Source organism: Poecilia reticulata, linkage group LG9 (genome assembly GCF_000633615.1).
Source record: "Poecilia reticulata strain Guanapo linkage group LG9, Guppy_female_1.0+MT, whole genome shotgun sequence".
Lineage (NCBI taxonomy): Eukaryota > Metazoa > Chordata > Actinopteri > Cyprinodontiformes > Poeciliidae > Poecilia > Poecilia reticulata.
In genome coordinates this window covers 11267911-11374790 of record NC_024339.1, presented here as the reverse complement: position 1 = coordinate 11374790, position 106880 = coordinate 11267911, and the positions used below count along the sequence as shown (strand labels likewise).

The 106880-nt window shown below is 37.6% G+C and overlaps 3 protein-coding genes and 1 long non-coding RNA gene across 5 annotated transcripts in view; all 4 read right to left on the bottom strand.

Annotated features, from left to right (window-relative positions):
* castor1 (cytosolic arginine sensor for mTORC1 subunit 1) overlaps positions 1–14252 on the bottom strand; it is a 41074-nt gene extending 26822 nt beyond the window's left edge. The window contains exons 1-7 of the mRNA XM_008417888.2: positions 13909–14252; positions 7443–7513; positions 5164–5357; positions 4057–4192; positions 2014–2137; positions 1444–1560; positions 1146–1228 (exon numbers count right to left, since the gene is read on the bottom strand). Coding sequence (XP_008416110.2) covers positions 1146–1228; positions 1444–1560; positions 2014–2137; positions 4057–4192; positions 5164–5357; positions 7443–7513; positions 13909–14021 — 838 coding nt within the window. The 5' untranslated portion in view covers positions 14022–14252. The remainder of the gene's footprint in view (positions 1–1145; positions 1229–1443; positions 1561–2013; positions 2138–4056; positions 4193–5163; positions 5358–7442; positions 7514–13908) is intronic.
* A 415-nt stretch (positions 14253–14667) lies between these two features.
* On the bottom strand, positions 14668–27957 carry nipsnap1 (nipsnap homolog 1 (C. elegans)). Its single transcript, XM_008417887.2, has 11 exons — positions 27922–27957; positions 25639–25724; positions 22709–22836; positions 22067–22112; positions 20192–20286; positions 19739–19809; positions 19495–19635; positions 18509–18540; positions 18299–18393; positions 16598–16681; positions 14668–15275 (listed from the first exon to the last, which is right to left on the bottom strand). Exons 1-11 carry the CDS (start codon positions 27940–27942, stop codon positions 15211–15213), a joined length of 864 nt encoding a protein of 287 aa, XP_008416109.2. The 5' UTR covers positions 27943–27957; the 3' UTR covers positions 14668–15210.
* A 17205-nt stretch (positions 27958–45162) lies between these two features.
* On the bottom strand, positions 45163–99102 carry nos1 (nitric oxide synthase 1 (neuronal)). 2 transcript variants are annotated; one of them, XM_017306781.1, is made up of 30 exons: positions 98759–99102; positions 93265–94026; positions 89616–89712; positions 83954–84091; positions 77726–77871; positions 75354–75516; positions 72252–72343; positions 70624–70765; positions 70402–70541; positions 69299–69473; positions 67210–67311; positions 65878–66072; positions 65684–65769; positions 65039–65183; positions 64086–64190; positions 63954–64012; positions 63757–63873; positions 62933–62986; positions 58068–58242; positions 57570–57708; positions 54526–54604; positions 54170–54363; positions 51813–51982; positions 50336–50546; positions 49840–49927; positions 49195–49316; positions 48832–48980; positions 48378–48572; positions 47988–48106; positions 45163–46231 (listed from the first exon to the last, which is right to left on the bottom strand). In XM_017306781.1, the coding sequence occupies exons 2-30, from the start codon at positions 93960–93962 to the stop codon at positions 46216–46218; spliced, it is 4311 nt and encodes a 1436-aa protein (XP_017162270.1). In that variant the 5' UTR covers positions 93963–94026; positions 98759–99102; the 3' UTR covers positions 45163–46215. The 2 variants fall into 2 exon arrangements, with proteins under 2 accessions (XP_017162270.1, XP_017162271.1); XM_017306782.1 differs by lacking the exon at positions 62933–62986 and having other exon boundaries at positions 98759–99101.
* A 2457-nt stretch (positions 99103–101559) lies between these two features.
* On the bottom strand, positions 101560–104668 carry LOC108166582 (uncharacterized). The gene is made up of 3 exons (XR_001776934.1): positions 104580–104668; positions 104040–104150; positions 101560–102117 (listed from the first exon to the last, which is right to left on the bottom strand). It is a non-coding gene; the product is annotated as an uncharacterized LOC108166582 (long non-coding RNA).
* Positions 104669–106880: the final 2212 nt, after the last annotated feature.

Below are 106880 nucleotides of genomic sequence, written 5' to 3'. Positions count from 1 at the left end.
GACTTGGAAACTGCAGCTCCAAAGAGGAGCTTTTCCTGAAAGGCGGTGCTGGGTCCTCCCAGGCATTTTGCACAGCTGAATGGTTGCCATGGGAGATTAAAGGATTTATCAAACATGCATGAAAGAATCAGAGCAACACTCAACGCATGTTTTTGATTAGGGCAGAGGTTCCCAAACTGTGGGGCGGCGAAATAAAATGTCAAAGGGATTGTCAGCACTAGTTTAATTTGTAACTTGAAATTAAGCTTCCAATTGCACACGTGCTTTTGTTTCTTGAAAGCTGGCCTCAAGTTCCTCTACAGCCGTTTGAAATGCATGTCATTGTTGTGCTAGTTGTATTAGGAAAGGAAGGAAAATAATATGAAGAGAAATGGGATACTTAAAGAACATTTTCGGGAAGAAGGATTTTTGATTTTATTAATACACAAACAGATGCACAATTGCATAGCTGTACATCTCTGACACCGAGTCATTTCTAGAAGAAGTGGAGACTCCTGCACAACCATTAAAGATGCAGGAAGTGGTTTCTGATTGGTAAGTCAACAACAAAATATTTGACTTTTCCAGCACATGTAATGGTAAAGCAGCGAGTTTCCATAACCTCTCCTCCCACCCCCAAAAAAAAGATACTTACTGCTAGACGTGTGGATGTTTTTTTAACGCTTGGATTGTTTGAAGAAGCATTAGAGATCCAAATGGAAGTACAAGCATGAGCATAACGTTAATTTTGTATGATATGTCCCTTTTAACAGTTAAGACTTGAACAGGAGACAACAGGATGCATCATATTTTCATGGTTATTCAGGAATAATAATAATATCAAATGCAATGCATTTATACACGCCAACTAGGAAATAGGATGCTTTTTTCAGTGTGTTCAATTCCTGTGACAGCTTTTAGTACTATGCTGATATTTGTTCATTTCTATCATTTTGCTTGATAAAAATTTTTCAATAATGTTGAAAGTTATAAGATCAGTCTTACAAAGGTTGTACGGGTAAAATATTTAAATAGAGAAATGATATTTGTATTGCTCATTTAAGCTCTAATATAAAGTAATTAGACATACACACCACTTCAAACTTGACGGTAAAGTGGTTATTGTTCTGTCAAAATCAGAAAAAAGGTCAAGTAGATTGCCTCACCAAAACCCAGCGGTTGACCACCGATACGGACCATCCGCCAGAGCTCCCCGGACGAGCTGGTGAACAGAAGGTCAGCAGGAAACCTGGAACAAAATGATACCGCTTTACAATACACCAAGAAACAACGTTCAAATATGTATACAAATGATAAAAGTTCAATTGGTGAACATGAAGACTGAGAATGTTAGGACCACAAAATTACAAACAAATTAATTTCTAAATACGTTTTCCAACAGGGTGTCATTAATTTGTTTTAATGGTAGCTACAAACATGTCTATATGGTGAGTGAATCCTTACTGTCTCTGAGCCTCAGTGTCCATCACTAATGAGACATATCCATCGATGAGGGAGAAGGAGAAGAACTTGATACATTCTAAGTCCTGACCAGTAGACGATTCGCTTTCTTCCTTAGGACTAAACACAAAAGCGAGTGGCAAAAATAAATGGCATATTCATTTTGCATGTTATTTAGACATTCACGTGTATATCCCTCAATACGATTATCAATAAAAAAATTAATTTGTTTTAGAAAGTAATTCTCATACTAAATATGTTCATTATGCTGAGAATTCAAGTGATTATTTCTGTCATTTTGATGATTTAAGCTGATGAAAACTCAGTTTTTAAAAAGTAAAAATATGACAAAAATAAGGATTTTGAAAAAAATGCGTAGTCTATTTTCAGTTCCCCACATGAGATCATCAGTTTTAAACAAATTATTACAGCAATACAATTGGAATGCAAAATCGATACAGAAGCAACCCGGTTTCATTTCACATGGTCCGAGTCAATAATGAAATGATATTGTGTGCTGCCATCTTGTGCTTCAGTGCAGTACTGCAGTAGTGTGAAGAAATTTGATTTCACCTGTTGGAATAAAAGAGGACATCGATGAGCGTGGTGGCGATGGACGGCAGCGTGTCCGGATCCAGAGACATGACGCAGAACTGGTTCAGTGGGATCAGCACCGGGTGAACTGTGGGCTGGACGACTAGAGGAACAGCAAACACAACGACGCCTTAAAATTTGGATGTGCTGGTGTTTGGTTGAGGAAAAGGATGAAGTCAATTTAATCTCTTAAACTACTTTAATCTAAAGAGTTTGCATCATCAGTTGGCACAACTGTTACAATGGGCATCATTTGTGGGCCTCACTGGGCCAATCCCAGCTTTTAAACACCTGCGTATTGATAAATCCGACAACTGATTTAAAATCTAAGACACATCAGTTCATAATGCTGATGACCGTCAAATTAAAGCAGAATGTCCTGCAAATTATTGTGCAGAACTTTGCTGCCCATAAATTAATCCCACATACAGTTTAATCCAGATTCATAAAATAACATTGTTCCTCATCCTGTTGAGAAAATCTTAAATTAGTAAGAGCATGCTAAAATGTTTTTTTCCCCCATTTTGATAACATTTTATTTCTAGACAAAAAAGTAGCAAAGCATTCAATGTTATTTCTTAAATTCTCCCATGGTTCATGAGTTACTTCACTGGAAAGAACTTAGCACACCCAATAACTCGTTTCTGTAAAGAGCCTCTCTTACTTTAAATCAATAAAACATTTTTTAATCTAATATAACTACTTGTAAACGTATCATCTGAAATCTTGCACTGTTAGCCTCATTTGCTCTAGAACACATGCATAAATCTCCAACAAACCTTGATTTCCTCTGCTGAACTAAAAGTCCACACTGACATCAACTTGTGGACACAATCGACGCCCTCTTGTTTTTCCACCAGGCCTGATGTATTTATGAGGCCGCGTATATTCACTTTAAAAAGTCAGGCGATCCAAAGAACCGTTAAAATGCCAGGATCCCATGGAGATGCAAAAGACGTAGGAGATTGCGTAAGAATGAATCTTTCAGGATGTTCTGACCTTGTTCTGTACTTTAGGATTACATAACAATAGCTTCCTGTAAGGGACGCCACCATTTAGTGCAGAATAACTACTCTGTATGCAACCTACAGCAGACTTTGTTGATTCTGCTCTTTAAGTGATGTCTGTCTAAATTCACTACTGTCCTCCTGAATACAGATCTAAATCCTTTAAACTGGGATGACCATTAACACCAGATCTTAGTTTGACCATTCAATTTTACTAACCACAAAGTCTTGCACTTAGTTTTTTTTTAGCTTAACAGAAAAAGTGGAGAAGAGAAATGTACAGATTTGTAGGGAAATCTTGAAATAGGCTTACAATAGATCACTGATGAAATATACCAATTATCTATATAAAGTAAAAGTTTGTAAAACAGATGAAAGTGACGCCTTGAACATTAATGCACAGAAACAAGCCACAGCTACTTTGTGAAGAATGGTTTATGTACCAAATTAAAAGTAAAGATAACATCAAGTTGTCTAAAACGACATGCAAGTTGTGACAGAGTAGATGAAACTGGTTTGGTCAAACATAAGAAGCTACAAGTTTCCACAGAACCAGGAAAAAAACACACACATTTGCGTGTGTGTTTGATTTGATTGCTAAGCAAGTGATGCCAAAACTTAAACCTTTATTATAAATACAGTCTAAGTCAACAACTGGGCTAAGAAATAACGCATTTTTAGAGAAACTAGGTAGGAAATATCCAACATATTAATATTTTAACGTAATCATTTTAAGTCAAAAATATGATTCTACTTTCACAAATATGCCGCTATAGAAACCCTAATCCTGCTACTTTTTAATTGGATTACAATCTATGCTACTTCTTTATTTGGTTTTATCATTGGAAAGAAAAATATATTCTCTATTTTTTAACTAAATAAAATGTGAGCAAACAGGTTTTAAATGTTTAACGCCTTTTCTGCAGTAAGTTAGAGTTTACTAATGAAATGTATCTTTTTCTCCCTCAGGCAAGTCTGATGAATGTTTGAAAGTTAGGAGGATTGGAGCTGAAACCTTCTTTGCCGTTCTTCAGGAGGCCGTTGGTAAAGTCCTGGCAGCCCACAGGCACATACTCTCCTTCCACCTCCTTGAAAATGTTGAACTCCTCATTCAACGTACTGATGACAACTGACAGGTCTTTCTCTCTCACCTGCATAACAAATATAGGGAACATGCTGAAACACTGTACTGTATGTAACATTTTAAAACTTAACTACAAACATGAGCTGTTTCGAGGAGACATTGAAAAAGTGAGAATTTGAAAAAAAAATAAAAATCCCTTCTGCATAAGTGTACAGACATTTAAATTGATATTCTGATCAAGAACCTTCTGGGATTTTTTAATTGTGGTGTGTCAAGCTCTGTGGTTACTTTATTTTATATTTAAATCAAGGTGGATGAAATTGTTAATGCTTCAAAATTTTTATAATTTTTGACCCAAAACCGTCAGGTTTCAGTTAGAAAGTTAAAAATGAATAAGATATTTTTATTGTCGGCATCACTGCGAGTCAAGGCATATATAGATCCAATTCAGAGATAAAAAAAATATATAGATCTTACAAATATTACAAAGATGTGGAATACTGAAAGATTATCCACAAAAAAAACAACAAAACTGAAAGGATAAATAAAATCAAAAGGTACTTCAACAATGTATTAATTAACTGTGTGCAGAGTATGTAAAAGCAGGTAGCTTTTACATACAGATTTAGTTGTATGTAAACTGGATAAATGGCTATCTAAGATCACAAAGTCCTGGCATTTTAACAGGAGTGTGTATGTAAATGCATCTGCAAGTAATGTTACATTTGCACATATTTAGATGACATGTTTTAAAGCCCAAAGAATGCAGTCTTTAAACGGCAAGTAAAGCATTAATATTCCTGCTGACGCAGTGGTTTGCCATGTTGTTAAACGTTTTTGCTCATTTACTTCTTGACACGTAATACATCAACCAATTTTCTGATGCTGTCAGCTCTGTCAGAAATTAGTTTAACTCAAGATGCAGACATGGTGGCCTATTTTGTCTGCTGGGGTTCAAACCAGGGGGACTAAAAGCTTCACATGGGTAGGAAGAAATTCAACAGATTCTTGCAAATGTTTTTTTAAGAGGACGCTCACCAGGATGAAGTCAGTCTGATATGTGGAGAGCATGAAGACGGAAACGTGCTGCTGGGCAAGCGGAGCGATGACCGACTTGGCAATCTTTGTCACGCCGACAGCCTGCGAGCTGCTGGAGGCGTTGCCGTTGGAGGCAACGTTGAGGGGCAGCCAGATGGAGCTCTCGACCTGGAGGTGCTCCGAAGGCGCCAGCTCTGTCAAATGTCAAGGGAAGAAAGAGCGATCTGAGTCAAACCGCGAACGACAAGGCCTTCTGTCCGTGATCATCCACATGGCAAATCAAGATGAAAATTTAAGCTTTTGAACATACGCTATGATACATGGAAATAGTCTTCCTGTATTGAATGACAAGTGTCTCAGACGTGCATTCCTTCGTATGTCCAGCAGGGGGCGACTCAAGAGAAGCCTGCCATGATGCCCACTTTCTATTTGGATTCAAATACAGAAAATCCGGCGAACATTTCTTACTTTCCAGCATTTTCTGATTCAATTTAATAAATTGGTTAAGAATTAAAGCTTTGATTTAGTACTACTGACTTTTACTGATACTTCATTCTGTTCATAAACTTTGTGCCGTAGCCTTAAACGAACATTCAAGACTACGCTGTGCGAAATCTACAACAAAGTGCTAGAATTTCATCTATAAAAGTGAGTTTATCAATGTTAACACCAGATATTGGCAATGAGGTACAATAGGGGCAGATATTAGTCCTTAATGCAGGCGTATAGGGTTTGATGCTAAAGCTCAACAAAGCTCATTTAGATGTTATGCAATCCATTTTCTACTCTCTTGAGGTCCTAAATTATCAGGCAGTTTAAAGTTACTATTCCCCGTTTCTACCACTCCTAACAGACATGCTATCTTCCATCTTCCCCCTGAGGGCAGAGGGCTAAAAAACTCCCACTATTTATATCACAAAAGCAGCACAAGAATATATCATGCTGAAGACGGGCCACAGTGCCAACACCAGTCAGGAAGGCTGTAAACTGAGACCAAGCACCAGTATGCAGTATTCAGTATCTGTTATCTATTCAGACATGTTAATAGGTCATTAAGAGGATTTTTGAAGGCAAATCTTAATAATGTAAATTCCTAAGATTCTAAAGCTGGATAGTCATAACTGAAATATGTTTACTTAGGAAACGTGAAGTAAAACATAGAAAGGAAACAAGATCAAGACAACTGCTTAGGGCAGGTACAGAGAAGCTATGTAAAATTAAGACATTTTAAAAAACAAATATATTTACATAGAGATTAATAGCGCACCACAAAAGAATATTCTGCATCACTTAAAAAATGCTAGAAAGTCTCGTTTTCTGTAAATTTGGACCACCATGTTTTTACAGCAGTGTGCAGAATTAAATATGTATTTTGAAATGAGAGGAAATAAACAATTGCTTGGTTTAATTTGATACTGCTGGTCAACCAGGAAGTTTCAGTACGGGTCAGCCTTACTAAAAACATTACCGAACAGCATCTGACTGTGAATGCTCCTTCTTCTTTCCTCCCCTTCAAAGAGCCTTTGCTCTAGTTGGCATAATTTTTCCACAGACAGCCCCTTGTGGCTTCTCAACACACCAACTCTTAGCTCCTAAAATAGGCACTCAGAACAAGAAAACCCTGAAGGCAATGGATGCCTTCAACATCTGCATCAGCGGGTACAGCAATGGAGAACACGTTAATCTAAACAAAACATCTATTTGTCAATCACATCTCTAAAAAAGTGCCATCATACACTTTGAGGTAAAATACTGAAAGAAAGAATCACTCAGAAACTGAGAAATGTGCTTGATCTCAGCGTTCCTTCAGGCAGAAAACTATGTTATCCTTTTAAGAAAAAAGAGGCAGCGTTAGGAACAGGTAGCACATTCCTTCTCTTTACTTTAAGTGTTAGTTTTTACTCTGACAAATTCTTGCTAAACCTTTTGAGGAATATTAGGAACATCAAGAAACCATCTTTGCTCCTGACAAAAGATATCGGGCAGAAACATTGTTCTTATTTGCCCATCAGATACATAAAAATTCTGCTTAAGGAGAAAAATATGAGTCCTAAGTTCTGCACGTGAGGTTCTAGTGAAGTATGAAATGTTCTGGGCAGAAAGTCAAACATTAAATCACTTAAATGAATATGACAAATGTCTGTTTTTGTGCTATTGGCCTTAGCAATGCTAAGGAGCTAGAATGATGGATTTCCTACAGGTTGCTCTCCCAGCCCAGCCTGTGAATCAAGATGAAGTTCTAAATTACCTTTACACGTTTATGCATAGCTATATTTTACCTTTAAATCCTTCTTCATCAAGGACGACTGTGTAGTTCTCAGGTGTTTCTGTCAGGCTAAAAAACTTGCATCTGGAATAGAGAAGGAAGGCAAAAAAAATCATAATTAATAAAATGAGCATGACAAACTAGAGAGTTAGATAGCAATGTTATGCTGTTCATCAGAGTCCTGTTGACACACAACCTAAATGACAAGAAATATTTGCGGACACACCTAATCTGGTCTCTGCGTGAACAGGGCCCTAGACTTAGCAAAACAAACAGCTGAAAACAGTTCAAGAAAAATAGTTCCGAGTTTTGATTTGACCTTTAAAACTAAGCCTAAAATCTAAGCTAATTTAGCATTTATGAGAATGTCGAAGAAGCCCGTATTACCCAAACCACTGGACACAAAAGACCACATAGGTCATGTTTAAGCAGTTCAGAACTTATGCAAAAGTTCTCCTATTTTTAAGAGTGGCTAAGAGAAATGGTTTGTCGTTATAACTCTAGAAAAATGCAAGTTACCAACTTAAGCAAGGCTTTTAATTTGTGAATGAAAAGTCACATCTGTAGGGCAGACATTTCATCCACAGGAAGTATCACATTTTCCTGCTTCATGGTATCCCTCTGAGGAAACACCTTCCTCCTCAGCAGATCAGCCTGCAAAAGCCATTAGAGCTGACGCCTGAGTGCAAGAGCAAAAACTCCTGACTCAGCAAAAACCAATCCCTGCCATGGGATTGGACAATAACACCACTGAGAGACAAAGAGGGAGAGACACAGAGAGAAAACACTGCAACAGTAACTGCCAGCTGTGCTAGCAGGCTCCGCCAGCCCATTGTGTTAGAAAGGCCTTCTCGCTTCCTGATGAACCTTCACCTTCCGCAGCTCGCAGTTTCCTGCAGGTGCAACAACCCTGCATGAGCGAGTCAAACAAGCGAAGTAAAGGCAATACAGTATGTTCACTTTTTGTTGTCAAGCAACGTCAAGGAACCACATCTGTTTGGTTTCCTGTTTGCAAAGTACAGATTAGATAGATAAGAGAGGAATCAGTTTATTACCAAATAAAGAGGAACACAGCAAAAAAAGACCTTACAACTTTTCCTGACTGCAATCCTCTTCATTGCTTCAAAAGATTGCAATTACTTACAATTAGTATTGGTTTTTAATAGCAAATCTGTAAAAATATACATTTGTCCATTCACAGAATATTGAACCTGCAACTGTTTGGTCATGCATCATGTGAAGAGAAAAGGATCTTTGATCATTTGTCTAGAGTCATCATACAGAGTTCTCAGTTTTCTCCCATCTTTAGTTCACCCCTCAGGTTTTCTTTAGGCTTTAGGCCTGGAGCTTGAAAAACGTTTTCTCTGTGTCTGGTGAAGTAAGAGAGTTCACAAAAGTTTAATTTAATATGCCAAGGCATTTTGAAGAGTTCATGTTGACATGGACTCCAGTAAGGCATATTCATTCTGTTTGACACCTGACCTCCACCACACTCTGTGCCCTCTGTGAACTTGATGAGCCACAGACACGAGCCTTTTTTTTTATTTAGCTTAGTGACGCTCTCATCGATGCTATTTTTTTTTGCTCAGTCTCTTTTTTCATGTTGAATTATGAATGCTGAACTTTGCAGCCTTGAAAATTCCATTTTGCATTTACTTCAGTCATCTTTGTCTGAAAGATTTAAAAGGGTGTCAAGAGAAGAAAGAACAAAAGACAATTTGTAAGAGGACAAATATTTCACAGCACCTTATACTGAGGAGGACCAGAACCAGACTGTGAGTTTTGCAACGAATCTTCAAGAGATTTTCTTCTGAAAGACAATTTTAGCTTCAAGGAGAAAATAAAACTCAGTAAACGAAGAAACATGGAGGATCTGTGATGAGGCGCAGCCTCTTTCAAGTGTTGTGGAGCTACCAATGTTAGCGGAGCGCTCTAATACACCGCCCCAGCGTGATTGTCGGTGGTAATGAGCTGGAAAAATAAGCTCCTTCCTCGGATGCAGGAAGGAAAATAACCTAAAGAGATGAAGAAAGCTCCAGGTAGAGACGGAGCGGAGATGACAACCAAAGCACACAAGACTCTGGACTTTGATCCAGCCGCACGAAGCAACGGGTGGCAGTAGGGCTGTTGGCCGAGGGCGGCTGGTGGTGTTGGTGGGGGGGGGGGTTACAACCGACATTCCAGCTGAGAAAACATGATGAGAGGAGAAAACTGATGCAAAATATAAGAAATTAAACTTAGCCAACACATCATCAGATGATGGCAAAGTTCTCTTAACTTCTTAACATTTTACTTCCTTTTGCATAGTTTGTTTGAGGTCTATCATTTTTTTTTATATAAAGTCACACCACAAAGAAATGTGTTTGAGGTGTTGCCTTAAAATCAGAAGCCAACAAAGCCATTGCATCATCATCTGGGATTACAATGTTTTTAAAGAAATGGCGGCGTTGGTGTATGTTAACGTCTGACTTTGAAGAAAGCAAAAAGAACAATGCTCCTCCTTGCTCATTATTTGGGCATAATAGATTTTAAACATATTTTAATCTTAATTGACCTAAAATGGGAACAAAAACAAAATAGGAATCTGATTTAAAGAAGTAGGAGATAAATGTTTTTTTTTTTTTTGCATTTTTGATAAAACATATAATGTGAGACAGGAAGTCTGTGGAGAAAAATAAAATAAAAACTGAGCTCCTCCCTGTCGTCCTACTGCCATCTCCAGAAATGTATCGCTTCCAGTCAGAAACAACCAATCAGAGCCAGAAGGAATGACTGAGAAATGTCAAACACATTTGTGTAAGCGCTGCTCACACAGCATGTACAACCTCAAGATTGCCGGTTTGCTTCAACTATGCTAATGGAGAAACAACCTAACATTACAGAAAAGCTATTTATCTGCCGTCGTTGCTGGCCATGCTAACTAGTCTGAGCACTGATGTCAGGTTACGGTGTGAAGGAGGAGCTGCAGCACAGCAGGAGGGAAGGGAAACGCTATTTATCCGTTGATGACCGCAGATAAATAGTTTTCCTAACATTAGATGGTTTCTCCACCATTAGCAGCAAAATCAGAAATCTTGAGCCTGTGAGCAGCATGTACATGAGTGTGACAATACTAAGACCCTCCTCTGGCTCTTACTGGCCATTTCTGACCAGGAACATTTTTATAAAAGTTACATATGCTGCAGCTTCAATGTCAGACAATACAAGTGTATTATTTTTCTGCAGCATATCCAAACTTCTTGTTTACACTGTTATTAAATAAGTCTAGTAATAATTTGCAAGTGGTAATTGCAAGAAATGTTATTTGTTTTTACTATCAATACATTCAGAAAAACAAACTTAACAAGTGGACAGGTTTGGGATCTGTCTTTAAGCCTGCTGATGGGCAGTGTACAGCAACAGTTTGATGTCTTCGATGTTTTTAATATTTTTATCTATTTATTAATGCCACATACAGTGGCATTAATAAAAAATTAATAAATTTTTTCTTTAATTATGTAAAGCACCTTGAAATGCCTTGCTGCTGAAATGTGCTATACAAATAAAATGTGATTGATTGATTGAGTTGGGAGGGGTTAACTCACTGATTTGTTGAGCTGGAGAAACCTCTGGCTTATGTCTAATTCATACAAAATAACGCATGTAGCCTTGATTAGGGTTGGGCAGTGAGAGCATAAAGTGGAGCGAGAGCCCCAACTTTAGAAGATCACTCAAGCAGAGATGTGAAAAACTGGGTTTCTCGCTCAGCTGACTCATTGTTCCAAGCCTTAGCAGCTGAACAGAAGAAAGGAGAACGGTGTAGCGCCTGCAGGGCTACATCCACAATGCAGAGACACCAACATACTGGGCTGTGATAATAACCCCACCTAAAAAGGACAATGCAAGACTACAAGCAAAAACTGCATAATGAATGCTTTGCCAGACTTTGTGAAAGGATTAGATCCATTATTGATATTTCTTTTTTAAATATTAGTGGCAAAGTAAATATAGCTACTGTAGTTTAATCCTCAGTCTGTGCCAAAACTCCTCTTGTAATGGATGTTTAAGGAAGATCTACGATGTAATAATATGCAATTTGAAACGCTGTCAGAGATCCACTCATTAAAATTCCTCTCAGAACTGCTGTCAAACCCACTGTGTTCGGGCCAGGGAGCTGTTCTTTAATGAATAGAGGAAGGCCTGGAAGGAGGAGGGGGGGGGAGAGCCATTCAAGCCAAAACCGGGCTTGTTTATGCTCAACTTTCTCCAGCACTCCTCCCTTTTCAAATCAAATGTAGCTTTACAAGGAGAGGAGAAACTAACAGTACACAATAAGAACAGGAAAAGCAAGGCAAAACACATCCACTGTAGACGTGCGATGATGTAACATCAAAGTACACAACAACATGTTAAGAAAGAGAGAGAACAACAAAATAGAGGCCTGTGGAAATTCACGGAAGTAGGCAAGAATGATTTTACTGGTTAGTTCTGGGCCAATGCATTTAGCATGTCCCTATAATAACCTTCCTCATATCATAGCATTTATGCTGTAAAATTCTGTAGAAATGTACAGCATTTTCTAAGTTGATAGCAACACTATAAGGATTGTGCATATTCTTTGCATTTGAAAAGGTGTATTTCAGCCAGCTGAGGGAGTGAGGTGGGGGGCAGCACTGCATTCATCATACAGCCAAGAGAAAACTTCAGAGAGCAAAATGATATGTCATAAATCTTGGATCATGCCTTTTTGGCAAGTTTATTTATTACACACATGTTAAAACTTAGTTTATTACTCAACACTATGACTCAACGGCAGGAGACAGCAAGGTCTGAACAGACACACAGAGAAGTGTCTCAAAGTACAAGTTCACGTGCTTTACATTTTAATTTAAAGCATATGTCGTAATAAGCAATAGATCAATTAATCACATGATAAATTAAAACAATCTCTAATTCCCATTTGCATAGTTTGTTTTTCTTGTCTTTCTCTCTGTTTCTATCTACCAAAGTCAAAAGGCTTCAGTCTGGTGCACTGGTCTCAAGCCTCTTTTTATTATTTACAGAGACTTCAGTAAACATTTTATTTATTGTTTTGGTTGTTTTATTTATTTATTTATTTTGGATATTTAAAATATCTTCCAATTTCAGTGTTAAATCTTCATTAGAAATGAATGAACTTTAATGAACACTTTGCATAATAATGCAAGGGTGTATTTGCTTTATTATTCCATTGCCTTTATATTACTGCAAACACCAATATTATTGTTTATTGCAATAACTTCTGGGACAAATTATCGCTAAGCAAAATGTGTTATTGTGACAGGCTTAAAACCATCACAGCCACATGAGTGGCACAGATGGTTAAAGAAGAGTTGGGAGATGAAGCTAGTTTTGAAAATCTCACTGCAGACTTTTCTGTGCATCATCTGAAAATAATAATAATAATAAAGAGTTTGGATMGACTGCAAAGCTATCAAGACATGTTCATTCATATGTCCCAGTCAAAGTCCAGTCCTGCATCCAACAGCACATTTGTAGAACGACAAGAAAATTAATGTTCACACTTACTGACCAGACTTATTTTGCAAAAACGAATGTGCCAACATTTCTGTCTCTAGATAGAAAAAGCTCATAGCCCATAGATGCAAAAGCAAAAATATTGACTCAGGGCAGCTGAGATGACGAATGCACACTCCATTTTGCAGCTTACAGGAAACAGAAAAATATGCAACATTTTCTTCTTGCGTCACACTTCTGCAACTATATGGTGGTCTGTTTATGTCATGAAATACCAATACATTAGAAAATTGTGATTATAACAAAAAAAAGTGAGACGGTTCCAGGGCTATGAATGCTGCAAGACGTTTTACAACGGTGTGAAATTTTAACAGCAAGCAGTAGATTTGTGACAACAGTGAGATACATGTTCCTTATTTTTGTTTGCATGTTCTCATCAGCTTAGTGACAGAGCAGTACATGTAGAGCTCTTCCTCTATCCATGCACATGTGGGGCAGCCAGAGAACTAGACAATTACATAACAACATCTGGATTTCCAGGGATTATCTGAAATCATGAGATGTAAACAACTTCAAAAATGGATGTGGGTTAGGAGTCTAAAAGGTCAAGATTGTGTTGGAGGGCAAAAAAAAAAATGTTGGTTTTTTTTTGGTAACTTTCAGATCACACCTACAGATGAAGCAGGATGCAGTCACAGAAATGTTTTACAGGAAACGAAAGTACAAAAATGAGCAATGTTGATATTAAACAACTGCTAGTTTTTCTCCAAATTGCACCCATGTGAGAAAATACACTTCCCTGAAGTCAACAGCTTCATGCACTGCAGTTCATCATCCCTACCGTAGCTGCAGAGTGAGACATGCACAGGCAAACAACCCAACAATGGCTCGGCCACCCAGTGAATGAGCAGGCGCTGTATGTATCCGAACTGGATTACCAGACTGATTCACAACCATCTGGCCAGAGCAGGAAGCCTACTTACCGCGTCCTGTTGCGGAGAAATATCAGTTTTATTAGAGGGTGAGTGTAATTGACCAGCCCGTTCTTGGATATGCTGGTGACCCGGAGTCTGTGATCCAGTATTTGCAAGTCCATATTTCTTGCTAACGAGCAGTTCTCTCTCCGCTCGTCTTTTAGCGTTTAAAGCGTCTCTCTAGCTGGACGATGTCATTCAAATGTTATATATGGTCCTGAGTGAGGAGCGTTACCGACCGATGTACACCCCCACGTCCCGCTAGGCTCGTCTCACAGGACGAAAAAAACAAGCGACGAAGGCAGCCTCCCCGAACTACTGTATATTCAAATGCAAGGGGGCTGCCCTACGCGGACACGCCCCCTCCTGTTAAAGCTACAGGTCAACGCTTTTAAATGACTCGCACGTGCTTTGGAAAAGTTTGGATGAACGAGCGGAAGTAACACTTCCGTATTGGAATTTCAAAATAAAGGAAATGTGTTTCCAGAAACAATACACGCATTTTATTTACTTTATAAAATAGCAGCGTACACACATAAATATATAAACTTTAGAGAGGAAGTAACAATAAAGACCAAAGGGAACAATTTGTACTCGTGTTTGCTACCAGTTTAAATATGTGTTTATCAACTCCTGTGTATTAAGTTCAAAAATGAAGTTTCAACAAAAAGTAAAGGTAACTATATCTTTCAATTGTTTTCTGCAAGTTAAACTTGATTAATTTCCAGGTTATTAAAAAGAACAACGCTAACGTATTTCAAACCGTTCAGCTTTATTTATGAATGTACATTCAAGTGAGTTGCCAATGTTTTCAAAACGCCACAAAAGTCAACTTTTATTTTGAAAACTATTCATAATAGAAAGTACAAGTTTGCACATGCAGTTTCCAGATCTTTCTGCACATCTCAAACATTGAGATATGTTGATAATGAGGAGCACAGATACTCTTTTACAAATCAGCATATAGTTCATATTCAAAGTTTTTCACTTTGAAAACTCCCAGAATTTTTTTACACATTTATAATTAAACGTAAATGACACATACTGTGCCCCTGTCAATCTAATTCCTTTTAAGCTTTTGTCAGTGTTTTTAAAGCACGCTTTCCCAAATAATTGACAAGTTGTCTGGAAATATAGATATTCTGAAATACCCCCAACAATGAACCACTGTATAATTTTTAACATCTGGCTGGAGTGCAGGTAGGAAGATAGTGATGCAACACAAATCATTCAGCATGCCATTGATTAATCTCTGGGGGAGGATGATGGTAAGTTTTAGTCATCAAGTTGCTTGTAGTTTTAGTCAACGTGTCACTGTAAAGGTGAACTCTTGGTAGGAATCATTAATCTAGCCTCCATGCTCCTCACCAAAGGCACTGAGAACAGACAGAGACACATATTACGACACAGGCCTCGATAAATTAATGGAGAATAGAATCTATTTAAATCAACATTTTCTTTCATCATTGAAATATTTATCACTACGGAACACATTTTTGGAAGATAATGACTATACAACTCACCGCCGTAGTAATGCTTAAAAAGATTTGGGTGCAAACATTTGTATTACAAGGTAAAATTTATATTTGTGGCCATCAAAATGTTTCTGATATAAGAAACATGCTGACTTGCATGTTTGGTATTATTGAGCTAGAATAACACAACGTTATGTTCAGGTTTGAAATAAATAGTATTTGATTTGAGGTGAAGTTGAAGAATTTGAAAGTGCATTCCTTCATTGTCATTCATACTTATCATTTATAATTAAAGGTAGAGAGTAATTCATAACGTTTTTTAACTCCATTTCCCCTTCCAGTTGGCATAAATTGTTTGCTTTTTGTTGCAATTATATGTTTCAGGTCATTGAACAAATCTTAAGATTAAATAGGGAGGATTTGACAACCTAAAATGTTTTAATTTTTAATGACAACTTCATTTAAAACAGGGAAAGACGTCTGATTCAAAGCAATGTGGCGCTGTCTGAAAATGCAATTACATCCTAAACATAACAGCTGATGAGCCAACCTAGGTAGCATCAGCTGCTTCAAAGTGCTTGTGATAACTGACGATGAGTCTCTCCTTTTACTTTTGAGTAATTCTGCACTTTGCAGAATTGTTTTAAGGTTCAAACATTAACAGCTGTTTTAAGGTCATGAGACAGCATCTGAACCGGATTTGAGTTTAGACTTTGAACTTTGAGTAGGCCACTCCAAAACCTATATTGTGTTATTTTTGGACCCATCAACATCCCACCAGCTGTACTACCGATGGTCCTGCTGCCTAACCTAAGCAAGCTTAAACTTTAAGTCATAAACTGTTGACCAGACGTTCATCTGCCGTATTTTCTGACATAGGAGAATTTAATGGTTCAATTAGCAATGACGAGTCATCCAGATCCAAAGCTGTAAAGCAACTCCAGGTCATCTCACTACCTCCAACAGGTTTGATTCTGTGATGTATGATGTTATTTTTCTGAAATACTGTTTATCATACTCCACATCTAATAGAAATCAACTTTCATTAATCTTGTGCCAGTTTTTGCCAAAACTGACACAAGATTTTTTTTTCTTATCACAAAAGACACCTTTGTAAATTGTATATTTTCACATAAATGTAAACTCACAAAACAGAAAAAAAAACTTGTTATCATTAGTAGTTTTTTTTTAAAAAAGCCTTATTGTTGCTGGACTTGTCTTACCTGTATAATACACATTAACATCCCAGCCCTCTTTCTGCCAGGCAGAGTTTCTTGTTTCCTCTCTAGATTGAAGGCTTTCATAGGCTATAAAAACATAAAACAATTATGTTATGCGTGAGTGAATTTGTAGTAGATCAAAAAATAGACATTTGTGCATTTAAACATTTTAAACAAAGAAAAAATGTGTCTCTTTTTTCACCCATTTATTATGATAACTGTAATAATCACCATACAAACATTCCCAAAAAGTAATATTTGGATCTGCTTGTCAAAGATTGTTGCAAAACACTCAAAAATATTCTTTAGTATTAGATATTCTGTTTACCACAGTAGTCATCGTAACAGTGCATTACTTCTCCTAAAAAGTGTTTACATGCAGCTAAAAATGTATGCAGAATTTAGAGTCTCGGTTTATGATTCATGAGCTTAAAAGGAACATAAAGAATATCAAAGGATAATATCTATAAAGGAGGAACCAACAATTGTTGTTTTGTCCAAATTTGCAACATAGGTTTCTGCTATTGTCATGAGCCATAAGCAAGAAACAGGAGAAATCCTCCTCATGTTAAGTTTTAGAAAAACATGGGCATTACTACTTATTATTACTAAAAAATGTCCAACTGCATAATAAAACAGAGGTGACTCTCATTCCATCTCAGTGTTTTTCTTTAAATTGATTTTATTTTTAAAGTTTTGAGTCATCCTGAGGAATAAGCTAACATTGCCATCAGAGTCTTTCTAAGAGTATGCAAATTTACCCAGGACAAACTTACAAATGCATTGGTTGTACACATATTAGAGGAAACATTCAGGGTTTAAAAGTTACTCCTACAAAGCCAAATCCTAATGCTTATTCTATTGTTCATGGCTGAGCTTGGGTCACATATAATGCACAGTGTAACTGTTTGTAAGTTGATCTGTGAGGATATGCCTTTTGTTCCAAGGTTGCTTGTAAACAAAATATTAAGCATTATGTATCCTCCCCAGCTGTCTGAAGTCTGTGATAAGCGAGATGGGCTTAGCTCAGATCTACAGATTTGACCTTCAAGCCACATCCAGCCTGGTAACTGTGCTAAAACTGCGTGAGGCAGTAAAAAGTAAAATATAGAATGGAGAACAAACTGCTGTTCTCAATCAATACGGCTTAAATGAACACGATCAGTTACAATACATAATGACATACAAAAACATGGAAAAAACGTTTTTGTTTTAAAATGTTAACATTTATTTTTCCAAAAAATAACTACGCACAGTCACATAACAAAAGTTCACAAGCACTCAGCTGGCAGCGTGGCGTGTTGCACCTTATTCCGTTGCAGTGATCACTGACAGTAGCCTTTAAAATTATATTTAAAGTTTATAATAAAATTCTGATATTTTTGGAAATGATCAAGTTCAACCAATGATCTGACCCTCAACAACATTCATAGTTATTTATGTAGTCACCTTGGAAAATTAATTGTTCACTCCTTGCTTGGTTTGACATCAGCCCATACATTAAACTTCAGAAACATGAGCATAAATGAATATTTAGAGGAAGTATGTATTGGGTGTAACTATCTGCTTAAAATCGATATGAGCGTAATTTACATCTCTTACCACGAACAAGTTAAAATAGTTGCTAATATTATTTTCTTTCATGATTCGTCCAAAAACTCTGAAACATATCTTGATACACAGCAAGCATCATAAATGACTCACCCCACAAATGATGAACAACATACAGGTCACCAATCTGGGAGAAGAACCCTCCCACTGCCTCATTGTTTTCCTGTCTGTGTTTGATTGCCCTTGCCCTGTAATGGGAGAGGTTACTTTCAGGAGGGAATTGCTCACTGAGACGCATCTAATAATTCCTCAAACAGTTCATGAGCCTGATGTCACGTTTCAGGCAAGTGAAACTTGTCTTACCAGCGATTGCCCCATTCAAGCATGGTTCCTGGCTGAAAGACAGAAGAGCAAAGACAGACAGCTTTAATTTAATTAATGCATGTCGATTATATTTTATATACGTCTGTAATTTCATCAGGAAAAATGTCTTTCTATCTTGAGTCAACATGCAAGAACAAGTGAGATGTGATCTGTTTGCTTTCTTTCCTGTGAATAAAGAAGTGACTCCCTCACTCAGTGAGTCAGCTATGAAAAAATAGAAATAATGCAGCAGGGAGACTCAGAAAAAGTGCAGACAACAATCAATATCCGGCCATATTTGTGTCTGATTACTAGCAATCACAGTAGTAGAAGCGATTACAAATTTACCTTAACGGTTAGCTCACGCATTAAGCTTCAACCGATACAAATCATTTATTCATTTAATTTCAATGTGAATAGCATGAATGCAAATGGTGAATAATCACAGTCATCAGGAAATAGTTCTCATTAGTCTCATTACAGTCATGAGGAAAACAAACTACTTCCAGTGAGTCAATAGAACCACATTTATCGTGAACTAAGTTTCCTATGAGACATTATCTGTCTCTCACATTGTCCTGGAGACATTTTGGTACACCTTTGTTTTCAATATTTTCAGTTTTTTGGAGGTTTGCAAACTTTTATTTCTGCACAGCTCTCTTAAACCTCCACAGCAGAACTGTAGTTAAACTTGAACTTTGCATGGATCACTGAAATGCCTTGATCATTTTATTTCGAACCCATTCTTTTGTAGATGTGTATAGATCATCCCTGCATTGTCTTCAATAGGTAGTTTTCTGGTGTTCTCCAGAAAACTGCTTAAGCCTTTCTTTTAAAGAACAAGTCACAACTGCTGCCAACTAGTGCATCTAATCAGCAACATCTGGCTACAATTTTCCTTCTGAAACGCAATGGAAAATTAACATTTTATTTTAGTTTTCCACATCAAGCAGCAACCTGAAGGGACCAACACCAACACAAATTACCTTGAGCTTGTAGGTGCGAAGTTCATAGAGGTTTGGTCCTTTTCTTGGTAAAGGTTCATTCCAAAAGCTAAACTCCAGAAGAAGCTGATTTTGCCTTGAAATCAACATTTTAGCCCTCTCTTTCCGGAACTCCAAGTACTCCTAAAATGGTTGTTAATTGGAAAAAAAAAAGCTTGAAGATGTAGACAAATGAAACAATTTGTTGGTCTGCTACAGTTGGAAAATAAAACTGCTTACATCATACCTTGTTGGCTCTTAATTTCTGCAGGCATTCAGTCAGAGCTGGATAGCCTCCTCTATATCGCCACAGATGCACTGAGCAACAAGAACAGCAGATGTCACTGTAGCCCTTCACTAAGGCACATCCCACCCACACAGCCGTGGCATACAAAACCTTCATCTCATTTCCAGCTCTCATTTTTTTTCTGAATACTCCTAATGTACACCATAAACTGTAAATGATCATATGTAGAAAGAAAGACAATGTGTCGATTCATCAGCGGAAGTATCTGCGCTTCTGCAGGCTTCAGTCACACTCTGCCAAACAGATTATGATCAAAGTGAAGCCACTTCAAGTAAGTGTTTGAGGCACTGAGACAGAAAAATGAAATTTCTCCTGCAGAATCTAGGATCAATCCAACTTATGAGTCTTATAAGGTTTCTGTCAGTTCCCATTTAAGCTTTCACTTCAGCTTACCAGCTTGATCCTGCTCTCCATACCAGGTATTCCAGCTTCCAACAACTTCACATGGGAAATCTTGATCCTGATGGAGTCTTCTTTGCACTTCAGCCCTACCATCAGCACAAAAATGATCAATAAACAGTATAAAACATATAATCTGTGTAGCTTTTTTTTGTATTTATAAAGTATTGTTTAGATTATATATCAAAGCGAGTTACTCCACTTACTCAAAAACGCTTCTATTAAACATAATCTAATAAACTGTCTGAAGGCAAACCAACATTATATTCTCCAAAAATTGAAAAAAATTGTTATTTTTTACATTCTCAGCTCATTCTGTGTCAGACAAAACAAAACAAAAGGCAAAAAAAATAAAGAAGAATGTTTAAATTTCATTAGCCATCAGTGTAAGTATCAAGAGCAAACTATTTGGATATGGTAAAATATTGACAGTGTCTGTTGTTATCTATCAGTCCTTAAGATGTTGACTTTTGTTTACAACCTAATTAATCAAAAGCGGCCAGAATAAACACAGGTTATTGGTTTACGGTCTACTTCTACAAAACGGAAGCATGATTAATTCAAAGTTGTGTGGACTCATCATGTTTTCATCATTTAAAACGCATCACTTAATATTTTAGGGTTTGGTGTTGATAAACACACGTTGCATAAATTTAGCTAGCTGCAAGATTCACACAACATGAATGTGTCATCCCTACTCAAGAGGTAGAAAACAAAAATACGCTGTGCGATTCATCCTGTGGCAGCCAGTGTTGCATTAGCAGTCCTTACTGTTGTGGGAAATAAAATAAAATAAAAACTTCTCAGATTAAAAAAAATTGGAGAAACTCAAAAGTTTAATTTTCTATCAGGAGAATGACTCCTAACATCCAGGTAGAGTTACAACTGCATAAATTAAAGCATTTGTGAAAATAGCCCTGTCAAAGTTCAGACCAAAATCAAATTGAGAATATGTGGCAAATCATAAACATCTAAGTCCATTGAAAATAGCTTGAGCTATTTCACCCAAAACACCTGAAGCTTTAATTTCAACAAAATCTTGTTCTACAAAATCTTGACTTAGATGTTTGAATATAAATGAATAACCCAAGAATTTTAAAACATTATGGTTTCATACATTTGTGTTGGTCTACCACAAAATTGCAGTGAAATGCTCTTGAGTTTGTGATTGTAACATATCAAACTGTTAAAAAGTTAAAGGCCTGAATATTTTTTGCGAGGCATTGTATGTTTCCCAAATATGTAAGGTTTTCATTTGCAAACATGTGACACTAAATTGATCCTGCTGATGGAGAGAATGTCCTGATAACCTTTTCATGGATGCAATGTCTGCGCCTGCTGTGGCTGCTCAGAAACATAATGCATCACGTCTAGTAATTCTTTCTGCAGGTGATTTGTCTTTTAAGCAACTTTTACAAGCAGATTTCCTTTAAGGCTTAGACCATAAACAACAAAAAAAACTACTTTGCTATCTTCTCCTGTATTCATAATTTTAAATCTCCCGGTGCAAAGCAGCAATTTAGAAGAGTCCACAGTTTTCTCATTGCTGAGGCCAACGTCTATACAGTCAGGCTATTTATAGATCTCTAAAATTTGCATCATCTGGCCTTTCCTAACAATCATTTGAAACCAAACCCTGTCACTAGCAAATAAGTCATTGAAACCTCAGTAAACATTATGCAGGAGTGCAAATCTATTGCCATCTTCAACTGCTTCATAGCTCTCCATTCTTCAAAGGTTAAACTGACAACACAGTTTGACACAATATATTGAAAAAGTAAGAAAAAATCCCCATAAAATATATGACAAAAAACACGAGAAGGAAAGCGAAGTTAATAAAAGTAATATTTCACTGCAGGTAACACTCACTCCAGGTTGTTGTACTCATCCAGGCACTCGGGTTTGACGTTGTGAACTTGACAAAAGAAGAAAAGAAAAGAGAGACGTAGTTATCAAAGCTTGTGTTTTCTTTTAAAATACACAATCAAATTCTCCAACAAAGTAATTTCACACCTCAATTCAGCAGACTTTATATACAAAGCTGTTTCACTGGCACAAGGTTATAGGCTATGGCTGATAGAATGTTCCAATTGAAATCTCTGTACAGCATGATGTACGCTGCATAAAAGATCAAAGTCTGGGGAAAAATTGTAATTTCTTCTCAGGAGACAGACACAGTTATGATCTCAGACTCTAAAGAAAAGACTATTTTTTTCTGATGTCATAAAAAGGTATAAAATTGATACATCATGTTATCAACTTGGTAGCCGCCCGCTTCCTGTGCATGTGTAATGAAAATTTCAGTTTGCTCTCACAGGTCCCTGTGGTTCAGCACAGACTGGATTTAAACAAACATAATTTATTTAGCTGTTTTCTGTAGAGATATGTGGCTAAATAGACAAAAAAACAGAAATCCTCTTTTTGTATTTTTCACGTCTTTGAACCTCAGTAACCCCACATTTAAAGCCAATAACCCTTTCTTTGTATGTTAGTAAAATACTGTGTGCCTACACTGGATTTTATACAGGTTGCTGGTCTCTTTCTTTGACAGCAGGTTGGAGTGGGCATCTTTCCTCGCATCCACCTTGTGCACAAATAAGGAGCGGAACCAGCCTTTGTCGCTGCTTTCTGAAAACCTCCTACACAGAGACGAGATGAAAGAAGCAAACAAAAGCGCAAAGAACAACCATTAACATAGAGAAATTTTCAAATAATAATAAAAAAAAACACAACTCAAAGGATTGTAGGAAATGTCATGATACATGGGGTAAAATATAGTCATGCTGTTATCGTCTGAAATGAAAAATATGCATAGTGTATCAGGGAGTGGGTTGAGTGCAGCATAAAACTTGTATTCACCCACTGGATAGATGTGTGGGAAATATTTACTTTAATCCTGAGAAACTCAAATCAGATTCTGATTACTAGTAGCAGTAAGTTTTGAATAAAAAGTATTTAGTTAAACTGCTAGACCAATACTTTTTCAGGCTGAGGAGCCCTTAACCCATTTAACACTCAAGTCACGGACCACATAACCTAAATTGCCCCACAACACATCTTAATATATAATGCAACCTGAAATGAAAATAGTAGTCTCTTAACTCACATATAGTTGTTTCTTGTTTTCATCCTACTAAGAGTCGTGCTTTTTGGTAAATGTGATTGAGCACGACAAAACCATGAACAGTCTACTTGGGCATTTTGAGTTATTTATACATTCTGAAAGTGTGGAGTCTAAGCTTGTCAAACATAAAGAAATAAAAAAAAAACAGAAGTTGTTCTTTATCGAGTGTTGTGAGCATTAATAACGTTTAGGGTTATTTGTGATTTAGAAGCACAAAAATAGACTTAAGTTGCTTTAGCAGAACCAAAAAAATCATTTTCTGCACCAGTGAATATAAAAATAATCCACCCATTGATAGAAATACTGATACTACTGATTAGTATATACTTAGTAAAACTGATTTCTATCAATGGTATTTGTTTATTGTATTTAATCAATTTAATTTAATCATTTTTAATTCAATAAAAATAACAATAGCTGTAGATGTGTAAGCAGAGCATTATAAAAACCAAAGAAGATGATGAACTAAGTCCTACTGCTAACCGCATAGAGCCGTTCAAAGGAATCCAATAGTGAACGACAAATAAACTTAAGTTTAAGCCAGTTTTCCATTATTATTTTCAACACAATCCTTTGGTAAGCTAGCTGTAGCGTCGCACGAGCTCACGTCACAGAAAATAAACGGTCCTTTACATGCAGTACCCCGCGGACCATTAGGGGCGCCCGCGGACCACCAGTGGTCCGGGGACTAACGGTTGAGAAAGACTGTTCTAGACAAATGTTTTTAGATAAGTTAAAATGCAGCATAAAACTATCGCAAACCTTCCTTGCATTTCTATTTTGAAATGTTCTTAACAGAGTTAAATTACTACAAGTTCAATTTCTTGTAATACAAAAGAAATAGAAAAATAACAGTCTTGTAGCAGAAGTATAGTAATTATGTTTGGTTATGTTTTGAATAATGTCTTTGTATGTGATGTTATGCCACCAAAAATGCATATCTGTTGAAGCTTCAAGTTTAATTGAAGGATGTGGCTAAACAGTCATTATCTTTATATTAATAAATGTGAATTACTTAATTTGATCAAAAGTATAAAAGACAATGTTTCAGTGAAAGTAAAATTGCAAATTCAAATGTGACATCAACAGTCACTAACCTTTTATTTTCATTTCCAGATGGTTTGTATTTCCTTTAAATTAATTGCCAACACTAATTTTGCACATCTGTTGTACTGCATGTGCTGCTAATGTATGGGGGAATTTTTCTGCCGTAACCCAAGAAACATGTTAGCTTAACAAAATGCAAACTGTATTATGGGAAACACCACAGTCTGAAAATTATATTATTAATCATGTTTACATAAGCTGTAGGTATCTTTTTGGTGTTCTTTAAAAGAAAATGAAAAGTTTCTTTTTCTTTTATATATATATATATATATATATATATAACTAAAATATATAACTATATTTTAGTTATATTGAAACTAAAAATCTAAATTTGTATTAATACAAAATAATCATATCCAATATTAAACAGGCCTGTGACATTCATCTTAACCTCCAATTCAGTGACTTTTGTTGCTTTTTATAAACTCATGATGTCTAAATCCTTTCAAAACTGCTTCAATTAACCTCACTTTCTGGCTTTTGCAAAGGATTTGAAATGTCACAGGAAGAGTGAGTGATATATCCCCCACACATATGGATTAGGGAGAGCTGGTTCCATTTTGTGCTTTTTGAAAGCCATCTGTTAGTGCATGAACACATTTTAAGGCTTTCTAAAACCCTCAAACTTCCAGGGTCAATGAAACTCCTCATTTAGTAACATTGTGGGCTGAAGACTTTAATTAGGAGGTACGATTAACCACAAAATGTTCCATGAATTTTTCAACAAAAACATAAGTTATGTTTTTTTCAGTCAGAGCAGAAATCAATGCTGATGGAGGCCCTAAATGTGCGTGTAGTGTGCTTTTACAGTACAAGGTTCAGAGGTCTAGCAAATCATTAAAGCAGGTTAGCAAATGGGTATGAGATAACATTTAGGACTTATTTTTAATAATACAAATTGATATTAATCATAGATAAGAGATTTTCAAAAGTCAAATACTGAGATAAAACTTGTGGATTTCTAACAGTGTGCTATTAGAGTCTAAAGTCACAATTATAGTTTTGGGGTGATTTTCATGATCTTAACTCAAAACAAAGAAAAAGAACATAAATGATGTTTCTGAATGGTAGTAGATAAACATAATAAGATGTTTTCCAACTTTTAACAAGTTCATGGTTTTGCTTACAAACTGAAAAATCTCCTGACTAACAGCTTACAATGTTCATCGTCCAGTTTGAAAGGATGAAAATAAAGATAAAACAAACGTACCTGGAGGCTTGGTGTAAGTAGACAGAGCACCTGTACGGAACGTGTCCTGCTCTCTGCACAGATCTGCAGCTCACCGCCATGTTCCTCTGGAAAGCGAAACAGTTGTCTGACGCTCAGGCATTCCCTGCTGGTTAATGTTTACCTCTGCTACTGTGAGGTGAATTGACAGGCAATCAGATGGGTTGAAAACCGCTGATATGTTTTTGCCCTCCAGAGGTTAAAAACATGCGTGACTCTGCGATCCAATGTGCAAACTCGACCTGCTGATAGGGTCTGAGAGAGGTGCAGGTTGAGGCAAAGAGCAGGTTTACATGTAGATTGTGTACAGGTTGACATCTTGTAATTGCATCAGTTTTGATATTACTTAAAAAAAAAAACATTTAGGAATCTCTAAAGGTGTTGACACACTTTGTGTGAAAGAAAAAAACATCTCCAAAGGACAATAGATGGCCAATGCTAGCTTTTTCTTCAATCTTTTGAAAGCAAAGGGTAAAAACTTCAAGTTTTAAAGGCCTTGCGTCACTAAGCAATCAAGCAGCTGGTTTTTTTTTTTTCCCTTCTTAGATTTGTCACTTTTCACTCTTTCTGGCTGAAACGAGGCATTTTGACTGAGACGGTACAGAATAGTCAGTTTGTTACCCTTCATTCAGTTGCTGACATTGCCTGAATTTCAGCAGACAGCATTCAGCATGCCGACACATTCCAGAATGAATCCTCTTCCATCTTCTGTCAAATAGATAAATAAGTCACTGGAAGCTATGCAGAGTCATCATATTGTGTCCACAGGCTTCACAGCTACACCAGATGTGTTTCATGACTCAGTGCAGGTTTTCTCTCCTGTGACTGTAAATACACTTTGAGACTTTGTTGGTTAACAAAGCTAACATTTGTAATTTTCTGTAACTGCATTAGCCTAATACTTTTTATTGTCACCAAGGTTTGTCAATTGTATCAAAAAACTGACAGTACCATCATTTTTTAAAGTCTTTTGACAGGTGATTGTGTAACCCAGCAAAACATTCTGTCTCTATTTATCTTTTTATTAATTACATTATTATCAAAAGGCGCATGTCATTAAAATTTAGTCAGAAAATAAACTGCAAATTTCCTTGTGCATTGTTCTTTTATGCTTTTTAAAAAATGTATTTACCAGCTTTTGTTATGAATGTAACTAAAATACGATATAAATAAACAGATCTGAAAAGGTCAAAACCACAGAGCAACGTTTTAGATCACTAATTGACCTAAAACTAACGTCATTTAGATTAGATTAATTTTATTCTGTCTTTTCTCTCTTTAAAGAATTAACTCAGTTATATGTTCAGTGGTATTTTCTTGAGTAATAGATCATCACATTATGCCATCCGTTCCCTTTGCTGTCTACCACAAAAAATATATTGAACAGTTATGTAATTTTTACACCTCATGTGATCCCCTAACATGGCAAAACAATTCAAATATCCAGCTTTTTAGTTGTATTTATCAGATATTTAAACAAAAATATCTGGCTTGGAGTTCATTTTTGGGGCGCCTGAGTGTGTGGGGGAGTTACATGCATCCAAAGTGACATTTTTCTGTATCTACCGCAGTTTGAGTTTGTCTTGCTGCTGTAAACAAACCTGTTACCTAACGGCGGACAGTGGTTCTTTCATAGCTGGATTTTTCTGTTAAACTAGTCACGCTGTACTTAAATCCTTTTTGTGCAACCCACTTTCACTTCTTTTCAAACACAATGCAGTGCTCTCTGATCCTCTCCATCATTTCTACCCACCTGCATTATATAACATCAAATCAGATCATATCATATCTAAAAAGAATCATCCTCAATACCTGCCCAATTTCAGAGACTTTGTGGATGATACGCTTGGTGCACTGAAGAAATGTCATTTATTTCTTTCACCTTTATATTAAAGTGACTTGGGATTTAACTAGACGTAATTATTTCAATCTGAGGCATAGTTCGTAAAAGAAATTAATCTTCATAAAAAAATTACTTTTCTTTAAGATTTTATCCTTTTCATCTGTTACATTGAACAGACTTCCTAGCTTTTTGCTGGCAAATAAGTACAGCAATTACAGTAGCAATTTTCAAGATAATGCTTTTCTGAGTATGCGCCTCCATGTTTTACTCTGAGCATTAGGAATATTTCTTTCACTGCTTTATACAAGTCTTCGAAATCCTGGTTGACTGGAATGTCCTAGAAAGTGACAGATGTAATGATCGGTTCGTCTTTGTCTATTGCAAAAAAGCCCGAAAAAAAAGTGGTAAAATGTGTCACTTACTGAAAGTTTTAATGTCTCCATGACTGAATTTTGGTTTTCTTGAACAGACTGAAGGATCTCGTTGCTCCCATCGACCCGGATGGGGCTTCTATTGATCTGGTGACAAACAGAAGTCACAAAGATTAGAATCAATAGTCTGGATTTGCACAAACATGTTTTTAATAACTTTTTTTTGCTGGCAAAAAGCTAAATAAATTAACATTTTTACACTGCACTGACGAATAGAAACACATTTACTTTATATTGAATTGTTAATCTTTCAAATTGGACAGGTACTAACAGCACAATATAAGTTAAATTCTAGATGCTAGAAAATTGTTCACTTATGAAAAACATATCTCTTGGGATACATATGAAACATATAGACATTTTCTGACATGCAAAGCAACAAACAACATGCTTACTAAGCAATAAAAAGTAGCAGGTGAGTATGATATAACTGATCATGTTACCTTTTCAAACCCAGCTGTGCAAATTGAAGCACTAATTTAGGAAATGCTGTTTATTAAGAGACCTAAAATGATGAACTTTCTGTACTTTCTACGCTCCAACAGCAGCGTACTTTACTTGTTAACCTAACAAACTACAGCTAATTTTATTCATACTGCCATCATCTTGACTCAGATCTCAAGTTTTTTTTAAAAATCTTTCATCCTTGTTCTCTTTTAGCTTTGCATTTGTCTCCCAAACTGAGTTAATTCGTTTAAAACCAAAGTATCATTTCATTTATATCCATGCAGAACAACTTTTCCTACATCAATATGCAGGAAAAGATTCCCAACACAGGCGCATAAACATAATCAATCACACTTGCTCATGCTTTTAACTGACTTCAGTCTTGACGGTTACTTTTCTTTCTCCCTGCGTGGCCATGACGCTTCAGCAGTGGTGCTGACATAAAAGCAAAGTACAGTGATCCGTTTATTTATCCCATTTTATCCGCTGCTGCCCCCCGTTGCTTGTGAAGCCAGAACCAATCTCTTTTCAACAGCTTACATTCAGGAGTTTGATTGCCTTGTTTACTTTGAGGCCCGTGGCGAGGTGGATGGCTCCCTCAGGGGGTATTCGGTTGTTACTGTGGCATGACAAAAATACAGATAACAGAAAAAGGGTGTTGGAGTGTGATGGAGGTAATCATAAAGTGTTATCTTTTAAATTATATTATTCAGTCAAGTAGCAGTAACCGCTATAGGAATTTGCAAAGAAAGCTAGGTTTTGTTGAAAAAGCAAAAACAAGAAATGTGTCTTTTCTGAATGCTCATTTTTAACTTGAACTTGTCTCTTGTGCTTATTCTGATTATCAATCCCAAGGAAAGCAAAGTTTCTGAGCTAACATTCAGCTCCTCCAGAACGTTGTTCTTTTAATTAGCCTGTCCCAAAGCGATGGCTCCTTCTCTGCCAAAGTCATTAAGAGACAGATCTGTTCCTGTTGGGGTAACATTTTCCTGAAGAACTCACAGAAAAATAAAATAGTGACTTTGCTAGAAAAAGATGTATCTTTAATTACCCAATACAAACATGTCACAGAAATACAAACTGAGCCTGAAAACCATTTTGCATTTAAGATTTACACCAAAATATTTTCCACCAAGGTTTTCTCAAAGTTTAAAAAACATACGAGTTTTTCATTAAAATGTTTGTTTTTCTGACATTTGGAGTAAAAAATGAATATTGCTATGCATGCTTGGTTTTAAAAACCGTATCTGTGCACTTGTATACAAATGCAGAGGAGTAAACTAAAGAAAGCTCTCAGGGAAGTTTACTGATGAGAATCCACTTGACCTTCTTGGCCATTAGAAGAAAAAGAAAAGTACTTCTCACCATCTCTCCTCTCTCTCTCTGCCTCTCTTGCTATTTTTTGGAGAAAACCTTTGCGCTGCTGTTTAAGGAGATGGAAGAAATAATTTAACACATTTCCCTTTGACATCAGGCGCATTAAAAGCCTTAAAATGAAAATAATATACCCTTAATGAGAACTTTGTTGATCTAGAGCTTGCAGTTTCTTATAAAATCAGAAAAAGAATAGCAGATTTATGCAATATTATTCTCCACTTCCAGGTCCTATTACTTGTTTCTTAGCAGAGTTTGAAAGGTAAAAACAAGATTTTCCAATTTTATTACCCCAAACCATCAGCTAACATCGTTGCTCCTTTTCTTCAAATGCGGTTCCAGACCAGAGTAAGTGATCTCAGACCCGGTTCTCGGATAGAGCGCTGCCAAAGGTTTTCCCTAAGGAGAAGGGAATAAAAATTTAGTCAACAACAACTTGGCAAAATGAAAATATCAAAAAAGCAAAGAAATCTGTCAAACTCTTTGTCTTGTTTGTCTGTACTCATATTGCCCACTTGTTTAGTTTTTGCATGTTTATATCAACATATCTGAATAACCATGCAAATGGTCATTATATTAGCAAAGCTGGAAAATATATTTGAATACTTTAGCAGCATTTTTTAATTACATTTTTATTTTAAATAAAAGTAATTAAAGCAGTAAAACCATAGTATTTTCTTTTTACCTAAGGTTCTATACTGTGAGGCAGCTTTTCTCATTATTCTATTTTATTTCTTTGAACGAAGTAAAAAAATTGTCATCATCCCATCAACAGAAGTATTTGAACATGTCTATGACTCACAAAAGAAGAAAAAAGCCCCACTTTAGACAACCCATTATGTAAATATTTAAAATGCATTAAAACAATAACATAAATGCCACAGAATTCAACTGGGCCTCTCTGTCTCTTTATGGAAGAGACCTCTCCAGACTCCAGATGACGTCCTTTTGATATTTCAGCAGGAGAAAAGGCCAAACATATGGAGATAAATCATACCTGCACATATGGCAATAAGACATGGAGGCATTCCCGATTTTGCACACTCATTTCCAATTACCTGCAAGAGACGTTCCGGCTCCTGCTCTGCCATTCTTCCAACAGCAGCCAATCACAAACTCATCCACATGATAATTGGAAGAGATTTTAATGAAGGTGCAACGTTCCTGACCTTTCAGTGCCACAGCCTGCTGATGTTGATGTGCAGGGATGAAGCTCCACTATTGCTGCAAATTCTTTTATAGAAATGGCTTTTTCAAGAAATCTAATAATGCTGGAGCTGAGCTTTCATGGTGTCATCGCTGCACTTTACACAGTAATTGTTCAATTCATAGGGCTCGACTGTTTATGCAGTTATCATTCAATCAGGCCAGATGGAGGACGGTGGAGATGTATCTGGAAGCTTTCAGCAGCCACTATGTGGAGGTGAAGCGCGGCGTAGAAAACAAGGTCATTAATTCATTCACAAACATTTGAAATGAAAGAAAAATTGTCAATAACTTTTAGCAAGAGTTTTGCTAAAATGTTTCATTTTAAAAAGTCAGAAGAGGTGACTTAGTAAACGGCAAATACACATTGTGGATATTTAACAAAATGGCCACAGTATAGTGACATTCCAGAGTCAATACTGGCGTTATTGAAAGTAGAAATTCTGGCATTTATATTTGCAAAATGCCAGATTAAAATAGGGAGAGGTAAGATTTTGTTTTTATTATGTTCTTCAAAGTCGCAATTTTAACTTCACTATAAGATTACTTTGCTTTTGGGCAATATGAGAAAGCTAATTTGTGAAGGCTTTGTAAGTTTCTTAATATTTTAGGCATCTCTATGAATGTAGATATCCATCCATCCATCCATCCATTTTCTTTACACCCTTGTCCCTCAGTGGGGTCAGGAGGGTTGCTGGTGCCCATCTCCAGCTAGCGTACCAGGCGAGAGGCAGGATACACCCTGGACAGGTCGCCAGTCTGTCACAGGGCACAGGACAGAGACACACAGGACACACAACCATGCACACACACACTCACACCTAGGGGCAATTTGGAGAGGCCAATTAACCTGACAGTCATGTTTTTGGACTGTGGGAGGAAACCGGAGAACCCGGAGAAAACCCACGCATGCAAAGGGAGAACATGCAAACTCCATGCAGAAAGACCGGGGCCGGGAATCGAACCCAGAACCTTCTTGCTGCAAGGCAACAGCTCTACCAACTGTGCCACTGTGCAGCCTTTGAATGTGTATATTTGAAGGTAAAACCTCAACCACACCGATTCTGTGTGTGACTTAATGGGGAAATTTAAAAGAGTCAGCAAATATATCAGGATGAGGACTGTGGACCTCCATAAGTCCGCTTCATCCTTAAGGTCACTGTCCAGAAGCCTGGAGGTGCCAAGTTCATCTGTTCAAACAATTTTAAATCAGATCAGCCATCGGACTGTTTGAGAAGAATTTGGGTTTGGCAGACATGAATGGGTTTTGAAATGTGAGTATCAACATCAGAAGACCTTGTGAAGCAGGTCAGAGAGTGTGAAATGAGTGCCAACATGAGCTGGAACAAACCTCACAAAGAGGAAGAGGGAATTGCTCTAAATTCATCATATATATCTCATATTACAGTTTGCAAATCCAGACTACTGTGCATCTCTTTGGAAACACGTGATTCTCTGTGGTCTGAAGAAACGGCAGCTAAAGTATTTTATTTTAAAGTTTTGGTGCCAGTGGGTCGTCTTAATGTACAACGATCCTAACCGCACCACCAAATTATTTATGAAGGAGAAAATCAACTTTGATGGTATGACCATTACAAAACTACTCAGTCTCATATCAGTTGGAGTTAAAAAGATGTGTGGTTGCATAGCAGCCTACAACCTGACTCAGTTACATGTTTTCTCAGGAGGAACAAGCCAAAATTTCCAGAAAATTATTATGAGAAGACTGTGAAAAGCAAACTCAAGATTGTAGGGCTAAGTGGTGCAGCTTAAAGAGCAATTCCAGCAAATAGTAAGAAAATGTGTGTAAACTCCTGAATTGGAGGGACATTTTTTTTGGGTGATTCTATCTTAGAAAAGTTTATGCGGTTAATTATATTGTGATAAAACTAGATTATGTGTGTTTTTACTGATTTTATGTAAAATTCTGGTTTCAACTCTTTCTAAAGAGTAACTTGTAAAATGTGTAAGTAATAATTTTGTGTTTAAGACATTTTCCTGTCAACAGCCACATACACACATGGCACTTTTGTGAAATGTTTGCTGTGTCTGTATCACATGAAATTGGATGAATATTTCAGGAAGGTCAAACAAAGAACCGTTTTAATATATTTTTCATGCTATTTTTTTAAAATTATTATGTATTATTGTGAGAAATAACACCAAAGATGAACAAAAATGACTTATCAGATTTCCATGGAGATCTGATGTTTGGGACTTATGGATAGGGTGCTGTGTTGCACAAATGTCAAATTGAATTTTAAGAACCTTTTCTGGCACATTTCAATAGATAAGGATATCAGAGGAGCAACTGTGGATTTGAATGAGAAAAATATCAAGACTCTGTGTTCCTGGAATGACACAAGAGCAGGTGTAGGAGAGAAAGTGTAAACCACAGGAGTGCAGAGGTAAAAAGTAGTTCTGCTTTAAGAGGAAAATTGAGATATTTGAAGGTTAGGTATAAACCTTTTTAACATTGCTACAATCAAAACAAAAAAAGAGAAACTAACATTAGGGGACCAATTTACCTCTTACTTTTTCCTGTCTTGTGGTGATGCAACATATAATTTACTGGTGCTAAAGTTCACTTATCTGGAGATGCTAATGGAAAACTTGTGAAAAACAGTGTAGGGGTCAAAATCCTTAATACCAGCTTATATTAAAAATGTGAGTCATGGGTAATGTTTCATTTTTTTAAAGGCTATGACCTGACAGAAAACACAAGAAACGTAACGTGGAATAATAATTGCCTCGCTACCTGCATGCTCTCCCAGAGCGTTGCTGCTTAGGTGGAGGTGCTGCAGCGTGGAGTTGGTGAGCCGAGATAGTCAGTGGACTGGTCTGTGAAAAGGTTTCCTGACAGATGTAGCCTCAGCAGGGTGCCATTTTCCTTAAGCATCGCAGATATGGCCCTGGCACTGAAATCCCCAAGATTATTGTCAGACAAGTCCACGTCTGGCACAAAACATGATCGGTGAAGCAAAAGTTGTGTTGAGGAAAAGCATGAGCATCTTTCAAAACTGCCTAAATTGAGTTTGATGGTATTTTTTCTTTCTTCACTTTACTTTATCTGAACTTCCTTTTTTTTTTTTTTTTTTACTTGGTGGAGTAAAGCAAACTTTGAAAACTTGAAATCTTTTAAATGTGATATTTATACGGGAAGAGCTTTCCAAAATTAGTAAGTTCATCTAGAAATTATATGTTTCATTTCCTTTTGCTGGATGGATCTTTTAGAATTTACAGCAATAACTTTATTTTCAGAATGTTAATTCAGCACCATTCTGAACATTTGTTTCACATTAACTCATTGCAAAAGGTGATAACATTCATATTTATCGAAATTGGAATCTACAAAGCTAAGAAATTTAGAGGAACTGTCTAGAATTGTTATCAAGTAGCATTTTTCCATCCATCCATTTTCTTTACACCCTTGTCCCTCGGTGGGGTCGGGGGGGTTGCTGGTGCCTCTTCAGCTAACGTTCCGGGCGAGAGGTGGGGTCACCCTGGACAGGTCGCCAGTCTGTCGCAGGGCAACACAGAGACACACAAGACAAACAACACACACACACCTAGGGGCAATTTGGAGAGGCCAATTAACCTGACAGTCATGTTTTTTTGGACTGTGGGAGGAAACTGGAGTACCCGGAGAAAACTCACACATGCACAACATGCAAACTCCATGCAGAAAGACCAGGTCTGGGAATTGAACCCAGAACCTTCTTGCTGCAAGGCAACAGCTCTACCAACTCCGCCACTGTGCAGCCCCTAACATTTTTCCAATATATCAAAACAAAAACTTGATAGAATAAAGATTTGTTCCATGATTTATGTGTTGATACCGAGCCAACCATAACTTACAAATGATCGAAATGTGCTTTTGCTTCCAAAGAAGTTTAAAAAACATCATGTAGCAACTTTCTCCACTTGATGCCGGATGTTGACGCTTCCATTAAAAACCCTTTTACTGTATGTGTTTATCTGAGGATTAAATGGACCCTTTAGTTCAGAAGTGCTGATGACTTGCAAGCTATCTGAGGTTTGAAAGAATGTAAAATGTAATTTCTTTGGTTCTGGTCATTTGGACTTCTTAACTAGGGACATTTTGTGCCAGTTTATTGCTAACTAAGAGACATTAGCTATAAGACTTAATTATCACTTGCATCAGCATCTAAGCACAGCCAGCTTGAGTACAAGGCCTTTTTTAGGCTTTCACTATGCCGTTGCCTTCATTGTTGCCGTACACACACTGTGTTTTTGAGTTACTACTTGACCGAATTAATTCTTCATACATTTTGATGAAATGTGTGTTTTTGTAAACTCGCACATTTAGTTTCATCATTTTCCGCTACTGCGACAGACTGGCGACCTGTCCAGGGTGACCCCGCCTCTCGCCCGGTACGCTAGCTGGAGGGGCACCAGCAGCCCTCCTGACCCCATTAGGGGACAAGGGTGTAAGAAAATGGATGGATGGATGGATGGATGGATGGATGGATCATTTTCCGCTAATGCATTTCAGCATAAGGATGTCAATCACCACTAAGAGTTAAAATTGTTACATTGCATGTTTTGAAATTGGACTTCAGGGATCAAATTGTTTAATTATTTTTTGCAAAATGTGAAAGAAAGGTCTTCACATTAAAATATGTGGGTAGTTAATAAATTAGAAATATCACACCAGAAGGAATAACTGAACTGAAATTAAATTATTTTATTTTTATTAAAAAGTGCCATGCTGGATGAGACCAAGTGTGCCTGCTTGTGTACAACCACCTGTAATGCAACATTTCTTGTCATCCTGACTGCAGCAGCTCCGCCCATTCCTTCCATCCAATTATCTCGCAGGTTCAGGCAGTGATGAAGTGCTTGGTTGCCAAGGGAACCGAAAGAGCTTTGGTGCCCTGCGAACACACCACCCAACGCCGCCACTCCCCCCTCAAAGTGAAATCTTTTCTGTTTGTTCATGGAAATATGTTTTCTTATCTGGATTCCAGTTAAAAGAGTAGATGCAGGTGGGCAGAGAGACGCAGAGGATTATTATCACCTGTGTGGGACAAATTAAGCAGAAGGGAGCTGTGTGGAGGCAGGGGGTCAGAAATGAAGCTCACAGTGCATGGAAATTATAGTTTCTAGCTCGTTTAATTTGAAAGTCGAGTGCATACGCGCTCAAAATAATCAAAAATGTCAATTTGAACAGCTGTCATTTCAGAGTTTAAAATTTGCCTCAACTGGGTTCCTGGCTGAAAGAAAAAAAGTATTTATTTTTAGAAAAGTTAAATCTTTTTAATTTATTGCCACTTTTCTGCAGTTTTTATTACAATGCTCTATGCATTTCTTGGGAATCATGGTAAAGGTGTTTGAGAAAGTCTTAAAATAAACACATTTTAATCTTATAGTCTGTAATTGAATAATTTTGAAAAATACAACTTTAATTTGGTAACATTTATTTAGTGGGAGAAATTTCCACATTGTGAAAAATACATATTTACCTAGGGCGTAATATTCTGTTTACACCGTGGCAGTTTATTGAAAACAAGCAAACATTTTTTAAATGTAAGTTTTAGTTTTTACATTCCTCGGGGTCTAGATGAGTAGACATCTTGCATTTAGAAAATTGTTTGATTGCTTCTTCCTGGACAGCCGAGTTGTTACCTCCTTTGGGGAGCGATTTAATCCCAGGTTTCCTTACAAACTGGGGATTTTTAAGAGCTGCTGAAAAAAACAAAAAAACACTGACTGGACAGGATGACTAAAAAAGCCCCATATCCACGTATTCTTGGCAGAGCTGCTGGAGGAAACAGAAAGGATCTTCCAGAATAATAGCTATAAGAAAACAGTTTGCTGGTTGTGGGCTGTATTTTTTTTAATAAAACTGGTCAGCTTTCCAGCTAAATTCCTACTTTTTTATTTGTTGTGATAATCACCTATGAACAATCCTTTTAAAGCTCAAAATTATCCAATCATTTCCTCTTGCTGCACTGTTTGAGGCTGCAGCTTCAAACAGACATATAGCTTTTTCATGTGGCTCCTGCTGATGCGTGTTAAGGACGCAATATTCCTGAAATCAGTGGATCATTTTCCATCAGGTACCAACCGGCAAGGAATCAAGACGAATATGAATGAAGAATCTAAATATAAAGCAAGAACAGAAAGCCTTGCTAGCCCGCTCATTTTACTTGTAAATTAAAACCCACTGCTTTGGCTACAACCAACCACCAAAGAAGAAATGCAGACTTCTGAAGAGGGTTAGCAGTCCTGCTGAGAGAAGATAAGGTCTGATTTCAGCTTTTAGAAATAATGAGTAACACGGTTCTGTCCTTTTATGGATGATAATAATTCATCAGTACATTGCATCCTTTCTCTTTGCTTTCTGACTGCTGTCTTACTTAATGCAAGATATATATTTAACATTCACTGAATAACTCTTACTGCTACGGTAAAAGGTCTGGAACTGAACTGAAGTGTTGCAGCTCTACTTCTAACTGTTGAATTAACTAAATGTGTTATTGTGACTCAGAAGAAGCCAGCTCAGAGATATATTAACCTGGACAAAAGAAGGACAACGTTGGTCAATGCATAGATTTATAGTAAAACTGAGCAAAGAATAATCTAGAAGAAGAAGGCATCAAAAATACTCTGAGGATTTAGGAAGAACATTTACAGCATCAATCAAAACATGGTAATGAGAAGCAAAAAGGCAGGTTGAACTTGACTGAAAATTGCCAATAATTACCTCATATCAGTAACAGCATTCTTCAGATAAGGGAGTTTGAGATCAACATAAAATAGAAGTGATGGGGAAGGAGTTGACTGGAATGGGGAGTCACAGTTTTCTAAAGCATTTGGTGTTTATTTTTGATCTGAGAGAAGAAAGCGGCAGCTGGATGATCTCTGAAGCATACAGGGATAAACTGTCTGCTCACATTCAACCAAATTCAGCAAAGCAGGGTGGGTAGAGTACAAACAGACAAAAATCAAAAGTATTATGGGAGTTTTTGGATCTAAAAAGGATGTCAATATTCAGTAGACAGTAGCGGGGGAATCTCAAGAGAACCCCGCCGCTTATTTCTACCTGAAGACCAAATTAAATGCGGAAAGACACATAAAATAGTTCCTGCTTTTTTTTCTCTTAGAAATAAAAAAAAGGAAGAAGGTGAAGTTAACCAGTTTGACATATTGGGACTCGCAGTGTCTGGTTTATTTAAAATTTTTATCTGAAGTATTTTTATTCTGTTTTGATACATACTTTTAAAAGCTCTGTTGTGTTGGTCATAACTCAAAATTGCTGGACTTTTCTTATGAACAGAACTGCCACCCTATTGGAGAATACTCTAATAAATAAATTCAACAAAACAAGGCGTGGATTCTGGGACGGCACATGATGCACTATGTAGAATTTTGCTTTGCCTTTCGGCTCACGTTGACTCAAATCTAATACTGAAGGATTCAACCAAATCATGTTCTTGTCTTTGGATGGTTTATGAGATCTGAGCAGAGAATGTGTTTTGGTGTTGTTAACCATTTCATGGAAGCTGACTCCTTTCTCCTTCTCGTGAATCCACTTGCCTTCAATTAACTGAAAACACATGTTATAAACTGCTACTGAGTTAAGCCGACCTTTCCGTCAAATAATTTTCAGCTTGATTCCAGTGCCGGAGGCTCCAGCCCCAATGCATCAAAGACATCTCACTATTTTCTATGCCTTCCAGGAAAGGAATGACAGGCACCATTTTTAAAGTCTTGTAAGCCTTCGTGTAGCACGTCTTCCCTACCGAATCACTTGTCTCCTCCTTACCTGCAGCGTGAATAAAAGGCATGGGTTTCTGAATTTAAAAGTTGAGCCACTCCGGCAGCAGCGAAGAACCTTTTGGTTCTGATTTCAAAATCAAAACCCCATTTGGTTGATTTTACCCTGACAAGAGAACACATTCATTTCATTCATCCCAGACAGTTTTTGCTTGTGGTAAAAAGAGAGTCTGACACAAAGACTGAGATGAAGTCATTATGCAGAAAAGGATTCTGCACGCGTGGGTGGGCACATGGAGGGGTTTCTGTGAGAAAAGATGGAACAGATGGGAAGACAGGAGGGTTTTTCCTTATCAATGCCTGTTATGATCATGATCAAAACAAGGCACTATCAAGAGATGTAAAACCAGGGCGAAGCAGTTGAATTAAACAAGCCACAAAACAAGTGTTTTCTAATAATGAACATCACACCTCCGACTGTGAAATCTAATAGGTGTCTCACTCTATTTATCTTATTTTAAGCCACATTCAGTTTTACCACTAAGGTCCAGGCCTGCTTCAAAGTCCTCATCAGATGCCAGTCTCCTCTCCTGGAAGTTCCTCTCCTTCCTCCGTCTCTCCACTTTCTTTTTCGCCTCCGTCTCGACTGCTTTCGTCAGGGCTTGAGCGTTGGTCTTTTGGCCCACGCACATCAACCTCTGTCTGGCTCGATATTTGCTGGATGGAGAATGAGAAGGCAGCACATCGTGACTCGTTAAACCCTGCTTTACTGGCAGCCTAAGTGAGGAAATATGATAGATTTGCCGCCAGCAGAGTGAAACTGGTAACTTAATTCTGGACAACCGAGTCAATCGATAAGTGTGCATTGTTTTATCATGCCATTATACAACCCTGCACAAGATATAGCATAGTTTTTTACTGTAGAATGTGATTCTGGAACTTGTTAAATAGTGCACTGGTTGTGCTAAAACACAACAATGAAATGCAATGGATGCAGTCAAGGCTGCACATGGAATGAAAGACTGTGAAACCAACCAATAACATCCCTAAAAAAAAACAAAAAAAAACATCCCTGTTTATAGGGAAAATCTTAACACACTTGTTTGGACACATAGAGAAGGTGCATCCATAGATATACAAGTTGCAGATGAAAAAGATAACCCAGCTGCTGAACTGCCTTGGCAAAGAACGAACTGTCTGTGTTATAAGATGTGTCTCATTTCATTTTATTTATTTCAAACAAGTTTTAAAAACCAGAACACAAGGAATTACTAGGACCACAGAAAACACGTGCATACATAACCCACTCATATACTCTTATTACTTATATTACTTTAACAAAATTTACAGTTTTTTCTTTTCTTGTGATATTTCTCTTTTTCTTTTCCATCAATTTATTTTATTGTTTTTGCACAGCACTTTGGTGCAGTTTTAAACCTATTTTTAAAGTGCTACATAAATTAACTTGACATTGATGTTCTGTTTGAAAAGGAGTAGGAAGAAGTGAACACTTTTCAGTCCTACCGCTTATTTCTATTTAATGAAATATATGACTTACCGACTCAATAATTACCAGAGATGTATGTAATTGTGTAACTAAAACCATGTTATGGTATTCATATGGCTGTGCAATGCATATATTGCAGGATGAATATTTAGGAATGCTATTTATGGCTCTTTTAAATTTAAGTTTTGTGTTTTAACAAACAGTAGAAGAAGCTGTTAATAGGAATCTCAGTTTAATAACATACAACTGAAAACTGATTCTTTTAGAAGTTTTATGTCCATTCATTGGGTGGAATGTGAACTAGCACAAACAATAAGGGAATATGTAAGTGACACAATTAAATAAAACAACTTGAAGTCTCCCCCTTCAGTCTTTCAACAATTTGTAGATGGTTTTCCCCAGGTTCCTCCATCAGCCGGTTCCTATACGTGGCACCTCAAACAAAAACACAAGTATAAATGAACCATTCAGACAGACATTAACTAAAGTGTGCACCCATTAGAAAATATATGTCTAAATGAAATAACAAGCTATACTAATAAAGAAATAATACTAACACGATGTGGTGGTGGTAGGAGCATCCACCACAGTCCAGTAGGAAAACCACGTCGAATTTTGGTGATTATCTTACCTTTACAATATACACTGCTCAAAAAAATAAAGGGAACACTTAAACAACACAATATAACTCCAAGTAAATCAAACTTCTGTGAAATCAAACTGTCCACTTAGGAAGCAACACTGATTGACAACGGGGACCCTCGTCAGGTCAATCAGTGTTGCTTCCTAAGTGGACAGTTTGATTTCACAGACGTTTGATTGGAGTTATATTGTGTTGTTTAAGTGTTCCCTTTATTTTTTTGAGCAGTACATTTAAATGGGCACCGTGTGAGCAAAATTCTGTTATTTCACTGAAGACATGTTTTCTATTGAAGACATAAAACTGCTTAAAGCTTTTTGTAAAGGGTTTTTGTGGCATTTGTATCCTTTACTATTATTAGCAGGCGCCACACTTGTGACCTTTTCACATGACCTCATTTCAGTAATCCTGACCTGTCCTTTGAGTCAGCATGCCTTAATAGGCATGTTTCAACCTGTTAAGTGCTTGTTTATGGAAGTTGTAGGCACAAGTTTGGTGTTATTTAAGAGTATTGCTTTAATAATGTATTTTCCATTTTAATCATATGCTGCCCTGTGACTGGACTACATAAAAGGGTAATTAAGAGATTTCAGAAGTGAGACACAGTTCCCCCGGTTGAATAAATTCATGAGTGCACAGGTCAAAAGAGCAATTTATTTAAAAAGAAATGGTTGTTTTTCTGCTTTTATTTCCTCGCCTCAGGCAAAGAAAGTGCTCAGATGTGCCTAGAGATGGTTGGTTTGACCTCCATTTCCAAAGCCTATTATGTTTTAGCAGGTCTGTAACATGCTTTGAATTCTCAAAGTCTCTCTGGAGCGTCTCAGTTAAGACGTTGAAAAACTCCAACACTGAAATTCCTCGAGTCTCACTCTGCTTTCATTTACATTTCAAGATACATTTCCTTTATTAAAGGTTTAACTGCTTACCTCTCATTTGTCCTCCATTTCTGCTTCATCGTCCAGAACAGAGGGCAGTCTTCAACAACTTCTTCCCATTAATCACGATTTCTACAGTGTTTGATATATTGAAATGACTACAAATCATGCATTCTTTAAGTATGAAAGCATAATTTTTCCCCAAATCTTTTTACTGATGTTGGATTCAAACGCATAGTTCTTCAGGGTTAGCACAAGGTACTCCAAGTACTCTTGTTTTGTTGACAGGTTGCTGTAGTACTTTGATCATCAGCCCTCTGAGCCTTGGCAACAACCACTTGTGGAGGCCAGAAGAGAAGCGAAGCAGGAAATGGCTCAAGTAAATATTTTAAAGCCCAAAAACTGACCTTTACGCTCAAATGCCTGAAGCTTAAACAGCGTCATTTACCTAGATAAACACTCTAACTGGGTTTGATTTAAACTGTCTAAACAAGAAAAACAAGCCAAGCAAATGTGTTGACATATTCTGGAAATGTTTCTCTTTATTTAGAGGTAAATGCGAAGTCCTTGAAGTCGATGCAACAAAAAGGTGAACAACAAAAAGGTCCTTGCAGCGCAGGCTGTTTGGATCAGTTGTTCACAGCAGCAGAGATGTGCAAAAAAACACAGGAAGAAACTCACCTCCATCCCCCCAGGCTTCCTCTGTACTGCCTCACTGAATGACAGCACTGGGAAATATTTTGGTTTTATACAAGCAACAGAGAGAAAACCACATGCATTTCTTTCATCAATACTGCTCCGTTACCCTCACACCTAAAGAATCTGAGAGAAAATAAATATTTCCTCTTAAACCTTTTTTAAAATCAAGCCAATTTTCATGATTTTCATTCAAGTATTCAAAATACATTCTTATAAAATATCGATGTGGTGCTCTATATCATACTTTGTATTACGTTTCTGGTGGCAAGAGTTACGCCACAGACGACTCTCATTCCAACTAAATGAGATCAAGCAATTTATCTATCTGGAATGGGATGGGAGGAGATATTCATCCAAAATGAGCAACAACTGGAGACATGGGAAACAAAAGAGCTGACTCAGATCACAGAAATAATCAGAGCAAATGGAGATATCAGTTTAAATCCTTTAATCATGCCATCTTTAATTTGAATAGAAGATACAGAAATTAATACACAGGACTCAGAAGATAAAGGAAAAGCATGTTAATACAAAGTGAGTCATAAAAGATAAAAAAGAAAATTGGCGCTTGCACTATATATTATTTTTTTTAAATTCAAATCTGACTAAAGCAGCAAATGACCAAAGCCAGTGTGGGATGATCTCTTTTCTCCGACCAGAAGCCTTAATTAGAACTTAAAACAATCGGACTGTCCTGCCGAGATCGTCGCCAAAATCCACGTGGGCAGTTTCCTGCTACCAAAACACCATCTGGAACCTCAAATTTGCAGGCTAGTGCAAATGTCAAGTCCATGTTTGAGATTTGTTTTTCTTTTAAACGAACAATGAAAGAAACAACAGGAGGAATGAACAAACATACCTGAGATCAAGCTCGATTACATCCACTCAAATATGTGCACAGGAGATGATTTTTGGGGCACAAGTAGGCAGGCAAATACACACATGCTGACAACCAGACAGGGTTTATTGTACAGCGAGAGGGGGGTCTCACTTAAGCCACAGGAAAACATGCAGAAAGCCAAGGGAATGAATAAATGAATGAATGTACCAAATGTTGGCAAAGAGGTAATGTAAGGCAAGAGGCAGACAAGTAAAGATGCTGCAAACGCATTTTCTGCATTTTTCTTTAAAAGCTTCATTGGTGAAGAATGTGCAAGTCGACAGCTGTCGGATACGATCAGGGCAGCATCATTTGCTTTCCTTAATGTTTAGCTATGAAGCAGCTAATTCTTGAGAAAACAGCATCGAGGGAAAACGCTCTCCAGCTTGCTGATAATCGAGTAAATATAATGCTACAGCTGGGATGCAATTAGCCAAGCAAAAAGTTTAAAAACATGAGTTGGCACTCTCAAAAAGGTAGTGAATTCTTCCCAACAGCACATTTAAAGCTCAGTATGTTACATTTGGAGGTTTTGTTCTGTACAAAAGCTAAAGTGTAAAAAATAAAAAGCTGTCCACATGAGGCGAGTTTTCAGGTTTGGTAATGTGGAAACAGATTTTCTACAGCATCTATTCTACAGTAAAACCAAAATCTTAAACTTATATTCCTTTTATGCATTCTATTTAATAACAATCTGTCACCATTACCAAAATGCTTTTATCTGTATTTTATCACTGGAATAGTGGTGAAGTGCAAAATGATCATTTCTGCATAAATATTCTAGCCTTGTGTTGCAGATCAAAGTTTAACGATGACCTTTCACAAAACTCAACCTTCTTGCTTTTGTACTCACCAGGAAATCGCAACGCCAAAACCTGAACAGTAATTCTTGCAAAATTAAGTGTGCCAAACTCGTCATTTGATTAAAGTAAAGTTCTGCAAAGCAAACTAACCCCCCCCCCCCCCCCCATCATGAAAGCTGATGTTTTTTTTAGCTGCTTAAGCTTTGACATTGGTAAATGCTCCATACCTCTGCCTCTCTACAAATATTTGCAGCTGTTGCACTTCACAACTTTCTTTCAGCTAATTTTGCAAGCAAGTAAGTTAAAGCAACACTATGAAGGGAACTAAAAGGGGTACGTTTCCAGGAGGCTGCAGTAAAACGGGTAACTGACCAAACTATTCGAATGATGGAAAGTATAGTTTTAGGATGAACATGATGATCTCTGACGCAGTTTATCCTGGAAAGAACAAATAATCCATCATAAACATGATATACCATCTGATACTACAGCTTTACATTATACATCTACTTTGGAGGTTTGTCTGATGTCACTGCTTAGCCTTACAGCCCATTGGATGAATGGATCTGAACAGTCTATGTTTGCATGCCCAGCATTTTTGTGAATCAAGATGTAAATATATGGGAAACTGCCAAAAACCATGCTCACAATATGTGAACATGTAATAATGCAAGTATATAAACATTTATGTAAGAAGTTGTGTGGGGATGTGTGGGCTGTTTCTCACACACACACACACACACACACACACACANCACACACACACACACACACACACACACACACACACACACACACACACACACACACACACACATTCCAGCTATGCAGGAAAGGAGGCTACCAAGAGGAATATAGTTGGTGTTTTCAAGCACGTCCACAAACTGCCAGAGCTGCTGAAGTGCCTACAATTTGCATGCATTGACTGAGATAACTTTATTGTAATTGTGGTATGTAGTGTGCAAATCAGTGCTGTATAAAAAGTATCCGAGACACTGAATCAACATACACTTCATCTTAATATTACTTGGATCAATATCATAAAACAAAAAATCTTGTTTGTGACATCCTCTCCATAAAGCATTTTATTAAACCCTTCAACAAATCCCAACATTTTTTAAGCCATGATCCTACATGTTTTGCATGACTTTATTCATTTGTAACTCAACAATTTATCAAACAATTTGCCTTTACCATAATTGTAAGCGTGATACATTGTACCCTAGTTCACACAACATTTAAAGACATATAAATTTGTTCAAGGCTCTTAAGATTTTAAACACATTTCTGTTTTTTATTTAGGACTGAGCAGCTCTTGGATTTCATTGTTTGGAGAGCACCAGCTGAGACATGAAAATGTTATGAATGTTATGACAGGATGAACATCCCACTAAAGAGCACTTGCCCTGAAGCTGATGCCTTCTGATGAACTCCCAGTGGCACATTAATAGATGCGTTCATCGACGCTGGGACCAAATCACAATTTTCACTATTTAAATTTGTCAACACACCAAACTTGTTTGTAATTTTTTTTTGTCCGTCAACATGCCTGTACATGCTTCACTGTCTTAACTTTGTCTACTTAAGCCTTTATTGATAATAAAACCCCCAAAAATATAGCAGATTTACCATCCCGACACATTCCCAAATGCAAAGTCGACAAATTTAATACAGAACCTTTTTTTTTTAAATCAATGGTGCACATTTTCTTGCAAATATATAACCTCAATAAAAGCCTTTTAACTGCAACAATAACACAGAGTATATTATATTATATTTCTTGATTATATTAATTTCTTTGTCATGCATTCACAATGAGGCAGTTCATTACACTAAGTGCACACATTATGAATCATAATGATCAATTTGTAAATTTTTGGAAGTATCATCAACAAGCAAAAACAATATCAGAACAGAACATTTCCAACTTGCTACAGACAAAGTTGCAGAGCCCAACAGAACTGTTTAAGTGGTATATAAAAAAAAAAAAAAAGAAACAAACCCCTTTTTTTTTTTTTTTTTTACAGTACAAAAATTGGCACAGTATTCTTAAACCAGTGTTGCCGTGTCCTTCAGACTGGTTGTGTTCAGCAAGCCCTCCATTCATCGACCTATGAGCAGAAAACCCTGAGGGAGGAAAGCAAAATAAGGAGAAAGACAAACGGACACAGAGAAACAGAGACATGGAAACAAAGATGTTACAGTCATTACTCATCCAACGAGCAGTGGCTTTGATGGCCAAATGTGAAATTCAAGTGACAATCCACACAGGAACCATCGTCTGTGATGCATTATGTTGGTACTTAATGAGGCATAGTGGCTGTGTAGGGCCCTTGTTTAGCTCTCATGGCAAGGGTATATGAAGTGTATAATCTTGAACTTGCAAAAACAACGTCGGAAACAAAAACAGAAATGGAACAGGGCCATCCGCTTTCACTTTAATCCTGTTAGTTTAAAAAGGCCTCTCTCCACACGTTTCTATGGTTACCCGCTCTGTTTTCATCCGGATGTCGGGGTGACAACACGCTGCTGCCAAACAACTCCAGGATGCAGATCAGAGTTGACTTATAAGAAAAGCAGTGCTTTGAGATCCATCTCAGTGGATTTATCTTCTGAAATCCAGACAAACCTGCTGTGACGTCCGAATGTCAACAATGGAAATATTATTTAAAAAAGGAAAAAATAAAGTGATCTATATCTTTTATTTATTTATTTTTTATTGTATGTGTACAGGACTGTTCCAGTTACGGGTACGAAGCTATGCCAGAATTTTAAGAAGTTTAAAATTTGCTTATGTTTTCCATCATTCATATGGTTCAAAGTCCTTTGAGGTGTGTAGTAATGCAGCAATATCTCTCCCCTACCTGCTGCAACCTTGAGTTGTCTGAATGTGTAAGTGACTTGGGGAATGTAGCTCTGGTGTAAAGTGCTTCAAGTGGTCAGTATGACTAGAAGAGTGCTATATAAATTCAATTTACCATTTAGTTAACAACTGTAAAAGCATGTAACTAACGGAGCTCCAACCTTCACTTGCAGCATATCTGTTAAGCTCCCAACTACTGACTTGCTAGGTAATTTCTTTTTCTTAATTCTGTATATCAAAAGTAATTGCAGTGAATACTACATATATTACAATTCTTAAAATATTTAGTTATTTAGTACTAAATGAAATTAACTAAATTATGAAATGATGGAACAGAAAATCTGCAAGATAGTAAGTGAGGCATCATGTCTTCAGCGATAAATCTCCAGTTTAGTCATTTATTAGAATAACGACTTTCAATATTTTTCTGGTCAAACCAGTCGGTCACACTTTAATTGAAGGGTGGTGAATAAGACTGACATGACACTGTCATAAACATGTCATAACACATGCCATAAATATTCATGAAGGCTTATTCATTCATGTTCATGACTGTTGTCATAAAGCGTCATTTGGTAAATTATGACACTTTTAATACAAATTTGACATTATTCAAAATGTCTTTGTCATGACAACTTGACATTAACCAAGAAATCATTACTGATATAAATTTGTTATAAAAGTATTACTGATTGCACTTTAAAAATTAGGTAACTTTATGTTATTAAAGGTAAAGTTTAAACAGTAATGATTTCTTGGTTAATGTCAAGTTGTCATAACAAAGACATTTTGAATAATGTCAACTTTGTATTAAAAGTGTCATAATTTACCGAATGACGCTTTATGACAACAGTCATACATATTCATGAAGGCTTATTCATGTTCATGACAGGTGTTATGTCATGTTTATGACAGTGTCATGTCAGTCTTATTCACCCCCCTTCAAATAAAGTGTTACCAACCAGTCTTTTACTCTTACAATTGAAAATGATGAAAAACTAAAACTTCCAAGGCACTTACTCATCTGAGTCCTTTTTGTTCTCTTCAATGTAGGCAATGGACTCTGAGCGAAGTCGATTGGTGACCTCATAGGTGCGCAGAGTGACCCCAAAGATGTCCTCGTGGTATCGGTTTTCATCCTGGCAAAAACAAGGTAGTGAAGGTAGAAGAGTGACATGTGCACGATGAGAAATTATGAAAAAATGATACCCAGTGGATAGCAAGTGACTTCATTAAAAAGTCTGGATCTACTGAACTTTGACTTATTTGATACATTTTGACAGGAAATAATCTAATGGCCTTCATTTAGAAGCTCATCTTCTTGTTACATACATACTGAGGAAATACTAAAAACAAAAGCTGTGCAATTCAACATTTCCAATCACAATACATAGTGCAGTAGCTTCTTACCCTAAGCTTGCTGATGTAGAATCCAGCGTCCTCTATGCTCATTTGACCTTGCTGCTTGATGATTTGCTGGACGGTCTTCAGAACATCTCCTGCCATTGTTACATCCCCACACACATAGATGTGCCCTCCTTCCTTCCTCAGGCACTGGTACACAGTTTCAGACAGATGCTCACGCAGCACATCTTGCACATATTTCTGGAGCAGTGAAGAGACAAAGTGTCAGGACAAAAAGGGGGAAAGTTAATTGCACTTCGACACATGATAAAGATAAACTAAATGTTGAAATGTTAAAAATACGATGAACATCAAAATAAATGACCTGCAGATTTAATTTGTATTCTTTAGAAATATCAGGAACTGTTTAGCCAATCCAACTAATCAAAGTTGGATTGGTAAGAGTGAAATAAACCTCTCAAGTTACTTCCTAATGCTTCTTGCCGTTTGGTGGTTTTACCTTTGGTTTGCCAGGTTCTCTGGAGTACGCAGCGTAGAGCTCTTTGAACACTTCCCTGTTCTTGGCCTGCAGAGTCTCTTCCTTGTAGATGTGATCCATCTCAGACTGTCGACAACCGAACACCAGGATCATGGGGCAAGACTTAATCCCTTAGAGATGACAAAAACATGACAAATGAAACTGCAATAGGATCAATGCAAAGTGAGTCATTGCGAATGACTTGATTTAAACAGAACACTGAAAAGCAATTATCTGAAAATCCGATGAATACATTTACGATGACACGTTCACAAGTCGTTCACCGGACATTATGGTAAGATTCTCCTCGGTTACTGGCTGAACAAACAGGTGAAAATGGCCCACCATTTTGCTCCAGGTCGTATAGTCTTTGTTGCCAGAAGCTTCTGAATGGGGCGATGCCCGTTCCTGGACCCACCAGGATACACGGCGCTTTGTTGTCTTTTGGAAGTTGGAATGACGGTGCACTACGACGACACAAAGGATCAAAACGTTTCATCACGTCATCTTGGCGTGTTCATGTGGCAACAGAAAGCATGTGATGTAGGTTAAAAGTAATATCTTTGGCCGAAGTGTTAGGCTGTGTGTTGCTCACACACTAAAACCACATATGCTTACTTGGTGTCTGTCTGCTCAAATAAAAACACTTTGCAAAGTAAGCAGACTGTGTAATCATCAGACAGGCTGGCTTTCTAAACACTTGTCAATTGGACTTCTTTGCTTTGGGTATTCTTGCAAACCTCATTTAGTCAGAAAAAATATTTTAAATTATAATGAACAAACATTACATGTTCACGTGGAATTTCAATTTATTAAAATTATTAAACACTACAATGACTGGGAAAGGATTTTGTACAGGAGTGATGAAGTTACACCAGAGCGGTGATGTTGATGGCTGAAGGATGTGTTTTTTAATTTACAGAAGGAAAAAAAGTGGCATGAATTTTACACTATGTTTTTGACAAAAATGTTTTTCATTTCAGTCATTACCTGCGGACAAAACACGGTACCATTTCTCCTTTCTCTATCCTGTTGAGCCACGATGAACATACTCCGTGATGGATGGGTCCTTGCCCACCTGAAACAGATGATTACCAAGTAATCACTTTACCTTTTTCTCTCCAACCTGCCTCCCACTCATTTGAAGTGCACAAACTAACAGGAGAAGAGTGGCCCTAGCACACCTACAAGGCTAAAGCCATCTCTTATTTTCTCTTACAGAAGGAGAAAAAAAATCACTGTAATACAGCAAGTGGTCATGCAATTATAGTAATATGCTAAAATAGCGCAAATACCAGTAAACACTGGTTCATCTGTAGCCATTCCCTACATTACCTGTTTAAGATTACAGGTGTAGGTCTGTAAGAACGACGTGCAAGGTCAGATTATACAATTGACATTCTGACCCACTTGGAAATAAAAAAATCCTAAACTATGCAAAAGCTTTTACCAGACACACAACTTTGAAGTACTGGTGGATTCTCACCTCTGGTACGATAAGAGACCACAGCCACTGTGAGGTGAATCTCTCCTGAATACAGATCAGGAGAGGAGCTGATGGAGTAGTAGCGAGGTTGCAGCAGGGGAAGCTGAGTGAGCAGCAGAGTCGACGGCATCTGGATGGAGGGGAACTCGTCCAGCACCTCCACTAGCGTAGGGTTGTTGTACCACTTCCATTCCTCGTACTCCTGCAAACCCTGGGTTTTCCAGAAGGTAACGGTATGAAAAACAGACTGCATCAAAATAACAATATGTACGTCTTTATTTATCTTGCCGTCTTTTGCATAAATGCAATGCATTCGCAGTGAAAGGCTGAGAAAAAAAAAATGGAGGAATTTCTTCTTTTTTTTAGTCACGTAAACATTTCTGCTGGTTCGGAAGCATGAAACAGCAACAAGCAGAGCCCATCACCATTCAGAACTCAACTGTTTTGTGTTACTTATATTTTGGTGGTGATGAATTTGGGGCATTGCCTCCAGGCTAAGAAAGCAATAATTTGAACATTGCTTTGTTTTCAAACCACTAATGAGCGACAGTCCATTAGGATGTCTGTGGAATCCACAAGTCTAAATCAGTTTTTGAACAGCAAGTGAATTTTGCATAGAACATTGAGGGCTGAGCTTTTTCACCTTAAAAACAGATGAAGTTTGGGGGCTCTAAACATTACAAAAGTGATTTTCGCAAACCAAAAATCTTTCAAACTTTCTGCCACACTTGTGAGAACAAGTTTATCATCTTATTCTGACATCCTAAGACATGATAGGCAGGTAACCTATGGCAACACGGCTAAGACTGGTTTGAGATCTAAACTAAAAATCAAAAATGATCCGCACTGCTCACTGTACTGTACCATTTTATTTTACAAATTTAGAAGCCCTCCATCTTTCCCTCTCACTTTAGTGACAGTGATTCTACGCATGACTCACTTCTTGGCCTCCTCCAGCCTTTTTCACACATCAACAAAAATGGAGGGCGACTTGTGGGAGGCACCACAATGGGGGGAGGACTCCTGGGTTAGAGCGATCAACAGCTCTGATTTGGCTCCAGTTAACTCCTACTGCATCCATTTTCAATGGTGCAAAGTGCATCAAATCTCCTTTAAGACACTGAAAAGCATCTCCCATATTTTAGCAAACATAATGAAGGGGATCTTTACTGTTGCAGCTTAGGCACATGGTGAATGAAAGATGTTAGAATTGAAGATCATTCATCCATTGTCTATACCCACTTATCCTCGCAGGGTTGAGGGAGACGGGCTCATGTCAAATGGAAGATCACATTAAATGAAAATGCCAAAGCCACATTTTTGCAAGTATTAAGCTAAAAAATTGAAAAAAAAAAAAAAAAAGTTTTAGATGAACCCTTTACCATTTGTGGCCACAAATTGGTGAATATGCTTAAAGTGACATCTCAATAATTGTCGATTGCAAGAGGAAAGACAATAGAATGGCATGTAAATGTACCTTACTGAGGATTTCTAATTTCCTTTTCTGCTTGTCGTTGGTTGCCAGAGCTGCAAACTGCTGCAGCAGCACAGGGGTCGGTGGAGTGGTGATGTCCAGAAAGTACTGAAAAGCTTGGTTGATGGTGCAGGGAGGAATACGGGTCTCATTGGTCCAATTACTTATAGCACCTGCCGGTAAAACACAAAAACAGTAAAAGAAAAATGGTCAATTCAGATTAGTTATGCCAATGCATGAATGTAAAGATTGGTTTTAGTTATTCTCCCAAAAAAAAAAAAAAAAAGCTATTTTAGCTTGTTTTTGAGCTACATTGACTTGCAAAAGTATTTATATTTTTGGACTTTTCCACATTTTGTGGTATTGTCACCACAAAATGTACATTTTGTTAGGATTTTATGTGGTACACCAGAATGTAATTAACCTTACTTGTATAACTAGGATTTGAATTGATGTTAAGTATTTTAATTTCAATCTTTTTGGACAAGATATTTCTGCATGTAAATAGGTTTTTTGTTGCATCAAATTAAATGAATTCTACCACGTTTTGCATTTACGGCCAAAACGTTTTGAGCCCATGGTTCCAGATCAACTTTCTTTCTGCATCCCATCCATTGCAAATGGGACTGAAACAAAACTCAATGGCTTCTGTTTGCAGGGACTTTCTTCGTGTCCCTATAGTGCTCTATCTAGCCTTTTTTTTCTTGGAGAACCTTGCGAAGTAACAACAACAAAACAAATCCCATAAGAAACCTTTATTGTATAGCTTTACTAATATAGGCGAGTAAATTACATAAAAATATGGATTATTTTTACCAAATGATTGATATCAGTTACTAGTATCAGAGTACAAATGCACTCCACACCAACACCCATGTAGGATCATGGATAATTTCCCTTCCATTTTAGAACTGTGTGTTATTTTGTGACGATCACAAAGAATCCAATAAAAAAACATGCTAACATTTTTTGGTTTTAACAAGGCAGTTTTTAAAAACAAAGGGTTTTAATACTTTTTTTTAGAAGTTATCTCTCTGCTGTCTTCAAGCCTCCAAACCACCATAACAATCTAATTCCTTGCATTGAAAAGGGAACATAAAAGTTTATGTAGCATTATATTATTGTGTTAAAACTGCAGCCCATGAGACCAAACACCATGGAAGATCAAATTTGATCTATGTACATAACTCAAATGAGAACAGTTGCATTAAGTCAGCGAGGCTTCAAAATTACAACGATACTGTTTTTATTTTCTAATCAAGGAGCAGGTAATAAGATAAGGCTATGAGATAATATCTCGATGTTATTTTGAAATCTGCCGTATAACTACTTCACATAAAATGGGCCATTAAAATGAATCATGGTGGAAAATATTTATACGCCGAGTTTATTTGCACATGCTGAGCCAGTCGATGTTCAAAATAAACTATTCTGTCATGTTTCTCTACATTTGCAAAGCTCAAATTTCCCCCCAGGCTGCAAGAAGTTAAACGTTGCAGCTTATGCACGCAGTTGGTTCATAGAAAGTGAATAGTTGAGGTTAGAGGGCCATGCAAGTATTGTATTTAAAAATTAACTCGGTTATGCATCTAATCATTTGACACAAATGCACAAAATTTAAAATGAACAATCCGTTTTAAGTTTATAGCTTTTATAAATAACTGAATGTTTCAGTCGTATTTTCTAGCGCTAGAAGGTCTAATAAATCTCCAGTGTCTAAAAAGTGGAAACTTTTGATAACAAAACTTGGTGTGAATAAAGAAGCTCCAATAAATATGAACTACATCAATAGAGTCTAACACAGGTTGGAGGATAATTGTATTCATTTGCTCATTTTTGTCAACAACTGGAATTTCTGTAGTGTTGACATGAGTTTTTATTTTATATTCATTCTGTAGACATTGAAACATATATAAAACTACTTGGTTTGTAAATACTAAACTGCTGTGTAGGAATAAATGAGTAGCAAAATCCCCTTTTCTGTGATCGTATGGTCGCCGTTTCACACTGGTAAAAATCATTTTACCAGAGACGATACCAAACCCTCAAAAACGGCTTAATTTGTCAGGCAGTGTTGCAAATCAAGCGCACACGCTTAAAAAAAAAAAAAAAAATCATGTTGCTTTACAGTCACAGTGTATCTGTCGCTTAGTTGCATCACCCCAGTGTTACCACAGGTGCCAAAACTGAAAGATTTCTGAGTATAGGTTCCTTCTGCAAGTGTAACTCTATAGTCTGTTGAGGCAAGAAAATCTGTATCTTATTAACATTTCCATTTTCACCTCGTTCCCAGATTTTGAACTGATTACACGCCCCCTGTATTCACACAGTGGCGTGACGTTGTTAATAACATCACCCACCTAGTGCCGTGTTCCTCTCCTCCAGGAACTCCACTTTGACGATTTGATTGACAGGCGGAGCATCCTCCAGTTTATCTATGAGTGCTGTTACCAGGTCCTCGTGGTTGCCAGGGAAGATGCCCAGATGGTCGCCAGGCTTGTAGCGCAGGCTGTCGTGGTTGTTTGTGTCGAGCCTCACTAATATGGTCGAGCGACTGAAAGGAAAAAAAAAAACAAAAAGACTAGAGGTTTACAGGAAAGGAAGAAAAAAATGTTGCACCCTTTTCCATCTGTTTTATTCACTTTCCAGAATGAATAAGTTGTGCACAAAGAATACACTGGATGGATTTCATATTATAGCTAAAGCGGGAACTTACTTGGATTTTGAACTTTGTAGGTTTTGAGCTTCAATCATCATTGCTCCATGTACTTTCTTCTTGTGGACACTGTATAATGCTATAAGGTAGAAATGACATTTTATTACAGGTATTGCAAACTATTCTGAATTCTGCTGTGTAGGGCTGATACACTTTGACAGTATCCCCAGTCTTTGGGTCTGGATTAACGTGAAAGTATGAAAACGATCTTAAAGACAATGCCAGAATTTCTTTAGATTGCATGATTTTTATATTTTGCTAAAACGCCATCATTGTTTGATTAAGCTTTATGTGATTGATCCACTTAGTTTTGAGTTACTGACTCGAATCATATACGGTGGTCTCTAAATAAGTTAGAAAATCATCATTTGAAAAGGCATTTCATACATTTATTAGGCAGATATTTAAATTGTTTCTGGCACATTTTCACAGACTCCTAAGGTGCATGGAAGAGGTCCATAAAGGAGGAAACTCCAGCACAGTGACACTTTAAGTTCTAGGAAGCACTTTTATTAAAAGGGCAGCTTTCATCAGTCACAGACTGAAACTTGTCTGTCTTCCAATAAAGCTGCTTCACAGGACTTCAGGGTTTGCTGGAGTTTTGACCTTTACACAAAGATATTGAATGTTTTATTTTTTCAGTGACTATGACTTATAGCTCATGGAAATCCAAAATGAATTTTTTCAGAAAAGAAAAATATTACACAAGGTCACTTAAGACATATCATATAAAGTTTTTATGGCTTACTTGATAATATAGTCCAGCACATGAGGAGAGCAAGCCACTAATGTGAAAGAGTTAAGAGCCTATGAAAGCATATTGATGGGAAGTTGAGTGGGGGGAAAAAGTGTGAAAGAAAATGGTTCAAGTAACATGGATAAATAGAGCCTTAAAATAATGAAGCAAAACTTATGGAAAAGTGGTGTGTATAGAGACGGGAGTCGGTGCATCAGGAGCCATCAAACAGAGATGCCAATTTAATCCAGAAGGATTTGACTCTTGTCCTCCACTAACATGCCCACATTACTTTAATAACCCAACTCCTGAAAGATTTTTTTGTTTTACTTGATTTGTCATTCTTAAATTAGGTAAGATTTCATTCACAATATTTCACCTATTTTTACAACCAACACAGCAAAGAAGTCATGCCAGACCACAAACTACAATTTAAATTCCTGTAATGTAACATTATCAAAAATAAAGTCTGCATCTTTTCTAAGTATTAATTTTTTTGGGGGGGGCGGAGGAAAGAGCCAACCTGAGTTGGTGGAAATAAAAAAATAAAAACAATTAGCTGTAGTAAAGAGAGGAGAAGTGATTTTAAAATATGCTATTAACTATGTTTATTGTATATATTTGTAAACAACGTCTAGATGGAATGAGCTTACCCACAGATGAACAATGCAGTAGAACTAATTAGTGTGTGGGTGCACTGCAAACACCATTATACTAATTGTAACCTTTCCACAGGATAATATTAACAATAACAAACAAAGATATTTTATTGAATTTTCTAATAATCACCATGTTTTTTTTTTTTATCCATGGTTATTTCTTATAGCAAACCATCACATTTAATGCCTCTTAACTATGTAAATTGTATGATCTGCCTCTTGGCATTTGCTTTACCCTCCCCACACAGATATGCAAATAGTATAACATGACTCTCAGAAAATTAAATCATGTTATTTTTACTGGTAAGAATCATCTCATTTTGCAGTAGTTCTTCAGATTTTCAATATGTAAGAGAAAATACTTTAATTGTCCTCTGTTGTAATTGTGCTAGTAGTAATTTTCTAGTTTCAATCTTTTTGTTTCCTAATTCTCCCAGGTTTTGTATTTCTGTGCCATTATTTTTGCACAACTGCAGGAAAGCCGTTTGTTGCTTCCTCACCAATACTCCAAGGCAAACAGTTGTGTGGGTGGTTAGTTGATAGAAAATGTGGTTTCACACTTTAAAATTACAGTTAGATTATTGCTTTTATAGCTTGGCAACTATTAACCAAAATGTGGTAATGTAACAGATCAATGTTTACCTGTGATAAACAATTACCATAAGAGACACAAAAATGAAAATTGTACATCAGTTTTAACCTCACAGGGGTATATGTAAGCCAGCATGAGTGCAGTATGCTGAACTGTTGCATCTTTTCAGAGCAAAGACATTTTCAATTCAAGTTATTAAAGGAAATTAAAGAAAAATGATACATTATATTAGGTATACTGTTGATAACTATGGCTTAAAACTGCAAAAACAATTAATTTATTCAGACAGTGACAATATTTAAGAACATCTGCAGTGATCAACCAGAAAACATTAGGATGTTTTATGCTTCCCTCTGCTGACAAACAAGAAAATATGTTATTATTAAACAGATTAAGATATTTGTTTGCAATTCATTCATTATGAGCTTCTTTTATTGATTTGATTTACTGAAATAACCGTTCAATTATATATTAATTCCTTTAGATGCACCTGTAAACGCTCTCTGATTTAACAATCAGAACTTTGCTGCTTTTCTGGCTCCTTTTACTCGATATTAAACATATTAAATATGTTTGTGCATCTCCCTTCAATATTTCCCTACAACTGAATGAGAGCTGATTGTAGCCTCACCACTCTGAGTCTAAGTAGACAGAAAACTGTCATAAGCTTCTAAATTACAGTTATCCATACCGTTTTTGCTTATACAGCTTGGGGACTAATTCACTGGTAAACATTCATTTACTTAAATAAACAGTCTTCCTTATACATTAAAATCCTGTTACACCCTTGTCTGTAATGAAAACATAATTTATAAAGCTGAGCTTCTCACATTTACAGACCAAATGTGTTATTTTTGACTCAAGCCTTTAAAAAGGTGAAATCGCTGGAAATTGCTTTAAAATTTCTTTCCTCAGATCACATTTCCAGGTGATGTAATAGCTGAGTCACTCATAAATTACTGTTATTTTGTGCAAAGCTACTTATCAGCACTTATTGCCCGCTTAAAATCAAGTCACCCCTTAGTAGTTCATCGCTACGCTCCCACACGATTACTACCTTCTGTCAGCGCAGGGGCCTCAGCTGTGTACGTTAGGCGGAACTTGCTCTTCTTCCAGCTACGGTCGTTGCTGATCAAGGAGTCATTGGCCTTCTCGATGTTCACATCATCGCCAACACAGAACACATCACAGGCAGCCTGGAAAGCATCGACAAGCACAGGAAAGAATGTTGCTGTTAGAAGAAAAAAAAGACAACTCTTCAAATCTACTGCTTAATAAAACTACTTGAACATTACTTTAACACTTTAGAAATCAGACAGCAATAACTGCTTTTACTGTCTCAAGGTTTTGTCAAATAACATAAAAGTGCCACTTTATGAGCTAAAGTTGTTTAAAAGCGTTAGATGGCTTTTTGGTGTCGTTTGTGATGCTCAGTGGCTGCAGGCTTTTAAAATTTGCCTTGGAAGGTGACCAACATTTAAAAAAGTAAAAATGTCACGACATACTTTATCCGACCACAGCACAACCCTTTGAGGTCTTCACCCAAGGAACGAACCTTAAAAACTTTCTTGGCCCATGTTCTGAATGATTCCTCCTGGCCACACAGCTCATCTCCTTCTCCCATGCGTAGGATGCGCTCACCCCCCAGCTCTTCAAAAAGCGTGTCCACAGCGTGGGCAAAGGCGCAGAAGTGTGGGTAGGCCCGGGAGCCAAGGCCAAACACTGAGAACCTATACAAAAACCAATGCATCAAAAATACAACAAAGAAAGAGAGAACTTAAAAGCAAAACACAAACATGGATGACCGCCAACTGTCACTACAGAACCTTTATTGTTGTTGGTAAGAATGCTGATCCAGCATGTTTTAGCTTACAAGGCTGGTATGTAACTCTTAGAAATCTTAAACTATTTTTATACACCATTATGCAATGCTGAGTTCAACGGTAATATCGGACAAATATAACTTGAGACTTTTTCACGATTCCATCACTTACGGCAAGTCGTCCAGGTCCTGAAATGGTAAAAAAGCCACAGACTTTCACATTACCACCACCATTTCAATACCATCTTCCTTTACTAAATTGCTGTGTTAGCTTTATACTCCCAGTATGGTCAACTTTTGTCACATCAGTTCAGAAAATAATTTTCCAAAAGTCTTTGGGAACATTGAGATGGGTTGGTTTGAGGGTTATGTGAACTTTCTGATCAGCATCAGCTTTGGGCTTAGACCACTCATGGATGCCATTGTTAGCCCATTTCTTTGCTGTCCTTTAATCATTTGTGTCTTCTTAGGTGAGTTGTTAACTCGCAGTGATTTTGGTATTATTTCACTATTTTTCCATGTTTTCTTGATTTGTGAATAATGGTGCTTATTTTGTTCACTGAAGTCCAAAAACCATAGAAATGGCAAAGTGAGCCTTTCAAGAGAAAACAAGAACAATGTCTCATTCTTGAATTTATTTAGATCTTGGTTGCTCTTTTATAATTATAATAATGATTTTGTCTGATGATCTGAAACAAACTCTGTAAGATGGCAAATACTTTCTTATAATGTATACTTTTGCTATGCAACACTGTGATTTTTACCAACATACAGTGGTTAAACTCTTTCTATAACTTGTGAGTTTTGTTTTGAGATCAGTAATTTTCCCCCAAAATCTGCTGACATGAGCATTATAGACTTCTAATACTCATGTCAAAGCAAGAAAATCTAATAACAAAATACATCTGACTTTAAAGTGACACTCAAATTTTGCAGAATATTCATCTACCATAAGTTTGGGTTTTTATAGTGTTATTAGGTTTTTATATTAAATAATGCATTGTCCTAGGGTGCAAAATATGCTTAAAACCCTTACATCAGACAACACAGTCTAGAACAGATGACTGAACAATTGTCTTAATTTTGAGAAGATTTTCTTGTAATGTGACACTTAATGGTAACAAATCCACAGCAGATCTCATATAGCCTGTAGAAACATTGCTGGTGTTGCCTCTGAACCTAAAGGCAGCATGTTAGTATGACTAAAGAGCAACACTTCAAGGTATTTTCTTCTTAGCATAAATTAGAAGGATAAGCGATTTAAGACAATGCTGCAAGGATTGTTTGAGGTTAAACGTGTAGAGATGGAGGCAATTTCAGTTCCAGACTACAGTGTGAGCTTGATGACAAAGGGCGCACAGCTGGCAAACTTATGAACCTGCAGGCAGGCGTCAGTGGAGTGGAAAAGTATTAATGAATGAAAGCAGTGACGTGTAACATCCAAGATGCATCATGTTACCTTTCAGTTCAACTGGAAACTTGTAATTTCCATCTTCAGACGGGGAAAAACTCAAGTTAATCAACTAGAAATCAGATTTCTGTTGTGAATCCTGTTCATCTGTCTCAGTACTTTACATTTTTCACATTTCTGTTTGGCGTCATGAAAACCAGCACTGCTCAGACAAGTACACGGCCATGAAAATGTGGCCCCAAAACCCCTTCCAGCTTCATGTGGTTTATCATTTTGGCCTCACTTAATGTTTCGCATCATAGTAATTTTATTACAGCTGTCAAATTATTTTATCAATCAAGATTAAATGTCTCAAAAAAAGTCACATGGCCCAATCTAAAAAAAGAGCAGATGACAAAGTAATCGGCGTCTATCAGTCTGGGAAGAGTTACAGAATCGTTTCTGAGGCTTTGAGACTCAAAGAACCTCCGAGAGAGTGATTAAACATAAACAGAGAAAACATGGGATGGTGGTGGACCTTTGGAAGAGACCTTTGAATTTATCCCAAAGCTGCACTGATAACTGATCCAACAGGTCACAATAAGGAAAAGACTGGCTACAAACTGGAATCCATGTGGTAAGGCCAATTTGAAAACCAATGCTGACCAAAAAGAAAACATTTACCAAAAAAACAGCATTTATTAAAGCTTTTTGAGACAATATTATATGGACCGACAAGACAAAAATGGAACTTGTTGGAAAGAGTCTACCCCGTTTCGCCCTGATCAAAATAGACTGCATTTTAGAAAAATAACATAATACTTAGGCAACCATATAGTGACGGTCTAAATCAAATATTAAAATGTACTCTGGTTATCTTTGACGGTTTGAAACAAAAATGACCAAAAATCCAGAGAAGAGCCAGACCCAGATGGAGACACGTTTCTTTTCTCAAATACAAATCCACCGACCCCAGAAACGGACCTTACCACGCTCCGCCCAGAAACGCCCCCTAAAATCCCACGTAGCTGCATGTCTCACAAACAAAGCCTCGCGGAGCTTTGCTTATATGTGTAAACATGGTGTCTTTCATTTCGACTGACTCTCTGAAGAGTATTTCTGAGTAGATTAGTGTAGCATTTCTGCCGGATTTTCACAAAATATCAGCCACGACAATGGACAGGGGAACCAACAAGTTCATGTCATCTTTTTTGGACGACATCAAGATGTTTGAGCCACGCGATGCCTCCAACATTGTGCGCGTCACAGCGAAAAGCTACCAGTCAATGAGGAAAACAGCACTCTCAGCATAAATATAGCTGTGGACAAGATCACTGATGCCTATTGTTCTTACTTTTGAAATCACTGATTTCTGTTGTTGGCAAATGTTTAAGTGTTCCTAGGCCTGACGCACTGTTCTCGGTGCTAGCGTGGCTAACACGAATACAGTTTAGTAAAAAGCCTTTTCAGGTAAAATAAAATCTTTAATGTATGTCAGATACGGTACACATTGCATATTGATCTGTTCAGCTAAAGTAAGGCTGTAACAGACAGGCTTCAAGGTGGAGAAGTTGTATCGGTACTGCCATTATAAAAAGTTTTCATAATGGATGTGTTTATTATTGACTTTCTTTTTTCATTCACCAAACACAAAGAAAGCAAAGCAATAATACTTACACCAGCAGACACTCCTTTGTTCTTATTGATCCTACGACGGTTGAGCTGCAAATGCGGTCGTGCACAAGCTTTGATCCAAGCAAGGCACTCCGTTTCAGATTTTGGAAATCTGTAAATTTTTCCAAATTCACAGATTTGGAAAAATTCAAATCTTTGTGAAACTTAAGTTTTACAAATACAATCAGGATACCTGACATCGCCTGTACAGATTCCCCCACTGACGGTGGAGAACCTTTTTCGAGTCCTGACGCAAAAACTTTCTGTCGGTCTGCTAGTCCACAATGTACATTAGCATGTGTTTACTACTGTAGCTTGTGTTTGTGAGACGGTCACACACGTGGCAGCTGCGCTGTGACGTGAAATGGGCATTACCCAATGAAACGCGGCCCCTATGGTAAGGTCCATTATGTTATTCCAACTCCTACTTCACACTTATAATCAAATATAGCATTAGGCTACACTGGAAGTTGAATACACACATGCCAGGATGTCTAAAACTCCCAACAGATGAAATCCTACAAAGCTGGATTTTGAAGTACAGATTTAGCCCATAGGAATCCTGAGGCAAGGATTTCATCAAGCATGACTCCATTGTTGGGCATGCCTAAACCTCTACTTCTTCTTGATGCTGTGATCCCTTCTGTTTTCATGTGTGAAAATTTGGACACTTACTAGGCCTTTGGAGGCATAGTTCTCATTATGTTGAGTCCTACGGCATCCAAAATGAGTAACACTTAACATCAAATTATTGCAGGTTTGTTGCTTCAGTACTTAAACTTTACCTATTTTTTAAAGGGGGAGAGACGCAACAGAGGACAGCTGTTTTTTCCAGTCAGAATTAAAATTAAGGACCGTGATAATAAAATGGCCATTTCTCCCCCCTCCCTTCGCCTGCAGTCGTCAGCGGCCAATGAGTGAGTTCGCTATTGTGATGACGTCATAATTTATCATTAGCGTTTTATTCTCCCAGTTCAAAAACATAAACAGTTTTATTTATTGTTTTTAACACTGTGTGATTTTTCTTTTAAATGCCAAGAGAATCATAGTTTTTATCAATTTAAGTGTTTTCTTTAGTCTGACAGGATAGTCACCAAACACTATCATGTTGTGCTTCAGATCAGAGCACCCCATGTCATTCTGATAAATTACATGCCAATGCAAAGTAGTGTAAGTAGTGTAGTGTGTGCACACACAAAATGTATTCAAGATCATATGAGCTTTGTTTTACCAATTTTTCTATTTTGTTGGAGGCCAGTCATCCAGTAAAGCTCAGATGAGGAATGAATGGGACAACACAGCAGAACAGCCAGAGACCTCACCACCTTCAGCACTGGAGAAGGAAAACACACCACCAGAGCCTTCACCTGTGGTTACTGCCAAGTCTGAGAAGACCCCATACACGCCACCAATGCCAACATGTGTGTGTGTGTTCTAAGCCTCCTTGAAGACATTAAGGAGACTCAGAAGGTTCACAGTCGTATGCTGTAGTCGCTCCTGAAACAAGGTGAAGGACCAGTAGCTGAGGTTTTACCTGAATTTCTTTTTTCCCCCTCTGTTGGTTGTCTGGGCCTGATTGGGGGCAAATCTGCATGGTGTCATGCTCAGATGTTAAAAGTCGTTTCTGGTTCTCAACAGTTTCAAACAGATATAAATAAATAGTATATAATTTCCTGTCTTGGAAGTCTTGATTCATAGCTGCAAGTTTATTTTAGTATGCAGTTATGTCTAATAAAATGATATGAGATTGACATGTGACCTCATATTCATCCCATGTTATAAAAAGTAAATAACATGAAGAATTTGGAAATTTTCATGGTAAAAAACTGTTTCCCCTTACTTTATAAATGTATATATTATCAACTATTTCACACGTTCCACACATGATGCACATGTTTCAAATGTGTATACCAAGTGCAAAGATGTCAGAGTGACTGTGACTCTGTGGGTAGAGAAGTTGCCTTGGGATCAGAAGGTTGTAGGTTCGATTCCAACTTACCGATCTACGTATCGGCGTATAAATGTGTGTGAGTTTGTCAGTGCAAATGGGTGAATGTGATTCTAGTGTAAAGTGCTTTGAGTAGAGCGCTATACAAGTTCAGTGCACATGTGCATCCCATAATTTATGTGGAATACACATGTGGAAATGTGTGTATCCAACATACACGCTTCATGTTTTTATGTGACTCACAGAGGTTTTTCACCATGCAATGTTCCAAAATCACATGTGTACATGTGAACCACGTGTGGTTTTAATACTGTACATGGGTTTCACATGTGACTTTCTCGTGAATTTCATGGTATTTTTATGATAAAACTTTTAGTTATGACGACAACATTTGTCATTAATAAATGTACCTGACATTAGCAAGAGGTCCTGTGCTCTCAAAATTGATCCTGGCCTCTGGTTCGTCACTGGAGGACTTTCGAGTGTCTGAGTAAGAAGACACGCTGTTGAATCGAACCTTGTAGCTCCTGTGGACAGGGTAAGACAGAGACGTGAGGAGGTATTTTACTTAAAAAAATGGGGGTCAAGAGGGCACGGCTGAACTCACTTTCTGTCCTCTGTGTTCGAAGTTGGGTGGCGCATTTCCATTAAGGCAGCTCCGAATTTCTGCACCAACAAATGAAAGACTGTTATTGTGCTGTGATCATTTAAAAAAGCTTTTGAGGAACTTTATACTTACCTCTCCATTTTCAGGTGGATCCCCATTGCCAAATGTGCTGGTTACAGCTAAAACCAGCGTCTCATGCTCCAAGTCCACCACATCGTATTCATCCATGGACATGACCTGCAGGCGAAAGATCTCTCCTCAGAACATATCGGTAGATCTCAGCTACCAATATGTTCCAGTTTTCATCTCACTCCCCTCTGCACACTCCACTCAACAGATGCCTTGAGCCTGTAAATTAGGGCCGAACACACAGCCGCTGGCAAAGGAGTAGGTTGTAATGACCACTCTGTCTTCACCTCTAACGAGATGATAATATGCTGCTGCCACACACATTGAGTGGCCATGATGCACACAACTCAGCAGGGGTGCGTGTCTGCCAGGGGCCACGCGCCGATGTCTTACACACACATGCAAAGCTGCACAAGCAAAAGGCGTGAAGAGGAAACAGGCTTTAGCCCTGCAACAACAAAAGTTTGCCCCAGGCGTTCACATCTGCCCTCCATTTGCGCACACCCACTCTCTGTGACGCACAATTGCATGCATGACTGTCTTCTTGAGTAATTGATCACACTGCGAAAACAGGAGAATTAAGATGCACCCTAGAAGAAATGCACCAAGTACATGATAGAGCGCGGCATCTTTTCCTCCTTAACAGATTTGCACAGCCAAACGTGTTTCAGGATGTCGTCTTAAACTACTGTCTGTTCAAGGTTTCAGTGAGTAAAATTGGTCTAGAACTCTGGCACTTCACTGCATGACAAAAAGGTGACATAAAAAAATAAAAAAACTTTTCAGTTTTTCCTCTCTAGGTCTCAGTTTGCATTTAATTGGCTTCATCAGGCAGGAGGCAGAGAGAAGAGAGGAATTGTTTGAATTTGTACTTTTCCAATTAGATTTTGCTGAAATCGATCAAAACATCTTGCTCAACTTTTGGAAACACTGATGCAAGGTAGGCGCAAGAGTACCTTGGCATCAAAGGCGTGCTTGAAGATTTCACAGAGAGTTTTGGCGTAGTCTTGTGATTTTCCTGTTTCAGTAGCAAACAGTATGGTGGCTTTAACCCTCTTGGCCATGGCTTGCCCCATTAGCTTTGCAGAAAATTTCACAGCCCTGTGGAGGGGATAAGAGAGAGACGATGTGAATGAGATGCAGAGAAAATAAAAAGAGCAAGCATCTGAACCATCCAAGGTAAGCTAATTCGGGGCACAGCGTGGAGTCACTGTGTCTCCTGCCACGATCACAAAGCAATTGTTATTGAGCTGCTGTTGCAGGTAGCTATACGGATGGGTGGCAATTCTGATTACCTAGCTTGTACTTTCCTTGAGGCAATTATATTAATAGCAGATCATACATGCACACAAGCGCATGCACAGACAAGAAAACTGACAGAACTCTGATTACTCCCAGAGGGGTTGATTGGATGAATTTCACTGCTGAGTACATTAGCCTCCCTTTCATGGGTTTTGCTTTTATCAGAAGGGTGATTACTTGTGGAAATTAGCATTACACACAATCTATTATCTTTGGCATTTGGGGCTGTAATGTATACTTGGCTCTTTGAGTGAGCCAATAAAGGAATTCACTAATTTAATATAAGCAAGCATATTTACTTGGCAAGCTTCTTAAATCCGATGGCTCTTTTCTTTGTGGGTGTCCCGTTGACTCCTTTCCACACATGGGTGTTCCAAGGATCAGGCTTTTGCACACAGGAAAAAAAACAAAAAACACAATAAGACACTTTTCAACAAAAATAAGGCAGCCACTTTTGGTCTGCAAGAGTTATTTTTAATTGCATCCCTCTCACCTGGTACTCAAAGGAAGGTGTGAGACGGTAGTTGAGCATTTCTTGGTGAAAGACTGGCGTAATGCTTCCTGACATTGGAGGCACAATCCACACCCAGTCTCCAGGGCAGCCCCCTCTCACCCGATACTCGTTCTCCATGTGCTTCATGAAGGACTCTGTGGCTGAGTGATGGTCCACTATGGTCACTTTGCAAGTCTGGAGTATAAAGCAAGAATACGGGAGGAAAGGCAATATTTTAAGAGTAAAGAATGGAAAATGAAAGCATAAAGAACAAAGTGGCATGGAAATAAACTTTCCAACCCTTAAAAGAAAATCTATGCAATAAGTGTGTTGTTTTATTCCCTAAATATTGTAGTTTTTAGGTAGTCTGTATTTTGATTTTTGACATGTAGACCTAAGCAAATATATATTTCATAGTAACACAACTTTACAGACCAATGTTATAATAAATTTTCCAACAAAACAAATAACTTTCTGTGAAATAAAACCAGTCAGATCACTGCATGACTTGCCAATGCGCCAGATACCACTGTGGGAAGCACATGTCATCATCCCATTATAAGGTATAGTACACAAAACGTCTGAAAAAGCATAATAGAATAAAATGCGACCCAACAGAGCAAATTCAAATTAGCTGGTCTGAGAAAACCCAAAGCTCTAAACATGGGTAATAGGCATCTTGAGTCATTAGCTTTTATTCTTCCCAAAATGCCCTAATCAAGTCTAGCCAAGAGGAACAAGTTGTGGAAGGCTGTTAAAACTGGAAATTAAGTTAATCCTCCAGTGATAAAGAATACTGACATGCAAAAAAATAAAAATAAATAGTGGATCAGTTTTATGAGAAAAAAATCCATGTAATACTTTTATCACTTGACAAATATGCACAGCTTTGTGTTGTTCCATCATACAAAATCCCCCTCAAAGCCCTGACAAAAGTACTAATTTAAATGTGGATAAATTGGCAATCTATAACCCCTCTAAAGCTCGCTTAACAGAAGTTAACTTAATGATTCAGACAGGTCAAGAGACATTTTATTTTATTTGTTACTCTGAAAAGTCAGTCTTTAGGCTAAATACCCCATATTATTACAGCTTTGCACCACAGCCATGTAAATGTCAACGTTTTATTAAGCTTTGTTTACGATGTGTAGTTCTACACTGAGCATATAACTCAGAAGGGCGCTTGTGGAGATGAGATCACTTTTCTAAACAAGGAACTTGCTGTGAATCCAATATGACAAAAGGCTCTCTTTTCCCAAGAGGAAAGCGCACACACCTTCAAATCCCTTGAAATCTATATTTAGAACAACTTTAAACAAAGGATGCAATCACCTGAAAGCTGTAGAGAACAGCAATATTAATCTCCACAAGTGCCTGGTCTTTCCAAAGGGAAGATGTCTTCCTGGTGTCCAAGCCCATCTTGTTGGCAACGTCCTACGAAACATAAGATAAATGAGATGATATTAATGTGGAAACCAATTGTATGCAATGTGCTTTTTTGGTGTGATAAAAAGGTTTGATTATATGGGTTTCCCAAAAGCTTGGATTCTTCAATCAAATGTGAAGTGCACATACACCCCATCAGATCTGGTCCAGCAATGGTCTAAGAATTTGGTGCATATCACAGACACACAGAACACCTGGCAAAAATCCATAAAAAATCTAAGTCGAGATGAAAATGTAGTTTACAAGAAGCTAGAAAAAAAACTATAAGCTACTGTTTACAGAATTTTAACACTTTGTAACACATTTTTTATTTTACTATCATTTTGTTTACATTTACACACGTTTCAGAATAGTTCAGTTAAAACTGCACTTCAAATATGGTGCTGCAAAATCTGTTTCATATTTGCTGTTTTTTTTGGGTGTCATACTTTTATAGAGAGAGTTCATTCTATAGTTCATCACTTCCAGATGCCCAAACTAATTTTCTAACTACCTTGTGTGATTGAGCTGTTTTAGCCAGTTACACATAATCAAACATGACCATTTCTCTTGTATGTCTAAAAAATAAATCATATGTGGTTTTAAAGTTAATATACTACTTTGCAAGAGTAAGCCATACTGCCACATAGACTTTTTCCTAAGTATCCATTGGGATATCATTCTGTTGCATACAGTTTCTGCCCAGGTTCACCTGTCAAACAGCCTCACAATTGATTCTGGATGTTATACAGAAGAGCTCACCAACAGAGTGCTTGACAGTTCATATGACAGTTTGTAGTGATTTGTTGAGTTTGGTTTTCACCAAACACGTCACTGTGAGTCATCAAATATCTCAACGCTGGTCTTGTCTCTCCAAATAGCATGGTTCCAGAGTTTCTGTTGTTCTTTCAGTTACAGCTATCCCAAGCCATGAACCTGCACTCTTCACAGAGATGAATGGCTTTCCTGATGAACTCATTCATTGCTTTGCTGATTGTATTGTTGTGAACTTTAACATCAGCAGGATGTAGAATCTCAGAAATCTCTTTCAGATGTTGGCAATTACCCACACCAATCCAAAGTCTGACCTCAGAGGGAATTTGTAGGAATACTGGTGAAAATTGACAAATGTTTGGAATGTCTTCTAAATTAAAATAACCCCAATTCACACGCCCAACAGTGGAATTTCAAAATTACCAGATAACCTTTCAGTTTGCTTCTCGAAGGTCACTTATATCATCTTTACACATTTATTTGATCCAGCCCATCAAACTACTAGTATGCTACTCCTATGAGTGGTTCATTACTCTAGATGTGTACTTACTTTTACAGACATTGTGTCCATATTCAACTTATGTTTTTGTCATGTTTTGTATTTTGTGAAAATACAAGAACAAGAAGTCATATTTTAATCATGCAAGACTGTATTGACCTAATTTTAAGAACTTGCAGTTGGTCAAAAGATTATTTATTTCTGACATGCAAGGTCTTTGAGTTACAACCATGGTTTCATATTTGGCAAATTACTTAGTGCTGAATAAAACAGGAAAACCCAAAGGGCAGCAAGAAGCCAACAGCCTTCTCCACAACTTAAGCAGTTGAGTAACAAGACAAATCCAAAGCTGGCACCCATGTGCCTCGAAGTGCTCCTCAAAATTGGATTGCTCTGATTTGGGATGAAATCTTTCTCTTTACATGTCTGAGTATTGCTATATGACATACGACACACAAAAAAACAACAGTCTGTTCAACATTTTCCATCTGCGATATCACCTTTTTTTAACTGAAGGCCATAAAGGATCCTTCAGAATCTAGATAATACACAAACACTTAAATTTCTTGCAAATCAGATTTCTTTCCATTTTGCATAGTTACATTGTTTTTGGCTCATTTGATGACACAACACATGCTTGTCTTGACACAAGGCTGCAGTCAATCTGTGCCTTCAATTCTTTTCTGATTCTGTCACATGACTGTTTCCTGGCATGAAAAATACCTCCAGAATGTTGTAGCGTGAGCTGTCACAGAAGTCCCTCACGCCAATCTCTGTGCCCATGTACCAGCCACTGAAGGGGCATCCAGTGAATTCAAGACCGCCAATTTCAAGCAGCATGTTTGCAACTGCTGGGAGGCCGTACCACTTCAGACCCAGGTCCTTGAACCACTCAAACCTGGGGAAATGAAGGAGACAACTGTGACGTAGTTAAAGGGTTACGTCAGATAATTTGCTTCATTATCCACTGCCAAGCTAGCAATATGCTTCATCACTAGAATCCTTAAGAGCCAGTGTAATTGCCACTGAGACACGTAAAAAATTTGTGTGTCCAAAAACCAGCATTACCAAAATGAAACCCATTGTTAAGGCCTTTGTAATCCTGGCCAAAGGAAGTGTCGCCTCTTGAAACCTTTGGGGGGATTGATAGCATTGCTTTCAGTCTATTATTTGCAGCACTGGGTTTAATCTTGTGTAATGATGAGACACTATGCGTGGCCGAAGCTTGTGCCAAGCTGCTGCCAGAGCTAAGGGCCAGCTGATGCATGTGTATGGAGAAAAGAAAGCCAAATCTGGAAGCGTCTGGCAGGGTGATCTGTGTGTCAAGGGATTCTGAAACACTCTGTAGTGTTTAACAATGCTGTTATAGCTTGGAGTGCATCTGTAGGTGTGTAGTTGTGAATGATAGTGTGGCAGTAAAACCTGATTTTTTTTGGTGTAATTACAATGCTACCATGCAAGTGGAGCTTAATGATTAAGATACCGAGGGTTTTACGGCTTTTGAGATTTGGCTTCGGATATTCTGTTGCAGGAAAAGTAAACAAAACGAATAACAAATAAGAAGCTTGAAGTTTCCACTAACAAGTCCCGTGACTGCCACCAAAAAAGCAAACAAGAGCTAGTTGTGCTTTCAGGGAATAATCAGCACAGTTGGAATGCAAAGATAACCAATCAGCTTCCTTGGCATGAAAGGAGCCCATTGTTTGAGAAGTGTGGTTAAAAAAATGTGCAAGTGGGTGGATGTCCCTCAGTACAGCCTCCTCTGTTGTCGTTTTGTTACATTCTTTATGTTTTATGCATGCCAAAGAGAAAAAAGCAGAACTCACTTTGGATGTATGATAGGCACCTCCAGAATTAGGTCTTCAGGGATCTCAAAAAGCTCAGGGTCATTTCCATTGGCTTGCAGCAGAAGTGGAAGGACGTCAAATCGACCCTTTGGTGCTTTCCATCCAAGCTGCATGCAGATCTAAGGGTGAAAGTAGAAAATGTTAGCCAAAGAAAAGCCAAAGAGACGGACAATTCTGCAGCTGCATCTTACTGATCTGTACCTCTGTGAACTCAACATTAGCAGGGTCTCCCAGAATACCCCCATCAGGTTGTTTGTAACCTGCGTAGCGAATCAACTGACTGTTCCACACTCTGAAATCATGTTTGCCATCGGTTCTCTGTGGAAATATGGTGATTGCTGACCTGCAGAAGAGGAATAAGGAATATACTATGTTGTAATGCAATTAAGGCAAAAAGAGAATGCTGCACTATATTGACATCTCTGCATGTGTGGCTTCTGTACACACTGGTTTTGAAGTTAAAGGTGAGGCAACAACACATCAGGTGATGTAAGTGCTGCATTAATCAACTAGACCACTACCTGATGGATGATACTGTCAAAGCCTGGCTACATGTTGCCCAATCTAGATCCCACTGGCGTTTTAATGCTCTTTACGGGGTGAGATTGTTAATGTTGGTAAGCTGGTTGTCAGTAACTGAGGAGGGTGTGATGGATTTAGTGAACAGCTTGTCTGAATCTGGGCCAGATGTGCTGCAAGTCTGCATCCAGTGGCAACAAGGTCAGGGTAAGAAATTATAGGCAAACGTCTCTCTTTGGAGCAACACATGTTGTGATCAATCATTTGTAATAATGCACTAATCAACTAGCCAATGATCAAAACCACCAATACGTCTCTTCACTGGTGCTGATTGGGAAGAAAAAAGACAAAATGTGAATAATAATTTCCTTCCCTGATCAGGAAATGCATCAAATCTTAAACAGGATGGTCTTTGATGCACTTTTTTAGTTCAGCAAAAATCAGATAAAATGTCTCACTCCTTTAGTGTGATGAAGAAAGGCTGCTATAAAGCTTCTAGATTAGCGGCATGCTTTTCATCATAATAAAATGTTCTACTTCTCAATTTAATTAAAGAAAAAAGCTGCAGATAATTGGAAACATAATCCAGCTTTAAATTACTCCAGATTTTATTACACTGAAAAAAAAGAATAATAAATTTAAAAAGGATTACAGATTATAGATTGTTACAGGTCTGACTGCAAACTGATAGCTAAGATGATGACATGACAGTGCCTTATGAGGTCCTCCATTGTAATGTTCAACTTTTTTTTTCCCTTAGTGATTTATAAAGAACTACATTAAAATTTAAACATTGTTTATTGATCAATGTTAAAGCAGACACGCCAGAATTTCAGTCTCATTTGTGTGGCGCCTCTTTTTGACATGTGCATCCGAGCCAGCTTTCAGAGGGCCAGGAGACTTGTAGTAATGAGTCAGGATGCATCCATCTTACGAGAAGTAAATGTGAGATGTCACATATGATTAGGACTTGGCAGAACGTGTGTGAGGGCGGCGCAGGGGTCTGACAAATGACTGCTTGTTAGCGAGGTCTGCCGCCTTACCAGCCGGGCAATGATTGGTGCTGAAGTGCTGACGGATAAATAGACAGGCAGCAGATAGTGTCATATACGACGTTAAGAGACAGAGCGCACATTGACAGATGGGACAGAGGGTCAAGTCGGGGTAGTTGGAGACGGACAGGGGTGATGAGCTACGTGGAGCGACAGATGGATCAGATGCAACGAGGGGAACCAGGGCAGAGCTGTAACAGTAAGAAAACTGAAAAGAAATAATGGTGTAAACAGTATTAACTTGGTGTGTGGTTTTACCGAAGGTTGCCTTTGTTGGTGGCATACTTGATATGGTTACAGATGTAGTTATACATTCCATGGGCTGTTGTGCAGTCTCTGGCATCAAAAACCTAAAGAAGCAAACATGAAACAGGAAATTAAAGTTATATTCTTGCAACATTCACCAGTGAAGAGCTTTACTAAAACCAGCAGACTCTCGTCTAGTTCCTGAAAACCAATCCAGTGCACCCTATGACTGGAAAAAGCCAACAGTATCACATGATTCACAAAACCATGGCTCCTGAACCCGATGGCCTCCTCTCTAGTTCTACACCTGAAGATCCTGTCCACAAACAGGATTTGAAACAAGAAGTTCAAGTTTGTGTTAGGAAAGAAGAGACAGCTGCTGCTTTGGGTGTATAATTACAAAATAACCCTTAAAAATCCCTGGGAGCAATACTGCTAAAGCACTCTCCAGAAATATGGAAGATACTTATAAGTCATTTTTTACAATACATGTGGAATGGACAAATAAACTCCCATGATTTGCTCGAAAACTCTGGGACAGTGAAGATTTGGTGGACTGGTCCAAGGACAGCACGAAAGCCATACCACTCATCCATAATCCAAGGTTTGATAATCTGTCCTCACACTGTCCAGAGCCTTCAGCATGACAATAAACAAATCTTCTCAGGTCATCTTCATCTCAGGTCAACAAGAGAAAAATGGATTTCTGCCTTTTCAGGATCAGCCTCTGCTTCAAGCATGTTCATCTCTTGTGCACAAGTGACCAAGATACGTGAACACGCTCAAGGTTGAGCAGAGCCAAAATGTGAACTTCTCAATATAATAGTCAAGATTCCCATTCTTACTTATGGCCATGACATATGTATTATGAATGACCAAAAACAAAGAAATAAAAATAGATCCCAGATAAGTGATGCTGAAGTTCAACCTTGATGGGAGTGAAGGCTTCTGTTATCCATGGGAGATTATAATGGGGTTCTTGGTTAAGAGAATGCAATGATGAATAGAAACTACTAAACAAAAAAACATATCTCACAGTTTACAATGTTCATTTCAACAATTTCCAAATGCATAGATTTTTATTAGAGATGTGCCGATCAGGTTTTTTCCAGCCGATTCCGATCACCCATGAGGGCCGATCACATAATTATTTTTTTTTAAATTATAAGCACTACCGGTTACATTATATGGAAAAAGGAACCATAAATTCACCTTAATTTAGACAAAAACTTGTTTTTAATAACTTTTTTCCAAGAAAAAAACAAAACAGGCATTCTGCAAATTGTACTGCTATCAGTAATACAATCTTTAACAGACTGAAAACATATGAAGGCTCTGAAGAGGCTAAATAATGCAAAGAGTCAAAATAAAACCTCTCAACATTGTCAAAAAATTAAAGTATAAAACTTAACATTCAAAGGCAAAAACAGGATTCATTACAATAAACAATCCAGAGTTACTGAATGAAMACTTCCTGATAGCATGGCGGCTAGCTGATTACTGCTAGTTCTGATTGGCCGTTTCTGACTGAGCGGAGTAATTATGCAGAACAAGGAGGAGATTGATTATTTTTTTAGAGATTATCTGTCTCATGTTAGGACAGCGAAAGTTTTAATACGTATGTAAAATTTATTTTTTTAAGTTAGATGCTGCAGCTTTAAGCAGAGGTTCGGTGTGAGAGTCACTACCAGGTGGAGCAGAAGCGGCGCTCCATCTGTGAAATATTGCTACCTGTAGCGCGTAACAGCGGTTCAACAGCGAGAGCAGAACCAGCGTCTTACATCGCAGCTCGAAGACTTAAATAATTTTGCGGGTTATTTGTTTAGCTTTCTGACCGTCATGCTAAACCGGGTGAGTGTTTGTAGCTGCGCTGCTTTACCTTCTGTCTGATCCTGCATATGTCATTTTTACTACTCGATGTAGTCAAACTCCGTCGAGTATGGCATTGTTTTTATCGCATATTAGATTCGTCGTGTTGATGCATTTTGACCTGCTTCACCCCACGTGCTTCAATTTTCCGCTGCAAAACGTCCCCAATCGCTCAGTGCGTCATAGTTACACATCGATTAGGATTTATTGCTGAGCGTTTGCGCAGTGTGAAGGAAAGAGGAGACCAGCTGCACAGGCAGGCTGCGGAATGAGATGCAGGTRATCGGTTTGTGTGATCGGCAACAAGAGACCGTGATCGGCGATCACCGATCATACACTTTTTCACGGAAATCGGCCAATTATGATCGGTGGCCGATCGATCGGCACACCTCTAGTTTTTATGCAAATGACCTCCTCCTCCCAAAATTGTCAACTGTGATGGCCAAATCCATGAGCACACTCTGAAGTCGGTAACTTTTATGCACAATTTATTTTTTTTTTCATTCAAACACAACAACACTTTAGTTTCAGTAAAACATTTATTAGATGATTTGGATACATTTGTTCTTTTTGTTAGCGCACACATTTAGTTAAATTGATATAAATACATATGTTAAGTTTAATTTGTTTGCTTGAGACTGACCTTTTGTTTGTGTTTTGCCGGTACTTGCCTGCCTTGGAGTGGCCAGACAAAAGATGGGGGCCAGGGCTCAGCAGGCTTAAATGCTGATTGGACTACACCACTAGTTTCTGCTGGCAGGGGAAATTTGTAGTTTTTTTGTTTAGATAAGTTTTGTATTTAAGTAAATATTAGTATTTAAACTTTAATATTTTTGATTTTCATTTTGTGAGTCTTTAGTTTAGCCAAACTTAGCTGTACTGTTAATTGTTTTTATGTTTGTAATTGTATTCTGTTTAGTTACCCCTATTGTGTCTTAATTGGTCTGATCAGCCAGTATATAAACCTCTCTGTGTCATTTCTTTGTTAGGTCAGTTATGTTTGTTTGTGCAGCCAGTTTGTTTACATTTTTGCCTGAGTTCAGTTTTGTTTCTTTGACCTCTTTTCATCTTTTTGTCCTTTTATAATCTTTGGGTTAAAATAAAAAACCCTATTCTTCTAATTAATATGCTGCGGCGACTCCTGTTTTTAACTCGGTCCATCACATCAACTTATTTGAAACAACTACCGAAGAGCTAAAACTTTTTACTAGCGAGATGTAGAATCGTTGACATATTGGGTACAACCTGTAGTTTGGACCACTGAATCCGTCCCACACATCGGGCAGCATTCCTCCAGGCGTGCTTGGCTCCATAAATCAGTTCGGTGTCTTTTAGTTGATAAGTCCCTGAAGCTTCAATCTCTTTTGTCACCTCCTCCCATCTGTCCACATGAGTCTTGGAGCCATACCTGAGAGCCAGGACAGGTTTAGGGACACAATATAACAACTGACAACACAGAATACTAAAATGTGAGGACATGTGGCTTTGTCAAACCAGTATCAAATGATAAGTTGTTAAGAAGCAGTCACAGAACACGCTGACACATTGAGAATATGGGCTCCCACATGGGTGCTGTGTATACATGCACTCAGTCTAAAAGAGAAGCAAAGCAACATCTAAATGGGGAAAATGTTTCAGAAATCAACAGGGACCAGGATGATAAAGAATCTCAAAACAGGCTTCTCGTTTTGAACGTGAAAATAATTTAAATGGCTAAGAGAGGCTCCACTGAAAGACTAAAACTGGATTCTTCTCCAGTGGACCAGCAATGGCCCATCTATTGTCATCGTAAACAATATCCCCGTAGGTAAAAGATGGTTGCCTTATCTTCATGGTTTCACATGCTAACATTGCATAAACATGAATCCAAATGCCCGTTGATGTCAAATTTACTGATGTGTCAAATTTGGAAATTATAAATTGTCCATGATGCCTAAAAGTGGAACAAACTATGTAAAATCAGTAAAACCAAAAGATCAATAAACAATACATAAAAACAAGAATAAAGAACTCTGTGTGATCTATTCTAATCTGATGAAAAAAACAAAAACAGGTCTTTGGCAGGGTTTTAGATTTGAGATTTTGTGTAGCATCTGTTAATTAACCCGATTTGGAATATCCATCACAAAAACAAATTTTATGACTAGAGTACTAGAAAATAAAGGATGTTGTGATAATACTTTTAAAATAGTGAAACTCAGATTCAGTAGGCACAGAGTTTATTTTTGTAAACATGCATGTGATCTATTCCAGTCTCATGATCATGCTCGTCTGCTTGACAACTGTCAAGTCAGCAGTCTTCTCCAGGGTTGTGTAAAGTTGGCTGCCTAAATTCATTATTTGTACAATGGAATCTTTCCCTTCCTTATCAATTGCATAAACAAACAGGTCTGCTGGTGATGCACACTGTTTGAGTGTTCAAACACTGGAATCCAAAATGGATTCTGAGGGTGTGTTCACACTGCAGCCTGAAGTGATCCAATTCCGATTTTTTTTGACGTAATGTGACCAGTATCCAATCTTTTCATGGCAGTGTGAACAGCACAGGTCGGATTCTCTTTCGAATGTGACCCATATCCGATACGTATCCGATTCAAATGTGACCTACCGTCCAGGTCGCATTCATCCGAACTGAACGTCACCGTTTCTCAACAAATCTCACAAGTGGGAAGAAAAACAACACCATGACGGACTATATGAGGATTAAGTTGTTAATATGCTGCTCCGGCCGGATAACAACTTCAAATGTGTAAGCTAAGCTCCACCGTTAGCCTCCATGTTTACTTCCACAAACACTGAGCACTTGTTCTTTTTATGGCGGTTGGCAGAACACTGAGAACGCTGACGCTATTGCGCCCTCTAGTGCGCATGCGGGACACTTTCAGGTAGTTTACCCATTCACACTGCAGAACGCATACAGGTCGCATTTACTGGCAGTGTGAACGACCCCGGCAAAAAAATCGGAATTGCCAAAAAATCGGAATTGGGTCACTTCAGGCGGTTGTGTGAACACACCCCGAGCTTAACTTCAGAATCCATTTTGGATGTGAAACATCTTAAAGGTTACAGACGCCTTGTTTATGTTTGACAAGCTAAAGTATTTAATTGCTCTTTTTGCTAGTCTATTTTTAAATTCAGTTGGAAAACTCATTTGAAATGTCCGATTTGTTCAGTGACGCTATTCGAATGTCTCTTGTAGCCTAGATTTCTTCCATTAACAAATCCTGTGGAGTTTGATGTGAAGTACTTTTTCCAAAGCTACTGCAGTTTCTCTAATTTAGCAAGAACGATTTTCATTCCATTTAAGAAGAGACAGCTGAAACCAAACCAGGCCCTTCAAATACTTTCTTTACTATACTTAAAATCTTCTCCAAGGGAAAATGTAGAGTTGACAATGGGTCTTCTAATTTAGATTAATTCTTTGACTTACTGGAAACCCAAGTATATTGCATTGTGTAGTGATATCTCAGTGTGCAGAGCTGACAGACGTGTCACTTTATTATGATTAATTAGATGACAGTTTAACTGTCCAAAAATTCTAAATCTTCATATAGCAAGTCACACAGGTTTAGAGGCAATTTCTTTTTTTTTTTTACAGTATTATGAGCTGAACTTGCCTTTTGATGGAGGTGTAGTATTGGTCAATGAAGTCAGCGGCCAGGGGAAGAAGTTCCTCTTTGGTTCTGACCTCATCTGGTTTGCGAACACCCTGACTTGGCACCATCACAGAACCATTGCAGACGTTTTCACTGCAGATTGGCATCTGCAAATAAGCAACTGAGTTAATACTGTACAAAATTTTTGTTGCCTTAAAGAAAAATAAATAAATAAATCAGCCTCCAGATTTTACACTCAATGGGAAAGACATCCAGAGTTGTGTTGCTTCAACTGAAAACACGTTAAAACCTTTAGCTTTCAGCCTTTAACGTAGTGCAGACAGTTATATTATGTTTCAGAATAACCACAACCTCAACTGCTTGAGGGTGTGGAGACAAATATATACATATTTTCATATGAAAGTAAAGTAAATTTCATTTGAAAATCAAGATCCAACAGTCTGGAGAAAAAGAGTGCTAGTGAATCTTAGGTTTTCATAAAATAAAAATCTAGAAAACTTGTTTTGAGTTCAGGTTTCATCTGGTTCCTTAAGTTTAATAACCAAGACACTCAAACAGTTGGGTGTTAAATCAGCCTCTTATTTTTTTCTGCTTTCATACAATCAACACAATGAATCCCTTCCCCAGGGATTCATTGTGAATACACCTGAATTAAATCAAATTCTTGAATTAAATTTAAGTAGGGATAATAAATAAACAGTTTTAACTCTTTAAGAATTCCAGACATTGCAAATGTTACATTTCCCATCGTTATATAAATGGATGGCATGCGTATCAATGAATGAGTAAGTCAGTGAGTCATGTTGGTGTCGTTCCATTAAATGGGGACTTGAAGAATAGAAGAGACAAGAAAAAGACAAACACATAAATAACAGATGGCTACAAAGAAAAAAAAATCCATCCCCCCCCTGTGTGGTCATCATGTAATTAAAGATTTAGTCAACAATCACCTTGATTTTTTTGGAGAGAGAACTGAGAGCAGCATAAGTAAAGGGTGTTAGCAAAGAGAAAATTTGACTAGGACCCTAGTGTGCCCAAAATTGGCTCATTAAACTCAACCACCCACTTACACTTTGCCAACACTGTAAGAATGTGTTCAAAATGAAAAAGAAATATGAAAAGAAAAAAATTATCCATGAACAAACTGAGGAAAGAAAAAAAACAACAATGGAAGACAAATGGATTTCAGGTCAGAATAAGCAGTCAGAAAAAAACCCAGGCAGCTGGGGAGAGGTAACTGACAAGCAAGAGCAAGACAGATGAAACAAAGAGGTGACGGAGTAAAAAGGGAAAAATGGATGAGTAGAGAGTTAAAAATAAAACAAAGGGATAACTCATGCTCCAGCACGTCCGCTCGTCACACTGCTCTGGGCATTCATGCCAGCCAGCTGTCCTTTTGGAATAAGACGGCTCATTTGTGATATATAATAAATCTGAAGATGCCATTACAGCCCATTCATTGGGATGCACGCGACAGGCTGTCTAATAAGTCAAAGGGATTAGGTTTCTGTTTACAAATGGACGGTGCATGCTTAAAAGCAGCAATGATCACCTTTTCTTTAGTAGGTGGGCTCATTGACTGAAAGTAGAAACTTTGGCTACTTGACAAAATATGTTGTGAAAAAAACCAAAGCAACTGAGAAATGAACAGAAAAAAAGGCTAAGCATTAGCGTCTAAGACTTGAGATAACTGAGATGACTGAACATCTTATTTTAATTCTTTTGTGCAATAATACAGAGAAAAATAGCTCACACAAAATAGTTGGTCTCTAAAATGGATAAATAAGGGGTTTTTTTGCATCTAGTTTGTGTTGCAAATGAAGTAATGGATGCTAACCTTCCAGCCGACATGTTTCAGCTGGAAAACGACGTATCATTTTAAATCCTTCTATTTATTTTTAAAACCTGCAAACTGTGAGGCTTTTCTGACAGCATTTCTTTGACATAATTTGTGCTAACAAGATTCAGTTTGTCTTTGATTTTTATTTGTTTTGTCAGTTAATAAAACAAAAAGCTTTTGTATTTCTACCTTTTTAAAGAGTAATAATTTTTGCTTGATCATTTATTTTGTGTTCTTGCAACCATGAGTCAGATGAACACAGATTTGCAAGTTTAGGTGAGTCAAAAACCTGCACCACATTTGACCTTGTTCACCCAAGCAAGTGAAATTACTGCATAGCTTTAAAGATAAAAAACATGTACAGAAGCATTTTAAAAAATATATAATATAGTATAAGGTATAAGACATTTAAAGTCTTTATGCTAACTTGGCAAATAGCCTACAAAACATATGAAATACCAGCTGATTTAGGAAAAGGAACTTCTACAACTTAAAATAAATAAAAATCCACCCATTGATTTTTTTAGTTCAAAAAGTCGCTGCCAGATGGAGACAATCAATTGAACTTTTGACAGACATATAGGTACAAAAATAGAAAATCCGAAGAATTCATTTCATGAATTAAATGTGGCTTACAGATCATGTCTGTCAACACCCTCTACAAGGTGTGAAAGCCAGAAAAAAGCAATAACTATAGAACTGGCTGCTGAGATTGCAGTTTCCAAGCAAATTTATGAAAAGTTAGTGGATGGAAATGTATGGTAGAAAAGGGTTGCAATTTCTGTGTTTTAAAAAAATCTATTTTATGCTCTTATTCATCTAAACAACTGAATATTTCGATTTCACTTAAAGGTTCTGCTGTCCACAACAAGAAATCATATTTTTGGTTTTAGGTAAAAAATAAAAATCATGTACAAAAGACTGTTGGTTTTACAAATGTATTCCTCCTCTTTCTCCTTAGAGGTTACCAGTTCTGTATTTTTTAAACGCTGGCAGCAAGCTGAATTATCTAAACATTGCTTAGCTACAAACATTCCTCTTCAAATTGTATGTCATTCCTAAAGATGTTTGCATGAAAACGTAAAATTCATGCAGTCACTGTGGTTCCATATTGGATCTCTACATTGTAAACTTACAGTTTGCTGATTATGCTTCATTGGACCACAACTAAGTGCAACAATTAAGCTCACCTGAACATGAAGTCTGTTGGATTTACGATGTAACACCACAAGTAAAAATTCCTCTACCCAAACACTTATTTTTAGTTAGGCGTTTCATTTACAAAACCCTCCTGCCCAAAGTTGAGATGTGAACTTTTGTTCTATAATTTCGCAAATAATAATTTTAAAGGCACAATTCTTGAAATGATGAACAAATTACCTCAAGCTCCGTTTCAGCACCCCATACCAGGAAAATTATAACATTTCCATTGAAGCAGCTGTTGCACAGCTGGACAGTGTTTTATGAGCCTTAAATGTGGAGGAAATGTAATTTCTTAGAAAAGGTATCAAATAGGATGGCTTTGTTACAGATTCACAAAAAGTACCAAGAAAAAGAATATGACAAAAAGGAAAATTGCATATTGATTCTCCTAGTTCTCTTTTACAGAAAATCATTTCATCCATATGAGCTGCCAAATACCAGCATGCTGGTGATACATTGTTTTATTATAAGGCACTCATTACTCAATGAAAAAATACTCCAAAATATCTAATCCCCTGCTGTTTGACTATAAATCTTCAGACAAGAATCCTCACAGATGAAATTTAGCTCTTGGATGAATAGAACAACAAAAAAGACACACCAAGCTATGCTATTATATGTCAGACTGCTGAAGTCAAGCTGTGCAATGGTGAGTATGCACACTGTTCAGTCAACTGAGAAACTTCCTCTGATGTCCAGCCTGTAGTACAAGGCGAAGCTCTGCAGCCATTATATTTACAAGTAAAATGTGGAGGTCCTGCAGATATTGCAGCCTTTTATCACTTATTTGTTATATCAGCCCAAAATTTCACCCAATGTCAATTTGATACCTTTTGATACAAATAACCTGTCAAATTTGTGCAGCTAGTCATGTAAGAAAATACATGCCATATTTCAGAAACATTTCTTAGGTTTTGTTGGTCACAGCACAGGAATTCATGACTGGCCACGGCAAAACCAGGAACATGTCTCCCTGGAAGCAACTAGAGTTATTTACCGATTCTGAAAATGTGGATTCTAAGCTTTCTAACAATGTCAAACACATAGAAACTTTAAAAAATGAAGATTGGCCTTTTGGATATTTGCACTCTCCAAACAAGATTAGAGAAAAAACAGGCCCGGTAGTTTCAGAGGAATTGTCCCACAGTGCTGCACACATCAGCCGCCACGACACTTGATGAAACTGTGAACCTGCATGCCACATGTTCATGCCTCCACCCCTTTCTTAGATTATGTTCACCAACTAAATAAATATAATTTGAAATTAAATAAAAATATTGATTTTGTTGCTGCATTTTTGGACAAAATTTTTATGCAGGGGTTTGGAAACGTAGAAGCCCATCACCGGGCTTTAGCAACAAAGTGACAGTTTTCCATTTTCAACACTCGGCTGAAGTTTTGCTAGTTTGGTGTTTGGTGATCATTGTGCTGTTGTGGGACCCAGTTTGGGTCAAGGTTCATCTGTTGAGCAGATGGGCTCATATCTGACTGCACAAGACTTTGATCCACATTGGAATTTATGGGTCAGTGACTCACTGACTATAAAGTGCACAAGTCCTGAAATATAAGGGAAAATCACTCTCCTACCAAACTGTGACAGTTTTTATGAAGTATGCTAAAAAGCCACAAATATCATCACCAGAAAACTAAATTTCCATCAGCCAGTTCCAAGTGTGCTTAGGTAGATGCACTTTAAACTAGTTGTGCATGTTGCAAAGTCATTGTATTTACCAAATAAATATTCACAGGTAATTACAAGTATTGTTTTACAGGAAGCATAATGAAAGACTTGCCAGGGCTGCTACAGTCTGCATTTCACAGACAATGGCTGTCTAAACAGGAATGGAACAGCATAGCCAGTCACGTAATAAACATGCAACACAGACAATTCTGACATAATAGTGTTGGATAATGACCAATTAAGATTTCACATTCTTTGTGCAGTTTCCTGTTGTTCAAATCAGGGGGATAATTTAAAAACAAAAACAAATTTAAAAGAGATGGCTGCTGCTCAATTGATTTCAAACGCTGAAATACCCACGTCACTCTCCTGCTAACCTTTATGAACTTGAGTTTAGGGACTACAACGATGGCAACCTTTGATATTATCTCAGTTTAATACAATAGTCCAAGTTAATGCATCCAATTATTCAGTAATTGAATGTTAGTGTAAAATGATAGATGAAAAATAAAGAAATATAAAATATAAAAATATAAAAAAAATATAAAAATTAAGCTTTATAGAAAATCTCAATCTACAAGGTTGAACTAGTTTGGACAATACTTTCCTACGCAATTCCATTAAATTCTCATCTCCGTCTGGGATTTGTTCCATTGAATTTCTGGATTTATCAGGATGCATTTCATCTTGGCCAATCAGCAAACAGTGCAGAAAATCAATGTCTTCATTTGCAACTCCTTCTGTTTTAAATTGCAGTCTGCCTACTGCTGCAATGGCAGCAGAAGTGTAAGGCATTCAGGGTGTGTTGGCCACGCTTCCAAGTATTGCGCAATTAAAGCCGGAGAAAGTGGAATGCTTAAGACATTTTATTGCTGAAAGAGATGTTCAGCTCGGCACTTCTCTTTTTGCAGTGGGGAATGGTTATCTACAGTGCATGCAATTTCCAGTAAGCTCCATAGCGCAGCTTCCTTCACGGTCAAGCTAAACATTTTGAACATCACAACCAAACACTAGGGTTTGGTAAAATCAGCTCCAATCCTTTCAAATATCGCCAAAGTTCACAAAGCAAAGCGTAGAAAAAGGGTTCGGTTTTATTCCAGGCTAAGGTTGAAAAAAAATCCCTGAAAATTGAAGGTTGTGAAAATTTAAATGTATGCCCTTCAAGGACTACAGAGCTGAAACTAGTGAGAAATGATTGAAATTGCATTTCACGACTAGTTTTTGTAGTGTAATTAAAGTTTAAATAAATGTATAAATCCATTTCGATTTATTATGATTATATAAGTTGTGTTTTATATGTTCATGGAAGCACCATTAATGTGTATTTTTGTTTTGAAATAAAATTAATGAGGCAGATTAAAACCATTTCTCATTCATCCCTATGATAATTGTACATTAATTAGCTTTTTCACTGTACAATGGTTGGAAAATCCCTTGCTTAGATATTAGATGGTTGTTACGTCAATAAAAAAAATTAAAAAAAAGTTAGATGTGTTTGCCTTACCTTACTGCAGCTGTGGTGGAGGACATCATTGTAGAGAGTGCCCGTCTCCCAGTTCTTGATCTTTATGAAGCGAGGGCATTTGGAGGGGCTGCCATTCTGCACCGATTTAATGGGTGAGATCCTGCCCTGGGCTGTAGACTGCAGAGAGCACACAAAGATGTATATATGCATTAGTCACAACTATAACTACTCTAACAGGTTCTGACCCTTGTAAAACTTGCAGTGCTGCCTGGACGAGTCGTTTCTCACCAGGTGTCATATCGGTGCCACAGCCAGAAAGCGAATGCGAGTGAAGCTTATGACAGGAGAGTTAGGATGAAGATAACAAGCATTATGCAGAAGTGTTTCACCACGCAATCAGCATGGACCCAAGCTCTTTCTTCTCAAGGAAAATTGTTATGCATTGTGTTCAAGATCCTCTCACACAGGCTTATGAAAGCAGAGCCCATTACAGAAACCATTCACATTCTTCCCCCTCTTCCAATTCCGTTTTATTTTCTACTCCAGGATAAAGGCAATCAGTGCGAAACCGTAAGTCGAGGGTGAGCCAGTTCTCACCTCATTGGGGTTCTCAAGCTACTGACTGATCAATGAAGGCAATTTAACCCCAAAGTCGCCTGTAAACGTTCCTGGAGAAAAGCAGCAAGTGATTGCCAAAGATCAGAGTAATCAATGGCACTCTTTAGAAGCTCTTTCATCATCTCCCGCGGCATTGTTAATTACACAGTTTTGAGCAACAGGGACATAATCATTATGCTTGCTGGAGAGAATGCCAACAGTGTTCACTGGCTGAGTCTTTTTGTGTTTTATCAAATTGCAAAAAGGAGTTTGGAGCTTTGAACAGTACATATAAAGACCGTTTTTGTTGCATGTTCAGTCTGAAACAGCAGCCAAGACTCACTGCGCAGTTAAACAGTGACAAATGATTGACACTAAAGTTGAGGAAGAATTTAGTGGTCCACAAAAAAACTCAAAAAAACTTTTTGCCAGAACTCAAAACGACTTTTTGAAACAGAATTTCTTGACAGTGACACAACGTATGGCTGCTGATTGACTGAATGGTAACTTTGGCATTAACGTTTGAGACTTCAGCAGATTTTTATTTTTCTCCCCAACAAGAACAAGTTTTGAATGTCAGCGTACTTTAAATTTTATGCCTCAGTACTAATGCACATTTTAAATGTCAAAGTAGAAGAACTTTAAAAAAGGGAAACATAATTGGCAGCTATAATAAGGGGAAACAATCAAGAGATTGTCTTATTCTAAGTTTGTAATTTTTAATCCAGGTGATTTGAGAAAAAAAATGGAGGTGGAAGTAGAAGAGCTTTCTTTGCAAAGTTTTCCCATTCGTTTCTTAACTCAAGAGGGAATTTTCCAATCAGAATCTGCAACACTTCATAAATCGTACAAACACCAACATTAAAATTCAAATATAGCTTCCTTGAATCCAGATTCATTTGTAAAATATCTACCAGTGAGAGTTATGTGACTAAACCAGTAAAATGCATCTTAACACATAAGATATTATGTCTATGATTTAATATCACCATGTATCCGCCTTATTCCTAGCCCCCATGAGGCTTTGCGTGATTTATGGGCGCGACTTCCGCCGCAAACCGGAACCGCCATTTGTTTACATGTTAGCAACTCGCTAACCGGAACCGCCATTTGTTTACATGTTAGCAACTCGCTAACTGGAACCGCCATTTGTTTACATGTTAGCAACTCGCTAAGCGGCTTTCGTCAGAGGTTTTAGGCTACAAAATATGTGTGAACACCAGCTATCACGGCTTAAATGTGGCAATATTGTTTTACCGCTACCTGCAGTTATAGCGGAGTGGGATGGTGACTTGGAGAAACGGCCTTAAATAACCCGCACTAGCATTTTTACCTACTTCACTGATTCAGTTGCTTTGGATGTAGATGCGGGTTTTCTCCCGTTGGCTTTTTATCCACACAATGAAACGAGCACACATAAAGCATTTTGGGTTCCCGCTTCAACTTTTGAATTTTTAGCCAAATTTTTGTTGTTTCCTTATCTGACGGTAGGCGATGGAAACTACCGCTTTTGTTTTGGGAGCACGTTCAAAATACACTCGCTGCAGCCACAGTGTGATTTGCAGTAACACTGAGCAATGGAGAACCTCGAGGTTCTGGTTGTGATGGACTAAATAAACCCGGCTATTTTATTTTGTCTTATAAAAATGTATTGCTGGCCCAAAGGTAATTAAAAAAAACACACACACTTGCTGCAGCCACTTCATGAACTCAAATTCAAACCAATATTCACATCACAACACGCTGATATTATTTAATTGTTGTTTTACACTTTCGGTGCAAAACAGCAGCTCAGAACTCTGACTAGCTTCTCTGCTTTTCTCCTCTTTATTATTGTCAGCTCTTCAGAGAAACAAGCTGCTTGCAGCGCTGCTAATTAAGTGTTTCGTTACAAAACTTAAAGATAGTGTTCCTGTCGCTCCCCATGATTAAACTCACAATTACGATCCTCTGTACTGAGCATCTCTCAGATAGCAGACGGCGTGTCCGTATACAAGTTTTACTAAATACGGCACAATAACCGTAAAAAATGTAACTTCTATCATGAATATAGATTAGCATGAAACCCTGGAAATTACAGTAAAATACTGCCACTTCCGGTGGGCGCCGGAAGTGAGACCCATAATAGTTTCCACAGCAAACCTCCCAGGAATAAGGTGGATTGCTGAAAGTCAGTAATAGAAGACACGAGCCAATGCTAGTTGACAGACTTGTGTCTAGATCCCTGTAAAGTTGACTGTAACATTTTCAATACCAGCAAGCTCAGTTCCATTCACTTTAGAGGTCAAAACTCAGAGCAACTTATGAATGCGTGCATGGTTTGAGAAAGGTTAGTATTCTTGGTGAAGAGTATAACTAACAGAAAGGGTAAGAGAAATAAATACTCTTCACAACTAGTATTTTTTAATATGTTGTACAGCAAGGCAACAAGTTCTAATCTTTTGCAAAACTTATTTTTTACACCATAGCTTCCATTTGAGGTGTGCAGGTGTTCTATTATGCACATTGATCAGTATGAGAAAGCCTTATGTAGTGCAAAACAAATTAATTCTGCCATTTTCTTTTTAAAGGTGAAATTGGCAATCACTCAAAACATGGCATACCTGTTCAGGCCTTTTCCATTGTTGCTGTCATAAAGTCTGACATGTTTAAAGAACTGCATATTATGTCAGTATACAGAGAAAAAGGTTTAAAGTTAGAATCAAGCCACAAACTGATGGTATTTTTGTCATTTACTTTTAAATAATGCAGGGATTGTGTGACAATTTGCCAAAACAGCTCTATTCCAAAGTTGTGATCCATCAATTATAAATGAATCTGTATGTCCACACCTCTGTGAGGCTGCAAGCCAAATGAATAAATGAAGAGTGAACATCAACTGCTGGATGAAAATACATTCTGACCACTGTAGGTTTTCTTGTATTTCTCAACTCAAAACAGGTCAATCTATCAGAAATGAAGACCATTTTATATTTCCTTTATCTAAATGATCCGGTCCTCCCTCCTGCCGCCCATCAGATTTAAATCAACATATATCAATGTCAAGAACGAGGTATGGGTGGAAAAGAGAGGATCTGTTGTACAAGAAATGACAATAACAGCTAAACTAATTAAGAGAATGTCATGATGGAGCATAATCACCAAAGTATTTGAAGCAAACGTATTTATGCAGTAAACGTTCCACCCATCAATTAAAACATCTGATGGGAAATTGAGATGATGAGCGGCAAAATCTGGTAGACGGGAAGAGCTGATAGAAAGTGGATAAAACAGCCTGAGAAAAGAAAAAGTGTGATTGTAAAATATTTAAGCACTTCTTAGGATTTAAGGAAAAAAATAAATAAAAGATTGTGAGGTACATTTTCCTGCTTCAGTGACTTCTTCAAGCGAGTGCCACCAAAAATCGGTAATAATTTTGCAGAACAATCTGCTGTCATAGTTTTACAGAGTGATTATATATTAATCACAATGGAGGAGAAACTCAGGTTGAAGAACAATCTCTTCCCACAGAGAGAAAATCGAATCGCAGGTGAGCGTGTCATCTAAAATTCTGGCAGCTTAAGAAATTAGACATGTAATTTTTTTAAAACCACTAACTGTTCAATAAGATTTTCTCTGGAGTAATATTTCTCATTTATGATTTTGTATGAATTATGTTCCCCAAAATGCACATTTCAACTCATTTTTAAAGTACTTCAGGTTTGAGCAAAAACGTTTCATATTAAATTTACCTCTGAAGGTCAGTTTGCCATTCAAATATCTGTTTTGTTTTTTCTATGAAAAACAAAACACATATTCCAAAAGAATCAGCATTCTGTTTGTAGGTCTGAAAGAATTGATTAATCAAAGAAAAGGGTTCATTTGATTGGAAGAAATCGTACTGCAGCTGCATGTATTCATTAGGCCTACTGGAAATATTCCACCCCATCCGGTTGCATTGATGAAGCCTCGAGAAGCGTTAAAATTGTGCAGATAATGCGGGCTGTGTGCAGATTACGACACTACCCACATCACTGAGACCGATGATGAGATCCTTCTGTGTGGAAGGTCAGATTTAACACTGCAACAAATAATCATCAGCTGCAATTGGGTTATGCATGATAAAGACATATCCCTATTAAAACACGTTTAAAATTGTAAAAACATGCATTGAACTTCGGCTGTGGATAGGAAGGTGAAGTCTTACCCTGGTGTAACCTTTCATTGTCCTTACTAAAGACATGTATCCCAACAGAATGATGCTGCCACCACCATATTTCTTTCAATAATGTGTTTTGTTTTTTTGCAACTCTTCCATAAAGACCAGAATTGTGATGAGTATGACTAACATTTGTCTTCTCAACATTTTTATCCACCTGAGCTTTGGATAAAATCCTCCAGATGTACCAATGTCCTTTTAACCACTTTTCTGATGAATGTTCTCCTCTTCTAGCCTGTTAAAGTTCATGTCTTGGTAGGTTTGCTGTTGTGCAATAAATTTTTCCCCCCCATGTTTGGCAGATGGACTGAGGAGAGCTTCAGATTTGGGACATTGTTTAGTAACCCAAATCTGTTTAAGCTTCTTCACAGCTTTATCCTTGACATGCCATGTTCCTCTTTTCTTATGGTTCTGTTTATTCACTAATGTTTCACTGAGCAGCTGGATTTACACTGAAGTAAAACTACACACATCTGCATTACGTTTACTCATTAGGTGAGGATTGAAAGAAATTGCGTGCCCTGCATTTGGTGATGTCAGTGCGATCTGAGGTGGTAGGATGAATCCAACTGCCTCCCACACCTTATTCGTAAAAATATTTACAAATAAAGTGTTTCCTTCTCCTTCTGCTTCACAGACATGTACTAGTTTGTGTTATGCTACTGTGTGAAATAAAATGCACAGACGTTTGCAGTTATGTGACAAAATGTAAGAGTTACAAATAAGACACTGCATCAAAGCCTGGCCAGACTTAAACTGCAGTACAGACAAATGCAAAGAAAAACCAACCGTGATTTGTGGGTCATTCAGACCTAATTTGGATAAACTTATTTTCAGATTGTTTTCATTTTTAAAGCATTGCTATTATTTTAATATGCTGTTTTAGTTGTACTTTTGATTTTTTACCTTGTCAATATCAGCATTGTGGTCTGGCACGTGTTCCAACATTCTGTCATTATCCGAACCCAGCTGGATGGATGTCTCATTTCCCACACCGAGGTCCCTGGAAGAGAAACCCAATTTTCCATCAGATGTGTGCACTCTGATCTTGCACAAGGTACTTTTATTTCAATTTAAAAAACTCACAAAAAAGCAAACCCAGACAATTAAAAGCACACACAGACTGTAAACAAAACTCAATTTTGGTTTTGTGGACACAAGACTGTTTGCTCACCGATGCTATTAAAATCATGAAAGGTTTCTGTGTCTAAAAGGTAAACCTTAAACAGAATTGTCTTTTCAAAAGTATACAGGTGCACTGATTTGTTTAGTGCTACGTGTAGTGCTAGTTGTGGATTATTTAAGCAACTATGTGGCAAAACTAATCAAGTAAATTCTAAAAAATGCAGACTTAAATCCAGATGACTCTTGAATAGAAACACTGAGGTGTAAAAATGACAATAGGGAAATATTACAAGTGAAGAAGGATTGTGCATAATTGCGAGATATCTCAATCCGAGCTGTGAGAATGGGATTGTGGGTGGGATTTGGAGCTGCCACCACACTGAAGAACACAGGACTTGGGGGGGAAACCAAAAACAACCTAATCTCCCCGTTTAAGTTTGGTTTCCTCCATTCGAAAACGCCCACACACATTTCGCCTCCTACAGTCTTTCACACACTCAACCCCCCTACCGCCAACCCGCCCATCTTTCCTTGCCATTGCCGTGAGCACGTGTCCGTACCAATTGTAAATCCTCATAGGCATCCTTTTTCTCTTTCACACTTCCTGTCACATTCCATCTCGTTATTGCCACAATTTGGGAAAGCATATTCTTTCCGACGCTGCAGAGTTGGAGTTCAAACGGGCTGAAACAATGGGAGAAGTCGCATGTGTCATTTGCGATTACTGCTGACTGACGCAGAGCATCATCTGCCTGACGTGGAGCTGTGAAAATATACCTCCTTCTCTGCTGAAAACAAGCAACGGCCATTGTTTCACGCTTTTCTGTTCCTGACAATAGGTCTTTAAAAACTGATTCCAGAAATGTTACTGTGGAAAGATTACCCGGAAATACATTAACATTTATGTTAAAAATAATCAACATTTTTTTATGTTTATTTTCAGTTGAGATCTTCATCAGAAGCCGAAAAAGTTAAAAGACAACTTCTTCTGATTGCTGAAATGTACTCTTTGGTGACTTGATGGTGCATAAAATGTTGATTTTGGCATGCCTTGTTACACACTCAGACCACAATTGTGCTTTTGAATGAGGAGGTTTGACTTTAATACATCTGTTTTTACTGAGTATTTCCTGTACAACCCTTGTCATTACTGCAGAAGATCCCAAAGGGACATGCAGATATTCAAATTATCTTATTTTTTTCCACTTTGACTATATTTTTGCAATTATAGTGAATAACTTAAAGTACTTATTTTTTAAGATTACATTGTATATTGTTAAAAAATTTGTTGATTGAGTTACGGTTTCATCAGAAAGAGTCAAGGATCAGAAGTATCAAACATAGACGGGTCAACATAAGGTCAACTAAAACCACAATAAAGAGAAATGGAATTCAAGATAAAGCCTTTAGGGAAAAATATGCAGAGATTTGAAAATGTCATGACCAAGTGTCATGAAAAGTATTATGCATTGGTGATCTATGTGAAAGTAGTTGAGACAAAATGGCAACATGAGGGAACAAAAGATTGAAGTCTTTTCATCATCTATCAAAACAAACAACTCAAGAATTACTTAATTTTATCCTCTAAAATAGGAGTCTCAAATTTTATATTAAATTTAAATCTTACTCATTTTTATATCCAGGGCTCATAATAACTTACTTTATTAGACAGTCACATGCTGGCAACAAGGCTGGCTTTGCTATGAAAAGAAATCTAGTGATGTTTTCATATCCTCATACCCTCCGAGCACAACGCACATTTTAAAATTGTAAGATGGCTTTTCACCAAGTTTGTTTTGGACAGGCCAGCTTCCTAAACCCCAATTATTTCAGGGTTAACCATGGAGGTCTGAGGCAAAACAAGAAGCAGGAGGATTTCTTAAGAATAAGAGTTAAAAATAAAATTAAGTGAGACTTTGCAAAAAAAAAAAAAAAAAAAAAAAAGATTATGCAGAATGTTAGACTTTCAGCTTGTTGGTTTAAACGCCTACAGAGTAAAAACTTCCACAATCTGTTCTTTAATCCTGGAAATGGTTTCTGACCCAAATAGGAGTCATGTGTTTACTGTCTGTCTAACACATAGTGACTGATGTTGCAGAAGAATCTTCTAATTGCATCTCATGCTGAACACAACCAAGAGAATCCCTTTACTATGACTTATCACAAGGGTGAAGAAAACCAGCAGTGTACCTATTTAATTTGCAAGTCTGATCAACTTTAGTTTTGCTGCAGAGAATTTTATAAAAAGACTGTCATTCAACCCCAAATTGCATTTTGAAATAGATTTTAAATTGTTTCGGTGCCTTCTTGAAGGTTAGTTCTCATTTTTGGACCCTGTAAATAAAGACCAATCTTAACCACATCACCTTACACCTGAATACCATGTGATTGTTAGTTTTCAACTGTGTTTGAATCCAATTCATCTGAAACTACTCAAAATATAACTCCCATATTTGTGTGTATACCTATCCACAGAAATCAACAAATCACTTAAAGCATATTTATGATGGACAAAAAGAGTTTCACTGGTGGGTAAAAAATGAGATATTGATAAAAAGCAGACTGCAGCCTCAATGTGATTTCACTGTGTGGGAGCAGATAGCTGATATGCCAATAACAGAACATTGTGCAGACCATTTAGGCAAAGTCAAACATTGATTTTCATTACTTTTTCCTGAAGGATATTGTGAAACCTTGTCCCAAATGAGTACTTAAGCTTACAGTACTTCAAGTATTCTACAGTTAAGTGCAACCTTTATGGCCATCTGGAAAATGTTACTGATTAAATTTTCCTCGTAGGACATCCTGGACAACTGAACTAATGCCCTGACATTTATCTACTGAATTCCTCCAAGCTGTGAACTTTAAATCTCTCACAAGCTGACAAAAACCCCTAATATACTTACTTATGCAGGGTACTAACATATCTCATGCAAATTATTTCAATTCTGCCGTGCATTTCAAATTTGTTGCATTTTGCCACAAGCCTCACAATTAAGGGAAAGCTGCCAAACTGATGCAAGTCATTTAATGGAGCCATCGTAGTTGGCTTAGCGAATCAAGAAAAGCAGCTGACAAATATATTCCAAATACTGTCACTTTAAGTGGGGTTTACTGGAGGCCAGCATGCAGACATGAATTATGTACACCACTGTACTCTGAGTCATAGTACTGACAGCCTGGATGTAACAGCTAATGCAACACAGATGTGCCAGGCTGTTCAGAGACTGCATGGTGACGGAGTGAACAGGAATTCTCTCCGAATCCAGACCAGGTGCAGTCTCTTGTGAAAGCCAATAACATTTCCCCCACAAGGGTTTCACTTCTAATTCTGACTGGGCTCCAACTCCAGTCATCAGTTTGGAGGGGAATAACGGCAAAAGACAGTCAAATTAAGGGATCAATAATGACTTATCACATTAGAAATTACCATGCCACTTGAATCTCTGCATCTCTTCGCCCGGCATTCCGCTGGCCTTCACCGTTAATCTCCTTTTTGCTGTTTTTGATGAGATGCAACACCGGTTCGATCTCCTTAAGCAGGTCGTTGTTTTCTTCCAGCCCGTTGCACAGCAGTGCTCCGCGGCCCCCGTCCTGGCCCTGCATCCCTCCCCTCTGCAAGAGCGTTTGAGTGATGGAAGGAGAGGACAGGTTTTCAATGGCCCTCAGCTGGGGCTCCTTGTTGAGCTGCTGCCCGGGGCTGTATGCACTGAGAGGGGACCACTGATCGAAGGACTTTGAGGGTGGGAAGGCAGGTCGGGTGATCCTCACCGTGCGCTGGCGGCCGTCTCTGGTCAGGGTGGTCTCCAGGTGGGTGGTAAACCCTTCGGGCCCTCGGAGGATGAGCACGGCATGGCTCTCGGGCGACACATTTTTCAAAGTCTCCAACGCTCGCTCATATGAAAGATCTACCAGGGGTTTGTTATTGACAGCTAGCACTATGTCGCCCACCTGCACCAGGCCACACTCTTCTGCTGCTCCGCCGCGAATCAAGTCTGACACAATGACAGGCGGCTTGGACACCCTCTGCTTCACCAGGAAGCCCAAGCCACCAACCTTCCTCTTGAAAAGGCGCACTGAGATGATGTTGGGCTGCAGCTGGCAGACTGTGGGCTCCGACTCCTGCATTGTGCTTGTGTGTGCGTGTGACTTGTGTATGTGTTCGCTTGTACCGTTTCCCCCAGGAATGTTTCTGAAAAGAGGAAACAGAAATGCTTTTAGTTAAACTGATAAGTCAGTCAAATGGGTACAGAAGTTATTAAAGCTGGTAGCCAGAACTTTATGTAAAATCTCACTCTATATTTTCATCTAAAGAACAAGAAGCAAGTCGGGCGTCAGGTGGTTTTTTGATTTTGCTTGGATAATTTACAATAAATATAGAATCCACATACACGTGGCTGATTACATCACATAAAAACTGGTTATTTTAAGCCATTTGTGTATTTTCCATTTTTCTCTTTACAGGATTTAATTAAAATCTCTCATCCAGAGAGACTTACGAATTCTTTCCAGCTTCAGTGAAATATTTAAGAGATTTGCATGATGTGATAAAATTGCATGAATTTCTGAAAGTGATTTGTAAGAATGACCAGGGCAGACTTTAGGGCTAGGAATCAATTATCAAAAGTTCTTTAGAAATCATCTCAAGTCAGTTTATATGTTGCATCAAGATAATTTTCCCAAATCCAACACTGCTTCCTGTAGAATCACCATAGCAGCCACTGCTACTAGACACAGCTGCAAAAAAAATATTAATTTACTAAATACCTATTATCAATGCCTGCTCAAATGGTCTTGTGACTCAGTTTTATTTTTGTAAAATCACGTGGTGAAAGTGCATCCTTTATTACCCAGATGTATTTTTAGCACCATAACATGTATTGGTAAGAAAAACAAAAATTCAGACTGGGATCTGTAGCACGGTTTGCTTTCAGGAGAGTTATCTTACAGGTGATGTTCTCAAGCAGCAGTTACAATCTGTCAAAACCTGTTTATACCTCTGCACACTGAGAGAACTGCATTAGAACAGATGCATTTATAGAATAATTTGAAAAGCAAATATTTAGAATATTGTAAATAAATTCCAGATTATTTCTATTTGGAAATCTCCACAACATTCAATTACTTGCTGCAATTATGCTAAAGAGCATTAATAATTTGGATACAAACATTACATCCTAATGGGGCTTAAACAATGTTTAGAGACTAAGCAACCAATTAGTAACACTGAATGGAATCACTTAAAGAAACATGCAATAAAATGCATTATTGCTAGATTTTCTTGGAAAGGTTTCTCAATATTTAAAAGGAAAAAATTGTTTTAAATAAAGGAAGCTAAATGTTTCTAATTAATTTTTCCAACAGAATTTTGGTGCTTTATTTGAACATTTTCTAAATTGCTTTTTATTTATTTTTTTAATAAAGTCACCTCACTTTTGATCAGTGGTTGTCCAAACACACCACAAACAGCGACTACAGTCCTAAACCAGTTGTTCCCAGTTCAATTCCTGGCCTAAATGCTAGTTGAAGGATATATTTTAAAATCTAATTGTTGGTGAGTAAAACACTAAATGGTTTTGCCACTAAATCTATATGAACCTGAATGAACCTGCTACACAACTTAAGAGTTTACTCAACTTTCAGAGCTTAAAGGGAGGCCACATTTCATTCATCCGCTTCTCAAGTCTGGAGCCAATTCCCTACAAACCTGTTACATGGAGCAACTGTTGGGTACCTTAAAATAGGAAAAGCATTACAGTAGCCTGTTTTCTCATATTCTGTAAAAGATTAAATGAATTCAGTTTTAGCTTTTTGTCTAAAAATGTGTACAGCTAAGCTTCCATTTCCTGATGATTAAATGGTTCCATTTAGTCATTTTTCATCTTTATTTTCCTTTCCTCTGTTCCTTTGTTTTCTGAAAAGCACTTTAAATTTGAATCTTGTTTATGAGGGCGGCAATACAAGTGAGCCTCATAAACGGGCCTCTCGAGTGACCTAACCTCCACATACATTTTCATAGCTCTCCAGTCAACTAGTAAGTTTCTCTAGTATGCTCATGGTTTCAAAGTAAATGGAATTGATAAATCATTTTTTAAATTGTATAGCCCGCACCCACTGTATAGATCTACACCGCTCAGACCATAGTGTCAACAGATCTTTTTTTTTCTCTGAATCGAGGAAAACATGAAATCCCCATTTTATACATCAGATACCAGGATCAATAATGCAACATGCAAATCATAGGTGGAATAATATAAATTTTACTGTGACAATGATCCACATGCTCCAATATACTGCAATGGACCAGCAAATATCCCCGATTACTTTTTTACCAAAACTTTATGCCTAAACGATTGTCCAAAGAAGATTACAGGAAAGTTTGCCAATTAGTTTGAAAACGTAATCAAATAAAGATGCATTAAATGCGTGTGCATATCAGATTGGGCCGTAAAAGCAGCTCTATTCAAAAATGTTAAGGTCACAAGTTAGCCCAAATGTCTGTCCCACCTCTAAATGGGGATAAGGTTTAGAAAACCTTGTACTGAAAGCAAACATTTGAATGAAGTAGGAAGCAGCTGTTTTTTCCTGTTGATGGTGTTGCTGCCCTCTGTCCAGAGGTATTGTAAGACGAATCCCCCTGAGTCACAACAGCTGAACAGACATTTACATTCACTTTTGGCTTCCAAGATCAGATGTGCACAAGTAACATCAGGATTTTTGTAGTACATTTTCAAATCTAGCTAGCTTTGCACCCTCATCTGCACAAGCAGCAGAAAAAAAAAAAGAGAACCACCCCCCACACACAAAACAATTTAGACACAAAAGCATATTTTCATTAGCAATCTAATACTTTTATAGGTCACAAATCAACTATAATACAGTAAACGTTTCCATTTAAAACCGTTGAAAATGTCTGAATAAAAAGTTAATCTGGACTTTATTTGTACTCAAATGTCCAGTGACAATGACATGGATACAGCATGCCTAAATTTAGCAGACTTGGATAAACATTTCAACGGCACCCGTTTTGTAAATACCTGAAGAAAAATGTTAAATGACTACGTCTGTATTGGAAATTACAGACGTAATTCCAATTCAGCTACATCACCCTTGTATGTTTTTTCTTTCTTCTTTTTAATGCACAGCCACTTGAACGAGTTGCGTTTTTTTCATTGGAAAATCTCGCATTTCACCGCGTGGGTGGCGTGTAAGGAATGTGCCGCGTGTCAGAGAAACGGGAGAGCCGCCGCTCCGCGCGCGCCGTTGGCGCATGGAGGGCAGGCAGGCAGGCAGGCAGGCAGGCACTGTGCGCACAGCGGGAATAATTCAGCACCAAGGTCAGCGCTCAGCTTATCCAGCAGTTTGTGCGCGCTGCCCGTTCTCACGCCGCACTTTTAGATAATACAGATGTACCACAAACATTCTCAAAGTTGGTTCTGACGCCTTTGCCCACATGCGTGTCATACAAAAACAAAGTTCTGTGCACACCAGTATATTCATGTAGACAAGTCGCACTTTTAGACACCCACAGATCAGGGAGCGGTGTCCTCAGTTCATGGCTTCAGAGGGGGGGGGCGGGGGTGGGTGTCACTCATTTATGGTCAATACTGTGAACTCTGGCTGGAATAACTTAATCTGGCGGCCCTTTAATTCTCCATATGTGCAGCTCCCCCCCCACTGAGATAAGAAATAACCAGAGACGAAGAGGAAATGGAAGGTGGATGTGCTCTGAATATCGGGATCAGGGTCTTTTCTGGGAATACTGCTGTGGCTGGAAGGATACGACTACAAAGAGATTAAAAATAAAAAAGTACCCCATTAACAATATCAAGCAAATAACTGACATGGATGATAAAGGAGCTGGGGGGGGGGGGACACACAAATATGGAGTCACAAATTAGATAATTGCTACACTCACCAACATCATGAGCACAGACGACAACCCAAAGTCGTCTGTTATGTTAATTCTTCATCGGTTTCATAGCAACTGGAAATCATTTCATTTCCTTCCAAACCAGGGCATTTATTTGCTCTCAGATTGAGAATTCATAGAAGAAAATACTGGTTTTCTAATTGTTTTTTTGGTTTTTTTTTAAGCCGGCCAGCTTCTTGCGCCTTTTGGAGCCACAAGGTCAACTATTCTCCGTTTTCTCCTGAACTGAATTCTGTCAGTCGATGTGTGAAAATGTGCTTTCAACATAATGTTATGGTTGCACATTGCAGCACGTGAAAAAGAAAGTGAATTAATTAGCGGGGATATGAATAAAAAAAACGCGGATCAAAGGCCATTCTGCAGAATTTCTCGCATATTTTGTTTAATCCGAGCATACGTAAAAAAGGGGCAAGATATTTTGGGTTCATGTTGAGACAGCAACGAAATAAACAATGCAAAGTTTCAAATGTGAACTTTTGGTTTCAGAAATGAATTTGTCGAATGTCTCACATGTAAAATATAACTCCTTGAATTTCCTGCAAATGAAAAAAATAATTTAAAAAAAATCACTCCGTATTGTTGCCAACAACAACAATTACTCATGAGCACATAGATAAATGGCCAAACATATTTCATTTTTTACATGTCATTTTTCACCTTAATACGCCAAAATAATAATAAAAAAAATGTTTATTGCAGTCCTTTCTTGCGTAAGTGTACAGATGGAGAAAAAACAAACAGGATTGTCCCCATCAATCGCAAATCTAGTGTCATTTTCATCAGCAACAAGTACTTTTGCAGAATTTGAAAAACCACAGAGGCAGAAGGCTGTAAATTTGCATCGTTTATACAATTTCTATACAATTACTTTCATCACTCCTCATGATCAACATCGTCATATAACAGTGGAATGCGCAGCTTGGATAAACACGGACACTGGAGGAGAGAAACAACGACAGCGGGCTGAGATATTTCAGCAGCAGGAACTTACCCCTGAGAACAAGGTCGCTGTGTCTCAACGACCTGCAGCAGTGAAGTTGGGATAAAACTCCTGCGCTCTGCTTCAGCAGCGGCTGCACAGTTCTCGCTCTCTCTCTGAACCAAAGTGTCTCCAAGTCGCGCCCTGCCTCTCTAGAGACGAGGCATGCTTGTGGCTCTCTGCGCGCAGGGGCGCGATTTAAATACCGAGCGACGGGAGCCTCTGTGACGAGGCTGGGAGGGAGCCGTGCGCGCGCCTTGAAATCTACTGCAGGTGGGTTTAGGTAGCCGTCATCGTCAGAGAGTGCGCAACAGTAGTCTCAACTCGCATTCCACACTTTATTGGCTTCTGTGGCTTTGCAAGGGAAACTGGAAGACAGACAAAATATTCTGGCCAACTGGGTAAACAAACATTATGCTGAAAGTTTTCTGAAGCTCAAAATACTCAACTTAGTTTACAAACTTGAGATGTAAAATGGTCCATTTAATTTCCATCAACCAATTACTTTAAAACTCAGTTTACAACATTCCAGTGATAAATAAATAATAATAAGATGGAGGGAAACTTTTTTTTATTGTCATTTTAAATACAAGATCTAAAGGATGGTATGCTTATACATTTATTCTACTTTACTCCAAAGTAAACAAAATAAAATAGTGTGCAGCCAGTGTCTTTAAAAAAAAAATGCAGTTGGTAGATAAAGTCCTAATCTCAGTCTAAATCCAACTTTTCTGTGAAGGCCTAGAGCAGGGGTGTCAAACTCCAGTCCTGAAGGGCCGCTGTCCTGCAGTTTTAAGATGTGCCACAGGTACAAAACACCTGAATCAAATGGCTTAATTACCTCCTCAGTTCTCCAGAGCCTTGCTAATGACCTAATTATTCTATTCAGGTGTGGTGCAGCAGAGGCACATCTAAAAGTTGCAGGACACCGGCCCTCGAGGACTGGAGTTTGACACCCCTGGCCTAGAGGTTTGCTGGATAACTGCATCATACAATATAAAACAGGATAGAATTCTAATTTTCAGAGATACTGTTGTCTACAGACAACAATAATGTTGAATGTACTTTTGTTTCACCTTGAATCAAAAGTACATTCAAGATGGAACAGAGGACATCATTCCACACTGAGTAATGTTCCACGTTTAGCACCAGGATTGACTGAGGTTATAAAAGCATTTCTCAGTTTAACCTCATTAAAACTGTGGAACCGTGCATTTTCATCCAGATGGTAACAGTTTTCACCCTGGTTCAGAGCAGGATCAGAGGCAATGTTTTTAGCTCATCACATTTTTACTACAAAGATTAATAAAGTCTTCAAATTTTCAATAACATTGAAAATAACATTGGTTACTGATCTTATTTGGGTGTAACTTCAACATTTTAGGGTTAAAATTTCAGTGGAGAAAAGGTAGGAAGGTTAGCAACATTTGAATTTCAATGAAATACACAAAAATTTCACAACTTACAGATGAGGGTTTTTGTCTTTTTAATCTAAACAGGCTAATGCAATTAGCTTTGACTCCATGGCTACAGTAGTTTGTGGTCTCCAGCTACATCATCATCACAGATATGTCTAATCTTCTTGAAATGCTAGAAGGAGCAAGAAGGTCTACAACCTCTTGATGGCAAAAAGTTATTTTTATAAAAAATAACTAAATAAAAGGGGGGCTACAGTTTTTCTGTTTTTGCTTGTTGAAACGAAGACAACAGGACATCAGATCCCTATGCACTGAGCACTGCTCTGAACAATTCAAGCTTCATTCTCTTAAGTTTTCCTAAACACACCCACAAATCTATTAAAAACATAGATAAAAAATCTATTCTGTTGTCTGACAACTCAAACTAAGCGTTTCCCTAATAACTTTGCATCATTCACCTCGAGTGAATCACATTTTACTCATTTATTCATATTATTTACTATGCCACTTCTTTTGCACAAATGTAAAAAAAAAACTTTGAAAGGCTCCCAAAACTGAACTGAAACTGTCTGGTGGGTGTGTTGTGTGCCCAGGCAAAGGGGTTTGGACAGATAATTTGAAGAAACCAAAGACTACAAGTCACAACAGCAACTTTAGAGGTCGGATCGTTGCAAAGAATCAGATTAGAGCTTACAAAAAAAAAAAAAAAAAATTCTCCTTTCCTCCCTTACTAACCGACACACCATTGTGAGGGGTTAATAAACTTTATACTCAGTGTTCTCAAGAAAGGATCAGATTTCAAAGCAGAACAAAAAACAGAAACAAAAACACAGCATGTTTTGTTTTTTTCCCCTTCTACAGCAGGAAATACTAGCAGATTTCTAGAAACATTTCCTTGTATCTCTTTTATTCTTTTTTGCTCCTCTATTCTTATTGTCTGCGACTGACTGGCGACCTGCCCAGGGTGACCCCGCCTCTCGCCCAGAACGTTAGCTGGAGATGGGCACCAGCACCTCCCGACCCCACTGAGGGACAAGGTTGTAAAGAAAATGTATAGATGGATGGATATTCTTATTGTCCACTTTCCTTTGTGACATTTTGCCACATTGCCCACTTTTTTCATCTTTTTTTCTGTCCATTGAAATAAACCTAATGCAATCAAGCATGCATCTATACCAGTCAATATCACATGAGGCTCTACTCATGAAAGTAAACTTGTTGGGTTTCTCCTCGGCACTCAGACAGGTGATTCACTTGTTTAAAGAGAAAAGGGAGAAAGAGGAAACAAAGCAAAAGATGCCTTCTGATCAAAACTGGTTTCTTAACTATGATCACTTTACTGGCAACAATTAACCAAGTCAACAGTTTACATTCCAAAGTAACAAGAAAACACTGTAGTTTATCAAGTGTATGCTTTTAATTATAGACCTCAGAAACAATGGCAACTTTTCATCTCAGAAGAGAAAACCAAGAAAAGAAATACTGTCTGCACAAATGTACTCAACCACTGAAAACAAGAAGAACATGTGTTACAATGAGACTCAATTTTCTCTGCAATATCCACAAAGAGGTGCTGGGCTATTAATAAATAGTTGGCAAATCTAGTTGTGCACTTCTGATTTTGTTCGTTTGCTTACTTACAAATTACATTTTTGTTGTCTAGAGACAACAATTGAAATTAATTGCAACACCAAAGCATGTTGTAATTTGAAAATGAATCAACTTCAGACAAGACTTTGTCATAAACACAAATGAAACATGGAAGAACCTGTTCTTTATGAAAGGAAAATAAACTTGTTGGCCGCATGACAGCTGGAGGAGTGGCAGAACGATATTAATACCTCGAGTACAATGTGCCCTTAGGGGTGGCTTCATCATTCTGTGTGATCATTACAGACAAAGAAAGTGTTTGGAGTAGACTGGAAGACAGATTCTGATAAATGCAGGTCAATGCTGAAAGAAAAAAAAACATTTTGCGGTTAATAAAAGTGACTTTTTTTCACCTTCTACTAAATGGGCAAACCTGACAAGAAAAACCTTGTGAAAACAACCTGATCATTTACATTTTTTCTTTAAGTCCATTTCATAACATTGGTTACTAATCTTATTTGGGTGTAACTTCAACATTTTAGGGTTAACATTTCAGTGGAGAAAAGGTAGGAAGGTTAGCAACATTTGAATTTCAATGAAATACACAAAAATTTCACAACTTACTCACAACTTGAAAAGAGGGTTTTTGTCTTTCTAATCTAAACAGGCTAATGCAATTAGCTTTGACTCCATGGCTACAGTAGTTTGTGGTCTCCAGCTACATCGTCATCACAGATAATGTCTAATCTTCTTGAAATGCTAGAAGGAGCAAGAAGGTCTACAACCTCTTGATGGCAAAAGGTTATTTTTATAAAAAATAACTAAATAAAAGGGGGGCTACAGTTTTTCTGTTTTTGCTTGTTGAAACGAAGACAACAGGACATCAGATCCCTATGCACTGAGCACTGCTCTGAACAATTCAAGCTTCATTCTCTTAACAGTTTTCCTAAACACACCCACAAATCTATTAAAAACAGATTAAAAATCTATTCTATGTTGTCTGACAACTCAAATTAAGCATTTCTCTAAACTTTCATTCACCTCAGTTTTACAACATGTTAAAAGTTCAGCGCGTCATATTATTGACTGTGCCACTTCTTTTGCACAAATGTAAAAAACTTTGAAAGGGTCTCAAAACTGAACTGAAACTGTCTGGTGGGTGTGTTGTGTGCCCAGGCAAAGGGGTTTGGACAGATAATTTGAAGAAACCAAAGACTACAAGTCACAACAGCAACTTTAGAGGTCGGATATTTGCAAAGAATCAGATTAGAGCTTACAAAAAAATATTTTTCTCCTTTCCTCCCTTATTAACCAACACTTACACCATTGTGTGGGGTTAATAAACTTTATACTCAGTGTTCTCAAGCAAGGATCAGATTTCAAAGCAGAACAAAGAACAGAAACAAAAACACAGCATGTTTTGTTTTCTTCCCCTTCTACAGCAGGAAATACTAGCAGATTTCTAGAAACATTTCCTTGTTTCTCCTTTATTATTTTTTGCTTCTTATTGTCCACTTTCCTTTGTGACATTTTGCCACATTGCCCACTTTTTTCATCTTTGTGTCTGTCCATTGAAATAAACCTAAAGCAATCAAGCATGCATCTATACCAGTCAATATCACATGAGGCTCTACTCATGAAAGTAAACTTGTTGGGTTTCTCCTCGGCACTCAGACAGGTGATTCACTTGTTTAAAGAGAAAGAGGGAGAAAGAGGAAACAAAGCAAAAGGTTCCTTCTGATCAAAACTGGTTTCTTAACTGATCAGTTTACTGGCAACAATTAACCAAGTCAACAGTTTACATTCCAAAGTAACAAGCAAACACCGACTGTAGTTTATCAAGTGTATGCTTTTAATTATAGATCTCAGAAACAATGGCAACTTTTTATTTCAAGAGAAAACCAAGAAAAGAAATACTGTCTGCACAAATGTACTCAACCACTGAAAACAAGAAGAACATGTGTTACAATGAGACTAAGTTTTTTCTGCAATATCCACAAAGAGGTGCTGGGCTATGAATAAATAGTTGGCTAATCTAGTTGTGTACTTCTGATTTTGTTCATTTGCTTACTTACAAATTTGAAACTTTTTAGTGTATTAGTTTTATTTTAAAAAGGTGACAGGTCAAAAACTCACTACAAATTAAAATAATTTCCATCAAGAATATTGTTCATAAACATGAAGGCTCAGAAACAGAGATAGGAGAAACGTATTAGAATATACTTAAAGGATTTATTTTTAGAATCAGTCACACAGACACTCATTCAGTACACACATACACCCACCTTCCATGGTCGGCCGTGTCATTATGTCAATCACTTCCTGCTTGAGTGGGACCATCTGCCCTCTCATGAAGCCGTACACCATGTGGATCACTGTGTAAAGCCCCTGCTTAACTATAACATTTACCAGAGTTAAAACTCTTGGTGAAAGTGACATTTGTTTCTTTTTACTTTTCTGAAACACTAATGTTCATCAAGCACAATTTCTAAATTTGATCCAAGCAAATATATTTATTTATATTCTGCTGTGAAAAAATCTACAGCGACCACTATTTTAAAACATGCCAATCTAATCAATTGTTCCTTTAGAAGACATCATGTTTTATGATCCACACCTGGATTGTACAGCTTAAGGAAGACTATGATTAACTGATGCACATAATGAAAAACAACTTAGACTCTCACAGCAGACAACTTAGCAGACTACAGGCAATTTCTAATCATAGATGTGTGCAGAAACTAACTTGAACTGAAGCAGGTTAGGAGTAATTTATCACTACAAAACAACAGTGAAAACCATGAATGGATGTCTGCTGTGCGTACCTTGGAAATGCTTTAGTTGTATGCTCCCCAGGTGAGCTGCATTGATCGATGAGTCCTGCACACCTGCCAAATGGAGAGGATGGACTATCTCCAAGACAACAGGGGAGGGGCAGCACAGCTGATACACATTTTAAGCAAAACAAGAAAAAAAAGAACAATTCTAGGACTTTTGGAAAATGTTATTTTCGAATGTCCTGTAATATGTTATTTAGCAGTTGTAGTAGTTTAGTAGTGCAACTAGTTTTGAAAAAAAGTTGTTTTTTTTATTTTTATCCTAAGTGGATAACTTACACTGAGCAATATTTAGGGCATAAAAGGTGAGTTTAATGGGTTGATGAGGTATTTTAATACTTTCTCATAACCTATTTAGGATATTCAGTAATAGTTTTGTTGGCATTTTTTCTTTTTCTGCATCATTTGCCATCATGTTTTTGTTACATTTGACTTGAAAGTTCATGTGATCTTACAAAACTAATGTCAAAAAAACCCCAAAATTTTCCAATTGTGGTGTTTCCATTAAATACAAAATAAAAATAAAATCACATGTGAATAAGCTTGCAGTAGTTCCAGAGACACAAGATATCTGATTCTTCCAACATCAGCTATTATCCATTTGCAATTTTGAAATATCATTCCCCTTCAAGCTTTAGAGAGATTAAAATTATAAAGGCTTTTTATTTATCTTAAGGCAAAAAAACCTTTCACTCTTTATACTTTGTCTGTGTGCCTTTCAGGGTTAAATTACGTTACAGACTGAATCTAGTTGCAGGACAGATGGTCTCTTAAACATATATCTGCTTAATCGGACGATTTACCTTCAAGCTGCTTTCCTAAAAACGTACTGATAAAATGGCTGGAAAGAGCCAGCAGGGGCACACACAGTTCATAAGTCCTTAAGTCTGTGTATCAGTGGGGAGGAAAAGAAGGGGATTGCTTTTAGAAAAACAAGATTTAGTAGTAAAAGTGTGTTCCATTTGAAATTTAGAGGATCATTAAAGTACCGGAGACAGATGTACAGAACATATTAATCTTTTGATAATTTAGCAAACCAGTATGCAGCACATTTGCCCCTCCAAGCACATGTAAAATCTAAATGCATGGCTCAATCACACTACACTGAGAGGGCAATTCATTAAGCCGTACAATTTTCCCCATTATCTATTTTACTCTCACTAGTTGCTTAATTTCTGCTATGGCACTAAATGCATGCAAGAGCAAATACAATTTTACTCCCTTATGCCACAAACACAGCAAATATATTGTAGTGATCAAAGATAATGTTAATTTTGTCATGATGTGTTGATTTTGTTGATTGACCAAAATGCAGACAGCTGGTAGAATGGATCATGTTGAAGGCTTAATGGAAAAACAAAAATAAATAAGAATGAACTAAGAAGGAAGTAAAGAAAAATCCCAAGAACCAGGAACAACAAGGAGGTAACAGGTTAGAGAGGATAAACAGGAATAACAGACCTGAGAATGAGATGTTTAAGTACTGGGAGGTCGAATGCTCAACACAAGAGCTGGGCTAATGAGCTGACAGGTTACAGGTGTGGGGAGAGAGTGAAAGAGAAAGTGACACGTGGGCCGCAGGAGAGCACAATAGGGACTAGGAAATAAATAAAAAATAACTAGACATAAGACACATAATAAAAATTAGAGTAACTAAGACACAATAAATACACATGACTAGAATCACTATGGAATTGAAGTAAAAAAAGAAGCAAAGCAGAACTTATAGAAATTACTAAGGAACATAAATAATAACAAAACCCAAATTAAACTCAATCAACCCAAGATCCAGTTAATGTTTTATTTTTAATTTCGTTAACAGAAATCTCCATGTCATCATCTTACAAATCCATTAAATGGAGCATTTAAAAAATGTGTGGTTGAATGCATTCCTACCAGTGAGTTAAGTTACACATCAGAATTACACATTCATTTAACTAATTCATTTAGAACAAAAATTAAAAATTGAAATTAAAAATGTTTCAAAGTACACAATAACGACATGAAGTCTTTACAAATACATTGTGCTAGCAATTATTACACAGAAAGAAGTCCTAGACCACTCAGCTCTGTTTTCTTTAACCTGTAGTCAGTCATGGCAGGTGGGTGTTCACACTGAGTTCCCCAACATGTTTCTTCTTGTTAAAAAGGAGTTGTTCAATCCCAGGGGATTAACCATACATCCATTTAATCATAAAACAATTAAACGGTTTTTGATTGTCAAAAAGACAATTGTAATTGTCTCTGGTTATGTAATTGTCTTTGGTACAAAAATGCCAAATTATGAGT

Excerpts from the sequence above, each read along its gene's own strand:
- nipsnap1 (XM_008417887.2), bottom strand. The coding sequence starts at position 27,942 with ATGGAGACATTAAAACTTTCA. Across the intron at positions 19,810-20,191 it reads TGGAGAGCAGGATCAAGCTG|TGCATCTGTGGCGATATAGA; the intron begins GTAAGCTGAAGT and ends CTTGTTGCTCAG. Across the intron at positions 19,636-19,738 it reads AGAAATTAAGAGCCAACAAG|GAGTACTTGGAGTTCCGGAA; the intron begins GTATGATGTAAG and ends CAACCATTTTAG.
- nos1 (XM_017306781.1), bottom strand. The coding sequence starts at position 93,962 with ATGCAGGAGTCGGAGCCCACAGTCTGCCAGCTGCAGCCCAACATCATC. Across the intron at positions 69,474-70,401 it reads GTGCCTATCATACATCCAAA|GTTTGAGTGGTTCAAGGACC; the intron begins GTGAGTTCTGCT and ends TCATTTCCCCAG. Across the intron at positions 57,709-58,067 it reads GGGCCAAGAAAGTTTTTAAG|GCTGCCTGTGATGTGTTCTG; the intron begins GTTCGTTCCTTG and ends GATGCTTTCCAG.